The 144,179-nt window shown below is 40.0% G+C and overlaps 3 protein-coding genes across 12 annotated transcripts in view; 1 reads left to right on the top strand and 2 right to left on the bottom strand.

Annotated features, from left to right (window-relative positions):
* The window catches only part of smg1 (SMG1 nonsense mediated mRNA decay associated PI3K related kinase), a 79,254-nt gene extending 43,948 nt beyond the window's left edge, over window positions 1-35,306 (bottom strand). For 4 of the 6 annotated variants that reach the window (XM_047343825.1, XM_047343826.1, XM_047343828.1 and 1 more), the window contains exons 1-21: window positions 35,080-35,306; window positions 28,975-29,123; window positions 27,845-27,997; window positions 26,096-26,229; window positions 24,737-24,795; window positions 23,906-24,119; window positions 23,441-23,566; window positions 23,252-23,324; window positions 21,379-21,476; window positions 20,613-20,786; window positions 17,670-17,891; window positions 17,277-17,378; window positions 15,980-16,270; window positions 12,573-12,703; window positions 10,819-10,980; window positions 9,342-9,460; window positions 9,148-9,235; window positions 8,936-9,037; window positions 8,522-8,662; window positions 6,801-7,027; window positions 6,023-6,222 (exon numbers count right to left, since the gene is read on the bottom strand). In XM_047343825.1, coding sequence (XP_047199781.1) covers window positions 6,023-6,222; window positions 6,801-7,027; window positions 8,522-8,662; window positions 8,936-9,037; window positions 9,148-9,235; window positions 9,342-9,460; window positions 10,819-10,980; window positions 12,573-12,703; window positions 15,980-16,270; window positions 17,277-17,378; window positions 17,670-17,891; window positions 20,613-20,786; window positions 21,379-21,476; window positions 23,252-23,324; window positions 23,441-23,566; window positions 23,906-24,119; window positions 24,737-24,795; window positions 26,096-26,229; window positions 27,845-27,997; window positions 28,975-29,123; window positions 35,080-35,156 — 3,042 coding nt within the window. In that variant the 5' untranslated portion in view covers window positions 35,157-35,306. Of the gene's footprint in view, window positions 1-6,022; window positions 6,223-6,800; window positions 7,028-8,521; window positions 8,663-8,935; window positions 9,038-9,147; window positions 9,236-9,341; window positions 9,461-10,818; window positions 10,981-12,572; window positions 12,704-15,979; window positions 16,271-17,276; window positions 17,379-17,669; window positions 17,892-20,559; window positions 20,787-21,378; window positions 21,477-23,251; window positions 23,325-23,440; window positions 23,567-23,905; window positions 24,120-24,736; window positions 24,796-26,095; window positions 26,230-27,844; window positions 27,998-28,974; window positions 29,124-35,079 lie in introns of those variants that run through there. The other 2 variants (XM_047343827.1, XM_047343829.1) reach the window with 2 other exon arrangements.
* Window positions 35,307-42,070: 6,764 nt separating this feature from the next.
* On the top strand, window positions 42,071-57,963 carry fbxl16 (F-box and leucine-rich repeat protein 16). Of its 3 annotated transcripts, XR_004698580.2 has the most exons (9): window positions 42,071-42,589; window positions 49,091-49,799; window positions 51,251-51,493; window positions 51,734-51,999; window positions 52,689-52,773; window positions 53,455-53,518; window positions 54,338-54,482; window positions 54,580-55,006; window positions 55,101-57,963. XR_004698580.2 is itself a non-coding variant. In XM_035180835.2 (8 exons), the coding sequence occupies exons 2-8, from the start codon at window positions 49,098-49,100 to the stop codon at window positions 54,590-54,592; spliced, it is 1,518 nt and encodes a 505-aa protein (XP_035036726.1). In that variant the 5' UTR covers window positions 42,071-42,589; window positions 49,091-49,097; the 3' UTR covers window positions 54,593-57,963. The 3 variants fall into 3 exon arrangements, 2 of the variants coding, with proteins under 2 accessions (XP_035036726.1, XP_035036727.1); XM_035180835.2 differs by having other exon boundaries at window positions 54,580-57,963; XM_035180836.2 differs by having other exon boundaries at window positions 42,072-42,589; window positions 54,338-57,963.
* A 7,894-nt stretch (window positions 57,964-65,857) lies between these two features.
* sept12 (septin 12) lies at window positions 65,858-131,239 on the bottom strand. 3 transcript variants are annotated; one of them, XM_035180831.2, is made up of 11 exons: window positions 131,030-131,239; window positions 111,853-113,346; window positions 88,232-88,639; window positions 82,848-82,976; window positions 73,469-73,550; window positions 72,544-72,681; window positions 70,411-70,528; window positions 69,971-70,066; window positions 69,620-69,716; window positions 68,440-68,491; window positions 65,858-67,250 (listed from the first exon to the last, which is right to left on the bottom strand). In XM_035180831.2, exons 1-11 carry the CDS (start codon window positions 131,082-131,084, stop codon window positions 67,085-67,087), a joined length of 2,835 nt encoding a protein of 944 aa, XP_035036722.2. In that variant the 5' UTR covers window positions 131,085-131,239; the 3' UTR covers window positions 65,858-67,084. The 3 variants fall into 3 exon arrangements, with proteins under 3 accessions (XP_035036722.2, XP_035036725.1, XP_035036723.1); XM_035180834.2 differs by lacking the exons at window positions 111,853-113,346; window positions 131,030-131,239 and adding an exon at window positions 96,246-96,375; XM_035180832.2 differs by lacking the exons at window positions 111,853-113,346; window positions 131,030-131,239 and adding an exon at window positions 93,798-94,027.
* Window positions 131,240-144,179: the final 12,940 nt, after the last annotated feature.

The raw sequence follows: 144,179 nt of genomic DNA, 5'->3' as shown, positions 1-144,179 counted from the left end.
TTAACCAGAGGAACCTTCATCAGCTCCATAAACTTTAATGTTAAAAAACTCTCCAGCTCCAAAGCAGAATCAGAAATGTGGCCGACATTAAAACTACCATCTCTCCGTCATTTTCACAGTATCTACATGAATCTAACATATCTGTGTTCAGCAAAGTTAACAGTGGAAAACCTTGTCAGTATAATGTACATTTCTTGTGTTATTGCAGTTTGTCTGAGAGCTTCCTCAGAATGATTTCTCTGTTAACAGTGCAGCTCTGAAAGGATAAGACACAGGTGCAGCCAATCACGTGGTGTAGAGACACACACACACACAAATACGGGCTGCACGATATTAGGAAAACATGCGATAATGTTTAATATTGCGATGACTTGCAATAAATAAACAAACAGTCCCTGGCTACAGACACAGAGACCACGGACAGCTCCACAACTGGGAGAAGTTGCACAGCCCACCAAGTTTGGGGCAGACACCAGGGAGCCATGCACAGCTTCACTATGTCAACTCAGTGTTAATTTAGGTTTTTTCATACATGTTTGAACCCCAAAGTTTTATTTATTTTTTACAGTTTTTAGCGTCAGAAATTTATCATTCCTTTCTGTCGCCATCATTTGCGCTGTGTCAAGTCAAACAGAGAGCGCGCCCCGACATCTCCTCCAGCTCTACATTTACTACGTTTATAAAGTCTGTTGCTTTTATCCAGACTGAGTTTACACATGTGTCCGATAACTGTATGTATGTGTGTGAGAGAGAGAGAGAGAGAGAGAGAGAGAGAGAGAGAGAGAGAGAGAGAGAGAGAGAGAGAGAGAGAGAGAGAGAGAGCGGCTGATGAATGCGGTGCTCTGAAGAAAGATTTAACTCATTAATATAAGTTTCAATCATTATGCAATGATCGGTGTTAATACATTTAACCTGTATCGAGTCAGAGACATCAGCTGAGACGCTGTTACTTTCTAGATTTTATTGTCCCCTTGGGGAAATTAGTTTTCACAGCCATTTTAGTACAGATCAACACAAATAGGCACATCTGAACACAGGTAGGACAGTAAAACACATTAAACATAAAACCATAAACCCATACATGACACATTCACCGTGACAGTTTGTTTAGTGCTGCAATGGCAGCAGGGACAAAGCTCCTGCTGAAACAGGGCCTTCTCCATTTAGGGGTTCTGTACCTCTGTCCAGATGGCAGTAATGTGAAATGGTGATTGAGAGGGTGGTCGGTGTCATTTGCTCTGGCAAATGCTAGTTGTGTGATGGCTCTTTTGTTCATGTCTGATATTTTGGGTGTGGGAAGGCTGATGATTTTGGATGCAGTGTGTGATGCCGGTGAGTTTGTTTTTGTTGGACACTGAGCAAAATGTAGTAACAGTACAGCAGTATGGGTTGGACTATGCTTTTGTAAAGCAGCACGAGGTAAGGGGCAACAGACAGTGCTCTAAGTTTGCAAATAGAATGGAGTCTTTGCCATGATCGTTTGTTGATGGAAGTAATGTGCTGATCAAATTATTGTCGAGTCCAAGGTATTTGAAGTTGTCAACCTATTGTGTGTGTGTGGGGGGTGTGTTTGATGTACTAATGACCAGTTCCTTTGTTTTGTCAAAGTTCAGCTATAAGAAGTTGCTAATGCACCACTTTGTGAAGTGGGAAATGGAGTTATGATAGGTTCTAACAAAGCTATTGTCACTGATTAATCCTAGAAGGTGGCAGTGTCATCAGGGTTTTTGAAGTATGTGGTGATTCAAACTATGCAATTTCCGCCGCAAACTAAAAACACACCTCTTCCGACTATACCTTGAATAACATTTTTAAACTAACAATTTAGTAGCACTTAAATGGCACTTACTTATAGCACTTTGTAGTTTTGCTTTTTTGAAGAAATTGTACTTTCTTGATTCTTGTTGTTCTGGGTTTGTACCCTCATGGTTGAATGCACTTATTGTAAGTCGCTTTGGATAAAAGCGTCAGCTAAATGAAATGTAATGTGATGGGTGAGGGGCTGGTGCAGTCGTTGGTGTAGAGTGTGTAGAGGCCTGTGGTCTGTTGTTGAGGAAGTTGTGGATCCAGTGGATGAAAAGTGGAAGGATATTGAGGTGGTGAAGTTTTTCAGATCATCTGGTGGCATGGATTGTATTGAATGCGGAGCTAAAATTTATGAAACGGATCGTAGTGAAATTGCCTTGTGACTCCAGGTGTTGGAAAAGGAAGTGGAGGAAGCATGGCACAGTGTCCTCTGTCCCTCTTTTGGCCCTGTAGGGCGAACTGGAGGGGGTCCAGCTGTTATTGACGTAGATGCAGACCCCACTGCCTCTTTATTTGCCTGACTGCCTGGTTCTGTCTGCCTGCAACATGGTGAAATGATCGAAATTGACCTCGAAATCTGAGCAGGCCTCATGGAGCCAGCTTTCAGGCAGGGTGATGATGCAGGGATCTCTGAAGGCTCTATCCCCCTGACACTTGGCATGCAATAAGTCCATTATATTCCGGACGGAACATACATTTGCCAGTATGATGGAAGACGGAGGGGATCTGAAAAGAAGCTTCCTCAGTCTGGTGAGTACACCTCCTCACTTCCCTCTCTTATGTGGTAGGATCAGCAATTTGGGAATACTTGCTGATTTCGTGTTGCAGAAGAATAGTACAAATAGTAGCTGGAGAAGATCGCTTGGCTATATGTGAGTGGTCTGTAGCCGTTAACCTCTGGTTGCAGCAGTGCTGAGCTGTTACTGATGATCCAAAGGACCATAGGTGTAATCATGGGCATCGCCTGGCTTGGGCATCCAGGACTGTAGCCCCGGACGCGTTTTCTTTAGCCCCGTGTCATTTTCAGTCGCAACTTTCACCAGTACGTCACTTCGCAATTGAACATCAACCAGCAGTGAATGCGCCTGGTCACACTGGCAGCGTGATGCAGATCATCTTGGTTTTCATTTCAGTGCCCAAGTAATCAAATTAGAGCGTCCAAACTGAAGGCGTGAGCAGCGCGGCTCAGTCGCTGCTGTGTTGTCGTCGTTGTGAATGCATCTGAGCAGAAAATCTCCTACTAAAGTTTTTGCACCATTTTGGTGGGGGGGGGGTTTTCATACTACTAGACTGCTTGGATTTAGGCTGAGTACATTAAGCACAAACAGTAAGCTTCTTTGCTAGAATACTACTGTATCTGCTGTCGTAGGTTAACTAGCTTGGGCCGTTTTTTCTTACAAGCACTCGAGCGTGCTACTTTTAATCAACTCTCCTCCTATCTTCACCAGAACAACCTTCTTGATCCTCATCAGACTGGTTTCAAGGCAGGCCACTGAACTTAGACTGCCTTCCTTGCTGTCTCTGAGCAACTTCACACTGCTAGAGCAGCCTCTCTCGCCTCTGTCCTCATCCTTCTAGACCTTTCTGCTGCATTTGACATGGTGAATCACCAAATATTAATTTCCTCCCTTCAGGATCTGGGTATCTCAGGCTCTGCACTCTTCCTGCTCTCAACCTACCTCAAAGACTGCACTTAACAGGTTACTTGGAGAGGATCTGTGTCCGAACCTTGTCCTCTCACTACTGGGGTTCCTCAAGGTTCCGTCCTGGGTCCTCTCCTTTTCACTCTGTACACCAACTCTCTCGGCTTTGTCATTCACTCAGATGGCTTTTCCTACCACAGCTACGCAGATGACACCCAACAAATTCTTTCTTTTCCCCAATCTGAAACGCAGGTAGCAGCACAAATCTCTGCCTGTCTGACTGACATCTCTCAGTGGATGTCCGCACACCACCTGAAAATCAACCTTGACAAGACCAAACTACTTTTCCTTCTAGGGAAAGGCTCTTCCACCATCGACAACTCCGTGGTAGCCCCAACCCAGACCGCAAGGAACCTGGGTGGGACACTCAACAGTCAACTCTCCCTTACCGCCAACATCACTGCAACAACCCGCTCATGTAGATACATGCTGTACAACATCAGTAGAATACGTCCCCTTCTCACTCAGAAGGCGGCACAGCTTCTGGTCCAGGCTCTGGTCATATCACGCCTAGACTACTGTAACTCCCTCCTGGCTGGTCTGCCTGCTAGTGCCATCCGACCTATGTAGCTCATCCAGAATGCAGCAACTTGACTGCTCTTCAACCTACCTAAGTTCACTCACACTACACTGCTCCTCCGCTCCCTTCACTGGTTACTAGTGGCTGCTCACATTTGCTTCAACACACTAGTACTTGCGTACCTTGCTGCGAACAGATCGAGCACAGTCTACATCCAGGACATGGTCAAACCTTACACCCCAGCCTGCCCACTCCGCTCTGCATCTGCCAATCCCTCACTGCGAGGGAAAACTAGCGACTTAACCTTAGTGTCTGTCATCGCGACGACAATGTATGGCGAGAATATGAGGCACTTGCAGCCAGCGCTAGTGAGGAAACAAAAGGTCAAATAGATTGTCAGTGCAGCAGTGCCGCGAGGGGAAGCAGAATCAGAGCCATGCTCGCCGCCGGCTTCAGCTCGGTGTGTTAGGCAGGAGCAGGACCGGGCCCCGACTGGGCCAGCAGACACTCAATTAGAGCCATCTTTCTCTCCGCGTGCCTCTGGCGAGCCTCCAGCCACCGTCTGCTTTCCGCTGCCTGCTCCCAGTCCTCCTCGGACCGTACCAGCGCCATCTCCGCTTGCCAGTCCGCATCTCTTGCGGCGTGGAGCCCCACATTGGGCACCACTGTGTCAATTACTTACTATATTTTGCAATTTTACCCTCAGGTGTGCATAAACTACAGGCTATGAACTTCTTTTTAAGAAACGTGAAATTATTGTGTGAAGCATGTAATATCGGTTATCATATCGGCCGGAAAAATCCATATCGTGCAAATATATTGTGTATTGTAAACTGTCCAGCCTGATACAGTAATCATGTATCTTATGTAGTAGGGCTGCACGATATATCTAAAATCTATCGTCATCGCCATATCAACGTGCACGATAAATATATATCGCAAAAGACTGCGATAAATACCTAGTAGAGGTCAAAACATGGATGAAAAGACTCCAAATTAACACTGTAAGTGAGCTTAGTGGAGCTGTGCGTGTCTGCACCCTACTTGGTGGATGCAAAACTAGATGAGGGTGACACCCAAACGGCATTAAATTAAATTTGACACTGACACGAATGCTAACAGTCAGACAAGAAGACTGACTGTGTCTTTAACTTCAACTAATATTCATCTATTTTCAATAATTTTTCTTATAACTATTTCAGCTAATCCTACATTCAAAAAAGAAATATATATATATATATATATATTTATATATTGTAATGGAGTGGCCAGCGCAGTCACCAGATCTCAACCCCATTGAGCTGTTGTGGGAGCAGCTTGACCGTATGGTACGCAAGAAGTGCCCATCAAGCCAATCCAACTTGTGGGAGGTGCTTCAGGAAGCGTGGGGTGAAATTTCTACAGATTACCTCAACAAATTAACAGCTAGAATGCCAAAGGTCTGCAATGCTGTAATTGCTGCAAATGGAGCATTCTTTGACGAAAGCAAAGTTTGAAGAACAAAATTAATATTTCAAATAAAAATCATTATTTCTAACCTTTTCAATGTCTTGACTATATTTTCTATTCATTTTGCAACTCATTTGATAAATAAAAGTGAGTTTTCATGGAAAACACGAAATTGTCTGGGTGACCCCAAACTTTTGAACGGTAGTGTATGTACCCATTTTCAGCTTTCTTCAGCACAGTCTATAGGCCTCAGCATTCTCACTGCATTTTTATGCTACAATATTATTCCACATATATCATATATTATTGTGATAATTCACTAATATACATGTACAGTAATTTATTTATTTTTAATTTTGTTGCCGTTTTCATTCTTTTGTCTACCTCGTTCTTACGATCTGCTGCTGTAACAAGTGAATTTCCCCGGTTTGGGATCATTCTTACCCCATCTTATTTCCCCTGGTCTCAGCACTCCTTCATTGTCATAATGTTAGATGCTCAAATTATCAACTAGTTGTGGGGACCTATACTTTTACTTGCATACCTTTGGTGGGGCAGTGAGAGCATTGGCACAGCCCTCATAAGCATTGTACATGAGCTTCTCCAGGTTCTCCAGGTACTGAAGCAGCAAAGCGAGGCGTAACTGATTGGAGTGGTGACCATCGCCATCACTTCCGGCAGCAGCCCATGCTCCAATGTCCTGCTCTGGGTTCAGACTGTGGGCAGCCAGGCTCCGGACCATACCTGAAACCCAGAGATGCAGAAGAAAAACAAGGTAATGAAAGTCAGCAATGTTGGCTTATGTTTTACTTATGTTTGTTTTGGTGTATTAGACATGCAATCAATGCTAATGCAAACAACTTAAACATTTCAGGAATGGGTCTGTGACAGCTAAATGTGGTCTATTTGCAACCAGTACTGGTTATTAAAATGCACAGTATATCATGTAGAAAAATAGGCTCCAAATGTTTTCTTTACAGATTTATTTAAATGCTGGTTTACAACCTTATATAATTGTGCAACAGAATGTAGCCCAACAGCAGATAAATTGAGAATAAAACAATTTATTGCAGGGCTGTTGTACAAAATCTAGTGGACTTTTTGTCTTAGGACAAAGACCACAACAAAGTCAAAAAATTGCTAATCAAATTCAAACTAGACCACAGCAAATGCGTTCTGAAGGGTCCCCATATTGAAAACAATGCACAACGGTATGCTACGATGTCCACTATTTAATCTTACAAAAAAGTAGCAGAAGAGGCTTAAAACCCAGGTGAAATTTTCTATTCATTAAGAACACAAATTGGATCTTGTCCCTGTACCTTCAATGGTCTGAAATGTGTCCTGAGCTCGGCCCAGCGGCGTTCGAAGTTTAGAAAGTACAGTGAACTGCGCAGCCTCCCACACTGCCCATTGCCACAGCACCACCTCAGATTTCAGCATTGCCCGTGGCACTACACCTGGTCTACTGCCATTCACACTTCCTCGGGCATCCCGTTTCTCAAGCCGTTGACAGCTGTAGTATAGACGTTCCATCCAGGGATCTTTCCTGAGAGGAAACAAATGTGAAGCTTAGAGTCGTATTACAGTGATGCCTGATAGTCATTATGAGGTAGGCAGAGTGGGGTACAGACTGACGGGATAATAATATTCTGTAATAGTGCACACAGACATACAAACGCACACCCAAGGTAAATGTAGGGCCATTTATCTGCAGAAGGACTAGCTAGAATATATTACCATGACACACTTGAGCCATTTTCAGACATGTCCTCCAGAGGAACTCCAAAGATTTGGGTCTGGACTTTCTCCTGAGTTTTCCTTTCACTCAAAACTTGTTTACAATAGCAACAAATCAGCCGCAGGATTCAGGCAAGGGGTGGTACAGCAGGCAGAGACATGAGGTAATGAATCAACTCCGCAGAGAGCACAGCGTTGACCCTTATCACCAAAAACTCTCCCTCTTAACATCTTTGGGGCCAGGCAGAAAAAGTCTGCAGAAAGTCCAGGGGCTCTTACTTGAACATTTCACGTATATACCTCCTTGGGAGAAAATACAAAGGATCTCCGGAGCTCAGTGCACGTCTGAAAGCAGCTTTATTCAGAACTAGCTATTGAACCCTACTAGGGATGTTGGGAATAACTGATTTTACCATAACCGCAGTTTCATAACCGTAAGAATTGGAAAAACGACGATATCCAACTATGGTGTCCTGCCTCTCGCGAGTCAGGTAATTTGTATTTGTATTTTTTTACTCTCTGTTTCTAACCAGCAGCTGACATGCTGATACACACTCACTCACCCCTTACTCTATAGTATTGATAATCGTGAAAACCTTGAAACTGTGATATTTCCTCTGACAATAATCGTGGCACCAAAATTTCATATCGTGACATCCCTACACCCTAAATATCACATCTATCTTTTCTGTCTACTGTGAAACTGTGTTTAATACTCTAATTTCACTAACAGATTAGACCAGAATTGCCGCCCTGTGATTGTATGTCTCCACCAACCAGTTTCAGTCTGCATACGTTCTTCATTTGAGGTCACTGTAACCTTTACATTCGACCACTGAAATCGATTCTAATCCAAATTCGAAAGGATTCCCCCAAGACGTTCTTTAGATAGCATGGCAAAACTGAGTTTTCTGAGGTCATGGTAACCTATGACCACCAAATACTAATCAGTTCATCCTTGAGTCAAACTAAACATATTTATCAAATTTGAAGAAACTCTCTAAAGGTCATGAGACATGTTCACAAGAATGGGATGGACGGACAACCTGAAAACAATGACCACTGGCTTTCTAACAATGTTTCAGATTTAGAGAAGTAAATGTCAATTGAAGATATTATTACTAATTCACTGTTAATTTCAGCAATACATAATACATCCTAAACATTTGGGAAACATAAGCTGCTATACAAAGTCTGGCCCCTGCTGCATCAGTCTCTGTAACGACAACTGTAAAAGAAAAACCCATCTACAGAGCTTGTGTAAAATCTTTGCAATTGATTCCCGTGTCACTGTGACATGTACCCTCCACGGTGCAGAACCCCATATAGGATGAAGCTGATGAGGTCGCTGAAGTCCTGGGGGTGGAAGGTGCTGCTTGGTGCTTGGCTCATGTGCTGGCGGATTGCCAGTGAAATTTCCCTCATCTCAGATTGGCTGTGGTTACTGTGAACAAATAAAACAATACACCTCTCAATAATAAGGAATTAATGTACTGAAGTCGACAATGTGTTAAACCAGTATAAACAGATTCAGAATCTGAAATATGTCAGGACGACTGACTTCTTTCACAATGTCTGTCTTCTTTCAGTTTGACATTTCTATTCAATAGACCCGATTAGTATGCCCAAATGTGAATAGTATGTACTGTGTAAAGATATTATGTACAGTCAGAAGTGTTCTAAGGGCAACAGATCCTTTTTACAGTAGAGGTCTTACCTAAGAGCTACATCAAGGGGGATTGTCCTGAGCAGCTTTCCATAGGCCTGCCTCACCCTAACAGCTGAGTGGACCAACTGCACTCTGCACACATCCACACACCTAATGGATGGATGAACACACACACACACAAATGTTAAAAACAGGCATGTGTCATTATAGTTTTATCCCACGTCCAAAAGGCTGTTGAAACGTGTGTGTGAGACATTCACCTCTGCAGCATCTCAGTGGACAGAGACGAAGAAAGGACCTGTAAACTGTGGCACGTCTGAAGGCAAATACTTTGGTCTTCGTTAAGAGCTATCGAGAGGAGAAAAAAGGGGTGAAACTGATGAATAAAGGATACGTTTGAAGTTGACTTAACTTGAAAATTCGATGTTGGAAAGGGCGGACATATTGTGCTCACCGTTAGCCAGTAGGCCCCTGCAGAACTTGTTGAAGGAGGGCAGGGAGAAAAGGGGGCTGTAAGTGTCTGACTTCTTCATCAGCACAGAGATTTCCTGAGCCCAGGTCAGCAGTAGCCTCCTAACACACAAACACAAAAGTGTCACAGCAACTGTATCCTGCCACCTTTGGGTCTTGCTCAAATCTAGTTTTGCTGAAGAAATGTTGTCACACATTCATAGGTCGTGGCCCTTTTATGTAAATTTCACAATTCACAATGTTACCAAGATGTTTGAATAGCACTTTTTCATGAAAAATTCACTTTAAATTATATTTTTATACATTTTTCCTCAGAAAAAGAACTTTTCATACTCCTGTGAATTGTCACTGACCAAATCCGTCCTGAAAGATCCAATCACAAGTGAACAGCTTTATGTTCATCTTTTCAAAATTGGCATTAAAATGCGTCTGAATGTGTCTCCTCGGATGACTCTGCTCTATTTGCAAGTACACACGTACAGCATTTATGTTAACGAAGTCATAATTATGTTGTTTTTACCCAGTCTGAGTACTCAGATGTGTCTGAAGTCACTGTGTTTATGTTTTTGCTGTCACAAACAAGCGAGAGAGCGGTATAGAGAGAGAAGTCAGGGGGAGCTAAACAAATCTTCTGCAGCTGTGTTATGAAGAAAGATTTGACCAATTTAGGAAAAGCATCAATCATTTGTGGTCTGTGTTGATATTTTGGCCAATAGCAAATCAGCGTATGGTCACTGAGAAGCGATTAAAAATGTCGGATTTGCGTTCACACAGTGAAAAGAATGTGGCCACATGGCTTTCAGACCACCTCCAAATGAGATTTCAGCTGTTCCTTTCTCCACATACAGATGGTTGACCATGTCTCATTAAATAAGACTTTTCACCTTAATGTCCTTGTCACACAGGTTTGAATAATGAGCAGCTTTTTGGCTGCTCAAAGTTTCTAAAAGATATTTTTTCTAAGCTCCAACAAAAATGCTTTTTGAAAATTGTGTTTAGTTACCATGTTATAGTACCTTTTCGTTAATATGACTATAAACTGAATATTTCAATACATTTAATATATATATATTTTTCAATCAGCCTATAATAGATGTAATCATGAAAGATTCTTGACTCAGTGAGTGTTTTTTTGGTGTGTGAGATGTCCTGTAAAAATAACATGATAAAAGGTCCGTATACAAAATGTTAATTTAAAAAAATGTGTGAATTTTTAAGTCAGGATTTATCTCTTAATGTATTAAGTCCAAATACTGTTTTTAAGGATTTGGACTTTTCTATAAAAAAAAATTGGGAAGGCTTATGTACACGGGAAAAAAAAAGGTGTGTAAGAATCACAAAAGGAATGTTCGTGGGGCCATGTGTGCTCATACCAACTCAACACAACTAATTTAACTGGAGATCAGTAAAACACCTTTTCAAGATTGAACTATTTTGGACATCATAAAAAAAACATGAACCTGGCCTCGTGGTAGAGGTGCTCCTTTGACAGTAGACCTCCCAGAAGGGTTAGCAGTGTGCTGAAATGTTTCTTAGTTGCTGTGGTCACGGTACTGATGACGGCGCCATCGAACAGGGAGGGAGAAGATGATGACAGGCTGGATGAGAGGAAATGGTCATGTCTGTATAAAAATAAAACACACAACATGGGTTAAGAGCAACCACAGAGCAGAAAAACAACATCAACATATAACTGTTACTCAGAGAATTTGTGCTTAAATTGGAGCTTTGACTGTGACCCGTTCAAACTTTGTGAAAAACTCTACACTCTTACATGTAATACACGACAAAGAGCATATATAACAACATACATTTGTAGATATTACTAAAGAGCACTATGGGGGACAAGTTGTAACAAAAAGACTTATTTGAACTAAGATAAGGGTTAATATAGTACCAATCCACTGATATTACACATTAAGCTAATTTACATATATTCTCATGGTGTATATGACAGTTTTAGCCTTATTCTTTCAGATGCAACCATTGTGGGTTCAAGCGCACCTGGGACTAAACAAAAAAACTAAAAGATTTAGTCTAAAGAAGAAGGCTGAAGAATACAGCGTTTCCGATGGTCCCTGAATGCACCTTGTCGGAAGATACCAGTGGACATTTAGGCTTTAAACACGATGTCAATGACCTCGTTTCGAGTTGAATATTAATGTCGGGGCATGCCTTCTGATCATTGAGCAGCTGTGGATCGTAAACTCCAACACACAAGTGTCCACTCTAGCTGGAGTGAACGCCGTTCATGTTCATAATTTGTAAACTGATTTGTTCGGTTCAGCGTTCACAAAGAATATGAACAAACTGTCAATAACCGTCTCTGAACTCTGGTAAACTCGCTGGGGCTTTTCACTTTCTTTCTCTCTCTCCACGCTCTGAGTCTCTTCCCTCCTCTCCTGATTCAAAAATATGCATGTGTGCAGGAGAGTTTTCTGGATGGGCGGGGGAGTGAGCAGTCTGCTGTGAGGGGGGCATGAGAAATGAGAAGCGAAACTCAAAGAGAATTTCATGCTGACGGCTTAAAACATTTACGTGACAATTTGTACTTGATGGTTGCGATAGTTATTTTATACATTGCACGTGGTACAAGCATACATCGAGTATATTCAATATATATCGGCCACCCCTAGGTGTCAGGTTGCATATGATCAGCTTCAGCAGCTGACAGGTATAACATTCCCTCTGATGAAAATCGATATATTTCATATAGTCATCAGAGCCAACAAAAGGATTTTGTCTGTCGCTGAAGACCCTTGCCCCCCTCAGAGACCCTCTAACAATCCATGCAGCGAGCTTCACAGGATACTCTAAGAACGGTGATGCCATGTCTCAAAGAACCTGATCAGTGGGTGCTGCTTTTATACTGCTTGATCTTTTATCTTCAACTTAACCTGCTCTGGAGCAGGTTAGCTGCTCAGCATAAGTTACCATGGTGATTTACCCAGATAAGAAATGAACGAGATTGATAGTACAGAGCTTTACAAACACAACAATCAACATAAAAAAACTGGCAATTCCTCATTTGCCAATAGAAGCATACACAACTCACAAAACTAAGATTCAACAGTTACAGTGTGATCTGTGCTAGCATGTGTATCAATAATATTCTGACATAATACAAATAAAGTAATAATACATTATCAAAGGACAGTTAGTACATACATTACTTGTTATATTTTACAATACACAGTACAGGTGTGTGTATTACCTGGTGCAGTGGGAGAAGAGGGTGTAGAGTACAGCATACTGGATTGCAGGGTAGTAGACAGCTAACTCAGAGTGAACCAGCATCAGATTGTGACTGAGAAGAGCGAAGACAGTAGGGGACAAAGCCCACATCTATCGAGATAAAACAAATTACAACATGAACACACATGGCCACATAGAACAGCAGTTCATCTTCAGTCAGTGCTAACATCCAAAACATCCTGATACATATTTAAAGCTTTTCACCAGCAAACTGATGTGAGCCAGCTTTACTTTCCTGTGACCTTAGTGACAAATACACAGCTTTCTAAACAGCCACCTCCTTGGACCCGTTAAGATGGTGACATTCTTTTGCTCTTTTTTAAACTTCATGTTGCACGACCGCAGAAATGTATTGATTCATCGTTATGCGGATGTGGATGACTCTATATAAATGCAGAAACAGAACATAAACAATTAAAGTTTTCCGCTATGTAAATTTTTTAAGCGATGTCCCACCACTGCATAATTGTAACTACTGGTGCTTAAGGATCAGGGGTCTCATTTATAAAACAGTGCGTAGGATTCATATTAAAAGTCTACGTGTACACAAAAGCCAGAAATGGCGTACGGTAAAGAAAATTCTGATATATAAAACCATGCGCACGCACACCTGAACTCAATGTTCGCTTTATAAATCTGCCTCATACTCCGCCCTCTACACGCCCCTTTTCAACCATAAATGGTCAATGCAAAGCACCTCATGAATATTACATTTTGCTGCTGACCAATGGGTTTCCACGATGAGTCATGACAGAGTCACGGCATCAAGCGATGAGAACAGATCAATAGAATCTATATTAGTTGATCATACATCGCTGAACCCTCGCTTCTTCTTCATCCTTCCATTCGCGTGCATCCATCAAGCAGAATCACGCACCAGTGTCACGGCAGTATTTATTTATTTAGAGCAACTGGACAGATTACCTCACATCAGTGGATCCTAACCTCCACTCTGGGATATTATTTGGAAAGTGAATCGTTTTTCTTCATGTCTTGTAAGTCCGCTCTGTGCGCCTGATGGCACCGTCACGTTCACTGCAGTGATTTGATGATACACGCACAGTGTTAGAAGATATTATTAAAACCTGTTAATGACTCGGCTCTGTAACTCCGCTGTTTAATGGAATCTGAAGGTAATTTGCTGTAAGTTGTTTTATATATTTTTCAATTAAAAGGTTCGTGTGGAACAGATATGTCGCGCGAGCACAACTAAAGCTGTTGGTTTTAATGTAAATGATGAAGTGGATCAATAATCTGGCTTCAGTTCACCACCTCACGTCTGCACCGCCACTTTCCCGTCTCCAAAATGTTCGTACGCATGGGTCAGAGTTTGCGTGGAAATACGCAAATATTCCCGTCAAGTTTGTTTTTATAAATCCCAACGTTTGCGTGAGAAGTGGCGTACGTACGTTTCAGGCCCTGTTTTGTGCGTACGCAACGGTTATAAATGAGACCCCTGGACAGACGCAGAGTTTAGGTCCAGTCGCCTTTTACCATGTCAGGGTCTCCTGTCCTCCCTCCACTCCCCTGCTGACCTGTGCACACTAATCAGAAGTTATAAGAACTTTGTGTTTGTTTGATTCCCTTTAGAGTTTTAGGCACGTATTTAAACACGTGTGCACTGTGTGCATGCAGTTCAGCTGTCTCACACAACACAAGACCTGCACAGCCAGAATATCAGGGTTTAAGTGACCGGAACGATCCAGATTCATGCTCTGACATCATTGATTAATAACTAAATACAGTTAGGTTACAGTTATAGGTTTTTGTGTGAAGAGCAACAGAGGCGGGAAGACAAACACAAACAAACACAGGCTGCAGACAGGAGAGTTCTACCCACAGATTATCACACTAGACTGAGTTTTGTTAACTACATTGTTTGAAAAAAGTTGTGATGCCTCGCTTGTACAGGAACACAAATATGAATTCAACAGGTTTTAGTAAAGATCAGCTCTAAGTGCAAGTGATTACAAAAAAGCAGAGGAGCAGAATCTCTTGTTGACCAGTGGATGCGCCTCAATACTGCTAAGGGGGTCCAGGAGGGGCCACCTGATACAGCAAAGGCTTTAATCAGAGTTAATGGTTTCTTAAATGCAGCACACACATCTAAACAATGAATGTCAAATCAATGTGGAGAGCACTGACCATTGTTAGAGATTGACTTTTGTCTGACTTTTGAATAGAAACCCTTATTTTGTAAATTAAAGCACACTTGTAATAACAGTAAGTCTTTTAAAAAACTACTTTTTAAAGCACAAATCATGAAGCTAGAGACAGCCCACGAGACAAGTGATAAAAAATAAATCATGTATAAAAACAGAATTCATTGACGCATTGAGATGCATCGATAATCGTTTTATCATAGAATCGTTGCCCTCTTAATCAGAATGGGATCGTGAGGTGCCTAGAGATTCCCACCGTAAGTGGAACCTTGTGTCTCAGCTGTGATAACCACAGCGAGTTGATTAGGTTGGCCAATCAGTGCTTACTACAGTTTGACCTAATTTCAGAGGTAAGCACACTAAAGCTGCAAAAACTAACCAATTAAATCTATTAAAATAAAATATAAAAATAGTTGCCTTCAAAGAAGCCTGTTAGCTGCATAATGCGCAAAGCTAATTTCACATTGCACAGCTGCACTCCATCACTTCGGATGGAGAACCTGTGGTCGCCTTCAGTTGTCATAAAATCTCAAAAGGTGCTTAGTTTGTCCAATTTGGGCTACTATAAAAAACATGGCGGCCTCCGTAGAGAGGACCCTCTCCCGATGTAAATAGAGAGTATTTAAATATAAAAGGTTCCATTCTAGAGTAAAGAAAACAATTCCTACAATTTACTCACAACCGTTTGTGATCACACCTGCTGCATTTCCTATGATGGCACCTAGTTCGGCTCTAGGTAGGAGGAAGTGTGTCTTCTTACTCAATCTCAGACCAACCTTGCATTTAAGTTGGTACTTGGCTCTTATTTAAAGCATTCTTATGTGTAATTCTTTAATAAAGACAGGTCATTGTTTAAAGCCAGCACCTCAGTACTACAGTGCTTCTGACTTCAGCTCACCACTTGTGATACATGTGATTTAGGGATTGGAGCTGTGCTCCTTTTGTTACATTTGCAAGGTGGCACAAGACCAATTAACATACTTAAGCATTTTTTAAACAATGAGGACAAAGGTGTGTTCATATTGGCAATGAAACATTTTGATGTTTATGTCACTAAAAGGACAGAAAGGACAAGAGACATTTAGACGTTGTCTGCTAGGAGCTGGTATAGCTACTAAAGGTAAAAACAAATTTACATCTCAAAGGGGTACTACTTAAAGACGATATTTAGTTATTAGTAGTACAGAAAAGCATAGTGGCTCACCCCAATGAGCGAGTTCTTGGTGTTGCCAATGGTGGTGAGGGTGCTGAGGTTGAAGATGAGGGTGAACTCTGCCTTTTCCAGCGGTAGGGTGAGGGAAGCAAAAGCGGGATGCTGGATGGTGGGACATGGGTTATCTTGCACCTGGTCCAAACCAGTGGGCCCCAGGCTTACCATCAGGTTGGACAAGGCACATGCCATCTCACCCAATACCATTTTATAAGCTGCCTCCAGTGTTGGAATGTTTTTCAGGCCAAGCAGTACCTTGTACACACCATGAACAGCTGACATCACCTGTAAAGTGCAGAAACACACAAATATTGACGCTTGATATCATTGTGTTTTATTCTTATTGAGGTTAACCTCAATTGTAGCAGATAGCATGCTTCACCCCGACATGCTGGTCTCACAAATGCTCATGTGGCTGATGGGGAGCAAATTCCTGCAGCCAGGTTCAAACATGTCCAGAAGAGTGGGGTTGCTTTGGCAGCATATTAATACTTGGAACTACTAAATACTTAATACTAAAACTTCAACTACCACATATAATTATTGGGGCTGTAACAATTCTCAAACTGAGACTGAATGGAACCTCAACTCGTCTCCCGGCCCAACCCCACAAGCTTCAACACCTGCAGGTGCATCCTGTTGAGTTCTCATTACGTTACCCTCGGGACACACTGGCTTCGTCTCAACGCGGAAAAGCCGCATGTTGCGGTTGTTCACACTGGCAGCGCGTTTGTTGCACTACATACTGTATAGTAGTGGTATTACTTTTAGTACCTAGGACTACTACTTATCAAGGAAATACAGTGGTCGTACCAGAAATCTCACAAACGGTGCAGTTATATAAAAAGTTTAACGTAAAGAACTTCAGATAATAGGCAGGGGGCAGGCTCTCTTTCTCACACACAAATACTAAAACTTACAGGTGTAAGACAGGAACATAAGTGGTCGTGCTGTCATCAGCATCAATGCAGAACTAGCTCAGATGTCATATGACGACTTAATGAACGATTTTGCAGTCAGTAAATGCAGACGTGTGCGTTTGTAGAGCTTCCCACAACTGCTGAAAAAGCCTGTTCTGTAGTGCAATATATAATGTCTTTTTTTTTTAAAGTTTGTAGATTTTTTTTTACTTTTCCCCAAATTTCTTTAACGTTTAACAGAACTTTGGCCTGGGGGCCTTTTCCCACACACCCACAAGAAGAAAACGATGTCTGAACTGAACCATTGATTTGGAGAAAAGAAAACATGAACATGTATCGACACTCGCACAAACACAATAGCCCACACACACCTCTTTCTCTTGGTGAAAGCGCAGATTCAGCAAATGGGAGTCAGGTGCCAACAACTTCTCAACAAAGAACACAGGCAACTTAGTGTTGATTTGGTCCACAATCTGAAAGAAAATGCAGAGACAACAATGACTTTAACATGTTACAGAATTTGTTTTTAACAGCATTAAAGCTCATATGATACATTTCCTGACTTCTGTCAGAAATGGAAATTTATATGGCTTTGCAGAAAATCTCAGGGAAAGAGTAACAGCCCAGCTTGACAGTGAATTCTTCAGGGTACCAATCATCAGTCGAGGTGCAGGGACTGAGCTTACTTGCCAGTCACAATTATCAACACTCGTCAACCCACAGACACACAATCTAATTCTGTCAGAAATACTGAGTGACTGTACCAGAGTGAGAAGGCTAAGCACAGCCAGACTATAGTCTGTTCCACAGGCATGGCAGCAGTCCAGCTGGTCTAGGCCATAAGCTAGGACTGCCTCCATCAGCTGACCATAGGGTTCCACACTGGCCAGCAGCACACCCACACACTCGTTTCCTGCTGTGAGAACTGCCTCAGAGAATTGCACCTGCTTAGCCATGGTCACACAGGCCAGAACCCGATTCAGGACCTTAGGAAACAGAACAGAGAAAAATGATTCCAATGACAAAGTTCTAGTATGGCATTTAAAGTCACTGTCTGGAATGTACAGAAATGCACATTCCACTGACGTCTAAGTGGCATTAAGGTAGGTGGGAAACTGCCCCTTCCCCACACCATGACTCATGTATTAATCATTTTCACATTTGATTTTGAGTTACACGGCTAATAAGACTTAACAATTGCATAAAACATGAAAGCTGAGGATTTAGAGGAGACAGTGAGTTGATGCAGGAGAGTGGTCGAGGATGTCACTTTGTCAACATAAAATATATACTTTTTCATTTCATTCTCTCTAAGTCCTACGCTGTCTGTCTACATGTCTGTGTGTAAACAGGCAGTGACCCAGAACAGAGGGTAGAACCCCAAGGAAAAAATATGTAAGCGTTGTTGCATAAATGCTCATTATAAATATTGAAAAGTTCACAATTAGGATAATTATTATAATTGGTCAGATTTTTCTGATTATTTAAATATTTTGTATATTAACAAACTCCTCCTAGAGCTTTCATCAGATCAACTTCAAATTCTGTGGGTGTTGTATCTAGGATATACATGGTCCAATATACTCCAAACTGGATGTTTGACAAAAGTCCCGTCCTGATGACATCTACGCAAAATCATGACTTAAAATCACAGCGCCCCCTGGTGGCAGAAGGAAATGTCTTGTTTTTTGCACGTCTTACACTTTGATGCACTTCTCCTCGTCCATTGACCAAAACCATGTCAAACTTTGTCAGAAGGGCCTCAAGACATTGATGATGTAGGCATATGGAAACTGTGAGATTTCGCCGAACACTACGTTAGTGGCGTGAGGTCAAATTTCAACAAGTTGCCATTAAACACGAAATTGCTGTAACTTCAGTGTACTGTGTTCCATCTCCCTCAAACTACAAGTGTGTAACAATAACACAGGAAGTTTATCCTTCCCGCGGTGCACAAAACGCACGCAACACAGAGCCGTTTCGCCCGGTCCCCGACCGCCCTCCCCCACGGCCGTATCAGGTCCCGAGTTGGCAAGTTCTCGGGCCCACACAGTGCTGCTTTGCAGCCCTAGTTAAGTTTCAGTTCATGTGAAAATAAACAATTTAATTGATGTGAAATGTTAACTTGTGAATTAAGTATTAGGATGATGATTTATTTTTGGTCAATAAACAAAGTTGACTGAAATTTGTAATTAATGTTTGTGTTTCATGCCACCCGGAACTTTTATTAGCACACCTGTAGAGCCACTACAGTTTAATTAGGCAACGCAAAAGGAACGAGCAGATCACTCATGCGGTTCACATGCAGCCTACATTTGGCCACAAGTTTATGACAAAATTCGAAGAAGCTGTTAAACTGACTTAAATTTTTTTTTTTTATTGTCACTTCTTTTTACGTCTGGTTGATTTGATACATCTTTACCTTGTTGTGCAGTGCGACAACCCTGTTCTGCAATGTTGATGTGATTAACATGTGAAATCCAATCAAATAACAAATTACGTTTTTTCTTAATTGGCCTATATTACATCCTTCAGTAATATAAAAAGCAATTGGGCACTAACATTTATGATTCCAAATTCAACTCAGGGCTAATTCTATCTTCTAAGACTTGCAGGAATAAAGACCATCAACTAATTTGAATGTTAATACAGTTGTTCAAACTATGAGCATAACATACCTTTTAATTTCTTAATTTAAAAGCAAGGTAAGGGTGCTCTGATTGATCCAATCAGTATCCACCAATAATTCCTCTAATTAGTTTGATCAGCGATCTCTATAAACGCCGATCAGAGGAGCCAATCAAATGAAGAAAATGAAGGGCAATTGTCAACAGAGATGGGAGGGAATTGAGATAGCTCACTCGTCATTTTTTTCAGTAAATAGTTTTGTATTCTAACTTAGGTAGTTCGTTTTTTTTTTTTACAAGAACTGATCCTGAAAATAGTCTGTGATATGAAAGTAGGTTAAGTTGTGTCCTGCTCATATAGTTAATTTATAAAAACCTGCAAAGCATCACTCATGCAGCTGCTGACAGTGCAGCTGAAACGTGATGCTGATACAGGAGTTCAATATGACAAAACTCTGAGTAGGATTCAGCCCTGTTGGGTGTATTTGCATATGGAGCTGGGAAGAGAAATTCGATCATAATTAATCACTTCGATCACCCAAGCCACATGTTAATCAGCCATAAACAGGCCCATAGACTGGTGATCAGCCCCAAAACCCGGATTGGAACACCCTTAAAACAAGGTCCATTTTTTTTTTAATATGTTGTGATACTGTGCAACTCTCGTAGCTTTCCATTCAGCTGAACTTATGAGTGCATCTTGTCCAGAACACAGTATGTGTGTCTCTGATTACAGTCACTAGAACACTGCTTGATCCTCATAGGGAGATGGTTTTGGTTGTTTTTGTCTGTTTGTCCTAATCCAATTATTGGTTCATGGTGTCCTATTATTTTTACACTTCATTTGTCTCTACAGTTCTTTTTTTTTTTTTTCACTGAACCTAATCATTTTGTACCAATATTTTGTATATCTCTCCACTTTGTTTACCTTTATTCACTTCAATGTGTTACATATTTTTCATTGACTAAAACGTGTTTGCTTAATTATATCTGTACATATTAAAAAAATGAATAAAAATTAAATTACAAAGAAGAAACACTGCTCAGCCCTCCGTCTGGTTCTCTTTGCGTGCCTCTTACATCTGTGACGTAGACTTCAGTGATGGGTGGACCTCTGAAGGGGCTGAATCGCTCTCCAATGCTGCGGACCACTGTACTGAAAACCCTGAGTAGTGCTGCCAGTTTAGGTAGAGACACTGAGGGAGGGGGAATGTCTTCATCCAGTGCCTCGCCTGACACCACATGGCTCAAATCCTAAACAGGAGAATCAGTCAACTCAGTTAAGCACTTATACAATATATACTGCCACATTTAATTGTAAAAGAACATAGTTTAAAAACGATTCCTTGATAATCTTTTTGTCGTGTATTTTCCCCCCCATTTAAATATTCATCATTTTGGTTTGGGATCTAGAATAGGTTTACGTGTGTAAAACAAGCTGGCAGGTAGGCATATTATATTTTACTTGGTGACATACATGCTTTTTGAAAAAAAGCCAGCAGTATAGATTAGGCATATTCTGTAACACAGAATGACTTTGCAGCAGACATTGAATTTAGTAACTTGACAGAGCTACCACATGCACATAAAAGCTTGTACAACCTGAAGGAAAGTGAAAACTACAAGAAGCTTGATATGGGCATTTTAATCACAAATGAAGACTTGCTCCTATTGAAAACTACATATTTACATTCATCTCGTCTGATTGAATAATATAGTAAATATATCGTATTGAAAATATATTTGGAGAAAATAATCAATCAATAGACTATTTGATCAATCTATTATTAGCATGTTTTGGCATGGCTGCAATTCAGCGTGGACTTTGCGTTAAGACTAACTTCACCTCTGCATATGCCTCCATGTCCTCCAAGAACTGTCCCAGCAGGGTGGTGGAAAAGGTCAAGTCTGCCACCCAGAATTGCTCCAGACTTTGTAACCAGCCTAAACAGACAGGAAGAGAAGAATGGCAGATGAAAACCTTTACACTGTCATTATGCTCTTGAAGGGCCCATATTTTACACCTTTCTGGGATTTAATTTGAGGTATTGGTACCCCCAAGATGATATATCAATGGTTTAATGTCTGGTATCCATAGGCAGCATACATGGGAGAACAGTAACAAAATAAAACTTCTGACAAAAGTTGAAAAACAAAGTTGAAAAATGGTGGTGATGGTGACAAGGTTGGGTTGGTTAGATGTATACTCATTGCTGTGTTGTCCTTATGCATCCCTCTTTAATTTTAACATACATGAACTGACTTGGTTATGAGTGGCTAGTGAGCCCAGTCACAGAAGATGACACATGGAAATTCTCATGTAGAAAGACCAGGACAAGTCCCAGTAACCACTGCATATACACACCGTCTGAAATTACACTTTCATCTCGTATTACAAGTTCACTCACTATGAGCAACATTCCTTATAGCTGTATAGTGCTGTATAGTGTGTCCCTCACCACCATAGAGAAACAAAATGCTGATATATCGCCATTTACACAGAGGTCTATTGGATAACTTGCTGAAAAAAATCCTGTACATTAACAGACTCATAACAGCTGACTTACTGTTAACTTTGAGCAGTGAGTGAATGTATGGGCTTGTTTATTTTTCAGCACTAATTTTTTTTAGGAGCCCGAGCAGCTCTGTACTCAGTAGTTCTAATCCATGGTGAATTTGCAGCTAATTACTAGAGATGTGATAGTAGTAGAGGTGTACATCTTCTCTGGCCTTACGATTCCATTAGGATTCAGCAGTCAAAGATTCGATTCACAACGATGCATTTAAATGTATCACATACACAATTTTCTATATTACTGCACATGGCTGCTTTTTCATCAATTAATACAATTTGTCAAACAAACATGAACTCTCTTTTTATTTAGAAATGCCTTAAAAATATTATCGACTGTTACGCTTATTACAATTGTGCCGTAATTTCGTAATAAGGTTTTGACAATTCAAAAATCAGGCTAAAACAGTAAGTCTATGACAGTGGTCAGTGCTCTCTCCATACTGATTTAACAATCATTCAGTTTAGATTTGTGTGCTGCACTTTGGGCTTAAAATGACAAACTCAGATTATAGCCTTTACTGTATCAAGGTGGCCCCGCCTGGCCCCCCTGAGCAGGGCCACTGCACTGAGGCACATTACTCCACAGTTCAACAAGTGACTCTGATGTATTCTAATCACTCACACTTAGGAATCATTTTTATAAAAACCCGCTGAATTCATATTTATGTTCTGGGGCGTCGCTTGTTCTGCAACAATGAAGTTAAAACACTGCGTTGCTTCTTTATCTAAGGAAAAACACTTCTGTCTGCAGGAGTGTATGTGTGTGTGTGTCTGCTCATCTCCGTTACTCTTCACACAAACTGATAATCACTTGTATCTAGTTAGTAATCGGTGATGTCTATTATGACTCCAGATTGTTCCGCTCAATTTAACACTCACATCCTCACTTTGTGAGTCATGATACATGTCTCATGCAACCCTCAGGTTTTACGTGGTTGTTTTCATACAATGCTTAGGTTTTAGAGTAGGTTTTAATTCGGCACCTTAGGCATAAACAAGTTTGTGAAATTTGAAGCGGAAGATGTTTGTGGCAAACAAATGTTTACCACATTGCACTGAATTACAAGACAATTACTAGCATGCAATCAAAACACCAGAGACAAATTTAGAAAACCTTAGAGTGCCTATATAAAATCAAACTGACCTGAGACTTGCTGAGTGAGTGCCTGCTTCTGTGTGTGGTCAATATGCCAGCCCACCAAGATGTCCACTGTGTCCTGTGGAAGCAGCAAACATCAAAGGACGTGGAACTGGTATTGGCTAAGTTCATCCTTTGTTGAACTGTGAGCTTTAAACATAATCAACAATAACCACTTGCTGCTGAAACACTCACCCTGAAGTTGGTGCTGAAGACATGCGGGTAGCAGCGAGCCACCTGAAGAATACACTTAACACTTTGACAAAGCAGCTCTGGTGTGTCCACATTTTCCAGGATGGACTGCAGGTTGCTCATCACCAGCTGAAACAAATGACACACTCAAAATGATCCACCTACCAGGCCTTACTAGGCACCAGACAGAACACACTTCCCTTTCTCTTCACTACCAAGATGGGTTTTAGGGAATCTGGTGCCTGTAACCTGGTAAAACTCAAGAGATTTACTAGAGTTGGAGCACCACAAATCATATTATTTTACTAACTTGGAAGCAAATCCATGCTGCAGTAACCTTAGAATGCAACCTTTCATGGGATGAGTTATTTGTAATAAAATAAGTCTATGAAAACTAGATCAAGTCTAAAAATGCTTTTGAAACACAGCTCAGTCCAGAGTTGTACAAAAAGTCTCTGTATATATTACCTGCATGACGTGAGAGAAGGCCTTCCTCTCTCCAGCAGCTTCCAAAGCACGCTGTGCTGCCACCAGGTACAACAACTTAACCTCGTCACGGCCGCTTGAGGTTAACTTGATAAAGAGCCACTTGAAGATGCGCTCAGCCTCGTAGCTGAGCACTGTGCAGAGGAGCCCAAGGCAAGCTGCTGCTTCCTGACGCAACTCCCACAGGAGCTTACTGCTACACACATCAAGAACATGGGCAAAGAGACCACGTTAGAGGGCAGACACTGGTGGGCAATATAAGTTTTGGTTGACCTTTGGCTACAACACTGATCACCACATAATGGCTGATACTTCTCTTAAATGACACACACCCCTCTGGATTATAAGCACAAAGAGCAGGGAAATTCAGTGTGAATCTTTTGCCGCACTATATGTTTGTAATCCAAAATATGTGAGATCTTTGCGACAAGCTCTTCAATGCATTCACTGATAGTTGCTTGCGCCCATGCAGGCTCAGCTTACACACACACACACACACACACACACACACACACACACACACACACACACACACACACACACACACACACACACACACACACACACACACACACACACACACACACACACACACACACACACACACACACACACACACACACACACACTTTTTTTTTTTTAAGATGACAGTGGCTGATTGGAAAATTGTAGCATATCGCCCAACTCTAGCAGGTATTAACCTTTCCATTTCTAAAGCCTGGACTGTTGACCCACCTGGACAGACATTTCCTTCCAGTTTGACGGTGAGTGTTCCACAAGTCAGTAAACCAACAGCACACAGTTTCCTCTTACCTCTCATTCAAAATGTCATTCAAGATGCTGAGGATGTTGTCCAACTGTTTGACCAGGGTCTGTGTGAGAGAAAATACAATATTAGGACAGTGAAGTGTTTGACGCTACTTTGCTTCTATTTCAACACATTTCATTTTTATCATCTTCAGCCTTACTATTTCATTTTACAGTGGTGCTAAATGTATTGTTGTTTTTCTGGCCTGCATAATAACCTTATACTAAACAGTGTGCTCTCTATACATGGACGCGATAGTCAGTACTTGTCAAAGATAGTTTCTGAGAGAGCAACTACTACTTTGTTTTGTCATGGTTGAACAATGGTTTTACAGAGTGTTTCTTTAGTTCCAACAAATGCAATTTGAGTGGGACATCATCTCTTAAGTCAGATCAAGGTGGCATTCATTGTGCACCTTAAGTTCTTTCTGCTTTGATAATATTTAATCTTAGGAGCAATTGTTCTCCTTAAGAAAAAGGTAAGCCCATATACAAAAACACATTTACAGCAGCCCTACTAGGTTGGAAACTCTGCACTTGTGTTATCAGATAAACCATCTGCAGTTGTCTTTGGTTGAAATGACAACTGGGATTGATGTTATTACATAGCAGTTTGAATTGACAATTGGTCCATTAGGAATGCACAACCTAAGACAATGGTAAAGATTTAGCAGAATGTGCATTTTCAATGACTGATCATGAACATTATTTGCAACAGTGATTAGGGATGAAAGGGTCACCGGTTTCACGATTAACCACGGTAACATTCCTGATGGATAGTATTACCATGTGAAATTTTAATTATTAAAACCACAGTTGATTACCATGGAGTAAAGCTCATGGCCAAAATTCATCCGCGTTCATCCATGAACATAAATATGAATTCAGCTGATTTCGTGAAAGATCAGTTCCACGTGTTAGTAATTAGAAGAGAGTCACTTGTTGCTATATTCAAGAAACACTATTCCTTGATGAGTTGGTTGATACTTTCCAGCATCAACCAAAGTCAGCAAGTCTCCAAGATGCAGGCTTCAGCGAGCGCAGCATTTTAACAATACCGTGATAATACTGATCATTTTGGTCACTATAACCGTAATGCATAATTTTCATACAGTTTCATCTCTAACAGTCACTCAGGATAAGGCTAGGTCTGTAGGTTATAGGCAAGGGTATATTTACAGTATGATGCAGCTGTTCAGTTACAGTATATTTGACCACAATTACCCGACTAGCTGACACCACTGAACACTGAAAAAAACACTCTAAAATATAGAAAAAGCCTAGGAGAAAAGGGAAGAACAGCTTCCACTTGTTCTTATTTCTGTACTAAAGCCAGCAACAAGAATATCTAGATTCCTGACTGACCACTTTGCTCTCTCCGTGGTTGATGAACTCCTTCAGCTGTTTGAGGGTGGCCAGCCTGCGGTCACGATCGTCCTCCCTGGAGACTCGGCGCAGGATGTTGGCCAGCCGAGACTCCTCTGAGTGAGCACCTCTGTCTGTAACAACAATGCTGCATGTCAGAAACAACACATCACTCACTCCACTGATTCTCTATACCATCACATGCTGCCATGTGCATTTTCAGATGCTCATCCTTAATGTGTAGCATTGCATGACCCAGCCGTAACCTTGTTATAATTTGGGAGACACAAAAATGTTTTTCAAAAGGACAGTCCTACAATCTTACCTCCAATAAATTTTGTAACTCTGGGCGCATCCAAGCCATGATGAGGACCAGTGCCCTCATCTTGCTTTCAGTACAAGGAGTTAAAGGGATAGTTCATCCTAAAAATGTATATCAGAGGACATCTAGGCTAAAAACATGGTGTATATGACGCTGTTTCGAGTTGAATTTGAATGTCGGGGCTTACAGATACTTAGCACTTACCACAAACGCATACATTGTATGATTTATTTTTAGGTTCTAATTTTTTGGTTCCAATCTTGAAATATTTCACCTGCAGCATTAAATTGTAGCCCATCATTTAAAGCTGCAAGATACAATTTTCCTTTGATCGTGCCCCCCAGCCATGGCCTGTCCTGGTGAAATTTCACAACTATGTGGATAAACATCGTGTGATGAATGCAGCGAGGGAGATGAAGGGAAACAGTCAACCACTGAAAGAGGTGCAAACAATTTGATGAAATACTTGAAATCCATTGCTCAGTAAGCAAGCAGTGCCAGCCTGTACTGGATAAATGTTAGACAGCTGCAAAGCAGAGAACCAAAGGACTGCACCGCCTGCACCCTGGTTGTGGGACGGGGCCAAATAAGTGGCTAGAGATGGTTCCATAGGTGAGGAGTTGACTAACCAAGTCTTCTCAGATCCATTCAAAACTGAAACCTGTCCATAGCCAGGCACCTTGACGCAGGTAGACAGCGTCCCATGCTGACGTCAGCTCCAAAAAGACATGGAGGTGCATTAGCAGGCAGTTCTTAACTGTTGATGGCTCAGGAAGGAGGTAACATTCTGCAAATCGCAATGGTTTTTGAGCCAGTGGAGGAGAAGGCCATCCACCTTCAGCTGGTCAGCTGTACAGCAGTCCAGAGAAAAGAATAATGCATCGTCCTGGTCTACTGGTTGTCCTCAGATAAACCATGAAAGTCCAAATAATATCTAGCATATCATCATCTTCATGATGAGGAATTTGTTTCGGCTGTGGTTGCCTGTCGGTCATGTAGGAATCAGGCTCAAACCCCGTTAACCCGGCTGAGTCAGATGAAGCCAGGTCTCCCCAGCACTTTCCAGTGTCGAGCGCCAAAGATGGCTCCAACAGGCGGCTGTGGCTTAGGGGTTATAGAGGTCATCCTCTAACCAGAAGGTTGGAAGTTCGATCCTAGTCTTCCCCAGTCTACATGTCAAAGTGTCCTTGGGCAAGATACTGAGCCCCAAATTGCCCCTGCTAGCGAGTTGAAGAGTGTAAGAACTGAAGGATGAGTGTTATACAGGAATGTATACAGGTGCAGGAAGGGCCTCACATACACAGTCATACATCATCTGCCTAAAAGGAGAGTGAGATGAATACTTTCCAAATGAATGCCATGCTATCTGTGTGCTGCTGCCCTTGCTGTAATATTTCAGAATGCTGACCACTTGTCAGAGAGCTTACCCTGTGATTTCCTCATTTCCTTTGAAGCTAAAGCACGGTTTCCATGCTGAAAAGGAGTCAAATCCGTTGTCACGTCATTAGGCCTCAACTCTTGCCCCAGCGACTTCCAACCAAAAGCAGTATCACAGACACCTTGAGCAGCTTCATATCCACCTTAGGGACACAAACCACATTGGATTAAATCATGTGTTACAATGTTTTGACAGACATAAGCATGTCTGACATACCAAGCAAAAAGGAGCAACATTTCTCATGTTAGATTAGTCACTTCCTGAGTGTCTGAGCCTTTGTTTGAGACGCTTTGGTTGCGTTTATTTAAAACTTATTTCGGACTAAGCTTACTCTTGAGGTCCGAAGACCAGCACACTCTCAGCTGGCATTAAGGCCAGCTAACAGGTAGTTCACACTTGAAGCCAGCTTCAAGCAACCCTTTCATCTCCAAATCTCCATTTGTAAAAACATTGTTGTATGACATCTTTCTCCTTGATGGGTCGGGAGAGTGAAGGTAGGTCTTTGACTCAAAACAGCATCATTTACACCATGTTTTTAGCCTAAATGTACTATGATATTCTCCTCTGGAGAGCGTGGTAGCATCACTACTTCTGCTAGCACCAGTAGAGGACATTTAGACTGAACATGGTGTAAATGGCAACGTTTCGAGTCAATTTGACGGGGCTTACAGACACTTGGATGACACCAAAGAGGCAGTATGGAGGCATATTAGTTTTTTTTCTATTGTCTTTTTACATTTGAAGTAGGGGTCACCAGTTCCTTCAATTGTATTGGATTTGGCTGCAATGCTGCAAATGCTCCAAAAGTGTTATGTGGACTCAAACTCTTCACTCACCCCTCCATTGGCTTAGTGGTGGGTAGATTTACATTTTTTGAAGAAAAAAAACAATCCTTTAACTACTCTCAGCTAAAAGTTGATTAAATTTTATGATTCTATACTATATACAGAATTTCATTATATTCACATTAACAATACTGTTTGAATGTTGAGGTGGAAAGAACCTTTAAGCAGCATTCTTAATTTCTACTCCTTCAGAGCCTTTAATAAAGCAATGTGTGGAAAGCACTATTTTTCTAAGAAATTCAGCATGACCAAAAAGTGCTACCAGTGGCCTCACCCTCTTCCTGGTATTGATCTTCAGCAGTGTAGGCATCACTGGGCACTGCAGGCAGTTTAGGGCAGCTGGAGGGTAATGCGTCATACAATGCTTCTGAACCAAGTTCTTTGGACTTCACTCCGTCCTGGCTGGATGACACGCTTTCAACTCTGAATACATGGATAGATAAACACACAAGCAAAATTTTAATGTTTTAACTGAAGTCACAGCAAGGTTTTACTAACATTTGCCCCTAAATATAGATGTGTGCAAATAGGAAAAATATTTTTGGAGCACAGTGTGCGAGTAAAAACCACAACCATGAGATTTTAAGATATGCTGGGTTGTGTTTAATTTGAAGCGACAGATACAAAAAGGAGCGAAACGCGGCCAACATGCTAGTCACTCAGAAAGTCAACAGAGTTTCATATTTGAAATAAGTGTATGAGGCCTACACAACTAACAGGCCCGATGGCCAGATACAGCTCTCTTAAAAGTTTCTATGGCCCGCAAGACCAATCAAGTTGGCATGTGTGTGATGTAACAGAACTAAGATATGTCTCTGAACACCCAATGATCGGCTCCCAGTCGCCCCGATTTTCATCTCCTGCTGGCATGCGCACAAACACACAGAAGTACGCATACACACACAAAAATGCTGACACTCAACTTGACTTGCCCTAGCGCGCACTCACACACAGTGATTAGAGCAGAGTCGCAGAGATGGACATAGTGAACAAGGTGAGATGACATGAAGTTAAGAACATCAAACCAACAGTTCAACAAACATGCAGAAAACTGATATTGTCATCTGTAATGGCCTGACTTAGCACATATTGAAAACGTCTGGAGCATCTGCTGTAGTGATCCGATGGGGAAATTGTGCCAGTTGTGTTTGAGTTTGGGGCAAAATTCAAAAAGAGTCTCACTAAACAGCTTCTGCAAGGAAGAAACCTGTGGTTTTAGCCCCAAAGTCCACTGAAAGTGGCTAAGCTAGCAGACGTAGCCATACGATGGTGTGTCCGATGGTCCGTGAACGCACCTAGTAGGGAGATATCAGTGAACATTTAGGCTAAAACATGGGCTTGCGGACACTTGGATGACACCACCCAAGCAGTATGGAGGCATTTTATGTTTTTTCTGTTGTTTAATTAAGTCTAAGTGTAAGTCGCCATTGACTTCAATTGTATTGGATTCTGCTGCAACAAAGTTTACCCCTGAGACTCCAGATGTGTTTTGTGGACTCAAACACTTCACCCACCCCTCCAAATGAGAAAGATGAAATAAAGAAAAAATATTCTTTACCTGGTTATACTGTTGTTTATGATTCAGCAGCACTCCATAGATCTTGGATGCTTTATATAACTTATTAAAAATTGTTTTGGACTTATAGTTGAATAACCTGTAAATTGATAAGAGTTGTTTGTCAGCTAAGTTTCTATTGGTCAGATTTGTTGTAGAAAGAAAATTGACTGTGCAGTCTTTAGCAGGTATGTGCAGCATGTGTATGTCACAGCCACCTGCAGAGTGCTGCCTGCTCATTAAGTAAGAAATTCAGAATATCATCCAAAGAGTGGGAACATTTAAAGCCTGTAAGGGATGACATAAAGACAGCAACATGCAAACCCTCTAAGACCAAGTGACAGAGGACAGTTGTTAAGTTCGGCCTACCTGCTGAACTGCATGTCAGTTGCAGGAACTTTGCGCAAAGCACAAACTACCGATATTATTTTAAGCTCTGTCTGTTGAGGATGGTAAAATCAATGAGACATTTAAAAATTCAGTTTTCATTCCTTGTCGTTTCATTTTGTCACGTTCCCACCACTTGCAGAATATTGCTTCAGTCAATTATAATAGGCCGTTTATTAGACACAGATGTGGCTGACTGTGTGGCATTCTCAATTCTGAGGGTGTTGATGTCATAAGTAATAAGGAGGATGACCAAAACTACAGACAAAAAGACTGTAGCAATTAAAGTTTGTAATGCAGAATAGGATTGGGACACTGGTAGACGAATATAATGTCAATTGCCAACTTGTTGAGTTCACTGTCGTTTTTAGGGGGCGATAGTTTGCGCAATTTTATTTCATTTCGCTGATGGACTGCCTCCTTGAGAGTTCATTCAAAATTCACATAAATAAAAAAATGTAAAAAGGAACTAGTAGTTCTTATACATATGTTATATTCATTCAACTCAGTCCATCCCAACTCTGCTCGCTCACTTTCTTAAAATCACTCTCACTGACGAACAGACACCGACTCAGCTAATGTCTCTTACCAGTTACAGTTTAAAGAAATGTTTAGCTTTTCAGTGTCCATATACCGAGTTGTTGTTAGGAAATTTTAACATATCCCCCAAACCTAATGCAGAGGCAATAACTTTTCTAGTTTCTCTTGTATTTAAGAGGAGGCTGAGAGTTAATACACCACAACCATGTTAAAAAATTTAAACATCTAGTTTTCATCGCAAATGGTAAGAATAAACATAGTACATAGTCTATGCACAGAGTACACTGGAATTTGCAAATCCACACAGACACCAAAACAGACAAGCACAGGAGCAGCATGAACTGAACGACATAATGCAGTAGATTAAATTTTGATATTTTTTAGATTGTATGTAAGCAGTACAAACATAATAAAATCAATCAGCCTGGCAAATTATTTAACTACCAGAAGTTCATCTCGAATACAACCCTACCCAGTTTTGCATTTACTAACCATGTCAACTCACAAGGGACAATATTACTGTGCATAGCCATGGGAGGTGCGCATTTATATGCAATCAATAACATTTTATTTGATTAGCCCATATTCAAAAATCCCAATTTGCCACATAGGACTTAAAAGGGTAGTTCAACAAAAAATTGTAATTCCCTCATTATCTATTCACCACTATGCTGACGGAGAGGTAGACAGAGTGTTTGAGTCCCCAAAACACTTCTGGAGATTCAGGGGAAAATAGCGTTGCAGCCAAATCCAATACAATTGAAGTAACTGGGGACTCCTTCAAATGTAAAGACACAACAGAAAAATAACTCAAAATGCCTCCATACTGCTCCTGTGGTGTCATCTAAGTGTCCGTAAGTCCTGAAACGGCATCATTTACACAATGTTTTTAGCCTAAATGTCCTGATATCCTCCTCCAGAGGCACGCACACACCGCACTCAAGCTCTTGCCCAAAAGCATGGCTAATTCTGCTAGCAGTGTGATAGTAAACTATCCCTTTAACAACAATCTGCACAAGGTGTGACAATCCTCTGCCCTAAACCCTCAACTAGAGTGAGGAAAAACAAAAAAAAATGTTAATGGGTAAGAAATTGCAAAAACCTCAGAGAAACCAAAATGATGGATCCATATTTCTCAATCGAGATAAGTGGAGTAGATGTCACAGATAATACAGAAAATCTAAAGCATACATTTTTTTTAATACTATGCAAAAAAGTCTCCCACACACGTGCACAAGTCTGCATTCATGCCCCTACATGAAGCTTTAACACCCTGGCATAATGGATATGACTTTCTTTACGTTTCATTTATTAAAGTTTTCTGTAGAAATTCTGATGAATTTGATGAATCTTATCAAAAACATCCTTGTTGGTGTCCTCTATGTGTATTGCAACACATTTCCATCCTCAGAGATTTGTATTTATCTATTTATTTTCAGTTTTGTATCAGTTGCGTGTTAAAAAAAAAAAAACACCTGCTCACTTTCAGTGAAACCTTCAGGTAATCTCCAGCTGTATTCTCACAAGGGCTCACTCGTTCAATATCCAAAGTTTAACTAGGGGGTCAGCAGGAGAAACTCCAGAGAAAGTCCACAGCAACTGACACATTTGAAAACTCATTTGCAATCTCACATACCACCACCTCTGGATAATTTCAGGAGTACATCCAGAGTTCAGTGCATGTCTGAAAGCAGCTAAAATATCTCTTCTCATGTGTGTTTTCATGATAAAACATAGCTTGGAAGCCAGACATTCTAGTTAGGGTTCCTCCTGAGCAGCTTTCAGACACATACTGAAGTCCAAACATTCTCCAGAGAAGTTGTATGTGTAAACACAAATGTCCGAGTGAGAGTCTCCTGAGTTTCTGCAGAATTTCTCCGCCTGGACACCTAGTATAAAGTCTGCAGAAAGTCAGGAGGAGCCGACGTGAGAACACAGCAGGAGATACTCTGCTTAATTCAGCGAGTGGGGATGTTGATGACACTTACAACATGTCACAGATGCAAACAGGAAAAAAACAAAAAGAAAACAAACATCTTCGCACAAAAAAGCAGCGCCAGACACTGGGACACCAACGAAGATGTCGAGAGTTTTTGGTGATAGGGGACGTTGCCTGTGTTGATCTGCTGTAAACAAACACGTTATCTCTGCAGCAGAATATATACGTTACATCCTGCTGCACCACTCATCACCTGAATCCTATGGATAATTATTTGCTGTTATGAACGTGTCTTGAGCAGAGAAACTCCCGCTGTGTTGTTAATGTGTGAAAGGAAATCTCTGAAGAAAGTCCTGACCCAATTCTCTGTAGTTCCTCCAGAAGACAATTCTAAAAACAGCTCTGGAAAGACTGTGTCGAGTATGACCCCCTGTCACCATGTAGTGTGAACTGCAAAGCGGTCCAACAACTTTGAAAGTCATATTGTGTTAACTTGCATAAGCAGATCACCAAAGTCTTTTGATTGGTAGAGAAAGGGACTATCATGCTGGATCATAGCGTTGTCTATTTTTAAATTAATTGCATGCAAGTTACTGCTGAGTAACTTGCTGAGTTTATAAGGTGTGTGTAATCTTTTTATTTTGATTCCACTTTTACCTTGACTGCACCCACACCCGTGATTACAAATAGTATTCCCAATATTAAATATAAACTCAGTACATGTGGCTGCCTCCATCAGGTAATCAGTCAAAATGGCCTACACAGGTTCACATTATAGCCAAGCAAAACGTTTTGTGTGCAATACTGTTTACAGGGTCTCAGACTCAGTCATCCCATTTAACTGGAGAACTGTAAGGTTCAAACATGTACATGAATATTTAGGAAATGTTTGGGAAGATCTAAATGCAGGGCCAAATGAACCCAACTCAGGTCTCAGGGGCAACAGTGAGTTGTGTGGTTCAGATCCAGCTTCCTAACTCAGCATTCTCTGTTTTATATTTGGTTGAATATAGATATATTTAGAAACAATTACACATTAACCATAATGTCAACTCAATATTAAAAAGCAATTTTGTTGTCACAAGCACCCTGTTGTCAAAATAGGGCCTGGAGATGCAGCGTGGCTCTGAAGCATTTAGAATATTACCAAACAAATGATCAATGTATCTAATTTTTGGAAAGTAAACTGCCACAAACAAAGCAAGCCTGGGTCAGCTGCCCCGTTACAAGGAACACTGGACATACAGCTGATGTTTGGTTGTCATGAAATGGGCTAACACGTGATGCTAACTCTGGACACTATTACTTCGGTGCCTGCTGTGTCGACTTCTGCAATTATGTGATGCGAGTTCGGAACTATACACGAGCGGCGGCGTCATATTTAACAATGCATATTGGTAAAACCTAATATAGACGCTTTTCGATGAATTGATAACGTTAAAGGGTGGCTTCTTCTCTGTGCTTGCTAATTATCGTTAGCCAGCGCAGGGTGTATTGTAATCAAGCTAAACGGCTAGACTAACGCCGTAGCCCACATACGACTAAAGCAGTTCATCAAGTATCCGTATCACCTTCAGATTTATTAACTGACTTAGTCAATGGGGCTCACAGAAAGTCATCACAGCTTTGTTAATGTCTGTCGTGCGGTTTGTTGATCCTGAGCATTTACTGAGATAGTAGCACTCTGCTAACATGTAGGCTAATAGGCTAGCTAGCGTTGGCTGTATTCGAGACGGTCCATAAAGGACCAGTGCTCGGCTCCCATTATACTTCGTGACGAGCTACGTCGATATTACGATTTAAAGAGAGTGCAGGTGAACATTCATGGGCACGTAATGTTATGTAAAGACAACAGAGTATTTCTTCCCATGCGGCCAAAACTTCACAAAGCAACGCAACACAGGCCCACAGAGTCACCGTTTAGTAGTAGACCGCCTCCCCCGGAGCCCAACACCAACCTGGCCTCCCAGTCATTCCACTGTGGCTGCAGTTTGTGGGCGCCGCTGAGCCGAGACCCTGGAGCTTTACGGCTCATTACCTTCTAGAGAGCTGCATGACCCGCTGGCAGCAGTTACCGTGTCTATCCTAAAGATGACTTTTCACTATTGTTTTTAGTCAAGTCTAGCGAAAAGGTTAGCAATTTGGCGTTATCGCTAGCTGAAGGTACTCTTCTTCTATGAGTTAGTACGGCATGTGACATCCTTGACGTTATATTACTGACACCTTGTGGAGGTAGTTTCACACTACAGTGTCTGGTTTGTCTAATTCATCTATCAAATATCCGAAATTCCAATTTTGGGCGGAAGTAAAAGGCCCGGGTATCAAACATGATCTTTAAATAAAAAACCGAAACACAAAATACGTGATATTTTCGGGAAAAAACGGGAAATTGAGTCGTTTTTGAATAATGAAAAAATCAAATTAAAAAAAGGCACTCCTCTTTTCATTTTCCATATTGTTTTAATGCTACTAAACAGGCAGACACTTGTCCCGGAACTTAAAGTAAATATTTTAAAATAAAGCCAAGAGAATGGGATGGTAATGTTAGAAAAATAGACAAATAAATACTTAAATTGATACATGTGTCATTAAATATATACATATGAAACATAAATAAATGGTTTATATGTTCTTTTATTTTCATTTAGATATAAAATACCTGGCGCAGAGAGTGTCTTGTGTGCCACAGATCTAGATACACTGTCCTGATATATACTGATGGCTGGAAGTGCATGCAAGCGGAGGCTAGTATGGAGGGCACCACCAGTTCCACAGGAAAAATGCCAGGCAATAATAATACTACTACTAATAATAATAACTTGGATTTGCTTTTCGAGGTACCCACTTTAAGTTAGGAAAATATTCTAACAATGACCCATCACATGGCTAAATGGTAAATGGTCTGTATTTATATAGGGCTTTTCTAGTCTTGATGATGGCTATATTTATGCAGATATAAAGGACACCTGTTCTCGGTTACAGTCCTTGCGCTCAGTGAATATGATATAGCATGAAGTGAAATGATGCGGCTGTGACTTATTATGAATATATATTATATTCATAGTAATTTCTGTGGCATATTAAGTTGAATCATAACACAACTGCACCCATGACCACCCACACCAGCTCTTGTTCTGCCATTAAGATTCTGTCCTTCTCCAGACTTCCTAACTTTAAATAGAAAGAGTAAAACTCATGATGGCGCCCACCTCTGGACAGGAGTATGTCTCACTAGCAGCTGTCACAGCTTCTCTTCACGTCTCCTTCATAACAAATCTTCTATCGATTTGTTTGGGAAGATGCGTCACTAGTGGAGGAAAAGCTGAACTTCAGAACATTTGCAGTTTTGGAAAGAGAGATCACTCTGCACAAAATTGAGACACTAAGTGATGTGAACTGATTTATTTATTTGTTGGTTTGTTGTTTATCCCTGAAAAGTTATTTTCTGGTTTGGTTGTTGATCTCTGGACTCTCTATTGTTGCTTAACATCAGTGGGACTGTCCTAAAAGGGATTTTCCATTTCTCAGTACTTAATATTGTAATTCCCTGTGTTCACAGACACACAAGTTTGTTAAGGTAATGGGTAAATGAGTGTAGGTTCAGGGTGATGAAATGCTTGATGTAACGATCGAAAATCAAATTTCCATTCAATGAATAATATGACATCCTGTCTTACTGTTCTCGCTCTGCAGGTATCTGACTTCAGAGTTGCAGGATCCAAATCTGGAACTGTCACTCAACTATCATTTATTGTAATTATTGTTAATATTAATTATTGATGCTGCTATCATTGCTGCAGTTATGGTGATGTTATATCAACGCACCTATTAGTTTCAGTATTCTACTTTTAACTTTTAACAGAGCTTGAATACAACAGTCACTTTCGACTATTTCGTCAATATTTGGGAAGGAGGCCACATACTATAATAATAATAATAATAATAATAATAATAATAATAATAATAATAATAATTATTATTATTATTATTTTGAGAGAAATATTAGGGCTTCTCCTAGAATTATATTGTGTCTGTGTTGTACATGTGTATGATGCAGGAGCAAAGCATTCCTGGTTGTAATGGCTAACATAAAGATCTATTCTCATCTATTTACTATGTAGTAAAAACTCATAGTTTTTTGATATAAGGTTACCTAGATAGAATAAAATGTTTAAATGGACCATGAGGTGAAATTAGGATGAGAGCACAACAACCCTAAACCATATGATTTGTGATTAACAACAGAAGGAATACAAACTGATTACATGTTCAATATCATGCAAACATACATACATGCCAGATATGTAAATTAACAACCTATCTTCACTGCATTTATAGAAAAGGTCATCTTTCCTACAAAATGTATTTAGCTGCTGTTGTTGTTTCTAAACAACCCCTCCACCCTCCACCCTGCATCCTCCCCCACCCGATTCCTCCCGCCCTTCTCATTCTTTCCATGTATCTCTCCCTCTACTGGCTAATAATACCTCTGTTCAAGCTTGAGTATACAGGCCTTTGATGGAGCTGGCCACTCAAGGCTGCTGTGCGTCAGCCGTGACGTCAATCCAACCAAACACACAGGGCTCTGTGTGGAGGAGAAGCCGGCTGTGGGTGGGTTATCTGGGCCCATTTGCTGCTGCATCCCTGCTCTTAGATTTGCTTGGGAGCACAGTGAATGAAAAAAAACACACATGAATGGAGCATGCTAGGCAAGGAGGGAGGGGGAGCAGTGGGGACAAAGAGGAAGGAGCATACCAGAGAGCTGTTGTAAACTGCCATTTTCATTCCGCACAAGTCTGGTATACTGTTCTGATATACAGATGCTTTTACTTGACATGTAAATGTAAAGATTTTTTAAATATTTAGATTAAAAGATTTAGTCAATATTTCCTTTGATTGGAGCATGTGCAGTTTCATTCCTGGAGGAAATGTGTGTTTTTGAGTGAAATGTTTCCAAAACGAAGGAAGTGGAGATGGATTTCAGTAGTGAAGAACTCCTGGTTGTAATATTCTGCTCTTCTTTAAAATGGAAGGTCATCACAACAGCCCTACTGTCAAAAGCTCCATTTTATCTTTGGAATAACTGTGTGGCATGAAAAAAACTAAACAAAATATGGAAAACATCTGTTCAAAGGGGTCCACTGCATCAATAATCATATCACCCATAGACTAGAGACACAAGATTCTTCATTGTTCAGTCTCTCTCACTCCAGATTCCCCTTCCTCTGGTATTTTCAAGTAAAAAAACAAAAACAAACAAACAAACAAACAAACAAATCTCTCTCTCTCTCTCTCTCTCTCTCTCTCTCTCTCTCTCTATATATATATATATATATATATATATATATATATAGTTACCCTGAAAAAACAAGTGCACCTGAAAAATGTTTTGTAATTGCTCTTAATTTAATTCCACTCAGTGAACTAGTCAGGTACATGTCAAAATACACACATCACACAGTCCCACACACAGGTTTCTTCCTCGGCAACTGCACAGTTACTAAGAGACTGATTGCAAAGAGGCTGTGTTTCCATGGCAACCTAGTGGCTGACTCATCTTCACTGCAGTGCAAACTCTTATGCGAGCCCACATGTGTATCTCTGTGTTCATTCATTTGTCTTCATATAGTTTGAATTTAATCATAAGAATGCTTAAAACTAAATAATATAATATTTTCAAAGAGTCTGAGGTGATGAGGCTTGAGACTCATATTGTAAAATAGTGCATCACTGTTGCATCTTGCCTGTTAGTCTTGTCCAAGCAGTGCCTCACAAAACTGCTCTACCACTGATACTGTAGTGGTTCTCCCTGAAGAATCAAGTTGAAATACTGTGTAAACATATATTAACATTTCTCAATGAAAAACATCTAAAAGGCAAACTAACAAAACAGGCTCCTTAAATCCACTCAAGCTGCTTCAAATTTCACACACTCATAGCTGTCAGTCCTCTCATTTTTTTCATCTAGGTCGATGAATTATTCCCTGGGGAATGGGTGACAATGTCAAATAACACTGTATCTCACAATTTTAAAGAAAGATGAAAATAGATCTTAGAACTGCTCAAAACCCAGATCCCCACCAAAATGTATTGGGTTCTTTCTAGGCCTGGGTCCCATCCTTCCACCAGGTTTTGGTGGAAGGATCCCCAACCTCAGGCTTAGGTATGTTAACCTCACTGTAGATGACTGAACTTACAGTTATGTATACTGTAACATTCCTCAAGGAATACGATCAAAATATTTTTTATTTTATTTACTTATTTGGCAAACACTTTTATATAAATGACAAATGAGTTATATACAATATTAAAGCTTCCGTACAGTAGGAGAGCTTCAATTAAGTTCTAAGTGTCTTCTGTCAATGAGCAGAGGTGTTACATGTGACCTTTTTAGGCTGATAGAAGACCACACACCACATTCTGAGATGACTAGGATTTCAGTTGTAAAGAGTGGCATTACTCCCTCCGCGTGGATATGTTTGAGAGAGAAGCGAAGAGAAGAGATTTGTGTCAAGACCATGGCGTCATCTGGCAGGAGATACAGGTACACTTTGGTGTTGTCCTCATAGCAGTGGTTCGAGAAACCATGTGAGTGGGAAACTGGACCCAAGGAAGAAGGGTTTATTGCAAAGAGAAGGTACCCCAGCACTGCTGTGGGTATAGGATAAGGCCACATTGAAGGAATGCCCTGTGACATAAGCTTTAAACCAGCAAAGTGCTTTGCTTGAGATGTTCAGTGGAGTGGCCGCTCTTAAAGCCCAACTGATTATGATCAGGGAGGGCGTTTTGTGAGTGGAATTCTGAGAACTTAAAAACTGCCCCCTTGATAGCTTTAATAAAGGATGGAAGTAGCAAGATTGGTCAATAGTTTTTTGAGCAAATAATCTGGACTGCTTACTGTAAATTTAGAGGACTAGTCCTCCACTTTGGCAGTGCTCCCTACCTGTCCTGCCAACCACAATGGGTTTTCATTTTTTCTTTGAATTGGACAATTAAACCTATTAATAAAAGCAGATAATAGAAGAACATAAAGCACCTTTCAGTCACACACTGATTTCTGGATGATCTCCTAAAATTATCTGGAGAGGCTATATATGAGAATGCGAATGTCTCTGGAATTTGTCCTGCCATCTCCCAAGTAAAACAGGTAATGTCTGAGTGAGCCCATGTGATAATATAGCAGATGTGCTGTTAACAAAAACATGTGATCTCTGCAGGGTAATTTATATTTATTTTATTTCCTACATGCTGCGCTACCCCTCATCTGAACGCTGCAGACATTTCTGTGTTGTTGTGAACACGTCTAATCAGAGAATCTCCTGCTGCATTCTTCATATGTGAAAGGAAAACTCTGGAGAAAGTCCGTACACCATTATGTGGACATTTTGCAGAGTTCATGTCTATAGCAGCGACAAACCCAACCTGTATAAATGTTGTAAATTGATGAGCAATTGATATCATACACACACACACACACACACTTACACAAACACACACTACACACCCTGTGTGTGTCAATAAAGTAATGGAAGGTAATTGTCATGTTACATTGTATAAGCTGCAAAGGAGTGGAAGTCCCTTCCCCCCTCTACCCAGTGTTCATCTTTTTCCACTAAGAAGCCCTGCATTATTAATGCTTGTGTATGTTTCTGGGATTTAAAAAAATAAAATGCTTTCCACTTGATATGTTTATGCCTGTGTTTGTGTGTATATACATTCATACCGTTTCTATATCTTTATTTGCTCTCTCTCTCTCTCTCTCTCTCTCTCTCTCTCTCTCTCTCTCTCTCTCTCTCTCTCTCTCTCTCTCTCTCTCTCTCTCGTAATGATTTGTCCAATATTGTGCAACACCCAGTGTGTTATACTTGCATGTGTGCTCTCCATGGCTGCTTTGTGTGTTTATGTGGGTGTATCTCTTTGTCCCGAGGTGGAAGGCTGAACAGGCGGGTAATATTCTATAAATAGAAAGCTCTCTAGCGCTCTGTCTGTTTGGAACCAGAGAGAGACACACACAGAAAGAGGAGGAGATGCATGGCGTCACTTCCTTATTGATGTAATGCCCATAACAGGAAAAACCCCAGGAACAAGGTTTGTGACAGTAATTGCCTTAAAATGAGGCCATATACACATATGACCTGACATCAAAGTAATGGCCTTCGAGTGGGCACAGCTGCTCAGGTCAAGCTGATTTCCCCTTTTCATTTGAGACCACACACAAGGGCCACAATTCACAAACAGAATGTTCTGAAAGACATTTTATAGGAACATTAAATCCAGATTTGATCAAATGAAAGACATACAGTCTGTCCTTAGTCCGTGGTTTATGTAGCGGTTTCATCTTTTATGATGTTTACTGACTTGGGATCGTAGTTGACTCATTTTTATTTTCCAGTTCACGAGTTGGTCTTTCATCAGGACCAATCTGTGAATTTAACTGTAAACCCCCCAAATCCAGCTATTTGATTCAGAAACGTTAATACAATACATAAAAAAACAATTAATTCTGCCCAAACATTTTTATTTCGTTTTTAACTTTCATTTAATCATGAAGTCCTTTGAGATTCAAATGTCCTTTTCCACGAAGATCTGGATTTTCCCTGTAATGGCTTTATAAATAGAAAATATAAATAATTTGGGCTAAAAGATTGTATACATTATATTTGATATATTCACTGGCACACTGGCACCAACATCTTGGACCAAAGCAAACGCTTTGATGTCCACAACACAACTCCCCTCTCCTTTATTTTCCCAGCAGGTGTAACCCAGTCTCTGTGTGTTACAAAGCCCAGTGAAATCAGCCACTACACAAAGTTACCACCCGTAGTGGTGTTCGGTCGTCCAGCTCCTTTCTTTCGTGTATACGTATGTTTACGCCTATATATCCCCAACAGCTTCGCATCTGCTGACAGCAATACTCTGGTCAGTCATTGTCAATCATCGCATCAACACACACACACACACACAGGTGGAGCAGTAACCTGCAGAACAATCTGGGCTGCAGGTTACATAAGAAGCAGACAGAGAGGCTGTGTGCTGCTCCAGCTGCCCTATCATATCTCTTTAAATGAGAAAGCGCTGCGTGTGTGCGTATGTGTGCGTATGTGTGTGCGGAGGAGAAATTACGGGACAGAGAGGGCCATTCTGCTGTGGACGACGACTAGAAGATCGAAAACACAACAAACAGCCTGCTTTGCTTGGATCTTCACATTCCTACAGAGGAGGCCGTGCATCGGTTCTCATCTAAATTCGACGGATTCTGATTGTGGACCCGGGTGCTCTTCTTGTATGTATGGGCTCGGCAGGCGCATCCCTCGCATCCTGATAGTACACAACGGGAAGCATCTTAATCGATATCTGTTTCCACCATCTCTGCGCCGAAACACTGACGGGAACGTGATAACGGGGCAGCGGTGAAAACAGCGTGTTGATCATGGATTAATGGCTGAGTGAATTTTCATCTGAGAGGTAAGGGATGCTGCGAAAAAATAGGGCCGAACGAGGAGGATGCGTCCATGGGTGCAGTGGGTGTGTGTAGCATGTCTGTGCTTGTGATGGATGACGGGGTGTTTGGTTATAGCAGCAGCATCCCCAGCCGCTCAGACGAGGCGGAGGGGACTGCAGAGAGATCAGGCTGATGCGGGTGGACGGTGCTGGGTATTCCAGCTCTTTGTGTGCATGCTCGGGCCTGTGGAAGTCCGATCATCCGCATCGAGCTGCGTATTATTAACAAACATAATGACGCCAGCGTCTGTCAGTGACGCAACCTTTTTCGCTCTCAGTTGTTCTGCCATGTGACTTCTTTCTTTGAGCCATTTGTCTTCCGAAGTGTTTCTTGGTTTTTGCCCCAGTTGTCCCTTGATCTTTTCATACTCTTTACTGTTAAATATGAGAGGATTGAGTTGATGATCTCAACATAACCATTATAGCTCAGATCTACACCAATTTGCCCTTTAGGCTACCTTTGAGGCCCGAAAGAGTGTGATGAATTCAGTGGATTTGAATTGGGTGGGGGGATAGAAAAAGAAAACATCATAACCCTGATAACCCTATGGCATAATCACACTTGGCAAAGCTTGTCCATAAGGAAGGCCAATTCAAGATGTGATTAAGCTGAGTGAGTTAGCAAAATAACAGAAAATCCCACATTTGTTGGAAAGTAAACTTTCTGTATGAGGCTAGCTGGCTAACATATGCTTTGAGCTTAGCATATATAGTCAAATAAAAAGACAGTGAAGACTCACCTATACATGACAGACTGCACAACACTGTTACATCAACCAGAACCAAAACAAAACCATTTTTTTTACGATTAGTGACAGCAATGGTCATAGGTCGGGCGGCGTGGCTGAGGTTAGGAGCGGTCGTCCTTTAACCAGAAGGTCATCGTTTCGATCTCAGTCTTCCCCCTCAGCATGCCAATGTGTCCTTGGGCAAGCTACTGAAACCCGAATTGCCCCTCATAGAAAAAGTACTGCCCATAGATGCACTGTATCAATATGTGTGTGCAAATGGGTGAATAGCAATAACCTGTACTGTAATGCGCATTGAATGGTCATCAAGACTAGAAAAGCGCTATATAAATACAGACCATTTACCATAGGTCCCCAGCGTGGTCACCAACTAACTTGTTGTGCTAGAACACAGCTGGAAATGAATGTAAACTGTAGTAAATGAATATAGAATGTCATTCCTTTTCAGTACCTGTTTGCTTAGCTAAACCGTATGCAGAGGAATCAGAGCCATACTACTGTACTGAGGTGTTCCTTCAACCTCACTTTATACATGAGCTGAGTAGACACATTGGCACAGGATCTTATTTACTGAGGTTTTCTGGCACTTAGTTGAAGTTGCAGGCCTATCAGTGGTAGTGTATGCTAAACTTGAGACAGCTAAGTTAACATTGGCTTCAGTCTATAAGGCGATATTGCTGTTGGTAACGTTACAACTGTTACCTCCACAATTCATGCAGCTATGGACCTTTTGTTGCTGCAGGTGTTCAGTGTCCTCAACTGTTTTCCAATAACATTTGGACAGTTAGCAGACAGTAGTAGACTGATGTTGTCCGGCCCACCTGTGCAGATGGACACACTGCAGCAGACCTGTATAATTGCAATTCCCCCTCTCCAGTGTTAGCAGCAAGACAGACAGAAAAACCAGCAGGAACAGCTGCAGAGGAAACAGAAGACAAGAGTTTAGGGGTTGCTGATTAGTGTGGAGTGACTGTTCATCTCTCATAATGCTTAATCCTTGCTAATATCATTTCAGGTTATCATGGTGTATCACTGCTTTGGTGACACAGATAAACCCAGTGGGGCAGACAGTTTGAGGGTTATACAGAATGAAGTTTGCCTGGAATGTTGTGCTTTGACTGTTCTAGTATATAGGACATGAGTGATCCTGAAAAATATTTCTTTCACTCCTCTCCCATCATGCATCTTTCCAGACTAATGTAGGACTTTGTGAGGACAGAGTTTGCAAAGTTCAAACTCATCTTCTTGGGAGATGGAACCTGCATGATGAACTCGGTAGTTAAACTTGCAGAATGGGAAGACCCAGTGATGTGTAACTGGGACAACAGCAGTCTTTGTTTGGATTTGTTATCAATTCATACATTTTTATTGCAGCACGATATGTTCATACAGTTGTGGCTCAACTGGTAAGAATTGTAAGATTTGTAGTACATTTCTTAGCTTCCTTGTGCCACGGAGGGAACCCTAAATTGCAGCTGATGCTTAGGTAAAGAACTTGCATAGTCTCCTGCCTGAATGAAAGGCAAGTTGTAAAGTGCTCCTGATCAAAACACATAAGCAGGGTGGTACAGAGGTGACATCATTGTACCTCAACTGTCCAATCTCTGGGAAATGCAAATATCTTTTTTAAATTTTTTATTTGAGAATAAATTTCATCTTCCAAAGGAGGAGCTTAAAGTTAAAAGATAATTCAAACAGTAGAGATAGATGGGGATTATATGCATCAAGGGACCTCCGAGAGACTCAAACTGGGTATGCTGTGGTCTTTTGTTGACCAATTCATCTGTAAGACATTGGGACACCTCTTAAGGTAAAACAACATCTAAGTCAACATGTACATGATAATGACTCCAAGAAGAGCTAGAAGTATTGAGAAAAATGGAAAGTTTGACCATCCATATGTACATGAAAACTGGGCACACACTGGCTGCTGCTGATGTTTGAAAGGACCACAATAAAGAAGTAACTGGAACTTGAAGTGAGACCTAATTTGCCCAAGCTCAGGACAATAACATTTTACATGTTTAAAAATACATGGCATCGACCCACAGTCGACATCTCGCTCAAATATCGTACAATGTTGGAACAGATTTTCAAGTGGACATTATCAATCAACAAGAGTAAGGAAAAACTACTAAAAACCCTTTTAACAGGGTAAAAAGAAGGTAGAAACCTCAGAGAGAGCCACATGTGAGGGATCCCTCTCCCAGGACGGACAGAAGTGCAATAGATGCCACGTGTAAAGGAGAACATCAGAAAGATAAAGGTTTTAGCAGCATTGATAAGGGTAAACATTTTGAAGCATAACTGAAGGTCAATGAATTGATGGATTAATGTCATTAATGGTCGAGTGTCTGAGGAGAAATATTATGAATCAAGCAGTCCTGCTGCAATCATAGTCTATGGTCAGCAGCCAGCAAGATCATGATCCACCATCAAGATCGGATGCCACTATAGTCCACAGTCATTGTCCACTGCCGCCATTAGGATCCATCATCAGCTGCCACCTCGGTCGTGGTCCACCCCCATTATCAGATGCCAATTATATTTGATACCTTTACCAAATAATGATTTCTTACCTCAAATTTCCATTCCTACTGGCCTTGGGTTTAGAGAGAGGGCCACTGGCTGATATTAAAACATACACAATAGTGATCTTAGTGCTGAATGGTTTGTTGTGAGTGTTGACTCATTGGGACTTAAGGACTGTGGCAAGATGTTCTGACTGTCCATTTATGTAAGGGATGTTTCTGATGGTCCCTGTTGAGTCAACACCGTCCGTACTGGTCTTCATTTACGGCAGGATTGTCATCATGCATAAAACCTAAAATAAAATGTATTACCAATTTATTCCCTTTAATGAAATAATTGTATTAACAACAGGTTTTCTGTAATAGTGTTTACCAGTCAATGGTCTTCTTACAGAGTAAGTTTGAGAATGTAAGCCAACCAAGAGCACATTTTATATGCACATTTAAAAAAAGCTCCTTTAAAATTGAACCTGTTATTGAAGGCTGACTTAACAATATTCACTTACTCTGGCAAATGCCAGAATAAAACTGTTGTCTCACCAAATCATTACTATTGTGAAGATACACATGATAAACACACCTCAATGACTGAACTCCACTTCATTAACTAACTGATCCATTTTTTTCTGTAATTAGAGGAATTCTAGTTGTTTAGTAGAATTGATGTGAATTATTTGTCATGAGATTGTTTTTTCTGTTTCCTGTTTATATTTCTGTTCTATACATTACATAAGGGTTACCAGGCTAAAATGCTGCTTTTATGTGACAACTACTTTTAATGATACTCATATTGATATTTAAATAGATAGATCACAGACTAGGTAGGCAACAGAAAGTCCTCCTTAATTAACAGCCACAACTATCGCAATTTTGAAAAGCTTTATTTATCCTGTACATACTAAGAGACCAAGCTGCCATTTTCATTAAACTGTAGTGGAAAAGCTGAGTTTTGGGATTTAAAAAAGCTACTCTGTCTCAGTCGGTTGAGTGCTTTGGTTATTAATTAAGGGAGCTGGTGGTTTGATCTCTTGCTCCACATCTTGATGTACCCTGAGAATAATGCTGAACCTCAGCAGGGTTTATGTAAGAAACGATGAGTACTTCAAACAATTGGAAAACTGATAACCTATCATATATTCTATATCCACTGTATTAAATAAGCTAATGGCCATTGAGTTAGTTGCACTTTGGGGACAATGTGGGTTGAGCACTTAAGTGTTGTTTGTACTGATGACAAGTGTTAGCAGCATTTGTATAAATCATGGAATTGAGATTGACAAAAGGGCGAAATGGAACTGACTGAGTCATGCGGCTCTGTTTCACAGCCTGTGTTGCCTTTGCCTTGTAACAGAGGTCCTTTGCAGTTAAACGTTACATTGCTATTTGTAGTAAGACTGTGTTGAAGGGAACATGTTTTTGTGGTCACATGTAGTCCCAGGTTCACTGCAATAACACACACTATTAGTACTCTGCAACACAGTTAGTTTGGCCCGGTGAGTATAGCTCGCTGATGTGATTCAGCAGGGGAGATGGGACTGTATTAGTATTAGTACAGCAGAATACAGTATATTTACAGTTGAAGGCTGTATAAGTATAGCTCTATACAGTATACGTATAAAAGCATACACTATAATTACAGCAGAATACAGTGTATTTACGGCTGAAGGCATTATAAGTTAAGCTCACTACAGTATAAGTACAGCAGAATACAGTATATTTACATTTGAAGGTAGTATAAGTACAGCTCAAAACAGTATTAGTACAGCAGAATACAGTATATTTAGAGTGTATACCAGTATAAGTACAGCCCAATAGAGTATAAGTACAGCAGAATATATTATACTTACAGTTAAAGGCAGTATTAGTTTAGCTGAATACATTATATTTACAGTTGAAGGCAGTATAAGTACAACAGAAACAATCCTTTTCTTTGAAATGTTAGGGAGGGCTTTCTGTAGCTGGTCTAGTTGACAACTTTGTTGTATTATGTAATGAATGAGCCTTGTTGATGCTGCAGCGGCACAGCCAGTCTCCATCTGTTCAGGCACTGAGGACAAATATATTCAAGTGATGGAACGTAAATGCTGTCATACTGAAAAGTGTTCCTGATAACAGCATATACATGCAAGCTGATGCAGGGGTTGCTGTCAGTAGAGTGGGACAAAGCGATGCTGTAGTGTGTGAAGTGGCAAAGTCAGCATGTTATGTAACTGAGCGGTTGGAGCCTGTCCTCCTGATGCTGATACAGTGAGATCACAGACAACAGGCTAGATGAGGCCATGGGCCATAGCATTCATTTCAACTACGATGTGTTTTGACTTGGAGCGTCGAGCTACGTTAACTCAAACAGCAAATGGGAAGCAGGATGCTGATCATAGCGGCATCTTGACTCAGCTGACTGCAAAAAACACAGGTGTTACTAGTCACATGAACTAAGGTTGTGCTCTATTTAGATAGAGCCTTAACTAATTATTTCATGTCAAAATGGTTGCAGTGAAAAAGGTTTAATAGTTTGACATTTTTATCTTAACTCAAGGTCCTTTTTAAGAGCTTTCAGTCACACATCAGTGGATGGATTTTGCTCACTTTGGTGAAAAAAGTTAGCAATTTATGAATGAAACAACCTTGGTGAGACTAAGTGTAATTCCTGGATAAAGCTAGTATGTGGAGTCAAGGTCATATCGTAGCTTCTTATGTAGAAAATATGTTGTTTTCGAACATCTGAATGTAGTGATTAGTGATTGACAGAAAACCTGCACATTACGAGCTTCACATCACATGAAGCAAAATAAACCAATTGGTGCCGTAAACCAGTGCTGTTTGATGTTTGAATGACATTCTGGGAGAAACACCACAAGATAAATAGTTTGACAAGCTCAATAGGTATTTAACATGTGTAGCTTTATATAAACAACATCAGCAACATCGACAACATTAAAAGTTACAGTAATTCCATCAATTTCACTGCAATATGACATTATGGATACTAAGAAGCACATGCACAAGGATGTAGTTCAATACTTACAAACTGCAGATCAATTTCCCATTTAGAGAAACCACGTGTACAGTAATAATGTACTAGAATTAGAAGAAATATAAGGAATGATCATAATAAACATATATATATAGTATTTATGAGTTATCAGTGTTTAATGGCCCACTGTGGATCTTTCCTATCTCATAAGGTTCCCAATGTTGAACATGTCCACCCCCAGCGAGCTGAAGTCTGCCTGTGTGACTCGCAACGGAATGGTGAAGTTGCCCACCAGCCAGCCCAACGGTCTGGGTAGTGCGAGTATCACCAAAGGGACACCTGCTGCCAAAAACCGCCTGTGCCAGTCCTCATCTGTACCCTCTATCCTGCCTACTCCAACATCATCCCTTCCCTACCACCACCACCTGGACGGCCCTGGCATGCCCCACTCAGCAGCCTCTCTTTTGGGCACTGACATGGAGCCTGGAAAGCCTCTGGTAGGCTTGAAGCCATCCCTTCGCCAGCTTCCCCCTCTCACTCTACCCAAACCCATGCTGCTGGAGCGCCAGCTTGTCCTGGATGAGAAGTTGCTTAACCGACTGCTCTGGTATTTTACCACAGGTGAAAAATGTGTGCTGGCACAAGTATGCAAGACATGGCGAAAGGTGCTATATCAGCCTAAGTTCTGGGAGGGTGTGACACCTATCTTGCATGCCAAGGAGCTCTACACCCTACTGCCCAATGGGGAGAAGGAGTTTGTCAGTCTACAGGCTTTCGCCCTACGTGGTTTCCAGTCTTTCTGCTTAGTGGGCGTGTCAGACCTGGACATTTGTGAGTTCATCGATAACTACCCACTGTCCAAGAAGGGTGTCCGCTCAGTCAGCCTCAAGAGGTCCACCATTACAGATGCCGGTTTGGAGGTGAGTCATGATGATGAAGTTGACAGAGGTTATTGGATGAAAAATGTACCTGCTCTTTGAGATGATTACACATAAGAAGCATTCATAGCTGTACTCAGTGTCATTCAAGCTCAAGGCAACTACTAGACGTAGTTAAGGTATAGGACAGGTTGAAACTGGTGTTGTCGGGGTCAAAGTCACATGGTGTATGTCTGTGGTTTAGTCTGAATTAGCTGCTGTTTCCTGTAATAACTAAGGTCACCAACAACTGATTTAATTGAGGTTCGAAATAGTTAGGCTCAGTATAAGAATCAATTATAAAATCAGGTCATCCCATTATGTTCTTATGCAGGCCACACTAAAATAGGAAACCATATCTTCCTTTGGCAAATAATCATAACTACCGTCTGACAAGCTTGATTATACAGTATGTTTGATAATTTAGGAAAAGTGATGATATGATTATATATTTAGAACACTATTACAAGATTGTGTGATAGAGATAGTCAAGTGCAAGTCAAAGTGTTTGTCAGGATAAAGTTTTCAGATCATGAAACAGATTTGGTGAAACAAATGTCATTATCCACACTGCAGTTCACTGTCAAGGCTCACACACACAGAATAACTCACAGTGTAATCACATTTACTTGTATTGACTCTACAACAAAGTGGACATATGAAGAGCAGTGGAAACATTTTGCAGAATACAATGCAGATCACACCAGTATAACAGTGCAGCCCCACAGATTAAGTGATGGATCAGTGATCAATGCCCAAGGACACGTTAGTAACCCACCTCCTTCCAGTGCACGAATGATGATGAAACAGTGTGAGGAGGCTCAGGCAGCAGCTTCAGTGGCAGTTTGACTGCTGCACAACCGAACCTGTGCTTATTTTGACAAAACAATTGGGTTGATTGGAATCATATTCCACTGCCAGGACAAAAGAGGCATAGTGCTTGCAGAGTGTTTTTCACATCGCTCTTTATACCAGCTAGGCCTCCTATTCTGGGATGAGTGGATGGTTGCCATAGCGAATTCTGCAAACTGCGGTCAGAGCTAATGGGACTGGCCATTTCTTTAGTCTGCATGTAATATATTTACTTTCGACCAGAAATGCACATACTCTGAGTGTAACAAGTGAAATAAAAAATGCAAATGGTTGAATATAAAATGATCTTGAAACAACACACTAAAAATAAAAATGTAAACAATGTTGGTCTTAAAAAATTCATAGTAATCCAGTAAGGACAATTGTGGGTAAGTTGTTTATGGGTGAGCTCTTGATGTGTGAAGGATTCTGGACTACAAAGGTTTTTTTATTTATTCAGTCAAGTTGCAGTAACCATCGAACAGAAAGAATGTTGGCAGTTTTGGAAATACATGCAGCATTTTAACACAAGACGTTCATTATACCATTCATTTTAAAAGCAGCGTCATCAGTGATCCAAACTGATGGTCTTTCTGTTGCAGGTCATGTTGGAGCAAATGCAAGGACTGATGCATCTTGAACTGTCAGGCTGCAATGACTTCACAGAGGCTGGCCTGTGGTCTAGTCTGAATGCCCGTCTAACTTCCCTCAGTGTCAGTGACTGCATCAATGTGGCGGATGACGCCATTGCTGCTATCTCACAGCTCCTACCCAACTTATCAGAGTTGAGTCTGCAGGCTTACCACGTCACTGACACAGCCATGGCCTACTTCACAGCCAAACAGGTAGAATGCTAAAACAAGAGAAACCAGTGTGGTGTTTTTCTGTTGTTTTTGAGTTGGTAAACTGTCTATGTTGTCTGAGCTAGATCATGTTCTTGTTCATATTCCCTTCTCTTCATATTAATAAATAAAGGAGATATAATTGTTGTATTGTAATGAAGAAACAAAAAGGCAGCTTGTTTGTTGGAAACAAAGTAAAACATTCACTTAATCAAATAAACTTAAATGACCCTCCACTTTCAGGGCTACACCACCCACACTCTGAGGCTACACTCCTGTTGGGAGATCACCAATCACGGTGTGGTCAACATGGTGCACAGCCTTCCCAACCTGACTGCCCTCAGCCTCTCTGGCTGCTCCAAGATCACAGATGATGGTGTGGAGCTGGTTGCTGAGAACCTGCGTAAGCTCCGCAGCCTGGATTTATCCTGGTGCCCTCGGATCACTGACATGGCCCTGGAGTACATTGCCTGTGACCTGCATAAACTGGAAGAACTGGTGCTGGACAGGTCAGCGTGTCCTGCTTTCATCCTTATTATTAGCAGTTAGAGAGTGAAATGCAGAGGTGATAAAGTAACTGATGGTACATTGGTACCCGCACCACAGAGGGGGCGAATAAGCCATTGATTATTCTGGACATTCTACACTTCTAAACATTCACGTTTGATAAGATCAGAAGCTGCATCAGGAAGCTTGTTATTACCTGGATCACTTATCCTCTTTCTTTCACCTCAGAGTACAGTTTGTAAAGAGTTGCAAATTACACCTGACATCATTTGAGTCATAGTAGATGAAATGATGATGCATGGGAAAATTCATTTATAGCAACAGCAAAAATTATATTTACTGAGGAGGAACGTGTACGACTTAACTAAAGCAATGTTAAGGCTATAAAAGACTTCAAAAGCTTGAAAACAAAGATACTAATCAGTAGACTTATCATCTGAAACAAGCTTATACCGACTGCAACGTCACAGTAACATGAGATCTGCCCAAACATAGAGTGATGTGACGCTTGGTCAGACACCTTCTTTGCTTTGATTGGTGGATTATCTGCCTCATGTGCTCATGTACAGCTTTAGTCCACTGGAGCCTCACTCTAGTGATTTGTCAATGCTTTCTTTACAGCAGAGATTCTAATTGCAACAGTCTTGGAAAAGTTGTGGTTATTGATAATTGTTGTGTTTTATGATTGTAGGTGCGTGCGGATTACAGACACTGGTTTAGGCTACTTGTCCACCATGTCATCATTAAGGAGCCTCTATTTGCGCTGGTGTTGTCAGGTAACACAAAACACAAGTTCACTGTATTTTCTTTCTTTCTTTCTTTCTTTCTTTCTTTCTTTCTTTCTTTCTTTCTTTCTTTCTTTCTTTCTATCTATCTATCTATCTATCTATCTATCTATCTATCTATCTATCATAAGCACAGAAAAATCTGAACTACATTATCTCACAACAGTAATGTCACATTTGCAAACCTTAACGGGATAGTTCACAGAAAAATGAAAATTCACTCATTATCTACTCACCACGATGCCGATGGAGTGGTGGGTGAAGAGTTTAGTCCACACAACTTCTGGAGTCTCAGTAAACTTTGTTGCAGCAGAATCCAACACAATTGAAGTCAATGGTGTCCTCTTCTTCAAACTTAATAAAACAAGAGAAAAAACACAACATGCCTCTATACTGCTCGTGTGGTGTCATCCAAGTGTACGCAAGCCCCGTAATGTAAATGTAAATGAATTCGATATGAATGTCTGGGCTTGCGGATACTTCACCCACCCCTCCATCGGCAAAGTGGTGAGTAAATAACGAGTGGATTTTTATTTTTAAGTGAACCATCCCTTTAAGGGAGATTGTACAAGTTTTGCATGTGTTGTGTTTCTTTCTACAACCAGCAAAGGGTGGATGAAGATGAGAATTACAAGAAAAGGCTCCAAATTGGTGTGTATGTGTTGATTGCAGGTGCAAGATTTTGGACTGCAGCATTTGTTTGGAATGAGGAGTCTTCGTCTTCTGTCCCTTGCAGGTTTGATTTCTTGCTCCATCTTCCACACAGAACGAATTCCAGTGTATTCCATCCACATTGAAGTATTGAATTTAATACTATTCATATTCAGATGATAAGAACCTCCCTTGTTCTTGCATACATTAGTAACAGTAGACAAGCAAGTAATGGACAGGTAGCAAAGAAGCGAGAATATATATGGTAGAGAATCTAAACTCAAAAGTTCACTCAGTAGTGTGAGTGACCACGACACACTGCAAATCTTTTATACTAAGCTGAAAGTCAATGAAGTAATTAGAACAAAAATAAATACAATCTGCAACTATTTTTAGAGTTAATTAATCTTTAAAATCATCTGTCAAGACAAATGCCAAGCATCTTGTAATTGCATATCCTAATGTTCAGTGTACATATGTTCGTAAGTATCCCTCTGGACATTCAAAAAACTACTCAAAACTCTACAAAAAAATGCATATGACTTGATTTGATTCAATCTTTCCTTGTCTTTGTCACATTAAATATGTTTTCTCCCTAATATGAAAAGTGTTCTTGGGTCCCTTGAAAGGCGCTATTAAAATTATTATATAATATATATATATATATATAATTATATATTATATAAAAAGTTATTATTGTTAGACAAAATTGCTTTGGGTTTTGGACTGTTGGAATAAAAGAACCATACATTAAATGATGCCATGTTGGACTTTACATTAGCATTGTACAGAACCAAGATTGATATTGAGAATTGATATTGAGAAAAACCTGTACATGGATTAGTCCCCTTTGTACATGTTACCCAGCCCACAGCTGTTATTTCTGCTGCTGTGTCCCTCTCAGGCTGCCCCCTGCTGACCACCACTGGTCTGTCAGGCCTCATCCAACTGCAAGAACTGGAGGAGCTGGAGCTGACCAACTGTCCCGGAGCCACTGCAGAGCTCTTCAAATACTACTCGCAGCACCTGCCCCACTGCATGGTCATCGAGTAAGACCACTGACAACTGACCAACCGGCTGACCAGCCGCCATGCTTCAACCTTCCTCCTGTTTACTCTTTCACTTTTTTCCCCAAATGCTAACCAGGAGACCGAACTGATCCTATAGTACCACACCGTTCCTCATTACCTGTCCCCCTACCCCACGTCTTCCTCCACACCCATTGAGAAGACTGACCCACAGGCGGACAGAGGCAGGAAGGCAGATCATGGTACATGCCAGACCCAGAGGATGATGGGATGGCGTTTGAGCTTCATTTAAGAAGATAATGGCGTGAAGAGCTTGGTGTGACGTCTTGTCTGACAAGTTTCTTTTTCAGGATTTACAACAGGTTTTTGTTTGCAGACAAGAGCTTCTCTACAGACTGATTTTTTTTCAGCTGAATGGATACTGAAGGGAATAACATTCACAGATAAATATGCAGTGTGAAGAAATTTGAAAAAGGGAAATAGACCTTTGTGTTTGAGCTGAAATGGTGGAACTCACACATGCGCCCATACACATATTGTACATGGTAAGTGAACAAATGTAAGTCTTCAAGACCATGAGTACTGACATTTCTATTTCCATCAGTCTGTGTAATAAACTGCTGGTTTTCTTTTTCTCAGAGGGTATCACAGGTAGAATTTTCTTTTTGTAGAAGGCACATGTCAACTGGAGAGACGGGTGGACAAAAGATGCAGTTCAGGACATGTCATGGACTCACATCTTTTTGGGATACCACCAACTTTTCCATTTTTATTTCATGTCTTAAAGAAATCAAAAAAGGAGAAACTGAAACCCAACTGTTTTCATTGTTTTTTGTGTTGAAATTGCACGCTATTTTTTTCTCTTGATCCTCCCGTCTTAATTTTTTGTATACATATATTTTAATTTACAAATCTGCAGGAGAAGCTGTCATACATTATGGATGTTTTTCTTTAAAGGGTAAACGTGTTACTGAGGCAAAATGAAGCAGTCGGTCAAAGTACTGTCTGACTTGGAGTTTCTGCTGAAGTTAAAATGCTTTCTCTCAAACAATGGATCGAAATTAATCCTAAATGCTAAACAAGGCAAATGTGTGACTTAAACCCACAGTGATAACTTCATAACTTTCTTACATCTTGCTCAAACTCATTATTTATTTCCATCTTTTAAATGCAGATAGAAACAGATCTGAAGCTGAAAAATGCATTTTGTGACCCTTCTAGCTCAGGTCAGGTTACCTAAGGTAAATTGGGGAGGATAGGGGATTTCTGTATTAATCAATATTTTAAAATTAACAGGAGCCAAGGGTCGTTATAATGTAGCAGTTTTAAAGTAATCTAGTTTTGGGAATTTTAAGGTTTTTCCTACAAACCCAGAGTCAGAGAAACGTAATGGTTAATGGCCGAGATCTGCCACATGGCTACAGAATGAGGGGGCATGTGCAGTCACATGATCAGATAGGCTGTAATCAAACCAACTGGTTATTATAACTTGACATGTAGAATTATTATTCAAATCTAAATTATAATAAACAATAGCTTAATAGACTATTTCATAGAAAGACCATAAGTTCTCATACACATCCATAAACTGAGCTAAGCTAAGCTACAATTCAACATATCTTTATCTGCTAAAAAAGTGTCTGATTCTGGGTAAGAAAGAAAAACAACCAAATAATTTATTTAAGATGGAGAAAAAGGTTATTGATGTTGCAAAGGAAAATTTTAAAGTAAGTAGTTGTCTTTTCCCACCATCAGCTGATATCTACAGCAGAGGGAATGGATAAGCTTAGCAGTCAGCCACTGTGGTGCTTTTTGTCTCTTATTTGTCCTCAGATGTGCTGACTGCCACCTGAAGGATTGGATCAGTGTCAGCTAGTATCAGGTTGTGCCAAATGCATCCGCAGCAGTGCAGAGAAAGTGGCTGGTCGCCTCTAACTGATTACTGACCGCACTAAAACGGACTGTTATGTATGGACACAGCAGACCATGCATGTTTTTAGTTGGTCTGCATTTCCGTTTTGAGGAGGCTAATTTTAAAGGTTGATCTGCATCTCTTCATTGTACATAAATTTATTTATTTATTTATTTATTATATATTTATTTTAATTAATTTGTGTCTTATGTGATTTATTTATCAAAGTGACATTTTTCAAAGGGTTTTGTTCTATTGAACTTCACATTTGAGCCTGAATAAGCTACTGCATTGATTGTTGGTTTTGTACTTTTAGTTTTCACATTTTACATGATTTTCTAACATTTCTGACCCCGTAGTGAAACAATCTACATCTTACACATTTAACATGCACTCTTTTAGACACCAGTGACCATTAACATCATAAATGCCTTTTAAGTCTTCATAATGTGTAAGAGTATATTTTCCTCTGTGCAAGTGAGTGTCAAATTCTTTGACACTGTTTCATTATTAAGAACAAGGAAACGAACAGTGGTGACAAGTTATATTTGCTATACTTTTTCAGAATGTGGCAGCGAAACACAGAGTATAATATACAAAGAAGAATTTGAAGAACTGACTGTCATGGTTAATAGTGTTTACAATGTCTACTAAGATCTGTTTTGATGACATGGAAGATGAGGTTGTATGGAAGCCTATTACTGGCAAAACAGTCCAAACAAATTGAAACAGGAGTATTATCAAGCCAGCTAGCTTTAGCACTAGCTCAGTGCTCACTAGCTTTGGTTTGGGTAAGCTCACAACTTTATTGAACTTTATGGTGACACATACAAGACAACCTTAGGATGGCAAGGTTAAAATGTGCAGACATGCATTTATATGTTTTCATTATTAAAAAAATGATTGACTTTACTCTTAAAGACCCTTCGTTACCACTGCAACTTTTCACTCATGGAAGGAAGTAACTGTTCATCGTTTTTAGCTCTGGAATTAATATTAATTGGCTGCAGCTGATAAAACCAAAGTTCATGTTTAGCAGAACCAGTACCTAAAACATTCAGAAAGATTATTTTTTTGTATTTATCTGAATTAGTCGTTTTTAATAACTGAATGAAATGGTTGTCATTTAGCAAAGTTCACTGAATCCTCTCTTAATTTAAAGTGTAATATCAACATGCAGAAATATTGGCCACTACTTAATTGTCCATTCCAAACGTGCTCTGTACAAGCAATTCTGCTCCTTCACTCCTAAACCCTTGCTCACAATTTGACAACTGATCTGACCAATACAATGTCTATTGTGATCTTTCAGTGTTTTAGCTTTTATTGAACTTCCAAAAGGATCAAATGTAAGTTTACACATCATGAACTGTGATATGCACAGTCATGCAGTTCTCAGCCACAAACAACTAACACCAAACCTGTCTAAGGTACAGTATAATCTAAGATACATTTTCTAAAATAAATAATTCCTTTTATTTATATTGCTGTCTACAGTTTTTGGTCTACATCTGTCACCATTTTGTTAAAACTATTGTACAGCACAACTTTAAGTAAGCAGTTAAATAAATACTGACAGTTTACTGATAATGTTGAAATTGTCCTAATCTGTGTGCCCTTCCAGTTTCAGTGTGTTTATCCCACTGGTGCCTGTAATGACCAGACTTTAATCTGAGAGCATCTTTGCACTGAAGATCAGTGGCTTTTGTGTTTTGGTGGTTAAAAAAAGGATTCAATCATACCAACATCACACCAACATGTCTGTTGACAACAAGTGCCACATCAAGGTGTGGTCAGCAAGTGGCTTGGATTCATGGTAAGAATTGAAAAGAACAAATCATTTGTAATGCTGTGCATATGTCAGTATTTTAGTGGCAGGTGAAATGATGCCAGGAACAATGGATGTGGTCAAATATGTATTATTAGTTGCAGTTCGAAGCAAATAAAGATCAATGTTTAAAGTATGGGGTGGACTAAATATCAAAAACCAAATATGATACACAGGGGGCTCCTGGCATAGGCGACATAGCTATAGGCTATAGGCTTTGAAGACCAGCATCATTTACCCCCGAACCGGCGCAAAGAAATGCGCTTCCTGTGTGAACAGCCAGGCGGCTGCTCACATGAGAATTGCACATCATTAATGTTTATTTTTGTCGACATGAATAGCTAGCTAGCTGTCAGTACAGCAGATTTCAGACTCTTTTTATATTTTTTATTATATATTTGTATTATTTTTTATAGCCTACATTTTTGTCTGCCTGTGTGTGCATCTGTACACAGTCCAAAAGTTCTTGGGGATGCATGACAATTTGACAGGCTATTTGAGAGCATGTGAAATATATAATGTATAGCATTTCCTCACGTTTTACATATCCATATGTCAAACTTTGTTCATATTGCATTAAAATGCAGACACCAAATGGATTCTGATGTGCATTTTATACACATCGCTTGCAGTTTTGCGTGTGTATGTTGGGGGGCCTAGTGGGGGCGCCAATCTGAAATCTCGACTAGGGCTCCAACATTGCCAGGGCCGGCCCTGATGATACACATCTACTGACAACATGCATCATTTGACCATACATTCAAGTAGTTTAAAGGCTTTTCTGGAGTTCTCAACCTTATTAGCTTGCTCAGTTGTCATCACATGACCTAGTTATGGAAAAAGACTTGGCAGAAGATCACGGTGAACCGGACGATTGTTGTGAGCTGCCCTCTAGACTCCTGTGAAGTAACCAAGACTGGTAATTCAAAAGGGACCAGCAGAAATATGCCAGTGAAACTCCCCTAAGTGGCTAGACTGAATTCAGGTCTCCTGCACCAGAGGACATGCAACACACCGTTCCAGCAGCCAAACCTCTGCACTTTTGCTTGCTGCTTTGCTACATGAAGGACTAACTACTTTGGTCATTTGAGAGATGTAGTTGGGAGCCAGTAAATGGACAAAAGAGTTGTTTTGTAAAACTACTATGTCCAAGGTCAATTATGAAACTTTATAATGTGTCATTTTTAGAAGGCTCTGACCTCATTGTGTTTTCAGGTTATCACAAGAGGAAAAATGCTTCCATCTGAGAATTGACTTGGTTGTAAGTTAGGGTCTGACCAAACGTCCACACTGTGACATCCATCTGACAACATCTATCTTTTACATATAAAAAACAGTCAAAAGTTTGGACACACCTTCTCATTAAATGTTTTTTCTTTATTTCTCTTTCTTTCTACATTGCAGATTAATATTGAAAACATCAAAACTATGAAAGAACACATATGGAATTATGTTGTAAACAAAAAAGTGGTAAACAAACCAGAATATGTTTTATATTTTAGATTCTTCAAAGTAGCCACCTTTTGCTTTGATGACAGCTTTGCACACTCTTGACATTCTTTCAATCAGCTTCATGAGGTAGTCACCTGGAATGGTTTTCAATTAACAGGTTTGCCTTGTCAAGAGTTCATTTGTGGAATTTCTTGCCTTCTTAATGTGTTTGAGACCATCAGTTGTGTTGTGCAGAGGCAGGGTTGGGGCACAGTTCTATACAGTGAATAGGCCTATTCGACTACAGTTCTAATCCATATTATGGCAAGAACCACTCAACTAAGTAAGGAGAAACGACAATCCATCATTACTTTAACACAGGAAGGTCAGTAAATCCGGAAAATTTCAAGAACTTTGAATGTATCCTCAAGTTCAGTCGCGAAAACCATCAAACGCTATGATGAAACTGTCTCTCATGAGGACCGCCCCAGGACAGGAAGACCAAGAGTTACCTCTGCTGCCGAGGATAAGTTCATTAGAGTTACCAGCCTCAGAAACCACAAATTAACAGCACCTCAGATTAGAGGCAACATAAATGCTTCGCAGAGTTCAAGTAGCAGACACATCTCAACATCAGCTGTCCAGGGGAGACTGCGTGAATCAGGCCTTCATGGTCGAATTCCTGCAAAGAAACCACTACTGAGGAAGAACAACAAGAAGAAGAGACTTGCTTGGGCCAAGAAACACAAGGAATGGACATTAAACCAGTGGAAATCTGTACTTTGGTCTGATGAGTCCAAATTTGAGATTTTGGGTTCCAACCGCCATGTCTTTGTAAGACGCAGAAAAGGTGAGCGGATGGTCTCTACATGTGTGGTTCCCACCGTGAAGCATGGAGGAGGAGGTGTGATGGTGTGGGGGTGCTTTGCTGGTGATACTGTTGGTGATTTATTCAAAATTCAAGGCATACTTAACCAGCATGGCTACCACAGCATTCTGCAGCGACATGCCATCCCATCTGGTTTGCGCTTAGTGGGACCAGTATTTGTATTTAAACAGGACAATGGGCCCAAACACACCTTCAGGCTATGTAAGGGCTATTTGACCAAGAAGGAGAGTGATGGAGTGCTGCGTCAGATGACCTGGCCTCCAAAATCACCTGACCTAAACCCAAATTAGATGGTCGGGGATGAGTTGGACCGCAGAGTGAAGGCAAAGCAGCCAACAAGTGCTCAGCACCTCTGGGAACTCCTTCAAGACTGTTGGAAAACCATTCCAGGTGACTACCTCATGAAGCTGATTGAAAGAATGCCAAGAGTGTGCAAAGCTGTCATCAAAGCAAAAGGTGGCTACTTTGAAGAATCTAAAATATAAAACATATTCTGGTTTGCTGAGCATTTTTTTTTTTACCACATAATTCCATGTGTTCCTTCATAGTTTGGATGTCTTCAATATGTAGAAATGTAGAAAGAAAGAAAAATAAAGAAAAACCATTGAATGAGAAGGTGTGTCCAAACTTTTGACTGGTACTGTATGCCAATTATATTCCTGGCTTATCGTTTGAGGCCTGTGTCGTTTGTAAGAGCCATCTTAGAGTTTTGCAATACACACCATACATGAGCAATATTACCATATTACAACAAGAATTCTCGTATCACCTCATTTTTTCTTGTCTGAGATCTACAGATGAGAAAATGGGACTGTTACCAATGTGGACCATAGTTTGAAACTATAGAAACTAACACTAATAGAGGATATTCAAGTTTACAGGTGATTCAAAAGAACCAGAGTCTGGCTACACAGCTGCTATGTACCTCATCCCTCGATTGACACCAAAACGGTGATAAAGGTAGCGTAGCCCCAGACTGCACAATTTGCACAGTCTGAATGTGGCTCTTGTTTTTTTCTTATGTATTTATTTGGGTCCATATATATTTGAGTGACTTGTTACAGTGTTTAATGCAACGATTTGAGGTCATTAGATGCCCCCTATTGGATTCTTTGACATATTGCACTGACTTTTGTAAGACCACATGGAGAACTGACGTTCTCAAGAACGTTGATTGAAATATAACGTTTTTACTGTAGATGTAACAAAGTGTTTTAAAAAGAGAACCTTGCATAATACACATAGGAATGACAGAAAGACCAGAATAAGACAGATGGTTTTACACCATCAGAGGTTTGTCAATATAATAAAACTTTACATGGAATTTACTTATAACACAGTTACAACAACAGCTGCAGGTCCTGATAAAGGAAAGTCAGTATTAAATGGATTGGTTACTTACAAGAGATTACCAATAGTATAATTTGCAGTCTTACAGTCATGCAGTATTAGTTAGAGGGTTTACTCTCTTTTCCAGTAATTTTCCTGGACATGTCCGATACTATCATACAGTGTTTGTTGTAGCTGTTACAGATATCTGACAGTTTAGTCTCAACAAAAGGAAAATACCAGAACACCTTTCCTGGTCCACACAATGAGTTTTCACTTTGTCACTCATTTTCATCAATGACTGAAAACTGCTCTTTATGTTTCTAGGTTTTCCAGGACATTGGAGAAACCTGTAGTATAATGTGGAAGCGTACATATACACAGAAAATATATCACTATATATACTGTAATCTGCGTGTTTATCATGTCCAGTTTTAATATATATACGTTTTGTTATTTTTAAGATACACCTGGTTTGTTGTTGTTTAAACATTTGTTTAAGGTTTCAGAAACATATTACTCATGTTTGTTTATAGTAGACTACTGTAGTTTTGACAGTAGAAAAATATAGTCTTCAGGTAATTCCTGTTGTTGTTGTCTTCTCATGCAAAGCCATGAGAAGACATGTTTTTAACATAGGACTTCCAGAGGGGAAGAACATGGTAGTCTGGGGCCTGGTCCCCATCTAATATATACATGAACATTTCCTGGAAAATTATTACTGAAAAAGAGAGGGGATCCTGTTACTTATCCTGCATGACTATAAGATGATGTAGTGGTGTAAATTGATACGTGACATGGGTCTCAGGATAGGGTGTAGAAAAAAACGGCAAAACAGCAATCCCTTCTAGTATGTTTCACAAAGATGTACGAAAACTGGTAAACTGCTCATATTTATAATATTTTGATCTCCAAAAAATGCTGGAGCAGAACTTGTAAATTTTGATTTTGAATGTTAGAACATAATAGGTTGTGTACTTGTTTTCAAACTCCTATAGAATTAATCAAATCTAAAGAGTGACGACGCATGTGATGCTGATGTGATACTGATTCACAAAGCTTTTGAACAGCTTTCATTGAATGGCATGTCAATGGCAGCCATCTCCTCAAAACTTCACATGATTGATAATGAAGCATCCTGTTCTGAAGACATTTACATGCCAACATTCAACCATAGTCATAGTGCCACTTCTGTTAACAGGAAGCATCCATGTATGAGAATCATTCCTCGATTTACATGAAATTTGGACGGTCTGTTCCACACCTGATACACAGCAAAACAATTCAGGCTTTGTGCATGTTTTCCACCACATAGTTAACACAGGAAGCAGCATGTAAGCTCTCTCACACTCCATGTAGCAAACAACATCCTACTCATTCATGTGGAGTCCAGTCGTTGAAAATAAACATCCCCTCAGCTTCCCCAATGTGCACAAAGGAGCCAGGGCCTGTTAAATGCTGGTTGGAGCTTTAATTATTAGGATTAGAATTATTCTGTTATTGAAATGCATTTTGACATTTTGGGTGGCATATATTGACAAGTTTAAATCAGCACAAATTGTTCTGACATGAAGTTGAATGTCTGAAATTTGCAAGCAAATCTCGCGAGCCATACTCTAAACCAGAGGACACTAACCAACTGACAGACGAACCAAGGTGTTCCTAACTGGCAGTTTTTCTAGTCTTTACAACACTGGTTTTACAGCCCAGGAAACATTCTATTTTTTCAGTGTACAAAACATACAGAACATGTAGACAATCAGCCATAAATAGACAATACAGTCCAAATTTACAATGCTAGATAGATCAAATAAAATGTGAATCAAATTAAATAAGCTATCAATCAAATAGATTAAAAATAAACTAAATAAATTAGATTGTGTGAGTGTACATTCATTTGATGAATTGTGCTTTATCTTTGCAGATCCAGGACATCGTAGATCATGAATTGTGGTGGCAGCTGATCATGGATTTCAAGTACACTGTTTAGATACACAATATGCTTGCTGCTCCCTGCATCTCTGCCAAACTTTGTCTTTTTTTATGAATACTTTAAACATTGATACACTGCAGCTTCAATTCAGACTCATCTGGAGAACATCTCCAGAGTTCAGTGCATGTTTGAAAGCAGCTTAAAAGTTGACAGACAAGGGGATCTCCCCATGTGGGTTAATGTGATGTTGTGTGTAGATAAAACTGTGTAAGCAACAATTTCTCTTCTCTGGACCCACTAACCAGACTCAATGTTCCTATTGGCTGCCTCAACCAGCATAATGTAAAGTGTAAGAGTCAACTCTTCTATATAAAAGCACCTTAGTTTGTATTATGTGTTACATTAGCTGCATTATACCCTCAGACATTGGGAAACAAACCCACTACTCCTAGGCTTGAATAAAACAAGCTTACTTTGATAAAACACAACCTTTTTAAGGTGAGCACAATATGACCTAAAATAGATTTCTAGGCCACAAACAAAGCAATAATGCAACAGCATATTTTTTGATATTGTTGAATATAGTGCTGAAAAAGTTTGCAATTAATCAATTGGCAAAACCGAGATTGACTGAGCAAAGTCAGAACCAGCAACACTTGCAGTATAAAGTTTTAGTAAAAAGAACAATTTTATTATGATAACATGCAGTGATGTAGAGCTCTGTTGAGATGGACTTAGAGCTCAAGGGTAGTAACTGTGGTTGGTGTGTCAGCTTATTACAATGACTACACTGGACTAAGAAAGTTGAAAGTATTTCATTGTAAGCTGTTGACACAGCGGTCACAGTAAAGAGCTGGGAGGTGAGAACACTAACACTCAATGTCAGACACAACACGTCTGTATGTGATCCGTAGAGGGTTTCACTGTTGATGATCGGTAACTGCAGAGAGAAACTGACATTTTGGATGCCATGTCAGAACTGGATCCAAACATACTACTACATTTCTTACTAGATGGTGGTGCAAAGGCATGGCTGAGTGGATTCAGTGATACATTGCTTGTAATGAAGCATGGGGTATTGTATCTACTGGCATACTGCCCAGCAGCACTTTTGAGCCAATAAAATCACATTTAACTTTTCAACATATCGACAGCATCTGAAGGTAAGAGTGTGTTCTGAATGGAGGTGAAAAGTCTGCCATTACAGAATGAGAGTTTTACATTATCTACAGATCTCTTTCCGTCCTAATGGCAATTAGTCATCAGAGTTTGCCGATGGTCTGGCTCAGGGAATTTGAAGATGAGATTTGATTATGGTCTTGTAAAGTCAATGTCCACAGGTTCAGCTTTTATACTGAGCACATGACTTGTGCTACAGATGACTGTGTTTGCATGTTTACTCTTAAGTAACTAGGTTAAAGTCTACTTTACATAGCAAGCAGGTGTTTAATTGTTTCTGTAATTCCCTGATTAACTGACTTAGTCAAGCTATTGGAAAATAATTGAATATAAGCTTTAAATCATATCACTCCCTATGAGACAAATTGTGATTTGTGAATATGGGCTATACAAATACAATTTGATTGATTGATTCCACAATATAAAAAATACCTACATATTTCTGTTTTGTGAAACCAATTTCCTGAAAATGTGTTTGACAAAGACTGCATACTGGGAAATTAATGGAGTGGAGCATGTGGATGAGAAATAATTACAGTGGTGTCCTTGTATTTAGCCTGCCCTAAGTCAGACACAAACTGAAACTAACCCAAAGCGGCCTGCACAAGTCTAAATAAGTTGGTTGCCACCGTGTAATAGTAGAAGTTAAATTCTGACACACAGCTAAAATCAGTGGGCCATATAAAACATAATAAAACCACTAACTGATTTGCTGCATGCATGTAAATGCAGATTGACAGTAACCAAGTAAACACAGTGCATGTAAACACATTGCCTGGTTACTCCGAGCAACCTGTTGTCTGTATGACTTGGAGTTTTTGTTGTTCATCTCAGAATAAACACCATGTGCACATTTCATCCACTGGGCGGAGTATTGAACAAGATTAAACACTGATGACATAAAGACTTGTTTTATTCTATCTGTGTTACAAATGTTACAAAAAACATTTTGGAGTTTAGTTTAGCTTAAAATGAGTTAGAGGATAACAACTTCAATCAAGCAGTTGTTTTGGCACTTTAATAGGGAATACATGTTTAAAAAAAGTATCTTAGACTCAAGTGTGGTCCTAAAATATTCAAAACATAAACAGAATATTCAGTTTTATCCATGTAAGTGTAGACATAGAGACCTGACTGGAAAAAGAAGCTAGCAAATGTCAAAACTCAGAATGATGAATTACGACATGTCCTCCAAAATTCTACAGTCTAATCATTTTGTTTATATTTTCTACAGCCACATATATAATTAATGCAGCTCAGTTATAAAAGGCAGCTATCTTGTTATAAAAGCAACTTAAACCAGGGGCACATCCTCCACTTCTCCACAGCACGTGGGTTGACTTGATTCTCACAAGTTTTGAGTACTTCAATTCAAGAGTACTTTAAGTAATATGTTAAGTCCAAAGGAAGAGGGCAGCATTGGCAACTGAACAGGCTCATATTCTTAAATTGACAGTTTTATTGAGGGGGGTTATTTTACCTGTTCCGCATGCTTTAACTATTTGTATGTTGCTTGGTGTTCATTGTTACATTAATCGTCAAAATAATTAAAAACCTGTCCTGAAGCAACAACATGATTGGCTTCTCCTTCAGGTCATATTCAAAACCAACCAGGACAGAATGATACACTGCATTAGTAAATGTGTGTGAACACCTGTACAAAGTGGGAGTGTGACACCCAAACATTCTGCCCATATGATAGTTGAACATGAGCATGAATCTCGTACTGTAACAACCTCCCCTCATCTACTTCCAGACCTTCCAACAGATACTAAAACATGGCTGCAGCATTGGACCTTAGAGAGGTCCAATGCTGCCATTAGGTGATAAGGTCTGTTCAAATTTAATACAACTGGCAGATTTATATCTATGTTCCCTCTTATTGTGCCATCTTCTTCTGCCTGCTCTCCCTTGCCCTGTCTCCATCCTTCCAGGAAATACATACTGTATAAGCGCACATTGAAAAATATAATCATATTTGTTGTCTTGTGTAATAGAATTTCTCATTTAAAAACAATGAACAAGTTGGTCCCATGATGAAAAAAGGAAAAACATATTTGAAAAAATCGTTTCTGCATCTCATTTTTTATGTGCTGGAGCATCAGCAGAGACGACAGAGAGATTAGAGGTGACTCTCTGATTCACATTTGTCCGCAGTTCCATTCTCCAGTGGCCTGGTGGACAGTCCCATTTCGCTGAAGTTCATGTTGCTCTCGTTGAGCCGTCGTACACGGTAGGTCTCATAGTGGATGTTGTGCGTCACCTCTTTCAGGTCCTGCAGATGAGACCTTTACAAAAACACGTAAACAGAAAGATTAACAACATCATATTGTTTTTGCTGCTCTCTTTCTTATAATCCGGCTCAGACCTTTAGTATATGTAATTCACGACGGTTCCTGTCGACCAGGTGGCTAGTTGGTCTTTCTTGAAGACGTCAATATGACAACAATCACAAGTGATAACTGATCCCTACATTATTTGCAAAGGTTTGCAGCTTTTACAATATTGATGTTCCAAATCAATATATTTAGAGTTTTTTTCATCAAATATTTTGTTAAAAAGATAATTTTGATGCATCTACACAGAAGTTGTTTCAGCTGCGTTTGTATAATTATCCATTCCACTGCTGACAGTACAAGTCACATTTCCCTTGCTATATGTATGTAAATGTTACCTAAAGAGTCTTTTTTACTTCGCATTACTCCCTCCATTTTACATAATTAACTTCATTGAATGTGTCTTGGGTGACCTATACTCAATATGTGCCTGGATGTATCCTGCATGGACAGTGTTACTGTTGTCTGTCTGTCTCTATACCCGACACTGCCATACATGTCATAGAGAGATGAATAATAATAATAATAGTACATTTTATTTCTACAGCACCTTACCCAAAAGGTAGATCCTGGGGTTTTACTGTGTTATGGGATTTATTTCACCTCAAAAACACTGTAACCTCTCTTCTCTCAGACCACTTCAGGGTCAGTTCACCTACATTACTAGTCAAATCACTTATTTCTTCACAATTTTTAGCCGCTCTCCAACTGATTAAGATTTTAAGGTACACGGTGCAGCAGTTTGGCAGCCTTAGCATTCCTTTAGTTGCTTTCTGTCACATGACCCTCATCTACAAAACTGTAGTGATCCCTTAACATCTCCAGCGACTTTCAATATCCCATCTCTTTAATTCTATAATATAGGACAAGATGGTGAATATCCCTTGTACGTTTGAAGGTCTCCTACACAAATTAAGTTACCAACTACCAGAAGATGTAAGTAGGTGTTAGCGGCCACCAGTGGATGTTAGGGACATAACTTCAGTTGTTTCGCCTTTTTAAACTGAACACATACTGTTATAGGCAGCAGAGTCAAAAGCTGTCCCATTTTATAATATAGGACAAGATGGATGATATCCTCCCAGTTGATGTTGGTGAGCATTTTAATAAAGAATCGAGTGTAGCAGTATTGTATGCTCACCTGATCAGTAGATCTCTCAGGTTGGCAAACTCGCAGTGTGCAACATTCTCAACTGTGGAAAGAGAAAAAAGATTTGTTGCAGTTAAGAAGTAAACTGATTAGTGTTACGGAAGTTTTCTGGAAGCTGGTGAAAGGAGAACTCAGGCAGCAGCTGATGTCTTATGCAGAAGATTTTAATGTGGACTTAATGCATCAAGGAGACCAGAAGGTGGAACAATTCCACACATACTCAGAGAAGGGAGTATGTGTGGAATTAGACAGGCACTATCGTCCTAATGGTATTGTGCAGATGTAATGTGTGAGGATGGTCCAAAATAACTGGACCTTGTGTTGGACAAACCACTTTTACAGATTCATGTATCTGTACATGTTCTATTTCATTAAGCAGCAATTACAAGGGTTATTATAGCCAATGGGGATGCTGTTAAATGATGCCTAGTTTTATTATTACTATTTACCTGTATTATTATTACTTTTATACCATCTGTATACTCAAACTACCCATGTAGTAAAATAAAGACTAAACTGAACTGACAGTTGAAAATACAGTAAAATAATACAATAATAACCTATTGTAAATTCCATAATGATTCATATTTCTTTATACAATGAATCCAAGTCAGACTCTTTTCATATGACGGATTTGACACACACACACACACACACACACACACACACACACACACACACACACACACACACACACACACACACACACACACCGCACACACGCACACGCACGCACGCACGCACGCACTCAGTACAGGAATGACACAGGTAAACATGCCACTGTGATGGACGTGATGGCAGGTAAACATAACTGTAGCAGATATACTGTTTATACAATAGCTGCTGCTTACAAAGTGGTGATTGTCATTCCTGTGACAGAACAGGAAACTGGATGTCTGACTCTAGTGATAAGTGAGGGTTCTGCCATGGGAGAAATTATAGTTCAAGTAATAGTTCAAGACATGAAGATGTCTTCCAGAGTCCGTTAATGATGCGTTGTGTGTTACACAGGAAGTTTCAGGTTGTACCGGAGCAGCTGCTGTACTCTCTGAAGCTTCAACTCCATCTACTCATGTGCTTTGCCAAATTAAGATCACAATCTGTATACAGTGGAAACAAGTTAGTGTTCATACATAAATGAGGTTTTACTGATGTGAAAGGGAAGCCTTACCTTCAATGATTCCCCACTTTGTTTTACGGCCCAGGACCGTGTTTCCATTCACCTGGTGCTCCTTGTCGGTGCCCACCACAGCAAAGGGAATGCTTTCCTGGACACACAATACCAGAAAGTCTGACTCAGGCCTATTTGACAACTGATTCATTCGTTATAACATGAGGAAAAGATAAAAAGCTGCAGGGTAGAAGCAATAAGCTTTATGTAAAAAGTAACAGTTGCAGATGACCCAAACTGGAAGATTACATGTGATTTCCTCTGTTTATTTCATGCATGTCCACCAAAACAAAAATACTTTGTGACAGAGTCATTCTCAAACTGACTAAATAAAAGGTGTAGAGACATTACCCTGATCCTGTCGTTGATGATGTGCTCCTCTAGATCTTCATCGTACTCTTTTTGGGGGTAAACCTGAATCCCATTGGCTACCAAATCTTGCCTGATCTGTCAAAAGGTCAAAGGTTAAACACAGGTTAAATAGGTCCGGTATACACTGACAGCTATGGCCAAGCAGCATACTGACAGTTAGATATTTTCCATGCGTGATGAACAGTTCTCGAGTTATGCAAGCCACAGACAGACAACCATTTATGACAAGTCCACACTGCTGACAGAGTCACAATTATATGGCCATATTAACAGGTTATCATTTATATCTATTATGAAAGTCCAAAGTAAATAAAAAAAGATATAACACGTCTCTTGCTGCAAATTCGATGTGCTGAGTAAATCATGTAGTCACATTTTTTAATGTTGCACAATCAGAGCTTGTATGTGTGTTCCCTCACCCTCTCTTTGAACTCCTGTCTTTCCTCAATTGTGAGCGTGTCAGCTTTGGCAATGACGGGTACGATGCTCACTATCTTCCCCAACCTTTTCATGAACTCAACATCGATGGGGCGTAACCTGGGAACAGACACATTTCTGATCAGTTTGGACAACAATGAATATCTGTGTAACCTATATGTAACACTGTGGATAAATAGCCAACACTTAGACATTGTTAGGAGATTACATATGGTACATTGTTGGTTTTGGCCTTATCCTGGGATTTGTTGACAATCATTAGAAGGAAAACATTTGAAGGGCACTCAGAGACCACATAACTCCACCAATGTCCTTATGAAACCACATACAAATTCACTACATCCGACATTGGATGTCTGATTTTTGAAAATGTAGAAAAAAAACCTACATCACAATGTTAAAGAATGTGAAAAAAGATTCCTGGATCCGCCCCCAACATTTAATGGATTCTTTCCTGACCCATACCACATACTTCCACCAGGTTTCTTGGAAATCCAGCATAGTTTTTGTGTAATCCTGCTAACTAAGAGACAGAAGAACAAAACAAAAACATAACCTCAGATGAAAATATGATCCTGGTCCTTCTACTTGATGGATGGATCCAGAAAAACCCTCAAGATGTTACAGCGGTTCGATTGGAAAATCATTAAAAATTCTATCCATTCTGCATACCATAATGTCATCTACTACGAAATAATGCAGTCTCCCAAGTAGTAGTAGTAGTAGTAAGACCTAAGTGCCCTCCAAAGAATTAATTCAAACCTAATCATTGTTAGAAAACAACGAGCTAAAACCATACGGATTTCTGAAAAAAAACATTTTGTCTACTGTCATCGTTATCTTGCTTTTTGTAGCTGAACCATCAGCAGTACAATCTCCTTGAAAACATAAATGAAGCAAAGATTGTTTACCATAACCTGGTTTCTAATAACACTGACTTCATATTTACACATCAAGTAAGTTACATTAGGAACCCACTCTGGGTTCAGGAGTCAGACACCATCTCTAAATTCAAGGTTAAACTTAAAACGTTCCTTGTTTATAAAGCCTGTAGTTAGAACTGGGTCAGGTGAGTCCTGAACCATCCCTTAGTTATGCTGCTATAGGTCTAGACAGCTGGGGGAACTCCCATCATGCACTGAGCACTTGTCCCTTTCTCTCCGTCTCTCTGCCCCAACATTCATTTATTTACATGTCACTAACTATGTGTCCTTTTCCTCCCAGTCTCTCTCTCTTTCTCTCTCTCTTTGCAGGTGTCTCCAACTCCAGAGCTGCAGGATGACAACTATTATTATTATTATTGCTATTATTATTAACAATAATACCTATTATTACTTTATTACTATATGAACTGTTGGTGCTATCATTAATAATCAATTGCATCTTTACACGGTTATTGTTTTCATTATAACTAGTCAGAGCTGATACCTCATCATGTTCCTGGTCTCCCTCTCCTCTCTCACCCCCATATCTCTCTCTCTTCTCTCCCCTCTTTTCCACCCATCTCTCCTCTCCTCCCCATTTCTCCCTGCTCACCCCAACCTGTCGAGGCAGATGGCCGCCCACACTGAGTCTGGTTCTGCTGGTTTCTTCCTCTTAATGAGGGAGTTTTTCCTCTCCACAGTCGCCAAAGTGCTGCTCATTGTGGGAACTGTTGGGTTTCTCCATAAACATTTTGAAGGTCTTGACCTTCAATGTAAAGTGCCTTGAGATAATGTATATTATGATTTGCGCTATACAAATAAAATTGAATTGAATTGAAAATATGCTTAATGTTGTCCTTTGGTTAGTTCATATTTTACAGTGTACGCCGCCATGGGTGCCGCTAGCTTCCCCATGAAGTTGAAGGAGCTGGATCGAGTTCACAAGTAGGAATTTTGATTCTGAGAGGCCAGCTCTAAAGACAGAACCACACAGAGGCGGCACCTACTTAGCACCTGCACATGCTTCGTTCTGGACTGCGATCTAATAATAATTCAACATGGTTTATGACTGAAATATGTGACTGAGTCAATAAATAAACAAGTCTTTTAGAATAGAAAAACAAAATTGAGAGGAACAATTGGGTGTGTGCAGAAATGTGATTCTGCATCCAGCAGTAAATGAGTACTGACCTGTGTCCGGTGGCAGGGAGGAAGTAGATGCAGCAGTGGACTCTGGTGTCAGGTATTCTCGCCTTGCGGTTCACATGCAGCTCCTCTCTTAGGTATTTCTCATACTGCTCATTGACGTACTTCACTATGGGCTCCCAGCTGATGAGAGGAGTGGCGGAGAAGAGTTAGTGAGAGCCTGGAATATTCTGTTCTTTTCAAGATGCATAAGGTTGGCATCAAGAAAATCTATTTTCCGACTACTGCACAAGGGGTCTTGAACTCTGACGTTCCTGGTTATGAGATGTTATGCTACCCACCGAGCTCTCAAGAAGGAAGTAAGATTCCAAATTGCTCAAGTATGTCACTTCATCACAGCATATACAGCACAACATTCTGAGGCTAGATTTTTTACATTGTCAGGCACAACAACAGTAGCTGCATGGAAATATATTGCATCTTTAAAAAGTGTTCAAAACAAGACTGTAGCTTGAACTGGAAGGAGGGACGAAGTCAGCCTTCATTTTATATAGCAGTGAATGCCATATAAAATGACACATTGTGGTACAGGACTCACCCAAAAATATGGATTAGTAGGGTGGTGTATGTTTTGATTTATGTGGAATCTACAGTGTGTGTGTTTGTGCTAATTTTAATCCTGCAAACAGCGCAGACAGTATATAAATCTTTAAAGCAGCGACAAGATTTAAGGTAAATCTAGGTAATTTGAGATATTTACATTCAAATTAAGAGACAATACTTTTTATACACTATGATCCAGAGCAGGGTAATAATCTTTAACATACAAACAATACAACAAAGGAGATGGAAAGCTAATAATTGTTACATTTCAGTTATAGAGTTATATATAAATAATATATTAGCCAGTACAGCAAGTCATATTCTCCATTTATCTTTTCTTCATTGACCCCCCCCTATTGTCACTCACCAGTTCTCATTATTAATTTGGTCTCCAAATCCTGGAGTGTCGATCACTGTCAGCTTCATTTTCACTCCCTTCTCCTCAATCACTGGACAGAGGACAGAGGGGTTACATACGCAATTGTCTGCAGGCCCAGACCATCAAACAAATCCTCATGGTGATGTGTCAAATCCGTCAGTGTGGAATCATATTGAAAAACAATTGGCATGTGAAGTTTTACACAAGAGGCCAGAGAGAATCAGGCCAATGTGAGAAATTTAATTAATTTAGAAATGTAATGAGAGGCTTATATCATACAGACATTTTCTAATTGATTAAGAGAATAAATGCTCTTTATTTCAAGGCAACTACGCAAACAATCAGTAAGAGGAAGGTTAATTAGAATGGGAATTAAAAATAAAGTAAACAGGTTTTCACTGAAAACACAGTAAAGGCAGTATACAGCCATTGGCATACATTTGGGTGTCAACTATTTAATAGTGTTTTTAAATTGTCCTAACTGCTATTTTTACCCATCTCAAATGATCTTGCTGTTTGAACTAATCTCAGGATACCTGCAGGGGTTGGGGCTGTGCAACCCCTGTTCTCTATTGTAAGAGCTCTCACGGGTGTGGCCATGTGTGAATGTTTGAGGAAAGCTGAACAGGGAAGTAAAGACTATCATTTTAGTCTATTGCCATTCTTGAGTAAGAACACAAAAATCCCCTTTGAGCTTAAGCAAGAGAGCAAACATCTGGAGCCTGACTATTACGATTTTCACAAACCTGCAATAAAGTCCCTCTTTGTGGGTGTCTGCGCCAGTCAACCGGAATGACTGAGAATTGTACATAGGCCAGTTAACTTCAATCTATTATAGATCTACTTCAGCTTTACAAGTGAGTTGCAAGTGAGTGGTGGCGCAGCCCAGCCCTTACAGGCCCAAGCACTAACCCAGCCCGGTCCTTCAGCACCAACTCACCTAGAAATATATCAAAAAAATCACTATAATGTAGTAGGGAGACCTACGATTAAGCACCATCTCTAAATGCCCAAAAAATCCCCATTTTCTATATATATTGTTGTGGGAACGGAAAGATAAATGACAGAAGGCGGATATATACATTTAACATTTGTTCTTTTATTGATAAGAAGTCCAAATGATAGTTATTAAGATTGAAAAATAAAATAAAATCAAACTAAAACATACCACACCATAATTAAATTTAACTGTCTCTTTGCTATGCCTCTGAGCAAACATAGGAGGATGTTATTTAGAACACTTTTTTTTTATCAAACTCAAAGAACCTTTATCCTAAACAATTGGGGCATTTTTTTTAAAGCAAATATAGGATGTTTGAATAAACCTTTTTTCTTTTCTTTTTCAAATCAAACAAACAAACAACCAAAACTTTATACAATTAAATGTGAAATCTGAATCTGAGCCCATCTGTAGAAGCAGTGTTGAGCCAGTTCACACTTAAAAAGAACGAGTTCCATGTTCAGTTCATGCAGATGAAAATTAACTAGTTCACGTTCATAGTTCATTTTTTATTGGGATGATTTAGGTGACAAACGTTCGGTCATGTGTTTGGTTATGAATCACTGGTGTCGGATCATGTCTGCGTGTCGCTCCTCTCACTTTAACACTGAGTCCTGACTGAGCGTCACGTCTCGTGTTGTACTGAGCACAACACGTTGACGAGTCATTTTCATGATGTTTAAATGCAGCCTCATAAACTCTGGAGCCAATCAAACAAACACTAAGTTACTTCATGTACTGATCAGGTCCTGATAACTAGTGATGAGTGTTTATTAGTTCAAGTGAGAGCAGAGAAGAGGAGGACACAGAAACTCCAGCTCGGTACAAACCAACTGCAGCTTCTGTTCTGATCATGAAGCAGCTGATCACTGATCAGCTGAGACCAGAGAAACTCTGTATTTCACTGTTCTTCTACAAAGTCACTGACCGGCTGCTTCACGTGAACGAGCTCTGATCTCACTGTGTGTGTCGCTCTGAGCGAGTGAGTGGGGGCGGGTATGGGTACATGGAGCGGGTCATTCTGCACATGTGTTAATGCGTTCAAAAAATGTATGCGTTAATTCCACAAATTAATCATCCAGTGTTAACGCGTTAATTTTGACAGCCCTAATATATATGTGTGTATATGAATATGTGTGTACACTGAGAGGCAACAATCAAAGTCATACTTACAACCATAGACTGTATATAAAAAGCTTACAATAGAAAACACTGTATGGTAATATGTCCCCATTTGCATCAAAAGGGCCCATATTTTTATCCATCTAGTTTCAATAAAACATATATTTTCTTTTGGGAAGTGGAAACTGATCAACCACAACATTAAAAAGGTAACTGGTTTTAATGTTGTGGCTGATATATATTTTTTTACTTAGCTTTTCCAAGCTCATAAAATATTATCAAAAAGATGATATTAAAAATAATGATGAACTCAAAATTGCAAATCAATATAATCATTTAATTTATGGTTCAGACGGAACCTTTTCAAAAATACACAGCCACAACATTAAAATAATTTATCTCTCGTAATGTTTTGGCTGATTGGTGTTTATGTGCCATAATGGTGTATTAGAGCCGGAGTTCGGCTGTGGCTCAGGGGTTAGAGCGGTCGTACTCTCACCAGAAGGTAGGCGGATTGATCCCAGTCTTCCCCATTCCGCATGACGAAGTGTCCTTGGACAAGATAATGAAACCCCAAATTGCCTCTTCTCAGAGAAAATGCTGCGCATAGATGCGCTGTATGAATGTGTGAGTGGGTGAATGTAAAACTGTAATAAATAGAGAAGTAGCCTGACGTCCTTCTTCCTGGTCACACTGGGATATGTAGGCCCTCTAGGCCCTAGAGGGCCTACATAACTGGGAGGAGACCCTAGACTCTAGGGTCTCCTCCCAGTTGGGCAGGCCTGGTAAACCTCCAAAAGAAGGCACCCAGGAGCCATCCTGACTACATTCCCCAACCACCTCAGCAACATGAAGGAGCAACAGTTCTACTCTGGATGTCTGAACTCTTCACCCTATCTCTAAGGCTGAGCCAACGCAGAAAGGTAATTTCTGCCACTTGTATTCTGCCACTCTTAGTTCTTTCAGTCTCAACCGGTAAATTGAAAGCTTTCACCACAGCAGCTTGGTACAACACCCACACATGTTGACACTGCATCGACCCGCCTGTCCATCTTGCACATCATCCCCTCACTCATGAACAAAATCCCAGGATACTTGAAAACTTAAACGCAAGAAAACTCAAAATATGATAAATTCACAACCAACAATTTTATCAAATATACTTTGTGCAATCAGAGGTTTTAACAATATTGCCTTTAGCTCACCCTAAAACAACACAATGTAGTTTAACCTTATATAACGGGTTTACATTGATTTTGCTGTTACACAAACTTTTAATCGGGGCGCTCCTGGAACACCTGAAATTCCATTATGTAAGTCTGGCGTGGTACGGAGGAACTTAGCAATATGCTTTACGCCAGAGGTTCTCAATTAAAACTCAGAGAGGTCCAGTTAGATCAAATTTCATCAAGCAAAGGTCTGGGACATTATAATGTCAACTAGCAAAATGATTCAGTGCTATATACATATTGAAATATTAGATTAATAACATCTGTGTGTAGTCAACAACTGACTGTCAAATTAAAGGTATAATGCAAACAACAAGAAGAATACCAATTCTTGTTGAGCATAGAGTTACACAGAAATTACTGTATTTCACAGCAGTCAGTAGATTTTAGCTGTCAGAGCATCTGAGCCAGGTGATGTGTGCAGATAATGAATTAAATTAATTACAACTCTTCAATATTTAATTCCTCAATCAACAATCTTTTTGATCAGTTGTGGGAATTGTATTTAAAGGTACGGTAAGCCATAATTAATTCAATACACTTTTTGTCCAATTCTGCTAATATCTCCTCACGGTCCAGTAATAGAAAAAAATGGGGTTTAAATACTCAGCCTGACTCTGTATTTTGGGAAAGAAAGAAAGTTGGATGACTCGAGCACCACAACACTGTTCCAGCCAATCAGCAACAATCATGCTCGTGCACAGAGGTGGTGGGGTGGGGGTTGGAGGAGTGTTGAAGGGGCAGTTGAAACATCTCAAATGAGATAATCTAATAATGACTTTAATTCCTAATCAGAGGTGCACCTCAGTAATGTGCACGCATGAATGTGAGGGGTGGAGCTAGCTGAAGGGGCAGTGAAGTTTTCAAACATCAACGGATGTTCACCAGAGAATAACTCAATTAATCAATTAAGTAGTTACATTCATATCTCAAAAGAATATCAAAGGAGAAGTTTTTATTAGAAAATATTTAAGGATCAGTTGGAATTTCTCTCTCAAATGCTTTTTTCTTGTTTGAAAAAAGAGTAATTTCCCTTCTTGTATCCACTTGTACTTCGGCCAGAGACAACCACCCTTAGTGTCAATGGTACATGTCCTCAAGCTTGTTATGCTGTTCAATAATTTTGTGTTTATCTTCCTCTGTGGTATTATTTTCATGTTCAAATGTGTGTCAAACTCCTAAATAACAATTGACTTTAATCAATTAATTCATCAATTAATTTTCTCTTTTCCTCTTTTCCAGCCACAGGAGTTTTTTCTTCACAAAACAATATTGAATATTTGAAGAATTGACGGTAGAATTTGAGATTTGTTTGATAATGACTCACCTGTTATCCTCTAATAAACTTGAATTAACATTTCCATAACATTTTATAGTATTTCAGTCAGACAACTCACGTTCCAACATTTATTGCAGCAGTAGAACAGGTTTAGTGTTTGGCGTCTAGGCTCCAACTTAATCACTCCCCCATATGATTACACAGGATTGATGGGAGTGATGAGCAAATACTTGTAACCCCCCCGTCGGAGCCTACAGGTGGATGCTGGGGTGGTGGAGGGGCTGAAGCAACTGGTAGCAATACTGCAGCAGCAGTGTGAGCAAAGGGGATGATGGGAAATTCCTCTCTGCTTAAATAGACCACCTGATAAGCTGGGTGTGTATTATAGATGGTTGTGGAGAGTGAGGTATGTCACATGATGTATGTCACATGATGTATGTCACATGATTGGAGCAGCGCAGCTCGAGTTGGCTGCCTGAACTAGCTCGCGGGGTTAGCTTCATTTATTGGATTCATAAAGAGCAAATCCTTTGTATTCATAATTAAAACAATGACTATTTACATCTGTTTTGTTGAATATGACTTTTCCAAGGCAATTGTTGAATACAATAGCAAATCCATCTGAAAATGCAGATACATGGCTTAGTATCATTTTATTCTCTCACTGGTTTTGACCAAAGCCTGACATACTCTCCGAGTCTCCTTCTATCCAAAGCACCTAATTCATAGGACTGCTTCCGTGGCATTCAACTTCTCACTGGGGTCTGTGCCAAGTCGATTCATCTATTCACAATTAATTTAATTTCATTGTAATTTACAAATTTTCATTTGTTTCTCTATAAGCCTTTCCTAAATGAAATCTTTAGGTCCCTTACAGAAAAAAATATCCAATTTAGTTTTTTAGACCTCAAATTATTAAATGATAAGGAAAACATGACAATAATTAAAACAAAGGGAAAAAATGTCCTGTGGAGAGAACAACAGAGGTGGATGGAATCTGGGCTGGTTTTACCAATAACACTGGGAAATGTGACAAAGGGAAGAGCTTTTTGACATAGTGCTCTGGCTTCCTTTATCTTTGACCACACTGTATCAAGAGCCTCTTTGTCAACATTGATTGAGCAAATCCTTAGTGAAGCAAATTCTGTATTCCTATATTCAGCTTTCCATTGTGTTGATACATCTTCAGGATCATTTTTCAACTTAGGCCTCCACACTTTGTACAAGGTGATGTTCAATCTAAATGTTATCCTTCTTTCTTGTCCGCTGTGATGTATCTTTATCTTGATAATTTCCTCTCTGATGGTGTAAACCTAATTTCTTTATGGATAGTTATCTGAGCTGGAGCAGGGCATCATTGGAAACACAGGTCTGCAGGTGAACCCTCAGCTGGTCGTCTGTGGATACTCGACCTGAGCCTGACGGGACCGACATGCCGGGTCGGGTTCAGACAAAATGTTTTCAATAATATCCGAGCGGCCCGCAGACATGGAGCTCAGCATCCACAGACCTGTGACTGACCTGAGTGCAGTCACAGCATGTCCTGAGCCATCTCTCGACTCAGAAGAGAAATAAAATTGGTTTTCAAAATTAAGGGGCTACACTTGGACAGAACATTTGAACTAAAAGCTGTATTGGTAAAACTATGGAACATGTAACACATTCAATATGTAAACACCAGTCTGAAAACCTAAAGATGGGTGACTGGTTTTGTGACTAAATATTCTCCTCTTCATCATTTCCATCAATTAAAAAGATATAATGTGCACTGTAACTTGTCAGATGTTTTTTTAAAGATTAAAATTATAAAATATTATGGTAATTTAAATCTTATTATACAACTGTTTAATTAAAAGTAAAAAGAACAATAACTAATTATTTTACACAAGCATTTCAGTGTGCATAAGAGTACAGCACTTTTCAGCACACTAACCATAACCAATGACCCACAAAACAACTTTTCAACAACACACACACAAAAGCATACAGAATTTTTACGAGGGTCACTGTTGTGTAACTGCATTTCCAAAGGATTTATAGGCAGTGAGGAGTTTGTCACTGCAGATGTTTAACTCCAGATTTGAGGCTTCAGGGAAGTTTCCACTGTTAGGATTTTGACAGAGACAAGAGCATTGTTGCCAGAGGCAATGAGACTAAACCTTTCTCATCCCTGAGGCAGTGGTGGTAACTATAAAAACCCTATGTGAAAAGTGTGAGGTGTGACTGGGAGGACTGAATACAGCAACAAGACAGATGATTATCTTTACTGGAAAAAGACTGAGAGTAACCATTTACCGATAGAAAATGTAGCAGAATGACCGTATAGTGTTTGATCTGCGGTAAAGAGCAAAAGGTTAGCTGTGGTTTGCCTCTGGTTATATACTATATACTGTCAGTTTCATTCTGACAGTCTTGTCATGTGGAGGCAAGCCTCACTTCCACACATCCTCATCACAGCAGCTTAACTTCATGGCATACTTAATGAATGGAGGTAATGGATCTGTTGTTGACGTGTTCATTTAGCACAGTGGTCCAGAGCAACCATTCTCCCTGAGGATTTTTAAGACTATTGGACCGTTTTGTATGGGGAACACAGATTTCTGATTCCTCATTGAAAAACACATCGTCCAAATGTCCTTAACTTGTACACTGATACTTCAATCCAACAGACATGTTTGCTGAGCACATCCTCACCAAATGAGGACTTCATTTGAGTTTAATTACAAGATTTTAATTATCTCTCCTTATCTAAATTTAATTAAGGAATATGCGTTGATATGAAAACTTTTATTTTAGAGAATAAAGAATGCAGATGTGCATTTATGTTTACAAATGTTTATTGTCTTAATAACAACTTCTATATATTTGTTTGTATTGTTTTTTCTTTTTATTTGTAGGTGTTTGTAATTAAGTCAATGGTTAAATTGTATAAAACCCTCAATCATACAACTTTTTCATAGTGTTTGATAATGATATCTGTCTTTTTTTTTTTGACTGGCCGATACATCGACATTGGACATGTTTTACTCCTTAATATCAACCCCAAAAATCAGTTTTGGTAGGGCTCTTAACATGTAACAAGCTCATAAGAGCCTTCATCATCCTTATAACATTATCAATTTGTTTGTATACTCAGGCTTTAACCCATTTAATACATCTTCCTGTCACTCTCACTAACCTCGTGGATTGCAAAGGTCATAGATGATGTGATGGGAAGAGATCTGCAGTTTGCCTCTGAATAATGACCATATTTAGACTTTTTGCAGGGATGATGTGTGTGTTCAGCAGCACTCTCCAACTGTCATACAAGACCAGAGTTTTCTTGAGAGGCTCATGTTTAAGAAGGACTACCTACATACTTCACAAAGGGACTATATATTCTGAGTGCTACATTTTCTCTGCGAGGTTACCTGCCTACATGCTCATAGTGAAAATGTGAAAATGCTAGTTTAAATAGGAAATGTTAACTGTCCTTATAGTCTTAGTATGGCATTTGCGAATGTCGAAAAATAATAACTATTCATGTCATCGTGAATCAGTCCTGCTCATTGATTGACTGTAGTGCTTTCATTTACCTGGAAAGACTGAAATGAGGGAACCACACTATTAACGGTATAAACCTCGGACAGTTGAAGATGTTATATTGTGTCATGGTGAAATATCAACACAGTGCAGAAACCTAATCGCATCACATCCTGTAGAGCAGATGTGTCAATACTGATGTTAAGCTTAATACTTGACATCCTAGAGGAGACAACTACAATTTTGTTTTTATGAGCAATATTAAAGAGTTACCAGGCTAAAAACGACACTGTCAGTGTCACAAGTATGGGTGTGGTGCATGAGAAGCATGCGATTTGTACTTGTAAACACACACCTCTAAGATTGTCAGGGGTGTTAAGTTACTCTTTATTTTGGAACAACGAGATGGTTTGTTCAACAGGTCAAAGAGGGTTATGTGTTTCAGCATAGTTAGAAAACCATTTTGTCTCAGGCTACCTCCACACTAATAAATGTTCACTTTAAAACAGTGTTTCACAACAAACATGACCTCTGTTCATATGAACAGTTTGTTCAGTTTTAGGGGCTTGAAACCTCCAAAGCAGTGTGGACGTCAGACATTATTGAGATATGAAACCAAATTAAATGTTAATGTGTATAGCAACGGAGGCCCTGTACCGTCTAAGCAAGAAACTATCCCTATGAGAGCAAACATCACAAGTGGGTGAACTAAAATGTCAAGGCACACAAAATATAGCAGTATGTAGATGGGAAAATCTAAATGTGAAATAAACTTAATCTAGATTAATCTACAGACAGATAAGCAACCCCTCTAAAAACTAGAGAATTGGTTGGGAAGCAGTCAAAGCTGGGCTTCATGGTCATGAGCCAAGCAGAAAAAGGAAAGTGATGTGAAAGTAGCATGTGAAAGCTCATCAGTCATAACGTCTTCACACTGGCCAGAACAAATGTAAATGTTGTAGACAGGGGAGGACAGGGAACAGAAACACATGCCCATATTTGATATTCAAGGTACACCGTCTCTTCTAAAGCCATAAAGGGACAAATCCACATACCTCATAGCCTCAAGAATCCTAAAACATTCTCTGTGTGTGTGTGTGTGTGTGTGTGTGTGTGTGTGTGTGTGTGTGTGTGTGTGTGTGTGTGTGTGTGTGTGTGTGTGTGTGTGTGTGTGTGTGTGTGTGTGTGTGTGTGGGTGTGTGTGTGTGGACTCACCATGGCTGACTGAATGCAGTTCGACTGTTTTGGAGATCTCCTCTGCGTAGTTGGGCATGCAGGACTTTCGGCTGACTTTGGACTTGAATAGAGTGTTGACAAGTGTGGACTTCCCCAAACCACTCTGACCTGCAGGCACATAAAACAAAGGCTTTTAACCCCCTCCAAGTGAATATCAGAGTGTATATTATAAGCCAAAGCCCTGTTCATACCTGGATTTAACATGTGTCTTGGGTGATCTGTTCAAAAGTGGACAGCTCTAACACAACCAGTTTACACCTACTTTCGAAGGTGTCTCAATGTGCAAAAAAACTTTCTTTTTGCAAAATCCAAATTTTGAATTTTTAAACAGCGGAAGCCAGGAATACACTACTTTATTAAAAATGTTAACATTAATTAATATTACAAATGTAATGACCAGTTTGATTTGATTCAGTAGAGGCCTCACTATCAGCCTGAAATATTACATGCCCTCTTGAACTATCAGTACAGTAAGCCAGTAATGTTATGAATGACACGAGGAAGTAAAGCCATCCTGACTGGACAATCATGCCAATTGTTACGTGTCTCGGCTGCTTCCTTACTGCTGATTCAAATGTGGTGCTGTGTTTTTTTGTTCTCCCTCATGGTGAACCACTCCTCCACCATACGCACATCCAGGGGATTCCTCCTGGAGCGCCGCCCTGCACTGCCCACTGGCTTTAGAATCCAGTATTCCCCGGTTCTAGTTGGCTCCTCTTCCAATTTCACCAGCTACCAATGATGCTCCTTTGTCCTCGTGGCCGAAAGGTTAAGAAACCCTGTGTGATGTTGCCATTGGCGACTGAGATTTAATCATTCAGTGGTAAAAGGGTTCCTGTTTGGGCTACAGTTTAGTTTTGTTATTGTTCCTTGGTAGGGGAGTAGGGACTAGGTCTAGGAAGGGGTTTTGCTTTTAACTTATTTTATGATTTTGCGTCGCACCCTGCCCATAACCCTGTGGTCCTCATATTGTTCAATGCTGGTTAGTATTGCTTATGTAGATCTTATTTTGCCCTACTACAATAAAAGACTACTTTGCCAGATAAAATCAGCGCTGTGTTGCTTCCCTTATTTCTAGACGCATACTGGGTTGTAACATAATTGGGGGCTCTTCTGGGGTAAATTCATTAATTCCCATAACGTATAACCATAAGCCTGATTGTTTAGTGCCTGAGTGATTCGCATGAATACTAAAATGGCTATTTTTTTATTATTAAATGAGTTCCTCCAAAATCCAACATTTGAAAAAATAGAAATATGCAGGAAAGATGATTTGATGGCGATTGCAGACTACTTCAGTTGTTCCATATCCAAAACAATGCTTAAAAAAGATCTTAAGGCTGTTTCCTTGCTGCCGATTAAGATGTGGGGCAGTGTGTTTTATTCTCCCACAGGTGAACCACTCCTCCACCCTACACACCTCCAGGGGAATCTGGAGCCCTGCTCCGCCCACTGGCTTTAGGACCCAGTGTTCCACAGGGGTAGCTGGCTCCTCCTCCAATTTTCCCTTGTCTTCGTGGCTGAGAATATAAGAAACCCTGTGTAATGTTGCCAGGGGCGGCTGAGATTTCACTTGATCAGTTCGCCTCGGTGCCTCTTATTGTGTCATGTTAACTCGTGTGTGTTTTGTAATCGAGTATTGGTTTGCTCTAGGATTGTTGATGAATGGTAATGTGTGAGGCACGTATTCTGTGATTCAGGGTTTGTTTGGTGGGCTATAGTTTAGTTGGTTTGGTTTAGTTAAGCGCGGCCGTAGTAGCAAGCTTTGTGAGGAGGCTCAAAACCATCAGGATATTGATTTATCTGACAGAGTATTTATGACAGATTTGGCAGATGATACCAAAACAGGAGATATCATCTTCGGACTGGCTTCAGCTGCCAGCTGCGACTCATTACAAAGAGTTACCAAAATGCTTCGCCGCGGTGGTGAGTAGTAAGCAACGCACATAGGAATCACCAAGCTACTTTGTAGATAATGATGTTCTGATGCGCACATGGTCATCACTGATGGCTGAAAAATCTGACTGGAGTGTAATTCGCCAAATTGTTGTGCCATCCATTTATTGTCAGCATGTGTTGACTCTAGCTCATTAAAGCCTGTGGGCTGGCCATTTAGGGGTAACCAAAACATACAAGCTCATTCTAAAACACTTTTTCTGGCCAGGCTTAACGTCTGATGTCAGTAACTATTGCCGTACCTGCCACGTGTGCCAGTTAGCAGGAAAAAACAAATAAAATTCACACACATTTTTAGTCTTAACTGTTCAAACAGGTCCTTAAATCCTTAGACATCCAACACACCGTTTCCAGTGCCTACCACCTGGAGTCACAGGAACCCTTGGAATGGTGGCATCAAACTTTAAAATCCATGATTTCTAAATTTTGTTTAAAAATGGGAAAAGGCTGGGATGAGGGTATTCCATTTCTGCTTTTTGCAGCGGGAGGCAGTGCAGGAATCATTACGATTCAGTCCAGCAGATTTAGTTTTCAGAACCACTGTTCGTGGGCCTCTGACAGCACTTCAAGATGAATTCCCTTCAACAGAGTTGTCTCCAAAAACAAGTGTATTGGACTATGTGAGCAAGTTCCGCGAACGATTACACCACAGGCTTGTTCCTTTGCAAGAGAAGCGCTTGCAAATTCCCAGACAGAGATGAAAGCCCAGTTTGACCGTTCCCCGGTAGCTCGTCACTTTAATGTAGGTGATAAGGTCTTGGTGTTGTTAACAGTCCCTGCCTCGTCTCTGTCTGCACGTTTTTCTTGGCCATACAATATCAAAAGCTGAGTGACATAGACTATGTAGTTAGTACTCCTGATCGGAAGCAATAAACTCTTGTCTTTCACATCAACATGCTGAAACTATATCTCTGGCGTGACAGCGACACACAAGTCCCATGATGAAAGCCGATCCACCGCTTGCTCGGCTCTCATTGTAGCGGAGGGTGATTAGCTGTGCATCCACCTCTTCAACAGAGTCCGCGATTTTAACTTGCCTTTCACCGATCAAAACCCACTCGTATTTTTAGCACGTATGTATAATCACAACCAACGGCTCATGCACTGGGCTCAAGAGTGGAACCTTGTGATAAAACACAAAAAGAGCTCTGACAATGGGGTGGCCGATGCCCTGTCTAGGGTGTAGTTATTCTATGTTGTTACCCTTACTCCTAGACGCATTCTGGGTTGTAACACCAAAGCATCTGAGAAGCAGCTTGTAGAAGTATTTTGAGTTTTACACCACTGACAGCAAAGTAACAAACATATGTATGGCTGTTTCTCAACTTTGTACCATGCAATATGTTGGCTCACCTGCTTTCCACCAAAGTGAAGCAGTGGAGGAGGCATCAGAGACAAACACAGCAACGTTAAGTGTTCATCCTCATCTGACTTGTGCAGGGGGGTGGTCAAAATTCTAATTAGATTTTTAGAAAAAAACAGTGCCTATAATTACATGCATAAGTCAAAACAATTCCTTGGATTAACAAAACTGATATAATATTTAAACATGTTAGTTTATATATTATAAACTAACACATTTATGATTCTTTGGCATCATGCAAGAACCATTGGTATGAACAGATTTGTTCTTAAGTTGAACGTAAGAGTGATTTAGTGATTTGACTTTTCTCGTATTATGAGATTTCTTACAGGTACAAGAATTTAGGATTGTTTCAGACCTGTCGAAGGAATGATCTGAAATTAGTTTGCTGTTATTCAAATAGAAAAGATTTTCATTAATGGATTGTATATTTCATTAGATTATATATATTTATAATTAATTATAAATAAATATATTTTCATTCTTCATAATCATGTTGACACTGTTTTAGTCTGCAATTCGATATAATTCTAAATTAATGTAATTAAACTAATTGATTTAGATGCTAAATGTCTCCTTTGTTCTGCAAAATAATGCGTTTTGCGCAAGGTCCACACAGAAATGGCTGGCTGGACTTAATTGTCGCCATGTTAATTATTTTCAAATCATTTGCCTAAAATTTACTTTTTTTAAATCATCTGCCTCCTTGACACCTTGACAGAGCCTAGATCTTGTTGTAAATGTCAGATGGCCAGCTGCTCTACACGCCACAGACGGATTGTCAAATTATTTGAACATTTGAAATATTGTATAATAGAAACCATGCCAGTCTAACATCACCTCTAATTGCACGTATTTTTTAATTCATTTCAGTAATGGAGACTTTACCATGACTAAAAACTTCAAACTTTACTCTCGGCATCACTAAAATCAGGACTTCATTATCCAAAGTCTTTTTTCTCTTTACTCTTTGATGTCATTTTCGTGAATGAACAGTTGACATGGGGCAGCACATACTTATGTGGTATTATTGAGCCATTATTTATGCACAGATGGCTTTTATCATTTTTACGCCCATCATTTAAATACTTTTATTAAGATAAAATCCCTGTTAAATCTGATGTTTCACTAAACTCACCATACAAACAAATATAGGATTGTCTTGCTGCATCACCCAACTTCTAAAGCTTCTACACTCATACGCTCTCAGACTTGACCTTCGGAATTCAGCCACAGTTTGTCCTTCACACACGCAAACCACAGCCGGGGGTTCTCTGCACAGACGCGTTCACAACAGAAACAAATCCTCCTCATTATTAAGGCGAGAGGTGAAGCAGCCGGATGCAGCAGGCAGACACAGGAAGTGATGTATAAACACCTACAAATATGAGGTGATCTTTTTGACAACACACAGACACAGGTTTCAGCTATTATCACCACAAACTCTCTTAACTCTTCGTCTGATTTATTTGTTTTGTGTGTAAGTTGCATGTAAGAAGTGTCATCAACCCCCTCATAGTAGGAGGCCAAGCAGAGAAAGTCTGCAGAGACTGCGGAGTGTCTCACTTGGACATTTGCAGAGTTCAGTGCATGTCTGAAAGCAGCTTTATTCAGCTCGTAAACAGCCACTCTGACATTATCCTGTGAGGCAGGCATAAACTCTACTGTATACTATTTATATTGTCCCCTTTTCATGTTTGCATATTCTAATTGAACCTCAATTGTTAATAAGTTATTGTCAACACAAAACACGATGGAAATAATTAGCTTTTATTTACTAGGAAATAGTTATCAAAGCAGTCAAAGCTAAATAGGACCATTTCGTCTCTACTTGTGTGTGGAGGCAAAGAGCAAAACCACTTCCCCCTCACACAGTCTCACTTCCTATTTCAATATGAAAAAATCAGTATTACAAACGCACACATGCCAGTGCACATGGCACGCAAACACACATACACACACACACACACACGCACTCGCAGACATACACACGATGAAGGAGAGCAAATGTAGATTGCTTTGTGTTTATGTGGGTGAGACTCACCAACTACCATGATGTTGAACTCGAAACCAGCCTTCATAGTCTTGCGCCTCATCTGGTCTAGTACTGCCTCAATGCCCACGTATCCAAACAGGTCAGTGCCTCGGATGAAGCTAATCTGCTGGCCAGGCAATGACTGGCAGAGCTCCCCATCAAACTCTATTTCCAGCTCCATTTCTTTCTTCATCTCTCCTTCCTTCATTCCCTTCTCCTTCCCCTTCTCCTCCATCACTGGGCAAACCTTCAAACAGTTCTCCTCTTTTTCTGTCATGGAATTCTGGGTAGGCATGCTGGCGGGTTGTTCATCATTCTTGTCCTCATCCTTTTGCTCTTGTCCCAGGATGCCTCCCTCTTCTTCCTCGCTCTCCTCCATTGGGGTGGGCGGGGGTGTCTCCAGCTTTTCAGCAGTGTCTGTGGGTAAAAAAGAGACTTCTCAGTATTTTTCAACGATTTGGCTTCGTGGAGGGTCATGTCTGCATGTGCCACTATTTGTAACACACTGAAAATGTAGCTTTCATTTCTTTTCAATAGTCACTGTTTAACTGACTGCACTCATTAAACCCATCCTGCTCACTAAGCAGGTTATCATTGTGTTGCTGGTAGACTGAGGTTGTCAGGTTTAGTATACCATTGTGTTTGTGTAGCAACAAATCTGGGCACCTGGATTAACTATATTATTTAATAATAATAATAAAAATATTTGTACTTTTTAAACAAGAAATGCAGCTCAAAGTGCTTTATATACAATATAGATGAAAATAAACCATGTTCAAATTTTATTGAAAACAAAATAAGAACATGCTGAAATGACATTTTAAAGAAAAGGAAATAAAAAAGAATAAGAAATAAAATGTAATAAAAAAAAAAAAAGCATATAAGAGATAAAATGATTAAAAAAATGATAATAGCGCAGGAGTGCCGGCAAGTACAAGATCTAGTTGTGCTGAAGTAAAGTGAAGGTAAAGGGGAACATTTTAGGTTTTCTAATAAAGTCGTTTACTGAACTAGCTTCTCTAAACTCTAGCAGAAGTCTGTTCCACAACTTTGGAGTGCAATTTACAAAAGCTGCATCGCCGATTTTCTTTCGGCTGTTGTTAGGGACCTCTAACAGATTTGCTGCAGATGATCTCAGTGTTCCAGAGGGGACATAGTTAACTAGAGAGTTAGCTATGTAACTCAGTTGTAGCCCATTCAGAGACTTGTATCAATCCAGTGTATTACAGGCAACCAGTGCAAATGTGTCCTCCCCATTTTTCTCTGCTCACCCCAACTGGTCAAGGCAGATGGCCGACCACATTGAGTCTGCACTATTCAGGCGAGAGGTGAAGCAGCAGACAGAGGAAGGCAGTGACGTATTAACTCTGCTGCGGAGATCACGTGATTTTCTTTACAACACAAAGACACCGGTCTCAGCTATTATCACCACAAACACTCTTTACACCTTTGTCTGTGTCTTCTACATGTATGACACAGCTTTTCCCCCCGGGAGATATTTGTTTTCTTATAGTTTTTCTCATTTTTGCATCTGTCGCGTGTTAGACGCATCATCAACCCCCAACTCGCTCGTGGTGTATCCAGCAGGGGATCTCCTGCTGTGTTCCCACATCGACTTCTCCTGGCTTTCTACGGACATTATACTAGGAGGCCAGGTGGAGAAAGTCCACAGAGACTGCAGTGTCTCACTTGGACGTTTGCGTTCACACATGCACCTCCTCTGGAGATAATACGGAGGAACTCTAGCCACACATAACATTAGCCTACAGTTAGTTAGCAGCTACCTCAAACTAGACAACAAAATGTCAAAAGCTAAACAGTCAAACAGGCTGTATTTCACATGAAAAGATTTAACATGAAGCAAATAACTATTGGGAGGACCACGATAAACTTGTTAAAGCACGGGATACATTAGAAAGATGAGGGGTGCAGCGTGTTTGACTGCTTGCATTACCCCATGCCAGCTTATTAGCAGGCAGTGTGAAAAGAATTGATGATGAGTTTGAAGATGGGATATTTTGCTGTATCCCATCTGTGTGTGTGTGTGAGACACTGTTTTTTAGTATTTTTTAGTATTTAATTCACATATAATTTAAACTGCTAACAGTTAATATGATTAATCTCACAATAAAAATGCCATTGTTATTGTTGACTGTTTTTTGCTTTTTTAAATATTATTTAAGAAAACATATGGCTTCACAGGTCAATATCACTAGATCACTGACAAAATACAAAGTTTCAATCAGAAACAATTTACATGGAGTGTTATTAGTGAATGTGAAAAAACAAACTTATAAACTCATGCACAGGGGACTGAGAAATATATGGGTTTACAAAGCTCCAGAGAAACAAGAATCTTCACATACAACATACAATCGTTTTAGGACTTAGCTGGACTATATGTAACACAAGTCTATCCCTTCTGTTATCTGCACGGGTTTGTATGTGTAGTCTGGTCTGTGCTGTAAGAGGATTGAATGGTGCTGACAATCCCAATGAAAACTAAAAGCTGTGTGTGTGTGCGTGTGCGTGTGCGTGTGTGTGTGTGTGTGTGTGTGTGTGTGTGTGTGTGTGTGTGCGTGTGTGTGTGTGCACCTTACTCTCAAAATACAAACCCATACATACACACGTCTCAGTCATGCTGGTTTCAGATGACTGTTATAATTGTATTTGTACACACACACACACACACACACACACACACACACACACACACACACACACACACACACACAGAGGCTGATGGTAAGTGTTAGTCCACATAATTTAATCAGCTATAAATATACTCCGTTCATCCATTGGAACAGAACTAATCCTCCTCATGAGTCAGGGCAGTGAAGGGCAGAGTTGGTGACACAGACAAGTCTGGCTTTTTTTTCATTAATGAAGCAGGAAGTGTTTTACTGTATAAATATAAAATGAATAAAACACATAAGGGAAAGTATTTGTTGAATAGGTAATTAGGTTTAACATCCGCAGATGCCTCAGTGCCATTAAACAACAACCTTGTAGCTAAATTGCAACAGTTAAAGGAGGACTCCATGTAAATTTCACATAAAGATACATTTCCTTTACATTCTTACCACGCCTATGAAATACATATTGTATTGTCTGTGGCTCAAGAGAACCTTAAAAAGTCTTGGCTATAGACTAATAGGCTACCAACAGGAGACCTCAAACTGGTTCCATTTTGGGAAATGTGGGATCCAGTTTTTTGGAAGCTTGACTACAAGGGATTCAAAGTAAGCCTGATAGATTATCAATGTGTCACATGTGAGAGCCCATTAACCTGGACATGTATCACACACTTGATGAACTGGAAAAAACCCTGGCCTTGTTCAGCTCTGAGTATGTCAGTCACACCTGCACTAGAGTCCATCTCGACAACATCACTTCTGATTTAGACATTGGTCTGCGATGCATTTCCCTCTCCCTCCAACTGGTCCTGCTCCTGCTCACTGTCAAATAAACAGGTTTTCATCATATTACTCATTCGATTTTTGGTTTTCAGGTCTGACTGTACCCTACAATGCGTGCTGCAGAGACACCGCATCACATTTGGGCGGAAGTCTACAGATGTGCATTATCCAAATGGGGATAGTGATGCAAACATTTAGCAAGTTTTCTTTCAGAGTGTTTAAAAGCTGGACTCACTTGTGACAATAATAGTATGATGAATGGAAAAGTTGAGTGATCAGATAAAAGTTCTAAACCTACATGTTTTCACAAGTACGTAAGGCTAATCGGTGGATTGTCAGATATGACAAATTGTTGGTGAGACTTTGCTCTCAGAAAAAAAGACACTAGGCAGTAAAACAATGGTTAAGCAGATTGCAGCCTTTAGTCAAACTCTGCCATGACATGTCCAAACCAAACCCAACCCACTCAAGTCTGGTCAATGACAGACCATGAACACTTAGGTGTGTACCATAACAACGCCAACTGAATTCCCCCAAAGCTTTAAAGTCCTTTTCAGCTTGACGGGACCCTCAGCCTGAACTTACCACATGGTGATTCCTAATTGACAACATGTGTTCCAAGTTCCAAGTTCCAAGGGCTAGAGCAGTACACCAAAAAGAGAGTGCAGTTGGGAGTTTGGAGTGATGATTTGATGACAGACAATAGCCAAGTGGTGAGCTGACTGAAATTCACACTGAATCATTTTAATGATAAAGTATGAAGCATTGATCTATGCAATTATCGAGCAGCATGGCTTCTACTGCGTTCACATTCACACTTGCTGACAGAAAGTGGTGGTCTCTGCGGCGTCTCATAACTCTGCAGATCTGAGGGGCTGTTATGCTAGGAACACAACTAACATACTCTGCTGTGAGTGCACAGTGGTTTTCTGCTGCAGCCACTGTACTGCTGTAGTACTTCTTGAAAACAAACTGCTGTGTCATTTTAATAACATCTTACATGTTTTTGGTACAGTTTTGTGCGTCTGAGTTCAAATGAAGAATTGTTGGCTCTTACTTGTTCATCACTCACATTGTGTCAAAGTTTATTTGCTTTGAGTTGAGCTTTACCTCAACTTTCCCCTGTATTATGCACTATAATGGGTGCTTTTTAAATTTCCATGGCACAGACAATGCTGGGTTTTCCGACATAAACTCCAGAGGATGTCCAGAATTGTGTGTGGACTTTCTCCTGAGTTTGCCTTTCACACATGAACAACACAGCAGGAGATTCTCCGTACAGACACGTTCATGACAACCCAAGATCTGGGGGGTGTGCAGGCGAGTGGAGGCACAACAAACAGAGGCAGGATGTAACATAAATCCATCGCTGAGATCACGTGTCTTTGTTTACAGCACATCGACATTTGCAGTGAATCCTGCAGAGGATCTCATCTCTGATGTGTTCTCACATGTGCTCCTGTGGACTAACTGGACAAGTTTCTTCAAGGGGACAAACCAGAGAAAGTCCCACTCTTAATGAATGAAAGATCAATATTTTGATGTTACATAATCAGGTCATGTGGGACATGGTATATTTAAGCATCTGTATACATACAGTCCATCCACATAGGTGGACGCATTGTGTTTGACATTGACAGCTCTGCTCTCCTGTTAATTTGTGGCACCTGTTTGGATGGGATGACTTCCCACTGAAAAGAGGCTCTACAGCTGTGTAGGGTCTGAAACAAATAATGAGTATTTTGAACATCACAGCAGATATACCTGTTCTAGTAGACATCAAATTAAAATGATGAAACTGTGAATAGCCAAAGTTTGGGCTCTTTAATAAATCAGAAGAAGATAAATGAAAATGTGCTTGATATTCATAAAGATACTACAGCACACATATATGAGTTTAAAAACCTCAACAAAAAAGCATAACTGGAGTCTGGAGTCTTGCACAGATCCACAGTGTACTTTAGTTTCAAGAAACAGTACAGACTATAAAGCTCTGCCTGATTCAACGGTAAGAAACAAGCTGAGGCCTAATAACCCCCCAACCCCCATTCTGACCGCCAAAGTGGACCAGTCCTGTCAGCCTTCATTGTTTGCACAGAAGACTGAGCGTACCCCACTGATATCCATGGAGCATGAGAGAAACAAAAGTATCCTACCTCCTCTCATTCACAAAGGCCAGTTGCGTGACTCCCTGACAGGCAGTGAAGGGTTCTCCAAGCCGGCCGAGACAGAAACTCTGCTTTCCAAACTACTTTTTCTGCTAAGTGTGTCTGCAGTGATGGTGCTGCACTCTCTCTTTCCCTGTCTGACCGCATCTGACCCTCACCCTCTCTCTCTGGTCCTCCCCGATGTTAGGAGGAGTAGAGAAAGGCTGAGAGACACCAAGAGAGAGGGAGAGGGGGTGAAAGAGAGAGAGAGAGAGAGATGGTGCGGCAGAGAGGAAGGGGGGTGTTTGGCTGCTAAAAGCAGCTCCAGGAACTATTCACATGCAAATGGCCCAAGCAGCTTCCACTAATCCCTGAGAGGAGAAGGAGATTTCTGCAGTCAACATGCAACTGACTGCAGTTCAAAGTAAGACTTTTTTTTTTAACACAAACTATTATGTAATACTTTAACATTACTATTTGTCAATAACTAGGGTGGGATAATGCAGGCGTTATATTAACTGCAACTACAGTAACATGTAAAATCATTGATAAAGAAGTTTTTTATTTTAAGCAAAATCTCTATATTTTATTGATAAAAAAAACAGAGGAGACAAAATCTCAAACAATTACATGTACTTCACACATGTATGTCACACCCTGTTAAAGCCCTATGAGACAAACTGTGATTTGTGAATATGGGCTATACAAATACAATTTGATTGATTGATTGATTGACTTCTTCAATAGGATGGGCTGCAGATTTCTCCTCCTTCTGGTGATTGTGCACAGCAGCACAACATCAACACACACAAAAGCTCACCTAGTGGAGCAACCTGATGTGTGTTACATGTTCAAAGCTACAATAAGACATTAAGGCATTGCTTATTAAAGATGATATCCATGATAATGCATACATTCTACTTCATTACCTCATTTCATAAATCAGTCTGTGACAGCTATATGAGCTCTAATTGCAAAATGTACTGGTTATTAAAATGCAGGCTATATAATCTAGAAAAATATTTTAGACTTGATTAAAGTCTGCTGGACAGCAGGCTTGTAAAGCTGCGTTCACAACTTCACACTACACAACTTTCAAAGTCAGCAGATTGCTGTGCTGATAATGACTTGAGATGTCCTCAGACAAGAATCAAGACTCTCTCCAGAGGTTTACTTTCACACATGAAAATCGCAGTGGGATATTCTCTGCTCAGACCCGACAGCAACAAATCCTCTGGTGGACTCAGGTGAGGGGTGGTTCCAGCAGCCAGAGGCAGCAAGTAATGCATGGAGTTCACATGCTTTTGTTTACAGCACATCAACACCAGCGTCGGCTCTAACCACAAGCTCTCTGCCAAGACGTTTGCAAAAATCATCCAGGACTGGTAAATGGGGCTGAGCTAGTCCTGACTGTGGCTGTCTAGTTACTTTGTTTGCTTTAGCACTGTTCCAAATGTTGTATTTAGAGATTTGTTTAAATGCTTAGTTTAACATCAGCTGAGACTGCCGTCCATTGAAAATTCTACTTAGACAATGTTTTTTACACACACATTACACACTGGAAAAGACAGCAACCAAGAGAGAAATGTTTCAAAAATAACAGAAAACCATTTCCACGTGCATAACAGATGAACCAGTTTGTCTTTGTGAGTGGAAGCATCATATCTGATGTCTAATAAGTCTGGATAACTGTATAACAATATATTAACCTGTACTATAACTCTACTGATAAATGTTTCCACATCATCCACCCACATTCAAAATGTCCACCTAACAGCTTAATTTACAGTAAATAGATTCATGTTTTATGTTTTAATCTCTTCCCTACAAAACACTGACCTATCAGCATATGATTACTCATGTGTTACGAGGATAGGTTTTCTTTTTCAACATAACGATTGATGAATATGGCATGCATACCACCATCATCATCTTGTTTAATAGTAATGTAACTCCTGATAATCAAACAGTAGTGTCACAACCACACACTGAGAAGTGTAGTGGTAAAAGGACAACACTCCCCCAACACTCTCTGCAGACATGTTGGATGTCAGACATAAAATGTGAATCTAGAAACTTTAAAAAAGTAATACACTAAAGAAGTTCCAATCATTAAACCAGCATTATAATAAATGTAAATATGAACCTCTTTACCTAAAGCTTAAAAAACTAATCACAATTTCATTACCCTTATTTCTGCTTTTCACTTCTCCTAGTACTAGAGTTAAAATGTTGAACTGAAACTTTCTGTTCACTAAGCTAAGTTGCCATCACATTCACAGCTGACAAACAAGCAGACTAGTTTTCACACGTCCAGCTCTGAAGTGCCAAACCCCAAACATTTTCACACCGAACAAGTGTGTGACTAACAGAAAGGAATAATGTCAATGTAACACTGAGGACACGGTAAAGGCAGTTTAAAGGGGCTGAAAACAGGAAGGAGAGAGCTGTTTTTACCTGGTGTGGAGACCCAGCAGGCAGAAGTGACACATAAATACAACTGGGCAGGATGTCCTTTCACTGCCTGTGTGTGTGGAGAGGCGTGGCACCGTGTGTGTGTGTGTGTGTGTGTGTGTGTGTGTCTGTGTGCGTGTGTGTACGTGTATCTGTGACTGTCAAAGGATGATGCATTTCCTGGCCTGGGGGAAACGGTTTCCTGCTAAGATCCTCTGCTGGCTATATACTGTCTTAACAACAACATACCATTAGATGACAGTGATGCTACATGCTTTTAATCTCCATAGTTGTTGTTTCCATGGAGAAGTAGTAAATGTACAACAGGGCAAAATTGGAATTAATCATAATGAAAAGTAATAAATGCCAGTAAAGCCTCAACAATTTCCTCCCCTGATCTTTCCTGATTTTATAGCAGCATCAATTTGTCAGTGGGTTTTTGGTGATCGAATTGAAATCAGACAGAACTTGACCAAATAACAGTAGAGGTGTAAATGAATGTGAGATGCACAGAGGATGGATTGTGATACCATTGATCACACCACCTCAGAAACGTGTTAGCATTTCAGAAATGACCTGCAGGTTAAATCCGGAGAATTGGATAAGGACGTTACCCGTATGCTTTTCACCCATCCACTATGCAGAGGGAGGTTCTCTGCACAGATGCGTTCACAGCATCAAATCCTCTGTATTATTCAGGCGAGAGGTGGAGCAGCCGCGTGCAGCAGAAAGAGGCTGGAAGTGACGGATTCATTCTGCTGCGGAGATCACGAGATTTTCTGGTGTTGGCTCTTATCACCACAAACTCTCTTGACTATTCGTCGGTGTCTTCAACATGTATGACACCGCTTTTACACCAGGATACATTTGGTTTTTGGGGGTTTTTTTTTGCGTCTGTCGCGTGTTAGAATTGCATTAACCTCCCCACTTGCTCGCAGTGAGTCCAGCGGGGGTTCACGTGCTGTGTTCACACATCGGATTCTCCTGACGTTCAATGGACTTTATACTAGGAAGACAGGTGGAGAAAGTCTGCAGATAATGAGCTGTAGCAGAAGGATAGTAACAACATGTGCAAATTTTACACTTAAGTTACCTTTTATTTTTGTCAAAATGTATTTTTGCTCAGGACAAGGATTCTAATTCTCCACTGGACCGACACTAGTAAGGTTCTTAATGGTCAGTGTGGACTGGAGAAATGGTTATAGCAAAGAAAAACTGTTTCACTGTACATTTTTTGGTTTCAAATGGATAGCTCTATTAGCGGCCTTGTTACATTTCTTACCTCAGTATTGAGCATCTGAGGTGGCAGGATTCCTGCATCACCCACTTTCCCAGGCACTCCACATTCCCATCCCCCTCCTCCATCCCACACCCCCTCCTCCATCCCACACTACAGAAAGAGAGCAGCTCACTGAACTTTCCCTGCATGATAACGTATCATCTGCCAAATCTTTTCAAACGATGTTCAACCAAATGCCCTTGTCAGTTTGATTGAAGATCTATACACTGATTAATTCAATTATTATTGCTATTACACACATTTGCTTTGCTGCTCTAAGTCACATCATGTATGATCATTAGTACTTCATTTAAGGTAAAAATAATGGTTCATATCATGCAAGCGCACGCCTCTGGAAACATTTAATGTGAACGCTGTATTACTACTGTTTCACTTATAATAATTGCAACATAAGATCAAATTATTCCTGCCATGAGAATCTTCATATTACAACTGTGGCAAACGACTTTGCCACCACCAGTGATGTGCCAGTTTAGACTTAAAAAGAACTAGTTCAAAGTTCAGTTCATAAAGATGAAAATGAACTAGGACAGAGACTGTCACACCAAGTTAAAGCCCTATGAGACAAATTGTGATTTGTGAATATGGGCTATACAAATACAATTGATTGATTGATTGATTGACTAGTTCACGTTCATAGTACAATTTTCTTTAATTTTTAACTAAGTTCACGGTTCCAAAAATGAACTAGTTCACGTTCATTTGTTCCTTTTTTTGGGATGGTTATGATTTAGATGACAAACTCTTGATCATGTATTGAGTTATTAATCGATGGTGTCAGATAATGAATCTGGATCTCTCCGGTCACTTTAACAGTCCTGACTGTGTGAGTCAAGTCTCGTGTTGTACTGAGCACAAAATGTTGACAACTCATATTTCATATATAAATGCAGCCTCATAAACTCTAGAGCGAATCAAACAAACACCAAGTAAACTTTAAGTACTGATCAGGTCCTGATAACTTGTGATGAGTGTTGGTGTTTATAAGTTAAAGTGAGAGCAGGTCAGCAGGAGACTGGAGGAGGACACAGGAAGCTCCATCACGGTACAAACCAACCTTCTGATCATTGAGCATCATTGTGGAGAAACTCTATATTTTCACTGTTTGTTCCCACTGTTCTCCAACAAATTTAACTTACCGGCTGCTTCACGTTAACGCTCCTGCTGATCTCACTGCATGTCGCCACATGAGTGAGTGGGGGCAGGGCCCCAGGGCCTGTGTGTGTGTGTAAAATCCAACTCGCTCTCAGTCTGAGTCTGGGAGCACGCGCACACACACACGCACGCAGGTGTTAAATGATAAATTCAGTTCAGCGTTTACAAAAAATATGAATGCGTTCATGCACAACACTGCAAAAGCAGCCAGAGACAGACCATTCTAGTTTCAACATCTTTATTTTGGTGACTGCTGGCATCAACCCACTGAGGGCTGGATTCAAAACCACACCGAAAATCAAAGTTAAAACCAGGAGGAACCCAGGGCCCACTGCACCAGCGTAAGGCCTGACAATCGGTCTAAGGATTAAGTCCTGGTACATAACAGCAGTCAGGGAACTGTTGGCTATGACATGGAGGTCTGTGCAACCCTCCAAGGATATGCCTCCCAAGACCATCACTGACCCACTGCCAAACTGGTCATGCTGGATGATGTTACAGGCAGCATAACGTTCACCACAGCGTCTCCAGACTCTTACACGCCTGTCACATGTGCTCATTGTTTCCTACAATGCGACACAGAGCTCGTTCACAGGAAGCAGCCGGTAAGTGACTTTGTTGAAGAACAGTGGAAACAGTGAAAACACTGGTCACAGCTGCTCAGTGATCAGAGCAGAAGCTGCAGTTGGTTTGTACCGAGCGGGTGTTTCTGTGTCCTCCTCCACTCTGAACAGCTCTCACCTGAATTAAACACTCATTACTTATCAGGACCTGATCAGTACATTAAGTCCCTTAGTGTTGAACTAGTTTAATTTAAGTGTGAACTGGCACAACACTGCATATCTGTGTGAGCAGCTTTTCTCTGTGATGAAGATGAACTAAAACCCACACAGGAGTCTTCTCTCTGATGCACACCTTCACTCCATCATGACGGTTTCCACAGCACAGAACCTAACCCAAACATTAATGAACTGGCAGCCAAAAGATGACAAACATCTGGCTCTGGCACATGTACAGTACATTAAAGAGGAATGTAGCCTATCTTAATGTTTTCTTTTTGCACTTTATCCAATATCCTGTCTATCCTGTTTAATAAATATTGACCCTGTTTGGCCCTCAACGTAGTCCCAGTTTTTAATTAATGTGATGTTTGATTTAAGTGTTCCCTTAATTTTTTGGAGCGGTGTATATAATTAGTAAATAAAATATAAATGTCTGTATGCTGCATAATCCACTTCTCAATCTCCACTACTCAGCCATGTGTTTTTCGTCTTAAAAAATGTAACATGTGACAGATACTATATGTAGGCAATAGTGCAACACCGTTAAGGAAAACACTCAACACCTTGTTTATACTAGGTTTTCTGTGTGTATGTGAGAAGACAATGTTGTTTGCACGATGAAGCAGGACATAGGGATACCACAGGTGCTGCACAAGTAATGAACTCTGTTCACAATTAACAACAGCTAAATTAATTAAATTTACAATTATCCTATGAACTATCGTCATAAAATTGAAGCTGTGTTTTTTTGGAGATGATTGAGTTGATTCTATGTAGACATAGAGGCTGCATTCCGAAAGTCAAAATAATCTCCTTTCCTAAGCACTAGTTGTTGACCCCGATGGAATACGTCACACGGTCCAGGAAAGATGTGGAGGAGAAGCTGTAAGGAGTTGGACAAGGAGAACCAGGGTGCGGAGAAAGTCCGGCTCCACTTACACTCTGTGTTTTTTTCCTTTATTTATAACATAAGCTAAACACAAAATGCACGGTACTCTGTGCTGTAGGCTCAACGCTCACAGTTATAATAAAGTTACCTGTTTAAAACAAAATGATATGTCCTGAGAAAAGATGTTTTCATTTTATACAAAGGGCACATTTAATCATTACCTACTCACAGGAAATAACAATAAAACAGATTTAAATGAAAATGAAACAAACAGGACTGACATTTTGAAATAATATAATAATGTGAGGAATATACGTGGAGACAAACTTATCTAATTGGCGAAAAATATTTTTTGCAATTCACAAATAGGGGATTTAAATACATTTTATATTTGTGTTATAGTTAAGTAATTCTAAGTTACGATGATGATATTTTGAACTGAACATATTATCAATATGTTTGTTGTTGATTGGACAGAAGTGACATGAGAAGATATCAGGAGCTCCTACGATCATGTGAGGATTCCCATCAGTTCTAAATCATGTCATGAGAATAAACCGGCTGCTGTGTTTTTTATATTCACGTGGTCCAGGTGCAACTACGAGGTTGTATCGCTCTAAACGTTGCTGTCGCAAAGAATTGGTGTCTGAGCTCTAATTGGTGAATATGGAGGCATTTTCTCCTTTCCTTTCATAAAGGTCCACTGTTTCCTGTGCTAAAGAAGGTAAGTTAGGAAGCAGTGACACTCCTTTCCTTATCCTTTAGAGAATTCGAACAGCTCTTACTATGGCAGCCACTGAAATACTTCCAGGTCATTTCACTCAGTTAGGAAGGTTCCTAATTAAAATGGACTTTCCGAACACAGCACAAAGTCAGACTATAGGTGGTGTGTCTGTGGTACAAGAAACAGGTCAGACGGTCACTGAAATTGTCAAAATTAGTACTCTCCATGTTATCATCTGGAAAGGGGAATTTCCAGACAGAAAGGTATTGGGGGATCTTTTGGCCTGAGTTTGAGTGAGATGAGAGGTCACATAAGCTGCTTTCAGAAAAATTGGATTTCCAACAATTTACATTTCCGCAAACGCGGCTCAGCAGGAGGATGACAGCGGACATTTAGGCTAAAAACATGGTGTAAATGATGCTGTTTCAAGTCGAATTTGAATGTCGGGGCTTACAGACACTGGGATGACACCATAGGAGCAGTATGGAGGCATTTTATATTTTCTTTCTGTTGTTTTTTTTTTTGAATTGGTCACCATTTACTTCAATTGTATTGGACTTGACTGCAACACTGTTTACTGCTGGAACTCCAAAAGTGTTTTGTGGACTAAAACACTTCATCCACTCCTCCACCGGCATAGTTGTGAGTAGATAATGAGTGAATTTTAATTTTTGGGTGAACTATCCTTTTAATATTTACTCTCACGCTTGTTGATGACTTTGTAAATAGTCCAGCAGCTGTATTGCGAACAACCCTTGACACTATCGCCCCACTGAAAAAGAAGGTGGTAAATCAGAGGAGGTTATAATTTTCAAACAGATGCTTTAAAACAGACATCACGGAAGTTGGAAAGGAAGTGGCGCTCCACCAATCTAGACGAATTCTGCCGATCCTGAAAAGTTACACTGATAACTTACAAGAAGCCTTAATCTATCATCTTAACAGAAGAAAATAAGAACAACCCCAGGCTCCTCTTCAGCACTGTCAGGCTGACAGTCAGAGTCATAGCTCCAATGAAACATGTATTCATTTAACTCTGAGGAGCTATGATTTCATGAGCTTCTTTACAAATAAAATTGTAACCATCAGGGAAAAACTTCACCACTTCCTCCCTACCAATAGCACAGATACACTGTCCAGTACAGAAACCTAAGAACCACGTGTAGCACCAGATTTATCTTTAGACCACTAGAACTTTTCAAACTGACTTCACCCTCTTCATCTAAACCATCAACTAATCTATTAAACCCTGTTCTGAACCAACTAGATAGGTTTTAAGGAAGTTTTTCCTCTAATGACAGTCCCACATTAAATCGGATTAATATGTCTCTATTAACTGGCTATGTACCACAGGCTTTTAAGGTAGGGATAATTAAAACTCTACTTAAAACCAACTCTCTCTATGACTATTAACTTTGACAACTCCGTGTTAACCCCCACTCAGACTGCTAGGAACCTGGGTGTGACACTCGACAGTCAACTCTCCCTTACTGCCAACATTACTGTAACAGCACGTTCCTGTAGATTCATGCTGTACAACATAAGGAGAATATGTCCTCTTCTCACTCAGAAGGCGGTGCAGGTTCTGGTCCAGGCTCTGGTCATCTCACGCCTCGACTATTGTAACTCCCTCCTGGCAGGTCTACCTGCTAGTGCCATCCGACCTCTGCAGCTCATCCAGAATGCAGCAGCTCGACTGGTCTTTAACCAACCTAAATTCACTCACACTACTCCGCTCCTCCGCTCCCTTCACTGGTTACCAGTGGCTGCCCGCATCCGTTTCAAAACACTAGTACTTGCGTACCGTGCTGTGAAGGGATCGGGTCCAGTCTACATCCAGGACATGGTCAAACGTTACACCCCAGCCCGTTCACTCCGCTCTGCTTCGGCCAATCGGCTTGTTGCTCCCTCACTGCGAGCTAAACACTCAACAAAATCACGACTGTTTGCTGTCCTGGCTCCTGAATGGTGGAATGAGCTCCCCAATGACATCAGGACGTCAGAAAGTTTACACATCTTCCGCCGCAAACTAAAAACACACCTCTTCCGACTATACCTTGAATAACATTTTTAAACTAACAATTTAGTAGCACTTAAATGGGACTTACTTATAGCACTTTGTAGTTTTGCTTTTTTTTGAAGAAATGTTACTTTCTTGATTCTTGTTGTTCTGGGTTTGTACCCTCATGGTTGAATGCACTTATTGTAAGTCGCTTTGGATAAAAGCGTCAGCTAAAGGAAATGTAATGTAATGTTTATAGACCCATACTAAACTTTCCGTTCATTTCCAAAATCCTTGAAAAAGCTGTTGCTAACCAGCTATGTGATCACTTAGATAGTAATGGTTTGTTGGAAGACTTTCAGTCAGGATTTAGGATCCATCACAGCACAGAAACAGCACTGTTAAAAGTTACTGATGACCTTTTCATGGCATCAGATAATGGACTTGTCTCGATACCTGTCCTGCAGGATATAGTGCAGCATTTGACACCATAGATCATAAGATTCTGTTACAGACATGGACAACTACTGTACAAGCTACAAGAGCTTAGATATGACTGGTCCCTCTCTTCTCTCTTTCCCTCTCTCTTCTCTCCCCTCTTTTCCACCTATGTATCCTCTCCTTCCCATTTTGCCACGTTCACCCTAACCGGTCGAGGCAGATGGCCTCCCACATTGAGTTTGGTTCTGCCAGAGGTTTCTTCTTGTTAATGAGAGAGTATTTTTATCTCCACAGTTGCCAAAGTGCTTGCTCATTGTGGAAACTATTGGGTGTCTGTATAATTTTGTAAAGCCCCGTGGAATAATGTATGTTATGATTTGGAGAAATAAAATTTTATTAAATTCATTTGCTCTCCCAGTTCTGCCCTTAATTTTTGATCTCAGACTATTCAGTTTTGTTATTTTAATTAGCCATTTTATTTTGGGATGGGCGTCTTCAGTAGTCCAGTTATTTGTTCTTTTAAAAAAAAAAAAACTTAATTCATGGCACATCAAAGGTCATAGCGTCCTTTCTAATACGTTCCATTCTAAAGTCGATCCACTGTTGGTTCAGAGAGGCCATATCAAAAGATTTTGGAGTAGTGTTGTCCCGAACGGAACATGAAGTCACACTCCCTCTCACGCTCACTTATTTGTTGTGATCCGAGCTCCTCTGTTCTTTGTTTTGACAGCCAGTCCAGCTGTGCGTTTACATTACTCGTGTGAGTCACCTCATGTGAAACCGTTGGCCCTCCCCACGTTTATAAAGAAAAACAACTTGAGCTCCAATCGTCATTTGGTGCCTCTGGTTGTGTGTTTACATGCTGCCTTCATTAGGGTTTAATAAAAAGAATTTCATAACACTATTCTTTTCTCCTAAATTCTTTCATCCTTTTACTAACCCTTCCCTTCCTTCCAGTCTGTCTTTATTTGCTTTTTCTCTCTGTTCTCATCCTACAACCTTACTTGTCATCCCCGACTGTCTTAAATGAGAGGGATTAGAAGTGAATGCTGGCCCCCTGAGGCCAAGATCCACATTACAAGGACCTGCCCTCTTGAGAACAAAGGGGATCAAATCATTGTGTATAATGGCAGCTATGTAGGTTAGGGTGGGGTGGGCATACAAAAGGTCAAAAAGGGTATGAAGATACATACATGACTGAGATTCTCCGTGTTTGGTCTGGGCCTGTTATTATGAGTTCTGATAATTATACTAAAGAAGACAAGATCAACTTATAAGTGAAAGGTCACAACATCATAAAATGTCCCTTTCCAAAGGCCTATTTTTATTGCTTCATTTTGTCATCAACGTCATTTGGTTGTTGATTTGGTCTGAAATCAGCCTGCACAATATGGGAAAATCTGTATTGTGTGAAAACATTGATGATTTTATGCATTAAGAAAAATGAACAAATATTGCATGTGCATACAGCGCCTGCGTGTTCCTCAGCCAACCTGCTAACTAACCACACATTCAACAGCAACAATAAAATCTAAAGCAGCAAAGTCAACACAGCTTATAAACTCAGTATCAAAAATAGAAAATTTAAATAAACTCGGAAACACTGAGTGAAGCTGAATGAAGCACACAGACATCAGCCACTGTTAGTCCTCTCCTTTGTCCTCCTTCCTCTGCTGCTGATGTGGATTCATCCCATGCAAGTAACACTGCTCTACAAGAGCTGTCTCAGCCTGGAGCTATGGAGCCACCAGACTACATTGAAGTTTCAGTTTGTTTATCACAATTAAATTTTACAGCTGCGCTGTAGTGTTGTCAAACATTTGGAGGTGCTATGAGTGACATGAGGAAAGGCTACAACACAACCAGAAGGGTCACTGAAACACAGAAGAGAACATTCAACATAGTTTTTTTCTGCTTCATTGGCTCAGACTTCTGAAAACCCTGTGTGAATGCATGGTATATGAACATTTTATAATTACTTTCTTCTTCATAATGTCTATTTAGCAATATGTTTATTGCACATGTTCATATCGCTATGACAAATGATAGAATGCGATTTATCAGTCAGCACAGCAGCATTTATCGTTTCATAATAATTCATTCATTCATTCTGTATTTTTCACTCTGCATAAACAATTCTCCAAAATAATTTTGACACAAAAACTAAAAAGTCAAACCTATATGGAGGATCCTGCAAAGAGTTCTTATCACTCCCTTTGCTTCCCTCCACTGCCTCTGCGTCAGTATTGCCAGTGGATTCAGCCCCTCCTTCACCCCAGTTCCACCCGCAGACTCTGACAGGGAGTTACACTTTTTTTTTCCATGGCTCTTTTGCTTTTGATTGGAAGAGCCAAAGGGCAGCCATGTTCGGTCAACTAAACAGATTGAAAACAAATCCAAGCCAAGCCCCGCTGCAGGCCCCTGCTTCTTAACCTAAAACAAACACACACACACACTGGCCAGTCTGTACGTGCCTGCTAACAGAAATCCCCCTCTTCCTTCTCTTCCTTCACACATGGCTGCAGTGAGTGAGTGAGACATCCATGACAAAACCTGTGTTTTTCTGACCCTTTAGTCCAGAACATTCTCTACAGAGGTGTTGGAGCTCCCACTGGGACGTGTACTAACCAGCCTCTGACAAGGCAAACAGCTACACAGCAAATATGTGTGAAACAAGATATCCCTCGACAATCTTGCCAAACATCACTCATAAAACAAGAGCAAAAGACGAGGGAGGAGTATTTCTTGTGGATGGACTGCTGACTGTTCTCTGCTGCTATATATATATACCCAAATAATCCATTATGAGATTAGTTGTTGCAACTAATCCATTATAGTTGATTAACTTAAAACAACTTTTTTGATTTTTTTGGGTGTGTTGTAATACACCTGACACTGTGGCAATGTCTCCTGAGGTGGGGGCAGGAAACCAGCCATGCTGTGCCTTTTGTAGCTCAAATAACAAGACCGTCTGCTGAATATTAGCTTTTTAAAGAGGGCAAACACTGTTAATGACACAGAAGAGACAAGTGTCTGACCCAAGTCATCCAAAATGTGGGAACACTTCACATTAAAGCCTTCAAGGAAGACCATTAGCAGCAAAATCTGCAAAGCTGATTTGACATAGGGCAGAAGCACAACATCACTGTGGTATGAACCGGAGTAAAAAAAACACGTTGGAGCAATTCTTCTTCTTTTGACACTCAAGCCTTTTTACATTTTGTCAGTGTCTCCACCACTGTCTGTCCTCGGCTGTGTGCGTATGTTCAGCCAAAATAGAGTGAGCTAATCTAATCAGTTGCAGGAAACACATTTCAGGGTCTTGAACCAAACAACTGGACAGGAAACTGGGCTCCAATCTGAGCTGATGGGAAAGACAAACTAGTGGGTTGCAAGAGAAACAAACTGCAGCATAGAGGATGATCCCTTACAAAAAGATCCAGCAGGCTGTTTCCTTCAGCTGCAGTTTTTGAATGTGCTGGATAACCCAACTGCCTTGGGTGTTCAAAAGAGCAAACAAACACTTTCCATCTGCTGCCTGTCGCAGATTTAAAGGTCCAGTGTGTAAGATTTAGGTGAAAGGGATCTGCTGAATCTATTGATCAATCTATGTGTGATCATCTAAATTGTACAGTAATAGTTTTTTTTTTCTTTACCCCAGAATGGGCTGTTTATATTTATATACTTTATATTTACATCTGGAGTGGGCCCTCTCCACAGAGGCCGCCATGTTTTTTTTACAGTAGCCCAGACTGGACAAACTAAACACCTTTTGAGTTTTTATGACAACTGAAGGTTTCCACAGGTTCTCTTTCATGTTTGGAAGAGGAGTGTCAGGTGAAGGGTATTCAGCTGCAACATGCAAACTTTACCACTAGATGTCACTATATTCTTCACACTGGACCTTTACAAAGTGGATTTCATGGTTTTAGCGCCCATTATCACAGTTGTCCCATTTAGAAAAAATTAAGGAGATGTAAAGTTGCCATGAAGACCATCAGTTTAACTAAATCATCTCTTTACTTACTGTACTAAGCCCTTCATGAGCAAGCTCCATCATATCTTAAAGAGCTCATGGTAGCGTGAAGTTGGGTTATCTGGGACATTGGGTAATGTGGGACACCTCAGCTTCAGTCTGTTTATTTCGTATTCTAACAAAATCCAAATACTAGTCAACAGGATCTTTACTACAGGTTAGCATGGTTATCATGTGACTAAATCCAAATACTTCATGAGGGTGATGTCTCAAAAATGGGCAGGGTTAATGTCAATCAGAAGTTCCCCCTTGTAGCTGCATGAAAAGGTCAGGGACATGAAATGAATGTTAAGGATATAAATCTGTCATAAATTAGACAATGTTGCTAATTGTTATCAAATTATGTTTCTGATGTATTCAAGTAAAAAAATGCATTGAGTTGTTGAAAATGTGTATTTCTTCCCCAAACATTTCAGTTGTCCCACTTTATCAAATATGATTGATAATGTGGGACACCATGCTTTGGGTAATCTGGGACAGTCATTTAAATTCTCTAAATGGGGAAATATTCATATAGGGACTTCCTGAAGTAAAGAAAAAGATAAACTAAAGAGATGTAGCATATGGTCTGCAGTTGTCAGTTAATGGTAAATACAGTCTGTCCCTGTTTGTTTAAACTGATGAATCATATACATTTTCTTATTCAGCCTTCTTGCATAATGGTAAATGGTCTGTATTTATATAGAGCTTTTCTAGTCTTGATAACCACTCAAAGTGCTTTACAGTACAGTTTATTGCCATCCACCCATTTACACACACACATTCATACAGTACAACTATGGGCAGCACCTTTTCTATGAGGGGCAATTTGGGGTTCAGTATCTTGCCCAAGCACACTTGAGCATGCAGGTGTGGAAGACTGGGATCGAACCTCGGCCCTTGTGGCTAGAGGACAACCGCTCTACCCCCTCAGCCACAGCCACCCAAAAATTTGTAATATTGAGCTTGGCATGCATAAATCAAGGTGATTTTGTCTTTTTTTAAAGCCCAATACAAATGTCCCAGATTACAAAGTGACATGTCCCACATCATCAAATTCAGGCAGAAATGTATTTTTTGGTACAAAGAACACTCATAGCTGTGTCATGTCTCCTCTGGGTATTCTGTCTTCTGGTGTGGTTAGAAAACATTTTACGGATTACAGAATGGTATTATATGTTGATCTAATAATAATGAAAAAATCGTAGAAGTCAAAGTTGCAAAAAATGTCCTGGATTACCTGAATTGAATTTACCCTACTTTATAATCCCGGAACAGATCATTTCACTCTCAAAATACAGGTTTACCTATGCTCCTAGTCTCTGTTAACATCACAATACTTCTCTCTCCTGTGCTTTTCCTCACTGTCCTCATTCCGAATGCCTCCAGAGCTACAGCATCCAGATCTGACACTACTACTAAATTAGCCTTATAGAAAGCAACAAGTGTATTTCTCGGCCAACATACAAAAACTGTGACCAAATTCAAGTGATAAGAGTCAAACAAGATGCAGACTTAGACATCTGAATGAATCTGAATGTATTGCTTTTCAGATCAAAAAAGTCAACATTAATAAAAGAGCACAGAAGAGCTGAATAAAATGATTCCAGACAATGATGGTGTTGTTCGTGGTGCCTGGACACTGCATATTTACAATCGGTACTGGCTGTCATGCATAGAAGACTGAGGTGAACAGATGGAGGAATGCAAAACCACAGAAGCAAGGTGTGGAATATGGAAGGAGAGATAAGAAAGCTTTGCAAAGGTGGGGAAGATTTGAGTCAGATATGAAGAGGGAATGATAATCTATGTGATGAGGGAAACAAATACAACCATACTCATGTGTGTAAATTACAATATACAGAATTGCCAGAGTTGTGTGTGTGTGTGTGTGTGTGTGTGTGTGTGTGTGTGTGTGTGTGTGTGTGTGTGTGTGTGTGTGTCACTCTTTTTCTGCATTGCATTCTTCTACAGTTTGACTCTGTGCATTTCTCCTGAGGCAGAGGAGGACAGTAGAGGGAAGGACCCCTGAGCTGCTTCTATGTTTTCATAATTTTTTCCTTTTTCTTTTCAACCATCTAAGTTAATCACTGGGTCGAACAAAACAATAATTTCGTGTGCACACCCATTACGGCACATTAGACTGTTAATAACACAGTGAACACAGATGGCTGCAGCCATGTTCAAACTCATCTTCACCTGACACTTACATCAAGAGTGTAGTAGCATGAAAGTAGACAAAAAGACAGACATTGATTCATCCCTTTGTCGCAGAGTGAGCCTGTTATTGTTTTTTACTGTGCATTCTGACTTGTTGTTACAACCTGAGACTCCCTGGCAGTTTTTGTCCAGAACTAATTACACATTAAACAAAATACATACTCACAAGTCTTGTTTATCACTCTGGTTGTCAAGTAAGCCTAGTTGGGAGTCAGAGAGAAATAAGCCACCCTCTTTTATCTCTCTTTCAACTCATAGGAACTTGACTAATACCATAATGACATTGGAAGACGGAGGGGAAAGTCCCCACAGGTGCCTTAAAACAGATGCTTTCTGTTTCCTGAATCCGCAGTCAACAACATTCTAAAATAAGCATCCAGGCATGTGATCCGACTAAACCAAAGTGGGACAAGAGCTAGGCAGAACATCTCACTATTCCATCGAACTGACATTATATATGTACAAATGAGATCCATTAATGAAATGAACAGAAAATCATGTCAGTAAAACAACAGACACTTTTAAACAAGTGTGCCTTTTTTGTTTGGGGCGGGGCAGGGTCAGTCAATACAGGAAACAGTTCAGTAGGTGTGGCAGCTGTGCTCATCTGCAAACCTTGACTTTTCTACACCAACATAAAAACAGAAGGAAGCTCTGTCATCATTTGCTAAACACACCCCCACTCACAAAATGGAACACTTGTGTTACATGTGTATCAGTTCTTCATGACATGTTTTCCATGTCCCTCAAGTCAGAGTTTCCAGGCACCAACAGCTTTTACTGAAGCATGTGCAGACAGATGGATGCTTGTTATGTGCAGCATTTAGTAGTGCGCTGGCAAAATAACATTTATGTAGATTGTGTAAACATTGAACAATCCGCACAGAGATGAATGTCAGCTTCTACTATCCAACACACTGCAAATATAATCTTTTCCCCTCAAAGGTATTTGTACATTGTACGAAATTAATTTCCCAATCACTACAAGTGGATATTGTAGGCTACTGAAAGATCTGATATTTTGGTTGAAAAAGGAAATACTACATGTTGTAAATGACCAGTTTGCTGATACAGTCAATAGCAATGGCCTTGTTCACAGATGATCTCATTACAAGCTCCAAGAACAGGTGTGAACAAACCAAAGATGCATTGAGGACACATCTGAAAGACCGTCGACTCAACTGACATCCCTGAGCTTTTACAGCAGGGCTATTCAATAACAAATTCAGAGGGGTCCAGATAGTGAAAATGTCCTCAAGCAAATGTCCCGACCATCATAATATCTTATTGGTGTTTTAATTCAGTGAAATATACATTGAAATATTTATGAACGTCTGACTGTCAAATCAAAGAAAGTATCATGCAATATTTGAATAATATTCAGTCAGTTTTCACAGTGAACTGGAGGATTACTGAAGTACTAATACAAATTAAATGCTCTTTTCTCATGCCAAGTAAAACATTTATATATGTAACAGAAAGCGTTTTTCTAAAAATGTGCATCTTAAAATAAAGTGCTTGATTTTAGAAAATGTAAATTTGTTGATGCTTTTAACAATCGCCACGGTCTCTTAGCTAGAGATTTTCCAATACCACTTTTTACCCTCCCGATACTGATTCCAATACCTGGACTTAGCAAATCAGTCAATACTAAGTTTAGTGGTAGTGGTTGTTTTCTCACACACTATCTTTGTGAAATTACATTCAGAGAGACAAGGTATACAGAGACATACAGACTTGCTTGAGGAGCCACAGAAATACTCTGGTGAGGATAGTTTTCGTGTGCTCCTAGCATTTGCATACACATGGTTTTAATGTGCAATAGTTTTGAGGTCTAGTTTAACACCACAGATCTTGTTATTAGATGGCTAAAGTATGTGTTTCTGTTTTCTGGTCCTGTTGATGCAGTGCTCACAAACACAGACAAAAACACACAAGCACGCATAAAGTTGAATACACTTCTAAGTAACAACACTGTTATTTACCTACCACTAGAATCTGTTCAGCCCTAAGGGATTGTCTCATGAATAACCACACACACACAAACGCAGCTTATTAACCACTTTGCAAAGATCATCTTACCTTCATGATTCTTCTTCCAGTTTTTCCTAGAGGGCATTGGCATGGTTACAGCAGGGCAACCGATTGTAGACCAACCATTGCCTGGGCCTGTAGGGAGCTGGGTCACCGTTGCTTGTGTAGTGTCAGTGGCTGCAGGCTGAGAGAAGGAAGCGATCCTCTGTAGGATTGAGCCAACACTATCTCTGGTATCCCCTGCACAATCCTCCAAAGGCCGAGTGGCTCTTGGGCTGGAGGGGCTTGACGAGCTGTAAGGGCTAGGTAGGAAGGCAACCATCTGAACAGGTTGGGGCCCTGTGATAACCTCCAGCTTTGGGCTCTGGGTTGGCGTGAGGGGCACTCGAGAGCAACTCATCTCTGGGTTGGGAACTGAGCCCTGTAAAGGTTTTGGAGAACATGGGGAGAAAAGCAATAGGGGATTGTGCTGGGATAGGGACAGAGTGTCAGAAGTACTGTCCAGGCTGTTGAGAGAGGCTGAAGGGCTGGCTGAAGTGGGTGGAGGGCTGGTGTGGTGGGGGATGCCCCCTGTACTCCTTGGAGTAGGCTTGGGGTTCATGGATCCTGCTTGAGCCTTGGCAGGAGATGTGGAGGTGCTGCTTACCAAGCTGTCCAGATCCAAGGGAAACTTGTTGAGACGCGGTATCTCTTTGACCTTAGGCTGGGGAGACTTGAGGACCTTGGGGACCACAACAGAAGTGTCATTATGAGGATGACCATTCCAGTTGGCATTTGCATTGGCATTACTCAACCCACGAGACAACCTGCCTCCACCCACTATTCCTCCTCCTCCATCACAAATTTGGACGTCTAGGGTAGGCATGGAGCCAAGGTTCATCCCCCGAGGATGTGGACCACCCAGCATCATCCCTGACCCACGGTCCATCTCGGTGTGGAAAACACTCCCATGGGAGGAGAACTTCTTCATGCTATAGTTGCTTACCAAGTTGGCCACTCCACCTAGTTGCTGTTGTGGGGGTTGGGTTCGGTGGTACTCTCCCTGAGGTGGAGGGCTAGGATATGACCCAAGTTTGTTAAGAGGGAGGGCAACCCCACCACCCCCAGAGTACTCCAGGCTGGACGAGGAGCTGTGAAGGCTGTCGTTGTCACTGCCGGGCCCAGAAAACATGGAGTAGCTTTTGGGATTTAACTTGCTCTGGAAGGATGAGGCTCTGGCCACAGAGGAGCCATTATGGTGGACGGCGGGCTTGTTCATTGTTCCTCGGTTGAAGGACAAGCTGTTAACTACTGTACGGGACTTGAGAACAGGGCTGGGATTGGAATTCAGGCTTGTGCAGGAGTGGTGGGCTGTAGAGTCTAAGTTGTTGTTGTTGAAGGCTAATGAAGAGGACTGGCCATCTCCACTTTTCCCCTCAGTGGCTTTATTGTGGTTAAGGAAGAAATGCGAGGAAGGGTGAGAAATGGGTGAGGAGATAGGGGAAGCTGAGGAGAAGGGTGGTATGTCATCCACTTCTTCAATTTCAAAGGATCTCTTCAGTGCTGCAGGTGTGAAGAAAGAAAACACAAGTCATTAACAAGATGTCACAGTTGAACTAAAACCTGCACACATTATTGTGGATACTATCCAGTTATTGAAGCAGAAGCATTCTGTCGGACAGGGATGAGTGTAGAGATTAAACGGTGTGAAGATTTTGTATCACGATAAGAGTGACCAAAATGATCACGGTTATCAGTAATATTGCAGTAATGTTAAAAAGTGCTGATACACAAACAAACTAATTTTCAAGATTTATATTGACATATTATATATATATATATATAAATGTGTTTTCATTCTTTATTAAAGGTCGACAACTTGTTACTTTAAATGCAGACGTCAAGCCCAAATGTCAAGAATCAGAACAAAATATCTAGATTGCCGAAGAATACTAACAGCTCTCTTGCTGTAACAGCCCCCACCTGCCTGCCGCTCCTTCTGCCATGTTTTTACGAGACATAAGAAATGCTGCCCTTGTTATGTCTGCATCTTGTAGACTTGCTGACTTTGGTCGATGCTGGACAGTATCAAAGTCAAATGACTGCATTCTCCAAAATGTTTGTAACACATTCAGAATTAATGCAGCAGCTACTGCTGTGCTTCATTTAACAAATGTATTACTCCTTATAACCTCTGCCTCCACCCTTTTCTTTGCTGTATCGTTAGAGATATCATTTTTCCTCCACCAGTTTTCAAACATTTACTCCAGTGGGGAGGCAGCGTCGTCATGTGAGCTACACAAGGCACAGCATTGGCTGGCTTACTCCCCTCACCTCAGGTGATGTTGCCACAGTGTTTGCCATACATCATAAAAAAAGACCCAACTAATCAAGTATTTTTATAATCGGTTTTAACCGAATTAAATTGTTGTGGTCCTAAATAAAACCATTCTTTTTTTGCAGATTGTGAGCTAATGAGTCTGGTAATCCAATATTTAGTTCTGATATTAGAGTAGTTGTCAGGCACCTGCAACACAATGCAACGTAAACTTTGGACTAGTTTCTTTCCAAATAATAATAATAATAATAATAGAGTCCTCTCCCTCCATTATTTTAGTTGTCACCTCACCTAGTCTGGCTCTATCCATATAAGCTGGGGGCATTAGGCCTGTCTCCCTCTCCCTCTAACTTTCACAGCTTTTGGTTTTAGTTGATTTTGATGTCAACACTTGAATTTCCTTTTCATTTCTTTAAAATCATCTCAACTTATTTTCAGTTATAACTTGTGTGTGGTCTTCCCTCCTTTGTACAGCCTTGTACCAAGCTGTGACCAAAAAATGAAGGAGTTAATGGCAATAAGGAGGAGAACACAGGAGGGAGCTTTGGCGACTCCACTACATCAACAATGTTGATAAAGCATAACCATGAAGGACCCCATATTCAATGATGCACTTAGAACAACTTCTCTGGCAGAAACCCAGAACATGACTGATATGGAATTAAGCTGTGGAAATGTAAATTATTCTGTATTTCTACGACATGTAATTCAACCACACCTCAATATTTATGGTATTTAATTACACTACACTATGAATTCTCACAACACCATTTGGCTGGGACTCAACCCTGGTCAGTAATCAAGATTGAGGAATACTCCAAGATCCTACAATATAAGTTCAGACAGACTTTTGGTGCATGGCAGTCAACTCGAACCTGCCAGTTATATTACATGTTCATTTGTGCTATAAAGTTTCCATTAGAAGTGAAACAATTGGTCGATCAACAATAGAGATAAATTATTACATATCTTACTTGTTATATATGTAAATACACACACACATATGCACACACTGTATATATCTATTTACTGTTTGTTTACGTACATTAAATAAAAGGAATGCTCAGTTACATATTTAATTTTGAACACGCAGACATGGTTCATCCTAAGTTTTTACCTAGTTTTGTTCCATAAATACTTTAGCCAATTGGTCACAGCCTATTCCCTAGGCTCCAGGAAGGCTCGGTAAGGGTATGTGTGGTGTGGGGGGTTTTGTTAGCTGAGGCTACAAGTGTGAACCTGCTCTCCAAACAAAAGATAAGGAGACCTGCTATCAGGTAATTTCTGGCACACTGTCAAACACTGGGGAAATAATTACGGAGCAGTAATGTGCCCTGTGTGTTGTGTGTGTGTGTGTGTGTGTGTGTGTGTGTGTGTGTGTGTGTGTGTTTTGTCTATATTTGGCTCCACGCCCTCATTTCTCACAGTTGTGCAGACCCGAAAACCCCACCTCTTACACAATGCATTTAAAATCTGATAAAGAGAGATGCTCAGACTCAGTCTCTCTCTTACACACACATGCACGCACACGCACACACACACACACACACACACACACACACACACACACACACACACACACACAAACACACAAACACAGATACTAGTGTGCACTAGCATAGGAAGGAGGCATTGGGGTCGATAGATTATCAGCCTGGCCAATTATCAGTTTGGTTGGATCTGATTAACGATAAAACAAACTGAAAATATACTTTCACCGATTAAAATGCCATGCCTAGGTATATCTAAGTTATAGGTAGAAAAAAATAGGAGTGAAAGGTGTGGCTAAATCAGTCACTTATCTCTTATGCCATAATTCCTGCATAATGCATGTAGTAAAAGATAACATAACCATCCATTTAGAATGTTTATGCAGTTTGCCTTTGTATAATATTGGTAAAAATGTAGCTACAGATGGCTAAAATTTGGATGGTCAAAATTTATATTTAACAGAAAATCTTCTGTATGCACAGAGGCCCACAAAATGGTCTTGAAAACATTATGCTGAATCTTTTTATGAATAACTTGATCATTATCACCAGCGCAGGCAGAGATCTGTTTCCTGAACTTGAAATTCACTTTTCAAACGTGAACACACCTCCAGAGGAGTATAACAGCGGACCTTAAGGTTAAAAACATGGTGTAAATGAACCCATTTAGTGTTTTTCCTGTTGTTTTTCTACGTTTGAAGTCGTGGTCACCAGTTACTTTAACTGTATTGGCTGCAACAATGTTTACCCCTGTTTTGTGGACTCACTCACCCCTCCATCGGCTCAGTGGTGAGTAGATAATGACTGAATTAACTTTTTTTTTGGTGAACTATATGTTTATTAAATGCAGTAGCTTTAAACAACTTCATTAGACTCGGGTTTGGGACAAAAATTTTGAAAGGAATTAAGGACCTAGCTGTGAGTTACAGCCACTCCAGTGTTCATGCGTGGGGTTTATCTTATCTACAATTCAGTTGAAGCATTACTGTAGCTGCTTTCAGACATGCATTCAACTCTGCAGTTCCTCCGAGGTGCATGTGTAAATGCAAATGTCGCTGCCCAATTACTGTGGACTTTATCTGCCTGGCCCCCTAGTATAATGACTGTAGAAAGTCGAACACACCGCGTGTAAATGGGGGGGTTGATGACACTTCTAACATGCGACAGACACAAACATGAAAAAAAAGAAAGCAAACTAATATCTCCTGGTGACAAAGCGGTGACACGGCGTAGAAGGCACTGACGAAGATATCAAGAGAGTCTGTTGTGATAAGAGCTGACACCGGTGTCTGTGTGTTGTAAAGAAAATCACGTGATCTCCACAGTGGAGGTAAAACATCACTTCCTGCCTCTGTGTGCTGCACCCAGCTGCTCCACCTCTCGCCTGAATAATGTGGAGGACTTGTTGCTGTTGTAAATGTGTCTTTGCAGTGAACCTCCTGCTGCGTTGTGCATGTGTGAAAAGCAAACTGCAGATCCGGAGGTCATGTCTGAAAATGGCTTATCTTTAATTCCAGTTTCTGATATCTACGATTAAGTAGATATCAGATTAGAGTAGTCATAATTAAAGTTCATGATCTACAACACCATTCTTACCAGTTCAACAATTACCAAGCTTTGCTTGTGTTTGGACTTGTGTTTTGTATTTGGTTGTTTGCACTCTTGAGTTTCTCTGTTTCTTGTGTGTCTCTCCTGCTTAACTTCCTGTTTTTGTCTTAGTTCCTGTTCTAATTTCAAGTGCTCAGTTATCCCTTCCTCTCTTGTGTATATAGTCTTTGTGTTTCCTTTTGTCTCGGTCAGCTCATCTGTTTACACATCGTGTTTCAATTTTAGTTTCAATTATTCATTTACCTGTTAATTCTTTGCTGACTGCTTAATACCTGAGACGTAAGCCTGTTTTGTTTTGCTTCTTTTTTGCATTAAATTATCATTCAACGACCAAGCTCCTGTGCCTACATTTGGGTCCTCTCAGCGGGGCGTTTGCACATCAGGGTTATTTTTGGATATATCAGATTTGCATATGTGGCAGGGTTGGGTGACTGGACAAATATATAGTCTAGCTGCAAATTGGCTGAGTCCATTGTTGGTTGATTTATTGGGCGATTGTTTGGCCATTTGTCATTTTATTTGGCTGATATAATGGTCTGCTTTCCTCGGGAAGTAATTCAACTGTTGAACACAGATAAACAAATATATTATATTTAAATATACAAAGTCATTCATTCAGTTTTAATGCATGATCATAATGGGATGAGTTTCTGCAGCTGGAACACAACAGGATGTTGTCAGTAGGTAAAGTGAAAGAAAATGAAAAAAAACATAGTGTTATTGCAGAACTACAGAGTACGAGATTGCACAGTGACTGGGTTTGGCAAATCTACGCTCCAGTAATAGTAGGGGAGTAGCAATTCTAGTTGATAAATAAGGGTTTAATATACTTTTTTTACTGATGATGATGATGATGATGAAGATCATTGGCGGCTGGCCAATAGAGGGCACTAGGGCGCTGCCCTCGCTTGTGGAGAGTGTGTTTATTTTTTTATAAAAAAAATCTATTTGTGTGTGTAAAATTCACAATAACGTGTGTTGTATAAAATAAAAATAAATAAGTTGAGTGGAAATGTGTGGCAAACGATCAGGGCACACAGTCTATGGTTCAGGGGCGCTGGAAATGTCGCCCATAAAGCAGAGACGAGTAGCCAATAAGGGACTGTTGCAGGGGAAGATACGCGTATAGCAAAGTAAATTTGGGCAATCAACATCGTCGAAAATAATACGCAAAAGGCGATTCTGCTAGCACCTAAGCCCGGTCGCTCAGTGTTGGTGGTGGAGGACGAAATATTAAACATTTATCCGAGAAAATAAAGAAACACGAGTCTACGAGGGCGCACATGAAAATACAATGAAGCCAGCCATGTTAGGCACAACTCACATCGCTGCGCAGCTGGATGAAGGCCACAGGATCGGGGTGAGAAAACACAATGAAGAGGGGGATAAGTTGACTGTGTCAAATTCTGCGTGTATCTTCTCTGTGTACATTTTACCTCATAAGATATCCAGCAGTATATGGCACCTCCTTTTATTTTGTCTTAATAGTGATTGTTAATAGTACTGTATATGTTTCAGGAATGTGTACTTAGTAAACACTAGTAACCAGACTCAGTCTGTAGTCTAATGATGCATACTCTTCTTACTATCTGAGCACAAGGGTAACAACTAATAATAATTTACATTATTTATCAATCGGCTGATTATTATTATTTTGGTATATATTATTTTGATTTAGTTTTCTATGTTCATTTGTGCAGTATGCAGTTTACTGTTAGCTATCTCTTTTTGTTTAAAAATGACTGACATGTTTATTATTGGAATTAAATAACTACCTACTATTACACAAAGAACTGGTATCCTGCAATTTTTGTTAAATCATAGTGGGATGGTTACTGATAACTGGGTATGGCACAGTACAGCTCCACCAAGAATATTCTTTACCAGCCGCCACTGATGATGATGATGATGATGATGATGATGGGGAAAGTTAGTAGTTATTCTGAAATCTGAAATCTAAGGCCACCTTGCTTGCTAACATATAACCACAAACTGATCTATGATCCTTCTTTCTTTGGTATGTAAAAATGTAAAATAGAAGAAGCTGAAAAAAAACTAGTTCAATCAGGTATTTGACATGGTTTAAGACTGTAGCAAACCCATAAACTCCAAAAAACGAAGGACTGTCGACATCTTGAGTGATATTCCTTAAGACTTAAGCTTGGTTGGTGTTTGATCATTACTGAATTCCCTGAGTAAGTTGTTGGAATGAATAGAATGTTTACTGATAATAAGTCTAACCTTCCATACACAGCCTCATACAATCTAGGCTCCATTTTAAATATTAGCTCATGCAGAGTTGACCATTATGTGGCCACTGGGTAAAACTGGCAAATCATGAAGATGAAGGTTGATTTCAAGTTTGCTGAGGGATAAAATGTATAATTATAAAAAAGATTACATTTTTCAAAGAAAACAATTTTTCTTCAGCATCATCCCCTGGGAAAGCCCAGGGTAAATTTAAGACTTTTCTTGGAGGATTTCAAATGTTATATACCACCAACACAAAGAGAGAAAAGGCAGCAACGGTTCTTAACTTTGAAAAAAGAAGTCCATTTCTCTGTCCTCTAGTGCTCATTCCCATCATACTGCCATGTATTAACATAATTTGGATGAAGACTGCAAAGATCCTCCTTTTTTACCCCTTCCTGAACACAGCCTCTCACATATGGCTTTATTCTGGCATATGAATTCAAATTCTCACACTATAGGGAAGTATGGGTGCAGAGGGGTATAACAATGCTTGGGGACTTCTACCCAGGTCGTATTTAAGATTTTGAAATTGTATGTACAACAAATGTACAACCACAGTTAGTTTTTTTTATTTATTGTGAATGTCTTAGTTTTATATATTTAGATATTATTCCTTACCCTCAGTTTATGTTTGTCTTAAATTCAACCAACTTTTATCGGTAAAAATAGGATGACTCGGAAATAAATTGAAACAAATAAAACAATAAGATAAGATTCTTCTTAAAAAGTATTCTTTATCTAGACACATGGGGTGAAACGCACCACAAACTCAAAGGTAAGGTTCTTTTATGGGACCAAATTCTAATACTACATTCATATTGATAAGTTACACCTACTGCCCACACTCCTCAAACCTGCTCCTACAGTGAAGGGGTCTTTCCACCTCCAAAATATATGCTCTTACTTTTCACCATGGCTGTTTTTCATTCATATTCATATCTGTAACTAATCAACCACCTGCAGTGTTGACAAGCTGCCTCCTGTTTACACCTGCATACACATGACCAGTGTGTGTGAATGGTCAAGTGTGTGTGTTCAGGTGTGTTAGTATGGACAGAGATTATTTCTAACACCGAGTTAAGACACAACAACAAAAAATGCTGTTTAAAATTCATAACTTTTATAAAATATTTGTATGGATGTAGTCATTTGTACTAAAGGTTTTCCTCTTTATTGTGTTGAAAGCTAAAATGTATCAGTGGTGGAGGATCTTAACACAGTATAACTGTGTCAAACTATCATATAGTAAGAGAACCAGTATGAATTCAGAGGATGGGAGGCCTAGCCTATCTGGTGTACATACACAACGTAAGGGGATGCTGAGTCTGGGCATGTCTATGACTACCCCCCTCCCTCCTTGTTCACACACACACACAAACACACACACAGGCTCCCCACCCCCTACCCAGCACATTCCACAAGATTTTCTGACGGACAAAGCAACATGTGCACTGACACGTGTGAACATGCACAGCACATACAAACTCACAAAGACTAATAAGGGGAAAAATAAATTGCACAAAAGTTAGATCTGAACAATTCATTGAAATATTATTGAAATTGCAGTATGGCTAAGTGCAATATGAAGCATTGTGGTACTACAGAGATACCAGGCCAACAAATCACTTTCTCCAGACATAATGGAACATGCAGACCCTATCAAAAATTAACAAATCCTTATTTTATACTTTTTTCACTGAAAATGGAAAATTTCAATTTCCACAAAATGCGGCCTCATGCCTCATGTCCTATTAAAAACCAACACACACACACACACACACACACACACACACACACACACACACACACACACACACACACACACTAAAACAACTTCCACTTACTAAAAGCACATCTGGAAGACACATTCCAAGAAGCATATGCAATGAAAATAATAGACTGAAAATAACAGTGGCTGAGGATACACACACACACACACACACACACACACACACACACACACACACACACACACACACACACACACACACACACACACACACACACACACAGATAATGCTTACATCATTGGATTTCGGATGTCTGACTTGTACACTAGTTATAAATTTGGACACTAAATATGTTCCTCTGGGAGGAAAACTATCCAGACAACAAAATAGTCAAAATCAAACTTTGCAGAAACAGTGCAAAGACAGTAACTGAGAGCACAGGTAGACCAACAAATGATGAGGATAAACAACAAGAGTAGGCTACCATTGGAGTTGAGCTGAAAAGGGTATGTTCATTGCACATCAGCTCATTTCTCTAATAATCTTCTAATAATAGACCTTCCTATTATATGAACACAACATGTGCAAGTTCAGTGATGTAGCAGTCATGCACAGGTAGAAGTAGGCACTGTGGTCCAGGTAATGCGTAGATAAGTCTGTCAGCTCATTCCTGTTAGCTATTTATCCCCAGTTAAGGTAGCTGTTCACAGCCCAGGGCAAGACGGTTGTCAGTTTATTTTTGATCAATTCAGTTCATTTGAGATAATTGTTTTCAGCCCAGAACCTTTATGTTTTCCCCGTTAATGGTTTTGTCTCTGTTCTCTTATTGGTCCATGAGAACTGAGCGGTTGTTTTTGAAGGACCTGACAACTCCAGACATGTCGAGTACCAGGCAACCTGCACTGATGTCTTGCCAAACTCTTATCCATTATGGGAGAATGACTTGGCCACAAGCCACATCATTTGCAACCTTTATGTGTGTGTGTGTGTGTGCGCGTGTGTGTGTGTGTGTGTGTGTGTGTGTGTGTGTGTGTGTGTGTGTGTGTGCGTGTGTGTGTGTGTGTGTGTGCGTGTGTGTGTGTGTGTGAGAGATATCATGGGCAAACACTTGTACCTGAGCCCAAGGGAAAGTGTTTGTACAAAATGTGAGTCATGTTAACTACAACCACTATTACATTCTGTTATGTCATTCTTTTTATCTTATGATTAAAGGTGTTCACAGTTGAACAGAACACTGGGTGTCTCAGGCTGTTGTGCTCCATTGCGTTAATGCAGACTGGAATGTCAGAGGGGGACCAGAACTTATCATGAGCAAAACCGGTGTGTGTGTGTGTGTGTGTGTGTGTGTGTGTGTGTGTGTGTGTGTGTGTGTGTGTGTGTGTGTGTGTGTGTGTGTGGTCACTGGGTCAGTAAGTCATGGGACCCTCTCTGATCTTTGCAGGGTTCGTGCCCCGCTGAAGCCCAGTACCAGGATGTGGCAGGGCTGGGAGGGAGAGCTCTTATCCTGCCTGACCTTCTCTAATCTCCCATGTCATCCAAAGACCCAAACGCCCTCCTTCTCTCCCTTCCTTCAAGTGCACTCTCTCCATTGCCTTGATTTAGTCTGCTCCTGCACACACATTATGTTTGTTCTCACCATTATGAGGGATTCTGAAAATTGTCTTCACATTCTCATTAAATTTAGTATGACTTTCAGAATAAGCTATGTAGAAATGCAATGTTTTGACATGTTACTGTTAATATACAATATCACCCTTTAAAACTGTGAATTCAACATTTCATCAGTAAAGATATTTCTCATCCACAAGTGAAAAGGACCTGGGACTCTGTTGTTTTAACAAAGTGATTCATACAAAGCAAAGTAGCACAGTAAAAGTCTTCAAACAGCAAAGCAGTGGTCCCAGTCTGACAAACTGTCCATTAAGCCAACTATATACAAGCAGTAACAGAAACCAGAGAGCATAACTACTTATTCTAGAAATATCTGGTTTTGTTTGTCTGTGGCTTCCGTATCTCAAGAGCAGTTCATCCTAACGGCTTCACGCTTGTGTATTACACATATGTGTGTATATGTACACATGATACATTCAATATTTGAATGAACAGGAAAACAGTGCTCCGTAGCAGCGGCGGCTGGAAGTCATCAACGAAAATGAAGTTGATAACCACGACAACAGCACGTTCACCACAAATGGCACACCCAAGACAACAGATTCTCCAGTTCTTTGTGCAGCAGTGGTGGCTTTGGGGTTCGGAGGCCCACAGCCGGTCTTTGCTTGCCTTGGCTCACTAATGTAGGCCACTGTTACAGTTTCAGAAGGACAGCAGCTAACAGCATTACCACAGGTCAGGCAAAGAGCCCATTCAACACAGGCCAGTTTAGAATGAGCACTGCATTAGTTTATCCATTTCAAGACTCTCACTTATTGGATGTACACAGATAATTCTGATCGGCTCTTCAACGAGGAGAATTAAGCCGCTTTCAGACATGCACTGAACTATGAAAGTCCAGAAGGTCTGTATGCGTGATCAAAGAGTCCGATAGTCCACAGACTGGAACCGGGAGTTACTTTTAGTGAGCAGATCTGTTGATGAAGTTTCTAACACAAGACAGATATTAAACAATTTTTAAAAATCTAAAAGAAAACAAATATCTCAGGATGAAAATGCACTGCCATACGTAGAAGACACAGACTAAGATGTCAAGAGAGTTTTTTTGGTGATGAGGGCTGACACAGGTGTCGTTGTGTCGATGTGCTGTAAACGAAAACACATGATTGTTTCCTGCCCCCGCCTGCTGCACAACCGATAACCTGAACGCTCCGCAGATTTCTGTGCTGTGTGGAAATCTGGGCCCAATTCCCTGGACATCCTACAGTGACTACTTTACATAGGACAACTCTGTGAATCTTATCTATTAAAGGTTTTGAATGTCAGCATCATTAATGGTTCACTTTTACAATGTGAAACAAATCCTCTGCAGAGAGGCACACACAAAAATGCCCCTTTTTAGTTATGCTTCTTAAAGCATGCCTTACATATGCCTAGAGATTGTGGCACTGATTAATAGACAAGGAGATGAGACTTCCATTTCAGCATCAAGAGTCAGAGCTGCTGAAGTTCCCATGACAGTGGTTTCAATTGTTAGATACAAACAGTCACGCAAAAGCAACTACAGCAGCTTGCTGTGGCCAAAGGCTACACCAATTTGTTTAGAGGCACAAATCAAACACGTCTAAACAGAAGAACTTAAAAAGAGAATAAGAATAAAAGAAGTGGGGAAAGCTTTTGTTGTTCTGTCCCTGAAGTGTCCCAGGACATGATGGATCACACGGAGGAAGAACAATATCCGTTCATTCTGACATCCTCTCCCTCTCTCACGGAACATACTCTGAGGAAGTAAACATTTGTGTGAGTGTGTGTGTGTGTGTGTGCGTGTGTGTGTGTGTGTGTGTGTGTGTGTGTGTGCGTATGTGAGAGTGTGCGTTTCAAATGTTGTTTTGCTTAATTGACCTGGTTTCTGACTTTATTGCTACAATGCAAAATTGTACTCAATACAGTACTTTGGTCTGTTTTTTGTTTAAAAGACCATGATCTCAAATGTTTTTGGATGCTATGTGATTGGTCTGACCCTTACATTTGATTGATTCTGCATCAGTCATGAAGACCACAAGTCCACTTGCATTTTTTTGAGTATGTGCACAAACTAACCAAACTACAAAATGAACTGTGATGAAAGAGGAGGATGATGGAACCAGAAGACAGAGTGATGCCAAAGGCAAGGCAGCGTGATTCCACTGCTCCATTAGCCCTCCATAACCTGTCTCTCCCATACCTTTTGGACTTTCTTCATCCCTACACCCCAGAGCCCTGCTGCCCATCTCCCTGTCCCCACATTCAAACTTTGCACCCTGTGTGCCAGAGCCTTCAGCTGCTCTGCATCACAACTCTGGAAAATACCACACCTCACACCTGCCTGCTGGATTCTACTGGACAGCTCAAATCTATCTATCTATCTATCTATCTATCTATCTATCTATCTATCTATCTATCTATCTATCTATCTATCTATATCATACTATAGGAGGGAAGACATTATGTCAGTAACAAAGTTGAGTGTTTAGAAATGAATAGTATCTTGTTTATTAAACCAAAATATCTACATTTAAGAAAAAGACCTGATATTAACAACCGCCTGAAGGGATCTGATCACAAGAATAGGTCATGAATGTGTTTCCTGTGACCACTTTGGATCAGATCTCTCTTCTCTGCTCTATATGCAAATACAAAAATCAGTTCTGTTCACAAAGACCAAATAATGTTGTGTGTACGTGTGTGTGTGTGTGTGTGTGTGTGTGTGTCTGTATAAGGAATAGCATTCAAGAGAGAGAGAGCAGAACCAGAATGGGCTTAACCAATCAATCTGTACTACAAAACTAAATTTCACAAATTGAAAAAGCTAGAAAAGAAACATGCCATTCTAAGTTAATACTGTGGTGCTGACCACAAATATGGCAAACGTGTAAAAGTACTTTCAGTGCATTATGAAACTGTAGTGGGTCAGAGGATGTGAGCTTGGTTCTTTTGTGTGGCCCAGGACACATTTGCGTTCACATAGCTGAAAGAATGTGGCTACATGTGGTCTGAGTGATCAGATCTCCAATGTGTCCACTTGTGATCAGATCTCTTAGAACAGGTCTGAACGGGGTCTAATATACTGCAGATGCCCCACCCCGAACTTAAACATTGCTTAAAGTGAATGGTCTAAATTGACTTTAAATATACTAGTATAATATATACTTTAGTGAGATGTAATATAGTTATATGAGTTATAATAATTTTTAATACAGTTGGTTCCAATAGTCTGAGAATTTGGGTCCTCACTGTATTTTGATGTTTTTATGTACTTAAATCAAGTCAATGCAAGTAGCGTCTCAGTTTGACAGACATATCTAAGAGAGACAAATAGTCTTCAGAGCAGACATACAAAATGGCAGAATTAACTGCTTCTAAACACACACTCACACACAACATTGACTAACACTCATTTCCTGGAGACTTACTCTAACATTAACTTTAAGTATACTACTTGCCTAACTCTAACCTTACCCGAACCTTTGGGAATGTCTTCACCTTAAACTGCAATGACTTGGGGACTTGAAAAAAAGTCCCTATTCTGTGACTGTGTAAACAGATTTAGGCCCCCACAACATTAGTAATACCTGGACCACACACACACACACACACACACACACACACACACACACACACACACACACACACACACACACACACACACACCCAGTCTGTATTCACGGAAATCTTTTCAAGGGTATGCTTACACTGTGTTATTAGTTCTTCTTTCTTAGCTGTCTAGGCTGTTTAACATCCGACTCCAGTTATTATAATGTAAGTCTCACTCAAATACAAACACCAAACATTCTAAGGTGATGCAAATGCTTTCTTGCATATACAAGGATGCTTGGATAGCAGGCCTATTGCGAAGACAAAATGTGGTAAACCGTTCAGAGTTCCACATTTTAGATACTGTGCTGCTTCAATGCAAATGCAGTACATTAGTGGTGTGCCGGGACTTTTACAGATTCGCAAGTGAAGAACAATGACACCTTCACCCCAAACCACCATCGCAATGTGTGATTCAGCTATTTCTAAGTGCCGGAACACAGCATACTTGCTACTGCTACAGAAGTAGGCTACCAGCAAGTCTCTTAAAGGGAACAAATAATGACAACTTCCCTTTACAGTGTTTTCTAACATCTATTTGGGTCTCTTTGGTACCAAAGAAAAATGCAAATATCACAGCACCTCAGTGTTTTTAGGGGCTGCGTATGTCGGAAAATTTGTGAATCAGTGAGCTGTTCAGATTTAGAGTCTCAGCCTACATAGGTGTTGGGGAGCTTGCAATCACTTGCTCACATCACACACAAAAGAAGCCAAAGTATTTCCTCTGTTTAAAGCAGATGATCCAAAATATTTGATTAATTATAGACCTATATCTATTTTACAATGTTTTTTTCATCTAAATACCAATTCAATTCTTTATAGACATCAATATGGTTTTCTGAAAGACCAGTATGGCTTTACTTCACCTGATTAACATAGTTACCTCTGCACTTGAAAATAATAAATTAACTTGTATTATTTTTCCAAAGCTTTTGATACGGTCAACCATCATATTTTACTGGAAAAGCTATCTAAATGTGTTTTTCGTGGTGTTAGGCTTACATGGTTAAATAATTATGTTTCAAACAGAAACATTTTTTTTGTGTTAAGGTTCGTTATTCCAGCAAAGCCAAACTACTTTGTGGGGTTCCTCTGGGATCCATTCTTGGAACGTTACTATTTCTTATTTACATTACCGATTTGTGCCTCAAATACCCTTTCCCCAATAATGTTTGCAAATGACACAAACTTCAATCCACCGATTAAGAATGTGAATTTTGGTTTGACTGCCTTCGTGTCATGGATCAGATTAATAAATATCAGTTGAGTCAGGAACACTTCGTCATGATAACCATTTACTGCACAAAGGGGAATACAGTTATGCTTGGTGTGGATGGCTCCATTCGTTGGATGTTCCCTGGATTACCCACGCAGCATGCTAAGATAAAACAGGGAACGCATGCAGAAAAAAATCAAAAAAGTGCGCGTAGCAGGCAAGACACATTTGTTCAAGTTGAATACCATTTACCACGACCATGTTTGGACTCTGTGCAAAAAGGTGGAGGCTGGGGTGGTGGAGGCAAGTTGCCGGCAGCAGAGCATGAGTGGCAGCGTAGCTGAGCAGGGATCAGTGAGGGGGAGGCCATATTTAAATGGAACGCTTTGTTGAGAGAATGTGCTGTGATTGGTGAGTGACTGACGAGCACCCATAAATCAGTAGCTGACAGCTTATGACAGCTGAGCACATAACTCTGTGTCCTGCATGAACTAACACAATACTAAATTTATTAAATATTTTAAAAAAATCTAACTTTATCATTTTATCAAAAAAACATACTCCAGAGAGTATGTTTTTTTTAAATTTCTAAAATTTCAATTGAGTCAGTTGAGATGCCCCAAGTTTCAAGTACAAGATTTCTGGGAACTATTGTTCATGAAACTTTGAGTGAACAGAAAAATAAATAAATCTATTGGTATAATAAGGAGGGTCATCTCTCAAGTCACCTTGTCACATCAATCAATCAATCAAATTTTATTTGTATAGCCCATATTCACAAATCACAATTTGTCTCATAGGGCTTTAACAAGGTGTGACATCCTCTGCCCTTAACCCTCAACAAGAGTAAGGAAAAACTACTAAAAAGGGTAAAAAGAAGGTAGAAACCTCAGAGAGATCCACATGTGAGGGATCCCTCTCCCAGGACGGACAGAAGTGTAATAGATGCCACGTGTAATGGAGAACATCAGAAAGATAAGTATTTACAGCATTGATTAGAATAAACAGTTTGTAGCATAATGGAAGGTAAATGAATTGAGGAGTTATTGTCAGTAATGGTCGAGTATCTGAGTATCATCAAACTGTCTTCTTATTCTTCATTATAGCCTAAGTTATCCCTATCTATCATATTGTAATTTAGTGTGTGCAAGTACTTCTCCTTCTGCCCTACACAAAACGGTGGTCCTACAGAAACGTTTAGTGAGGATAGCAATCAGATCAGAGTCACACACCTCATCTGCTTCTCTATTTCAAAATTGTCAGATTCTTACTATTTATGATATACTATTTAAGATCCACTAAACTGATGGTAATATTCCTGGGCAATTCAAGATTTACTTCAGACCAAATTCACAGATCCAAGTCAATCCTCAGATCTTCATCCTCCCAGATGTCCTTACTAGCAATTTTCAATTACATTTAGAGGAGCTAAATTATGGAATGGCTTTTTACAGGTGGCACAGAACTGTTCTTCTATAACATGTTGTAAACACACATTCACACTCAGGCGTACATTTGAATGCATCTGCACACCTGTCCACATCACATTCTGCCTCCCCCTGCACTGAATATTAGTATTTGTCATGGGAAAATGTTTTCTGTGCTAAATAAACATTAACAAAAAGCTCTCTCTCTCAACCCACTCTCTCAATCTGCCCTTGAACATCTCCAACCGCTGGCTTATACTGTAAAGCCCCTTCACACAGGTGAAATCACTCGCTTCTCTAGCCACACTTGCTCTAATCTAGACAGGTGCAAAAATGTAAAAAATGTATATGAATAATATGAAAATCTCAGGATGAAAAAGCGGTGTCGTAGAAGACACTGATGAAGATGTCGAGAGAGCTTGTGGTAATACGTGCTGGTAACGATGTCACCATGTTATCAGCAGCCACGTTGCCCACGCCTGAAACATGTGCGGATCTGAATCCTTTTGATTTTGAATAAATATCGCAGCCAATTTTTCAGAAATTATCAAACATGTTTGATATTTGCGATTAGTAGTTTGAAAAGTATGTAGTAAGAAAGGAGCAGTGATTGTTTAAGTGAGCAGGAACCCACAATAGGCAATGACACCAAGTTGCCCTGAAGCGTCACCAACAGGATATTGCATACTTGTTTTTAGAAACAAAACATGGAAGCCTACAGTGTAAATAATACTCCTGTGTCAGTTGGACAGTAGAAATAGCAGACAAACCTGTAGAATTGATGCAACGCCATAAGTGTGTGGGGGGTGGGTTATTACGTTTTTCAGTGCAAAACATTGAACTAACAATTGCAACCAGCTGACTAAGCTGTAAGTCCACCTTGTTTCTCTCCTTAAGTCACTATTGATCACGTGAGTTGCATGCATGTACCTGGGAGCACTATGTGAGTATAATTGAACATTGTTTCATCTCTCAACAATATTTACCACGACCACATAGTGGTTCTAAAACATGTCTCTACCTTTAACATCTCCAGCATGAATATGGCACGTTAGCTTCTAATATCTTAAATACTGTAAATGCTACAGAAATTAAACTTGGCACACAGCCGGCCATTGATGAAATGCTTTACATAGTCAAAAGTTGTTGCATAAGCACCCCCCTGTGGCCAGTTATTGTTGTTTTATGTGTCTAATGCTTCAATACCTATATTTCCTTCTTGTTAATGTTAATGTGGCTTTTACTACAACAACATCCTTGCTTGAAAATCAATCACCAGACGACAGCAGCAGCAGCAGCAAACAGCTTTTTCTTCAGGAAACACTGATGTTCTACCTCTGATGGGTCTATTTTGGGCTTTAACTGGTCAAGCACTGCCTACCTTGTTTGTCCTTACAGAGACATTGGTGGAAATGTAATCTACCAGTGAATGAAGCGACTTTATACATTAACTGGTCACAAAGAATTCTTGAACCAGGATTTACCATCACCGTCAGTTCTACTAATTACTAATCCTGCAGTTCTTTTTCCCATTAATCAATTGTTTGGTCTGTGAAGTTTCCAACACATTGTCCATATCCTACGGTGACATCTTAGCTTTTACTAATTTGCAGCCCTAAACCATTCTTTCACAGAAGAAGCTGCTCTGTGGACTAATCTAGTTTTAAGACGGCAACAACAAATCAAATGTTGATTGCAGGGGTTGTTTTCTTCCGAACAATTATGGTACAACGTGTGTTTTTGCGCTCATGCCAGCAAACAAATGGTTGTTTTAGAACTTAACAAGAAAGTAAAACGTTTCAGGCTATGTTATTTAACGATCCTGTCCTGATTACGACCGCGTTGTCTCTTTGAACAGAGGTACATGAGCCCGGAGCTGCATCCCCACGTTTGCTTTCATTACGCGCCGCAGTAAAGCAATTCAATATTACAGCACATACCTTCGAAATCTGATAAAATCCCCTCGAGGTGTTCATTCACTGAAAGCTCCGACATTGTGTCTGTGGGCAGGAGGGTGCGTGGTGCCGCTGCAGATCAGGGGAGGAAACAGCAAACGGCAGAAAACTAAGATTGCCTGGGTTAGAAGAACTAATGTACAGGGACGGAGTCGACTGATCTGCGTCCCGAGTGTCTCCTCCGTGCAGTGTGCGTCCTCAGCGCAGCTGCAGCTCCACAGTGGATGTGTCGCCCAAATACCCGGGGGGGAGGGCAGGGGGTGGGGGCCAAAGGCTGGTGGGTGGAGCAGCATGCAACACCTGGAAAATATCCTCAGTCAAATTTCTCTTGTCTTTGCTTTCCTTCCTCCCCCAGGCGTGTTCTCCTCTGGCCAAAGGTCTCAGATAGACCTTTACCTGCACCCTGTTAATCCTGTCGCAGGGTTAAAAATAAATGATCATATACGCAGTCATCCTAATGTTTAGAAACTAGAGAAAAGAAAATTCAACAACTGTCCAACAGGTTTCCTCTACTTTTCCATGTGACAAAACAGACTTTAGACAAGAGAACAAAATCACTGGCTTCCAGTCAGACTCTTATACAAGTTACCCAGCACATTGATCAACCCTTCCATTTTGGAAGCAAAAGACTTCAATACAAACAATGAACGGGAAAGTAATTTAAAAATGAATCTGTTATATATTACTTGTCATGTGCACTCCTGTCTCTTGGCACCACACATGAACAAAGCTATCATATAGTTTATTGTATAATTGATGCCTTGTTATAGTTCAGCCTCATTCAGTGTGAAGGTATCTGAACACTAGCTGCCAAAACCACTTCTGGGTAAGTCAGCAGCTCTTTTTTAAACAAACATTACACGATAGTAGCTCATTTATACTGAACCAAACAAGATATCCTGACGTGTGTACAAGACAACAGTGTTGGTGACCGAATCCTGCAATGACAGCTCTCCCTTTAAACAGTAGATGATCTAGGGCTCTGTGATTACCTCTGAAACCCGTGTTTATACCTTTTGCAGACCAGCAAGGTTGAAGGAAGGTGCAACATTCCCACCTGGAACAGGCTGTGTAAAAGTGCCTAGAGTGTGCTTGCTTTCAGGTAACCAGCCAAACCCCAAGCTGAAGGCGACACACACACACACAGACACACACACACACGTCTCTGTGCAGACCATGAAAAGCCACTGTGACGTTAATCCTCCCTGGTTCAGAGCCAGAGGGCTAATGAGAGCCCACTATCCCCTACCCTACCCCCACACTCTGCCCTAATAGGAGTGTCTGTGTGTGTGTGTGTGTGTGTGTGTGTGTGTGTGTGTGTGTGTGAGAGAGAGAGAGAGGAGAGAGAGAGAGAGAGAGAGAGAGAGAGAGAGAGAGAGAGAGAGAGAGATTAAGGTAGTGAAATAACTTTTAAGTTAATTATGAGGTGGCATAATTCGGGAAACCAGATGGATGTGTGTATTTTAGGGCGCAGGAAAACTTTGCTTGCTATCTATGTGTGTTTAGATGCTTTCTGACATGCTCTGAACTCCAGAGATCCTCAGAACATTCTCCAGAGGGGCTGTACATGATGTGAGATCCTCCAAGGATAAAACAAGTATCAGGATGAAAACATGTAGAAGACACCAACTAAGATGCCAAGGGAGCTTTTGTGATAAGGGTCAACGCTGGTGTCAAAGTGCTGTAATTAACGTAATCTCTGCAGGGGAATTAATACATTACTTCGTGCCTCTGCCTACTACGCCACCTCTCACCTGAACACTCTGGAGATTTCTGTGTTGTTATCAACATGTCTGAGCGGAGAATCTCTCACTGAGTTGTGCATCTGTGAAAAGGCAATCTAGGTCTGGATCCCATTCTACAGCCATCCTCCGGAGATCATATCTGAAAACGCCTTGAGTCTACTGGTCTGTGCGTGTGTGTATATGTGTGTGTGTCTGTGTGTGTGTGTCTGTGTGTCTGTGTTGCTATGGTGTCATTGAGAATTCAGTCACATGGGTTTTGCTCTTCGCTCATTTTTTCTCTCTCAATCTCTTGGGCTGCATAATTGCCCTGTTTCCTGTGATATTTTTGATAGTTCCAGACCATTTGTGTGTTTACAGTACACGTGTACCCTTGCCCTTGCTCTGGCTCGCCTAAAGGAATCTTCTTCACAGTGCTGCATGACTGCTGTAAATTGTCAGGGCCAAAGAATTTAGGTCCCACATACCAGAGTAATTTACAGAGAAAGGCTGATAGACATGATGGAATATGATACATGAAGCGTAACGTTACCTTGAAGGAAAACTCCCCTCATCCTTTTTACAACCTGTGTATTATTTTACCGTTCTTGTCATTGTCATATGAATATTACAACACTTCATCCACCATTCATTGCAGAGTGTAAATGCTGGAACACCACTCTACAATATGTGTACAAAGGCAAAGAAATGCTCAAGTACACAGCATTTCCTACCTCATCAACATTTCCAAATCTGATTGGTTAATTTCTACATTCTGAATTGTTTACATCCATGTTTTCTTACTTGTTGTCTCCTTTCATGTCTTTGCTGGCACATTACCTCATACCTTCGTGTATTACCACCACCTGTTGGACTGTGTGCTGCATCATGGATGTATGTGTGCCTGCTTTAGACAAACAAACCAGGGACCCACTCACAGAAAAACAGTTCCATAGCACTTTTATAAGTCCACTTATCGAAACCATGATTTTGATGTGGAAACAGAAGTCAAACATAAAAAATAAAATGATAATATAATAACTAGAATTACCACCATGCAGTTGTATGCCTTGACCAAACAGTGTAGTTTCAGTTTACATACATTTTACCAGACTCATATGAGGTCACTGTGACCTTTGACCTTGAACTCACGATACATGTTTTTGGCCACTTAGGCCCAATCCCATTTAACCCCTTGGCCCTACCCCTACCCCCTACCCCTACCAGAGTTCTGACAAGCAACTGCATTACTAAATCACTTGTTAACAATACTTCAACTGTCTGAGCAATTTCAATACCTTTTCATGTGCAATCCTGTTTACAATGTATATGATTGATATTTTCATATTTACTTATGTTTATATTGTATGTTTACTTATTTTGTACTTTTACTGAAGCTTCTTATTTTCACTAACCCCTTTGCTGCTGTAACAGAGCAAATAGATTTCCGTGTCTTGTCTTGTCATACACAGGAGGGGACATCTGTCATAGTGTCATGTGTGGGTGCTTAGGAAAGGACGTACAATTTGTATACTTAGACATGTTCTTATCCATCCTACCTGTGTACTTGGGCACCACTATAATAGATGCACACTGTGGGCTCCTTAGCTTTGAGATGACTCTGCTGCTCACTATGGTTATGGTGCTCTTTAACATTTGGTAGAATTGAGAGAGAGGGAGCTGGGGGCTGAGCTTTTTTCCCTCTCAACCCCAAGCCTGTCAGACTGGCCTAGGGTGTACAGTGTTTTGGGGACTGTTGTGACATCCACTCAAAAGTCTATTTTTAACAGTGTTGTTGTCGTCCATATTTATGGCTTTGATCTAAGAACTGGCTTGTGGATATGTCCCCAGTCCCTGTAGCTATGTTCATTTCATAGATTTGTTTTTCACACTATGGGATTGAGCACTGCCTCCTTAATTTGACCTTGTTAGACAATCTGACCTCTTGCATTATTCTATCCTGCAGTGCTTTAAAAATGTTTCTTTATATTTTTTATAAATCAGTTTATTGTTGATGGCGCTGACTTTTCAGTCAGTCTTACTGGTTTCCATTTGGCTGTGGGAGCCTGAGGTATACAAAGCTGTCCTGAACATCTGCTATGGTGCCTTCTTGTACTTCTTCTGGTAGCATCATTGTTGAACCTGATCAGTCTCTAGTTGTAATACCATAGTTGTCCACCTTTGTAGACATTGGAAAACTGAGCTTGTATAATAGAATTCCAACAATTCCATGATCTCCACCCTGGGGCCTTTTACCAGGTCCCTTGGGTGATGTTATTGGGGGGTTGCCGCAGGAATATAGGGTTCCTGAATTCTTATCAGCTATATGGTCATTGTATAACCTAAGGGCCTTTGTCAGGGTTGTCCTTTGTTATCAGTACTGACTGTAATTTTCAAGGCACAGCTTGTGGTAGGAATGTGTCTGGTTTGGTAGTCTCAGAATTTGGCTTCATCTGATGATGATCTTCAAATTTGCACTGGGCTGGTTTGCGGCTAAGTGTTAAGCTGCTGGATTGAGATCGCACCGAAATCAACATTCTGTCTCAAGTAAAGGTTTTTAAGTATCTTCGGGTCTAGTTCAGGAGTAATCTTAAAATGGCATGGAAGTTTGACGGGGAATTTGGGGATAATATGCTTGTTCCCTATAATATGCTTGTTCCCTAAGTCTTTAGAGCCATACTGCCAGCAGATTAAAGGTATATAGGCAGCATAGCAAAGCAAAGTACTGTTGGGTGCTCCCTGTACTGACTGTGAATATTTAAGTATCATTCATTAAGGCTGTATATGGGACAGTTTTTCAGGGCAAATAACAAAAACATTCCTAATCATTGTAAATTAAAGTACATACATGGAAATGCTATTTTTAAAATAAATATTATATTCAGCCATTTTCATATTTCTGGTTTGAGGTATATTATTTTCAGAGGTGGAAAGTAACTAAATATAAATACTCACTACTACTAAATTACTATACTACCCGTACTCATCCAACATCAAGACAGATTACAACCTAAATGCCAATAACACAGAAAAGACTATTATTTGTTGTGTATCTATCAGTGCAGATCATGCACAACATACATACCACAGGATAAAAGACGTATTAAGACTAAACCGAAAACATAGTGAGATGGAAAAAATTAGACACATCTCCTCTCAGACCATATTTTTATGCTCTCTTCTTTTGCTTTAACCCCTGTTTGTAGAACAATGTTTTTTATTTTATTTCATGTAAGAGTGGTTTAAGTTAGTCTTCCAACTACATGTATGTGGGAACTGTTGGGTTTTCTCTAGAAACTTAAGGTCTCGACCTTATTATGTTATGATTTGGCTCTTGAATTGGACTGAACAGAATATCTTTTATTACAATCGATTCTTCATTTTTGCCATGGACTTTTGTGTGAAGCACTTTGTAACCTTGTTTAGATAAGTGCTATACAAATAAAGTTATTATTATTATTATTACATTAATGTGATGTGAGTCTCAGTTTGCATGAACAGATACAGCCGGTAGAAATGGCTTCCAGCGGGGAACTTTTTATTTTTATACTTTGATTACATTTCAGAGCGTGTACTTTTATACTTTTACTTGAGTAAAGAGGTTGAATCAGTATTTATACTTTTTTGACAAAAATATCTGTATTTATACTTGAGTAAAGAATGCATGTACTTTTGCCAACTTTTATTCAAATAATTTATTTAGATAGCAAGTTTCAGTGGGATTAATATATTACTTCAATGTCTGAATATAGTCTGCTATATTTAATCAGTCTGCTGCAGTAACAGCAAATGAGGACCAATTACAGTTGGCAATTACAGTACTATAATATTATTTTCACGATTATATACCTGCATATTATCTGCCTGTCTGGTCCGGGTGTGCACTGTGGTGAGCTGTGCATGCACAAATTGTGTGTTGCAGACACAGTAGTGGAGAGGAGGAAAGAGAAGGTTTACACACGTTCATGACAAGATTATGTTTTTAGACTCTATGCACATCAGTAATGAACAATGATAGACCCATATCAAATCATCAAAACCATTTTTAAGTAAAAAAAAAAAGCAACAGCTTAACAACTTCTTAGAACAAAATAACAGTTATGAATATAATAACTGGATCTCAGTGCTGCATTTGACACAATGGATCACAGTATATTACTTGACTGACTGGAAAACTGGTTAGGAGTCTCTGGCACAGTATTACACTGGTTTGAATCTTACTTACAGAACAGTGATTATTTTATGTCTCAGTAAATACACATCTGAGAGGACAAAAACAATATGTGTTATTCTTTAAGGCTCTATTTAGGGGCCTCTTCTGATCAAAATCTACATGCTCCCACTTGCCTAGATAATGGTAAAAAATGAAATATTATAGCACAGTCATGCGGACAAGACACACATTGACATAACCATACTACCAGGGGACTATAATCCCATACTTGCATTGACTAAATGGATTAAACAAATACATGATCATTTAAACAAAGATAAAACTAAGGTAATTGTTTTTGAAGAACGAAAAGTCAGGACTGGATGGTTATGGATAGTGTAAATGGTCTGGGGCTTGTTTTATAACCGTTGTGTACACACAAAACACAAAAAGATGTGTACACCACTTCTTACGCAAACGCTGGGATTTATTAAAACAAAATTGACGGGAGAATGTGCGCACTTGTACTCTTACTCTGACCCATGCGTGCAAACATTTTAGAGAGGGGAAAATGGCGATGCAGTGTTAGGTTGTGAACTGAAGCAGATTATTGATCCACTTCATCATTAACATTAAATCCAACAGCGTTATTTCTACTCAGGAAACAACTGTTCCATAAGAACCTTCAATTGAAAAAGATATAACACCCCTTACACCACATTATGTTCAGATTCCATTAAACAGTGGAGTTGCAGAGCTGAGTCATTAATAGTTTTTAATAATATCTTCTAACACTGTGTGTATCATCAAGGACGAGTGTGTGTAAAATCTCTGCAGTGAACGTGACTGTGCCAACAGGCGCACAGAGCGCACTGGAGATCACTCACAAAAAATAAAGAAAAACTATTCACTTTCAAACTTCTGTGATGGAAATCTGGAAATACAAGAGGCTGGAAACACCAAAGTTATCTACGTGTATTTTAATAGGGGCTTTCTGCAGAAAGGATCAACACAGAGAGTCACAAGGATCTCAGAGTGAGGATGGAGAACAGTCAAATACAAGGATCTTATCCAGTTCAGACTGGTTCTGTAGGTGCAGTTTGCACTGTAGGTGCAGTTTGATTTGCATACATTTCCATTGGGTTCTTTGGACAGTCAATAAGTAATGGAAAGGTCAAACAGGTATATGGAAAGGTCATACAGGTTCCAGGTCATAAACATTTCAGGTCATGGAATCTTAGACAGGTATGCAAAAAGTTACTCTTCAACTATAAAATAGGTTTCAACCACACTTATGTGTAATTTTTCCAATACACTTTTCCAATACACATTTCCAAATAATATCCCAGAGTGGAGGTTAGGATCCCACATGTGAAGTAATATACTGATATATCTATATTTATATATAAATATTGCCGTGACACTCGTGTGTGATGGATGCATCAGCATTGATAGAAGAGTGTGCGAATGGAAGGATTGAGAGGAAACAGCTTTATAAATCTGAATATGTTTTTGCATAAGGCATTTTCGGCTTTTGTGCGCACATACACTTTAGTATGAATCCTATGCACTGTTTTATAAATGAGGCCCCTGCTCTCTGTCCCCTGTTAGTCAAAACTAAACATGGAGAAGCAGTGCTCCCAGAGAACTTCATGTGTGCTGCAACCCTTAGTTCTTTTAAATCAATGCTGAAGACTCTCCTGTTTGCCAATTCCTTTTATTAAATCAAATAATTACTTAACTCTTACACCGCACTGTTACTTTCATTATTTTATTCATCTTATTTATTATTCTCTATCTCTTATAAATTATTCTATTTTGTATAAAAGGGACACTCTACAACTGATGCATTAACTCAGATGACGGATAATAGGATGAAAGTGATTGACAAGGGGAAAAAAGCGTGTTGTTTGCTTTATTAGACATGTTATAATAATTAAAACTCCACAAACACTTAATAGTGATTAATCTTTTTTCATACAAAGTTACTGGGCAGGCATAAGATGATAAGTTCCTGTTTCCCCCATGGTGAACTAGTTTAATACAGATGCATATATGGATGTAGAAAGCCATGATCTCATTTATTATTTGGGTAACGCTTTTGATTACGTACAGTGTAATTACTCCGGTGTAACTTTTTTGACTCTCATTTCCTATATTTTAAGCTTTTTATACAGTGTATCATGCAGAGTGAAGTTAGAAAACGTTGCAATAATCTTACCTGGTTTATCTGCAATGAAGATTTGAGTGAATGTTTTCATAAAATGAAACTAAATTTACTGTATAACTATTCACTCATGTAGCTGCTATATAGGTTTGAATGGTTTACTTGACTGGTGTTATTTTCTTCATACATTGTATGTAAACTATTTTAGAGGTCTGTTAAGCAACCGACCAAAGTTCAAATCTTTTCAAAATAAAAGCTCTCTTACGCAGCTCGACAAATTGCTAGAGTAGAAGTGATTCTATTAATGTTGCTACCATGACAGAGATCAGCACCCATGACATCCCTGAATATCTGTGTCAGTCGATATGGTGAAATAAAAATATTGAAATATCAAAACGATCTGGTGACGATTTTGACCCCCAGTTTGAGTCAGTTGCTGACCACTGCTGTAGTTAATCAGAGGACGTAGAGGAAGACATGTTCAATTGTTTCATTTATATATACTATATTTACCCCTTTATATCACCACTTCACACCTTTCCCAGTGCCAAGATATAAGAGTTATATGCACTGTACTGGGACAGCATTAGAAGGCTAGTTATTGCACTGTGTAATCAAAGGTGTAATTAAAATAATAATTGGAAAAATTGCTTTTTATATCCACATTTCATCTTCAGAAAACTAGAAAATCACATAAACAAGAAAGTCATGTGTTGTACACAATTTATTGTGTGAACAGATACAGTCTTCACTTAAAACACATTCCATTTTCTGATGTTTCCACTGTTTAATGTTTAAGTGTTCTCTGTATTGAACTAGTTCTATGTGGAAGCAATATGAAACGACCTTCTGAGGAAATGAATGATGTAGTTTATCAAAATCTTTCAGATAAAGCACATGAGAGAATGATGCAAAACTCCAGGTTTAATTTGGTGAACACATCTAGAATATTTATAAGGGAATAAAGTAAAGTGTGTGTGTGAGAGAGAGAGAGAGAGAGAGAGAGAGAGAGAGCGCCCATCCCAAGGGAGTGAAGCGACGCCTGCAGTGTGACAGCCTGTTAGAACACCTGCTGTGATTTGGATTCATTTCTTGTTCTGCTCGGCTGGACACCTTCACTGAGATAACTTCAGAAGGTGAGGTGCTGGAAAGCTCAGCTTGTTTCATCTTTTCTAAGTGTACGGTCGAAGCCACTTGGAAAATGTTTTTAAGTGCGCTCATCAGCTGACGTCAATGGCTGCTCTTGTCGTGATGGATTACGTTTCAGTTGAAGTAACCTAGAGGAAATGATGATCTGATGATGGCTAGGTGGGGCGAAGGTGAAGAGAGGATTGCAGTGAAGCTGTTTGTATTGCAGATTGTGAAACCTGTATCATTATCTGTTGAGATAAATTGTTTATGAACAAGTGTTGACGGTGTTGGAGGATTTGTAGGTTTTCAGTGAGAGGGAACTGGTCATAGATAATTCAGCCCTGTCCCCTTTCTTAATGTGGACTTTTTATGAAAATGTGTACTTGCCTGTTTTAACTATGAATATTTGGCTCACTGACGTCTGATGTTTCAATTAAGAACGGTATAAGTTGTCACTAGCTCTAGCACACCTTCACTGTGGTGCACGTCAGATGCACTTTTTTCCAATAAATATGTAATTAAGCTGAAAATATAGCATTGGCATGTTTTCCAAAGTCACCTCATAAAAATATATTTAGAGTCACTACACAATGTGTTGTTGAATAATGTGAAGCAGCTCAGTCTCACTCCTATAGGGGAAGTGGTTTTGAAAGCCTTACAACAGGGAGATTGTTTTGGATCCATTGTTTTGGTACATGTAAGTATAAAACTGATTATATTTAATAAACTGGTAATATAACATTTCTTACTGTGAAATGAATTACAAACATTTGTGTTTGTATCAAAGCCTCTGTAGCTCCTCTGAGTCATATTGTTGCACTGGTTATGTTCAGTCTTTACAATGACACACACGCACACACACACACACACACACACACACACACACACACACACACACACACACACACACACACACACACACACACACACAAACACAATAGTTTATTTTGACTCAGTGCCAGACAAACTGTCCTGCTGCCCCAAGTACTCACTACAGCAGCTAATGTCAATTAATCTGCTGCTGATCAAAGTCCCCAATAAATGCACTATTTCCTTCTGTTTGAGTGATGTTTGATAAAATAAAAACTATTGTCATCCTCCTGAAGTTTGTGAGCTGGTTTACAAATTCATAACCAGTAGAAACTTGTACGCTTTGAGATTAGAGCAACAGACATGGTATAGGAGTGTTATGAGACAAAATAACAGATTGTTGGTTTGGTCTTTAAATGGTATTTCAAGACAATAAGCAAAATACAGAACACCAGACCTGCTCCATGGTCTTCTCACATGAAGGATTTCTGAATAACATGTGAGAAAGATAAATATGTATAACGGATGATGTGGACATTAGTCTTTGTGTTGTGATTTTTGTAAAACGGTTAAATAGATGTGTTGCACACAGTGTCCAGTTTGAAGCTCAAATTTTACTACATATATTCCATGTTCAGACCTGTTAATAAAATCCATCCTGAGATATCTGATCACAAGTGGAAAGCTCCAAGTATCTCTGTTGACACCTGAATGTGTCTCCCATGAAGACTTGTCAGATCTCACTTCCCAGTTCTGAAAGAAAATGTATGTAATTTCTGTTTGCATTGAACAAATAATGTTGTTTTTGTATACAGATGGGTCAGTTGACAATGTGCTTGTGTGTGTCAATGGAAGCGAGAGATAGAGAGAGACTGGATGATCATTTTGTGGTGGTCAGTATTGATACTGTGGCAGCGGTTTGCTGTGAAACTGTAGAGCAGGGGGTGGAAAGTAACTTAATAATAATAATAACAATAATAATAATAATACTAATACATTTGATTTATACAGCACCTTTCATACATACAATGCAGCTCAAAGTGCTTTACAATAAAATCAAAGACATGAAATAAGAGATCAATAATAACACATTAGCAATAAAAAACAAAGACTAAGGATAAAAAAACATAAAACTAGCAAAAGGTATAAAAATAAGTTTTAAAAAATTTAGACTATTAATTAAAAGTAAGATCATAAAAATAGTATAATATAATTATAATAATGCTTGAGTTGTTTCTTAGAACTATCAACAGAAGAAGCTTGTCTGATGTGTGGTGGGAGTTTGTTCCATAACAAGAGAATGCTGCTTCCCCAAACTTTTATAGTTTGTTTTGGGATATTTAGCAAGCCCACAGTATGGAACATATTCTGATAAACAGTCCGAGATGTATGAGGGTGCTGTACCATTAAGAGACTTAAAAACAAGTCAAATCATTTTGACATCAACCCTCAGTGAGACTGGAAGCCAGTGTAAAGACGCTAAAACCAGAGTAATGTGATCTCTTTTCCTATTTCTCGTTAAAACCCTGGCTGCTGTATTTTGTACAAGTTGTAGTCCATCAATGGATTTTTTCAGTAATCCTGAATAAAGTGCATTACAGTATTCCAGGAGAGAAAGTATATAAGCATGAGTCAACTTTTTGGCATCTTCTAGAGTGAGGTATGGTCTTTCTCTTGCAAGGTTTCTTAAGTGATAAAAGGCAATCTTTGTGACATTGTTTATGTGAATTAACATCTAGTTCTGAATCAAGTGTAACACCCAGGTTCTTTACTTCTGGTTAGTTTGGATGCAGCAGACTTCCAAGTGTGCTAATAATGTTTTGTATCTGATCATCAGTACCAATTAAACAAATTTATGTTTTATCTTCGTTTTATTTTGAGAAAATTGTTGCTCATCCATTGTTCCACGCTGAAGAAGCAATTTATAACTTGGTTTGGAGCATCAGAGTCATCTGGCGCTACAGATAGATATCATTGAGTATCATCAACATAACAATGATAGTTCACACCATGGTCACCAATCATTTTCCCCAGTGGTAACATATAAGAAACATAATAAATTGGACCAAGAATGGAACCCCGTGGAATGCCGAAAAGGTGAAACATGGTCACAGAGGCTAACAAAATATTTCCTGCCAGTAAGGTATGTTTTGAACCAGTTTAGAGCTGTGCCTGTGATACCCATCCAATTTTTGAGCCTGTGTAAAAGGATCTTGTGATCTACTCTGTCAAATGCAGCAGATAAGTCGAGGAGCATCAGGATAGATGCTTTTTTCTTATCTGCACTTACTTGCAGGTCATTTATTATTCTCACCAGAGCTGTTTCAGTGCTGTGTCCCTTTCTAAAACCAGACTGAAATGGTCTTTTCCAGAAATTTTACTAAGGAAAGGCATGTTGGAAATGGGTCTGTAGTTGTTCAGCATAGAGGAATCAGGTTTTTTAAGGAGGGGTTTTAAGTGCAGAGGGAAAGATACCTGTTTCTAGTGAGCAATTTAAAATGTCTAAAAGATCGAGAATAAAACGGTCTAAAACCTCTTTAAGAAGTGTAGTCGGGATTGCATCCAGTGAGCATGTTTAAAATTACAGTTGCACAATAATTTTACAAAGCTCCGCTTCACTGGTTTTTCTAAAATAATTAAGAGTTGTCTGTAGAGGGGTTGGGGTTGAGTTATTTGATGTCTCTATTTTTGTTTACAATACTGGCACGGATACTACAGAAATTCAGCAAACTCTTCACATTTAGATTTTTAGGCAGGACATGTATATTCAGAAAGCTGCGACGGATTTAGAAGTTGAACAATTGTTAAAAATAAAAATCTAGGATTGTTTCTGCTTACACTTTAGAGAAATATGCCTTTCTCCCACACAGCGATCTTTTAAAAATCTCTCTGTGGGTTGTTAATTTGCACTGTGCTGTATTTTAGTCCATCTCTTCTTTAATCTTACCCTTGCTCCGGTTAGGGTTAGTGGTGTGAAGACAACGGACAGTTTCCTCAAAAATACAACCGGACAAAAAGTCACGTTTATGAAAAAACTTAACAAGAACAAACTCTTAAGTTTAAGTAGTTTGTACATTTTCAACAAAGCACTCGATGCTCTCTTCTTCTTTTAGCAACTTTCTCGCTAATCCCACAGTGGTTTACACTCTATTC

This window comes from Hippoglossus stenolepis, chromosome 16 (assembly GCF_022539355.2).
Source record: "Hippoglossus stenolepis isolate QCI-W04-F060 chromosome 16, HSTE1.2, whole genome shotgun sequence".
NCBI lineage: Eukaryota > Metazoa > Chordata > Actinopteri > Pleuronectiformes > Pleuronectidae > Hippoglossus > Hippoglossus stenolepis.
The sequence above is the reverse complement of the archived record's forward strand: the minus strand, read 5'-3'. Positions and strand labels throughout refer to the sequence as shown.

Coding starts and splice junctions, on each gene's coding strand:
- fbxl16 (XM_035180835.2), top strand. CDS start 49,098: ATGTTGAACATGTCCACCCCCAGCGAGCTGAAGTCTGCCTGTGTGACT. Junction 51,494..51,733: donor CCTACTTCACAGCCAAACAG/GTAGAATGCTAA, acceptor CTCCACTTTCAG/GGCTACACCACCCACACTCT. Junction 52,000..52,688: donor GAAGAACTGGTGCTGGACAG/GTCAGCGTGTCC, acceptor TTATGATTGTAG/GTGCGTGCGGATTACAGACA.
- sept12 (XM_035180831.2), bottom strand. CDS start 131,084: ATGTCGGAGCTTTCAGTGAATGAACACCTCGAGGGGATTTTATCAGAT. Junction 88,640..111,852: donor CTGGAAGAAGAATCATGAAG/GTAAGATGATCT, acceptor TTTTACCCACAG/ACACTGCTGAAAAGCTGGAG. Junction 70,529..72,543: donor CTCCCTGCCACCGGACACAG/GTCAGTACTCAT, acceptor GTCTGTTCCCAG/GTTACGCCCCATCGATGTTG.